The sequence below is a fragment of the Bactrocera dorsalis genome, chromosome 2 (genome assembly GCF_023373825.1).
Source record: "Bactrocera dorsalis isolate Fly_Bdor chromosome 2, ASM2337382v1, whole genome shotgun sequence".
Classification (NCBI taxonomy): Eukaryota; Metazoa; Arthropoda; class Insecta; order Diptera; family Tephritidae; genus Bactrocera; species Bactrocera dorsalis.
This window is the reverse complement of record NC_064304.1, coordinates 80,961,926-81,106,104: the sequence shown is the minus strand read 5'-3', so window position 1 is coordinate 81,106,104 and position 144,179 is coordinate 80,961,926. Positions and strand designations below refer to the sequence as shown.

Genomic DNA, 144,179 nt, shown 5'->3' with positions numbered 1-144,179 from the left:
CGCGAAGTAATACCTAATCAGGTGGCAGAGTCTTCAGTTGGAAGTAGATTTAATTTAGGGGATTAAAGTTTCGTGATCTGGCTCTCCTTTATTATGACCTTGCATTCCAACATACGAAGAATATTCTTCGGTCACCAAATCAGTTTCTGAAAATACTATAATTGATGCAGCCATACGAGCTAAAGCAATATTAGTGAAGATTACCTCCATAATTGAATAAAATTAGCAGTCAAATCCACTAATCCATTAAGCAAAGTAATTAATTGGCGTCTGACGTAAGGGCCTCAACAATCGACTAAGCTTGCTTACATATGACAGCTGATGAATAATTTGGTTCAAGTAAATTATCGTGGCATATGTTTAAGTTAAATTTTATCAGACTTTTGTCAATGTTCGTAAATAATTCATCAAATAAATGTCTATAAACAGCCATATGTCCACATGTGTGTTGTTAAGTGTCTGTTTGGCTGGCTAAATTGCACTCAGGACTGGCATGTTGAATTTGATCTATTTCTGAGCCAAGCAAGCTGTGGTTAAATTAAACAAAGCAATTTTCAAAATTACACAAAACAGTCCAACTAACTAGGCCAAGTCATTAAATATTGGCGCAGCCGACCGAATGAGTGACAGGCAGGCCCATGAAGCAAACGCAGGAGCATAAGAAGCAACCCGATCGATGGCAAGCATTTGCCCTACACATACCCTTTTACGCGGTGGATAACTGTTTGCATCGATGTGTGTACACATATAGTTATGAACCTGGGAATATACATATGTATAGTATTATATATGGCGGAAAATAAATGTGGAAAAGAAACTTAGTAGGCAATACTAACGCTCATCATTACAGGTACATACGTTACACATGTACCCACAATCAGCCAGTGCAACAGCATATTCGTCCTATTTAACCAGTTTTTTTGCTGCGTTGTTAATATAAAATCAAAGCAGATCTAAATATCGGTTATGGATTACTTTTTATTTTAAAAATCTCTAACAAGATGTACACTCCTAATGTTAAGTGATTTTGGAAAAGTTTTGCACAGAATTTAGTAATTTAGTTTGACTTCGAGTTGTTAATTATATACATAAAGAATCATTATTTTAGGTAAGTATTTTTAAGGGAAAATTTAAGGTAATTTTACTAATTGAACAATTTGAACATATTTCGTAATATTTTATTCTGCAGTGATTTAGTATGCACTAGGGTGGACTTTATTACGCGTTCACATCTTTTTGCCAAATGATTTGCTGAGTTCGAGCAAGTAATAACTTAATCTGCAATGTGTCAAAATATTCCGGGATAATAACTATTAATATACCTGTTAATTACTCAAGAGACATTGCAGTCGTTTAACCCTTTAGTACTTCTTTATTTAAGAAGGCTACTCTAGCTTCGGTGCAACTGAAGTCAACGTTTATTCGTGTTTTTGAATTAAAATCACGTCAATGGTGAGTTGGGTTAAAATGTTGGAAGTATATTTCTTTGAAACTCTTTTCTTTTGTTCATATGAAGGGTAATTAGCCGTAGCACTTACAATGCCTATATATAGATACCTATCTATGTATGCGTAAAACATTTTAGTTAAAGTCATTGATTCTTTTCCGATTACTCATGTGAAACTATAATTATTGGAAGCCATATGCCTATTGTGTTTATAGCAAATCAAACAAATGCAATACCTAATCAGAGAACATTAGCACGCCAACTTACTGGAACACGAGTACATACAAGCAAACATATATTATACATACCTGTACATATACATACATATATAATATGTAATTCGTTTGTACGCAACACAAAGTCAAACTATGCGAAACCACCTCACTAACGTACGCTATTACTAGTTAGATAAAGTTAGTATAGAAACGCCGAGTATTTGCCACCTTCCGAACAAACGCAACGCCAAAGTGAATGACATTGAAGTTCCAATAGTGTACAAGCACGTCAATTACCTATTGTATTCTGCCTCCTTCGAATAGCCGACAGAGTCGTTTATTTAGAAAGCTCTGCAGACCACATACGAGAAGGCCTCGTAAGTACTTAGCCTCTTCGCCCGATACCACCTTTATCACATGGGGAATCCACCATCCTCCACCATGCAAAATCGAAAGTTGTTCGCACGACAGTCAGGTCTACTAACCGGAACGGACCCAGATTTTATATCCGCCAAGGACTTTCAACTCGGCAGAATTCTGCCGCTACACATGTTTTTGGAAGAGAAATCACGTATTGAAAGCCAATGACACTTCTCTTTCGATGGCGACGAAAGCTTTTCCTGGCATTGACAAGGTGTTATTTACATCGACTACTTTGAGATAATCAAAATGATCACCAATTTGGCGCCGGATTGGAGGAAAAATATGCCATTTGCCAACTGAAAAGTGTTTAACCGCCATAACAACCGACAAATTGGATGTATTAGGATACAAACATCTGCTGCATTCAGCGAGTCCTAAAAATTTTACCCGTTTGACTTCTTTTGATTTCCAAACTTTAAAAGAAATACTAATCGTGAAGATATTTGAGTCGCATAAGGTTTAGAAGAAAGGAAAAGGTTAGCGCCTCAAGGAAGGCCTACTCTACAGACTCCCAGAAAACATGTATTTCAGTTAGGTTTCAAAAATTAGACCAACATTGGCTCAACCCGACAAACGGAGGAAAGTTTGATAAGTAAATCGCCATTTGTTCAAAATTTTGATTTTTCTTCTGTAGACTACTTACTTTTTGGGACGTGCTCGTACACACGAGCGCACGCATGAATGCATGTGCAAGTATACACAGGCACACGTGGCAGTCGGAGCTTTGTGTATAATAGTGACCTATGAGGCTTGGCATGCAATTAGCCCAAATGAATATGACAGCAAATATGGAATATTCCATTCTGCTTTATCGGTTGCCAACTGACAACTTAAGACATTCCAACTATTTATGTTGACTAATTGATCCATTTCTATCAAATGCATTTATTTTCATAGGTTTACACACTTGCCGATTGACGGGCATAGAAAAATCAGGGACCATCATGGGGCCCAGCGAATGCTCAGCATTACCGATACTATTAAAGAATAGTCTTTGTTTAGTTGACGTCGTTTAGTTGCGTCAGCAGGCAAACACAGGGGATATCGCTATTAAATCATTTTGTTTAAATACATAGCTAGTTTTCAATTTAGATGTGGTTTTAGTGCATCGCCAATTATGTATAAATACATAAGAGTAAACATTTCCTTTGAGTAACTAACCTTGTAAAGTAAGTAAGTTTCGTAATTTTGTCGGAAATCGAGATAAAGAAGTGCCTGACGTTTACTAATTTATAACTCTAATCACCCGACAGTCCAAAACAAATCAGTGGTACTGAGATACTAAAAAGCAAGCCATATTCACCATGAAACTTTCCAAAAAGAGTACGAAAATAGTCAAGGACATCTTGAAAAGAAACAATAATCCAATAAAATTCATTGACGACTGTATTGAGATATTCAAAAGGAAATCAAAGAAAGAGAGAAGAAATATCGACTTCTTCAAATTTCCATTTGTAAAATCGTCAAAACATTTTGAAGAAACGGGGTGTAGATCCCAAACTGATGAAGTCAGAACTGGTGTACAAAATCAAATTTTATTCTTCCAAAAGGATCATTCTGTCCGCATCTATTTAACATATCTGTATAACCAAATGATATAGATAAACAATGGCAGAAAGTCAAAACGAAGGATATACGACATTATAAGAGCTTCACGCCAGCTAGGGGAAGGTACATATCAACACAAACGGTGGGTTTTCACAGTTGAAAAGGTTCCTTATTTCTATGATTATTATCAAATAATGTTGTTCAATTGAAACCTTGGCTTCAACATCTCCCCTCTTAAAAGCAATGCGCTATGTCAGGCCGGGGACTTTTCAGTTGACCTGTTAAAATATCAATATTTAACCTGGGATTGGTCAGAAACAATTAATTTACAATTGGTCCAAGGAGCTCACGACTCCCTGCGCTTGTGCATAGGGTTTGAAAACCACTATGTACTTAAAAAACTTTCCTAGAAGGAATTCGAAAATTCAAACAAATTCTTGGATGAGAGACCACATTTTATTACAATCCCAACAACCATTATGAGAATAACAATTTGATGACATAGACGTGGAATGTCTGGTCCTTTAATTGGAAAGGTGGTGTGGTCCTAAAAGTACGATGAGGAGCACAAGAACGGAAGAAGGTGGATATAGCGGCCAAATAAGGAGCGCAAATTTGGTTTTGGTTTTGTGGTGGTATGGTGCTATCCACATTCAGCAACAAAGCGGTGTTTCCTAACATTTCGGCGAATTTCTCCCATCTTCCGATGTTAAAATCATGCTTTTCGATTTCTTCAGCAAATGAGTCACAAACTTCAGCATTCATCACAAAACATCCTAAATGGGCTGAGACAATACCGATGCCTGAATCCGGAATCAGAAGAAAAATCATCAAACTATATGTCTGCCTCCGTTAACAACACTTTATATATATATAGGGTTGTCAAATATCTCTCCTCTGCTTTTTTGCTTTTTATTCAATGCTTTATAAAAAGTGTTACAGTGATCGGATATAATTCGAAATGCGTGGCCATTGTTTGGGACGATTCACCGGTCTTCGATCACGACCGTTTTCGGTTGATATTGTCGCACGTGATGCATTTTTCATCGCCAGTCAACATCCGCTTCAAAAATGGGTGGAGTTCGTTCCGCTTCAGCAGCATATCGCTGAAGTTGATTCGGTGCAGAAGGTTTTTTTTGCGCCAAATCATGCGTTTGTATATTAATCAGGCTGGACGATTGAACCAACAACATTTCTTATATCAAAACTATGGAGACACCAGAAAACATTTACAACGCAGTATATCTCAGTATTTTACAATGGAACAAATCATTAAACTCCTTCACAATGAACAAGCTGTTTGTAAACTCATTATTTATCTTGAGACCAATGTCTCCACTTCTACAATATTCCAACCTTCAACAAAACTTTGTTAGACTTAACATAACATAACGGTAACAAAGATGCCAAACGTTGAGCGCGTACCTCGCTCAAATCTCTTTGCCCAAATCTGTGAGTCGTGTAAATATTCCACATAAATAAATGTGTAATTACGCATTTTAAACGATCTCTGTTACCTAGAAGCTTTCTCCGCTCAATTAAAACTTTATAAGATAGGCCTCTAATTTCACCATGTCCACGTACAGCGTGTGACTAGACCCGACCGCAAACTTTGAATGTTTGCATGAAGGACGTGTGCATACAGAAAATTAGGCGACTTAAGGGAGCAAGCAAGGAGATTTTTTCGCACGCACTGTCGAAATAAATGATATAAGAAAGTGTGGCAAAATGGGCAAGAATTATGTGTGCATATTAAAGTGCCGCCTGTGCAACGAGTGTCAACGTCACTCTACCCTTTTCCCGCACCAATTTCTTTCACTTATTTACAAATATATATTTACGTGCATTTTTGTGTTTTGTATTATGTATTGGGCATATTCATGGGTTTTTTTCAAAATTTGTATTTTATTTTTGTTTATTTCAGAACATATTGTACAATACTGCATTGCATCCGTCTTCGTTTTAGCTCGTTTGCTAGTCAACATATGATTCTTCGCTTTTAGGGTGGTCGTAAGGGATCCATTTTTCAAAACCAGTCACAACTCGATGCAAAAACGTCTTCTTTTTGTAGCGTTCAAGCAGCCTTTCCAACGTGCTAAATCATTTCTCAACATCTCTTGACTTCAATTATGAATTGACATTCAATTTCTTTTCTCTTGAATCTATCTGGCTGCTTTTAAATATTTAGAAATGACTTCTTGAGTTACTCCTGAAGATGCTGGGAGCGCTTCTTGTGTTTTGTAACAATCTTCAGCGAATAATGCTTCCCATTACTATTACTGATTTACAAACTTGTTTGACGTTCTTCGTCTTCCATGCCAAAATCACCACTTTTAAATTGTGCACATCCGTTTGACCCGTTCGCTCAACTATTGCACTATAAACTTTTACCAAAATACGATGTTTTCCTGTTGAGTTTTTCTTCGTATTAAAAATGAAGAAGACCTTCCTAAAAAAAATTGTTGCTTACAATTTAAAGGATTGACATATATGTAAGTATATATTAAAAAAGACAGACAAAGACATTAACTTTCCAACACATGTTCGGAATATTAGAGCAATGGAATAATAATGAAGTTACGCCTTCTCCAGAGTCTAGAGTTAAAGACTCAATACTTCCGCTTGGTTCTAGGAGTGCGCTGCACGGTTTTAATTAGAATTACATTACATGCAAGTGGCTATTTTTGCGAACCGTTTATGCAAATTGAAAATTAGGTCAAAGTACTAATTTCTCATCTTAAAATTTCGGGGCTCAACACAATTGCACATCTCAGTAAAAATCCGGAACTGTCGCATTCCGAAAGGCGTGCCCAAAAATGGCTAAGAATTTCAGTAAACTACTTCAATGGTTCACTTAGAAGTTGCGTGCTAACTTCTTTTGCAAACTTAGACCATTTTAGCAATTTAAATTTAAATGCAATTTAAAAATAAATTCCAGATATTTTGAACAAGCGTGATTACAAGAACCCCGTGCGCCCTGAAGCAGCGGCGAGTCGTACTCATGAATTATGCAAATATTCGTATTTGTGCGCACCGACACGACAGGTGACATTTTGCCGCTGGAAAGGCAGTAGTCCGTCCATTTGGCAACCCCTTTGCTACTTGGCTACCAACACTAAGCAAGGCAGCTAATGAGTTAAAGATTTATGTGAGAAAAATTATTTAAATATAATGCAGACAAATTGACAATTTCTGACTTATTGAATTTATGCCAGTTAAGCAACCGCAATTGTAAGAGTCCTGCATGTTTTGAAGCCAAAATAAAAGTTTCGAATCCACTATTGGTATATATAAGGTGGAAAACCCCACTTTGTAGCTAAAACACACTTATAGTATTTTATCAACGAAGAACCTCGTCTGGATATTACTTTCTGTTCAACGGTCCTAAAAATATGCGACAGTCCTTTAGTCATTCGGTTAATGTGGTTCAGCCCCCAACTATAACTTTACCAAAAAATCACTTTAATTGTAATACTGACAATTTAATCTATTTGAGTCTATTGAGTCCTATAATAAAGGGGTTTTTCGAACTCAAGAACTACTAACACTAAGTTACATTCCGCTTTTTTAGCAAAAACTGGTTGGAGTTTTTCTCATATAAAAGCGTAAAACATATGCATATTCTGGCTAGCTTAAGCTAACTTTGATGTTTTTTTATAATTTTTACAAAAACGTTGTTTATTTTTTATGGAGAAATCTTATCTTTGATAAATATTCCTCGAAATGCAGGTTATATTAAACTTTACCACGAAATATTTTGGTTAAACATTAATTTCTCTTAACTGTCTGCCTTATTCTCATGTAAATGAATTCAATTTAAATGTAATTACCTTGTTTTGCGAAAACATGTGTAATCTTCAATGCTATATATTCTAATGACCTTGAACACATGCAAAACAAGCTAATTTGAATTCGGAAGCAAAATCAATTATCTCATTGTATAAAGTTACTTAAAGAGCGCACACAGAATTATTGCTATAATATTTAACATTAAAACTCTATGATGCCCCCTTGACAAACAAGTTGGGCCCATTGGCGACTGCATTTCCACGACTTATTTGCAAAAGTTCTTTCAATTTATTTTTCTCCCCATTCATGTACAAGGATTATGTGCATTTTTAAGTGTCGCAGTGAAAGTTTCGCCATCGGCTGCTTTAAAGTTCCAGCCGCAAGGCAAGATGGCGCACAGTGTGGCTTAGCGGGCAAATACATCGCACAAATAACTCTATACAGATCGCATCTCTTTCACTTACAGAAGTTTAATTTTGTGACCAAAAGGTGATATCATTCATTTTCATTGCTTAATAAATACAAAGGTAAATTATTGTAATTGAACCTATGGGCAGAAAAGTATATCAAAGATTCCAGGGTGAATAATTATTTGTACATTTTTTAACTTTGGTATGTAAAATTAAAACTAAATTGAGGCGAGTAGAATAGACTTCAGTAAAGTTGTCAGGAGATATATGTAGTATGTTCTTATTAGCCATTAGCCGTGTCGAAAATTAATATATGATCCATAAACCTGGATAATAAGCAAAACACCCTGTTCTTTATAATAAAACGAAGCCCATATCAACAAAGTGCCTTCGTCAAAACATCATTTAAATTAAATTTCTTCGGCACAGGATATGTGTTTGATGCCATTTTACAAAGTGTATTACATTTATATAGTGTTACCATATAATTAGGCAACATTTTCATCACGAAAAGAAAATGCAAATAGTCCGCCGAGTGAATTTGTGGCATACGCGAAAACTGTATACTCTTGCAAATTGCAAGAATCAAAGCCAGGGATATACCAGGGGAGTTGGGGTAGTACCGGCACGACTTTATCTATTTTTGCTTATACTATATACAATGAATGTTTGTTATATTGAGGCTAGGTCAAGTTCTTGCATAAAGATACATTGTTATCTGTAAAATACGCTCTGTCATTTTCGTTGAGATAACTCACATGTTGGCTATATGAGAGCTATCGGAAGTATTGACCTGATCCCTTTTTGACATACAGACATACCATTGTCAGGAAAAGAATAATACTGAGTTTCAATTAAATACCTCACACATTTGCCGATATTTGCAGTAAAAAGTCAACAATATTCACTGAGGCCCAAATATGTGTTACCTTTGGATTTGAACAATTTATGGTCATATGGTGGAATACGTTAAAGACATTATTCGCGCAAAGTTTTTTCTCGTTATAATTAATGCATTAGGAAAGGAAAGAGTCAACTAGAATTTAAAATTGTGTTATATTGGAAGTATGTGTGGTTTCAGTCCGAATTCGCCCTTGTGTCATAAGAATCTTAGAAGAATGTTAATTACCGAATTTGATAGAAATTGTCGAGTAATTAGTTATTGATTTATTTCGCTTTTAGTAGTTTTTAACAGTACCATTATATGTGAAGGGGATGGGAATTTCATAAATTTTCACATTGTCAAGGAAAGTTCTTTCAATTTTCGGACGGACGGACAGACAAACAGTCCCATCCTGAATTTTTTACATATGTATAACCCTGTATCTATCCCGATTAGTTTTAGGTGATATATACAACCGTTAGGGGAACAAAACAAGGAAGAGTATAAAAAAAGATAAACTTCGATAACTGAGAGTTTAGGCTTAGTAAAAATGGGGCATTACATAATAAAACATGTTTTCATTATTGAACAATATTTCAAAAATAATGAAATTTTAGTGGCCGCAACTCAAAAATTTCATACTAAATGTGGTCAACTATGAAAAGAAGAATCTATCGTAATAATCATGTGATATTGTCAACCAAACTGTCATGGAAGATCTATAGCCCAAATTGCTGACCAGAACAGATAACGGTAACAATGGTACAATAAATATACCCATACATAAAGCTGTTGACAGCTATTTAGAAACGGCATCAATTTTGAAGTAAATGATGTTATTTTTCAATAAATCGTGTATATGTATTGTATTTTCACTTATTTTATTAGAACCTATGATAAATTTGAACTCTAACAGTAAAAATTTTGTTTAAATTTCATGAAATTCATTCAAAAACATGTGGAACCAACGATTTGAGTGCGACAACTAATAAGAAACGAAAATATTTGATGAACAAAAAAGAATGAAACTACAAAAACTTGCTTACTTTCAGTTAGTATTTTGTTGGTTATCTCTTTCACTTTAATATTGCTTCACATCGATTCCAAACTTACTCTGACTCTGACAGCGCACCAATGGTGTAGCTTTCCAAGCCGTTATAATTTCATCACAAAGAACATCCATATTTGGGATATTTTTGGTACATATGGCTAATATCAACCAGAGATGTTCTATAGGGTTTAAGTGTAGGCTGCACGATTCTCACTCCAAAAAATTTAGAGAATTTTCATTAAAAAACTTTTGTGTCATCTTAGACGCATGCTTTGAACTGTTATCTTCCTTATAACAGGCAAATTTTCCTCAGCCCTTGGTAGCATGACATTTTTTAGGATGTCGACATATTTCTCCTTGTTTAAAATTATATCAATCTTATGGAAAGGACCAACACCATTCGCGATAAAGCATCCCCACACCATGATTGATCCTCCACCATGCTTAACTACGCGTGGAATATTGTGAGGATCAAATTTTTGAATTATTGAACGGCGAACATACCCTCGACCACCAGATCCTAAGCGATTAGTTTTTGTTACATTGTTCCTAATGACCCTAATGACACACCTCCGTTGATTTGTTGTGTTATACCAATAAGAGTTGTCAAAGTCTACACGTCGTTTCTACGAATTTTGGTCAGAAGTGGGTTCCTGCGTGCTGCCCTGCCATGAAGTCCAGATTCGACCAAACACCGGGCAATTGTTCTCTTGGACATTTGGACATTGTATTCGTATTGAATTTCACGTAGAATGTTAGTAGTAAATAGAATAACACGAACAATGCAAGACTTTTAGAAATATAAAGAACGATATATCAAAAATGTTTATCATTATAGTCATCAAGCACCTACAAAAAGAAAGCGTTTCTAATTAGCTGTATATTCACTACCGTAAAAAAATTAATACAATTTTGTACCCTAACTATATTTGTATGCTTGTGCCACTGTGCGGTGAGTGCATAAGTTTTTACTCGGTCTCCTGTGGCAACCGCAGCTCCTTGAGCTCTACTAATACACCAACACACGCGCAATATGTTGCACCCAAAAACTTTCACATGTTATTCTCAGTTTTATTTAAGTGATTATCATAATTTAACATACCCAGCCGTAGCAAGTGAATGGTACTCGTGCAATTTCTGCATGCAACTTGAAATTTGCGACATACCGTTATGCAGATACAAAACTGCCACTTGAAAACATCCGCATTAAGCAGGTACAGGTATATGCAGAGTCACCCAGACCAACATCCCATACCTCCATATGTATACGGTACATGTGCACGTAAATATGGGCTTGCATTATGTGTCATATCTAGAAAAATGAATATTCTTGCTTTTGTGAGTAAAATCGCAATGAGATCTCCGCTGTCTGTGTTTCTATTTACATAATTTCTGGGACAAATGCCAAAATTTGTGCTCGTCGGCAATACCAATGACTGTAAGTATCTTTAACTATCTGTAATTATCATTTGACTAATGCGCCAAGTGTGCCGATGATATTAATAGGGATATAAATAGCTGTATCTTTCATTCAAATTGCATTTACGTAACGATATGCAACGATATACCAACGTTCTTCTTTCTCCTATTGATAGAATACATACAAAATATTGAATAGGATGTTCCCGTACTGTTGAAGAGCTCCTAACGGCACGTCTAACACATGTGAATGTAATTTCGAGTTATTTTACTCTAGTAATATCAATTGCTATCTACGATGAAACTTAGTATGACCAAGAAAATATCCATAAAGGGTAGCAAGGAAGCCGAGAAGTTGGGCAAGGTCACGACTTATGTTTCAATGCTTTCTTATGTGTAATTTAGTTGAAATTAGACAAATAAAAAATTAAACAAATTAAATTAAAAAATAATCAGAGCAAGCCAAAAAAGACAAAAGACAGAACTTACTGTTAATTCGAAATAAGTAATGTGACTACGTATTACTAAAGTTGCGAGTGTGCAACAAACTTGGAATATTTCTTTATTAAATGAATAACGGTTGATCCAAAGGCATTAAAAAATCGATCAAATCAGCTGTGCATTCGACTCTTTGATTAAAAAAATATCTACGTAATACAATCAAAAATTTGAACTTACTTCCAAGAGAATTCCACCTAAACCTTCACCCCAGTTCCACTGGAAACGCGATTGACTTATTGCATTAGGCTGCATTTGAGGTCCGAAAATAACGGAAAATTTTAAATTTCGCGGATCTGGAGATAGTCAAAAAAATTGTTTTATGTTGATAAACATTGACCCTGAAGTACGATACAATTTTCAGCTGTATTCATTGCTTACTTTGTCTGTAATAGTCAAGTTTAGAACTATGTATTTTTATGAACTTAGCAATTTTCGTTTGCTAAATATTTTATGGGGACTTTGCGATGTAGAGGAAAGGAAAAGGCCACACAAAAAACTCTCCATACCTATCGGTAAGTTTCCGAGCATATTCCAAGCGGAGGTATTTGCTATAAGTCGGTGCGTTGAGTTAAACCTCCAACGCGGCTATCGCAACGAACGTATAGCTATACTAAGCGATAGCCAAGCGGCACTCAAGGCGATCTCGTCATACGAGGTAAAATCGCTATTGGTGCAGGAGTGTATAGACCGGCTGAATAATCTGGCGGAATGAAACCAAGTGCACCTTATTTGGGTGCTTGGTCACAAAGGCATCGCCGGAAATGAACTGGCCGATGAGCTTGCCCGCTCTGCAGCATCCACCAGCATGATAGGACCGGAACCTTTCATAGCGTTAGGTCCCCACACCATAAAGGAACAGTTCCGCAAAACAGTGGGTAGGGAGAGACATTGGCAACACCTTCCAGGCTTGCGACACGCAAAGTTGCTAATGAATGGTTATAACCTCAAAAGATTTAAATTTATAAGCAATCTCCCAAGAGATAAAGTCAGGCAACTGGTCGCCTTCCACTCCGGCCATTGCAAACTCAAGAAGCACTTATTCAACATGGGCCTAGCTTTTTGTGCAAATTGCCGGTTCTGCGACTTGGAACCCGAAACTCCAGAACACCTGCTAATGGATTGCACAGCAATCTGTAGGCGCAGGACTAAGGCCCTTGGATCCATGTTCCTAAATAGGGATCACATCGCCTCACTAGCACCTAGCAGTATATTGGAATTCATCCATTTGCTGGGGCTGGTTGAGACGCTGTGAGTCGGGAGAGGGCACAATAGACCCTAGGTCGCGGTGCAATCCTCATTCATTTATTTATCTTATACACCAGCTCCGTTATCAGTAGAATGGTTAGGCGCTCCGAGATCTTCATGCTTTCTACAATTATTATCGGAACTTCGCGGGAGCTTTGTCTGCGCTGAGCTACCATCGGTGTTGGCTTTTTGTTCAAGGTCGATCGCTAAAGATCCAATAAGCTCTTTGGCCTCAGTAAGACATTGCCCCAACGACGTCCACGTTGTAAGGCTGAGAATCTTACCGCGAATTGCAGCTGCAGAAACTGTATAGAAAAAGACGAAGTAGAAATATGTTAACACTTCCTTTCTGATTGCCAGCGTTTACGTGAACAAGGCTTCAACTATTGGGAGCTCACACTTTCTGATATCCCACTGAGCTAATAGAAATAGAAATTTGTAATGATCTCTAGGCGCTTTGTCAACTTTTAAGATCGGATGCAGGAGTTATATTTTTAAGGCTTCACAAATGATTATATAAGTGGTCCAGTAGTTCGATCTCCATCTTGAGGACCAGCTTTGAAACCTAATTCAACCTAGTCTCCCGTATTCACGCGCAAACAGGATATCTCTAATAACCAGGTTTGCTCTGATGCTAACTTTAACAAATTATGCGAATACGAACTAACCGAAACATTAATTAATACCGTTAAAATCGAATATTTAATAATAAAGTACATCGAAAATCTCTCGGAAATTCATATGTTCTTCTCTTTTACTTTTTTTTATCAAGCTGTGAACTTATAACGGTTTGCAATTTAGCACTTTGAATTCGTTGGGTGGCGTTATCGGCTGTCAGCAGTTGTTTAACGAACTCTATGTTCCACGAGAATACAAAAGTTGGCATTGCTGTAGTTATTGCTGCTCCATGTGCTCGAATTAACGCTGACAAATCGAAAACGATGCAACACTTATCAAATCATCATTCGGAGAAGCAGCGCCAACAACTACCGGGAGCGCGTGTACCTACTCATACACTAATACATGGTAGCGGATAAAAGTGCAATTCACTGCATTTCAGCAGTTTGCTGTTGGAATTTAAGCTTTACAGCTAAAAAATTGGTGAACTACTTGTATTTTTAGTATTTTTGAACTATAAGTACTATATACATATGTATGTATGTACATGTTTGACTTTTCGATTACTTACATACAAGCGAGGAAGATGAATTTGGACTGAAATGGTGAATGCAAATGTCAGTACCAACGCGAGTTATACCATACAGTATATAAGGTATTATATTATATAACAGGTACACTGTTGGCGAAGCACGTGGCACAAATCAATAAATTTTTGTTTACTTAAGAGTGCATATGTAAATATATTGAACATACATACATATTTTTATACATATATATTTTCATGCAACTGCACCAAAACTGGGCTTACCTTTGGTTCGACCCTTTGCTTATTTCGTACGTTTGGAGTGAACTTGACTACTCAGCAGGCGTTCGTGCCGTGCGTGACTTTCGTCCACTTGCCTCCGAATCCGAAAACTTTCTCATCAAACTCATTGACTTTCTACCTTTCCATCAGGTACACATTGCCGAAATGGAATCATTGCCCCTGGATTTTATTTAGTTTGTATGCGATGTGTAACGTTACGGAAATCCGATACAATTTTCGAAGCGTCTCAATCCGAAGAGCGGAAATGTCAAAACATTGCCAGGTATGTCCCCCTACAATATCAACTGTCGACCACATTTCTGCATACGAGTAGATATGTAGGTACATATGTATGTATGCATAAGGAGAAGGTTAAATGTGTGTACTCACTGTGATTCGAAACCACATAGCCTATTTCAGAGAAATTTTCATGCAAACTCAGTTGATTCCTGTAAAACTTGATGTAGGCGGAACAACAAAGCGTGACCGATATGGCCGTGACATATCATTAAAATTCAAACTTGAAGATAACAATCATGAAGGGCATGATTATATAGTGAACTTATTGAATATTAGGATAGTATTGCAAGAGCAGTGGTTATGGGCAGGACTTTCATTATTTGTATACTCTTGCAACATGTTGCCACGGAGTATACTAGTTTTATTCAGCTAACGATGATGCGTTTCTTGGCCAACAAAAAGTGCGAACCACTGCCACGCTCACAAATCGCCATTAACCGAAAATCTATAAAGAGCCATAACTAAGCAATAAATTAAATAAAGCACAAAACTAAGATATAAAAGTCTAATTTGGCACAGAGGATCGCAGTAGCAAGCGGCACCAAATAAATAACAAGCTTTATGTTCCTGAAGGTATTTTCCTGGCATTAATCCTTTCAAGTTGCAAAAGTATGAAATGTGCAGTTATACCCGAACTTAGCTTCTTTCTTCTTGATTGATATTGGCTTAACTATTCTGGGAAGGTCATTTGCCAATTAATCAGAATTCCATTTAGCCGTTGGTACATCATTTTCCTTAACTTCTCAAAAAACGTTTCTGCCGTGAACATCATAACTCCTTAGTGTTTCATCTAACATATAAAATTTTGGAAAAAAAAAAATTTTAAACTCGGCCATTGCGACGCCATTTCCGGCGACCCCTCGGAGAAAAGATGCACCCGCGTTGGCGGTTCATCTAAAGTGAAAAAATACGTTTTTTAGTTAAAACCTTAATTTAGAATTTGCACGAAAGAAAAAAAAACTGAAAATTGGACTTTTACCAGACATGTTGAACATTTAAATATGAAAATTTCGCGACATTTTTTTTTCAAATAGTTGTAATCGAAAAAAATCCTTAATTGCAAGTTTTTAAGAATTGTATCTCAAAGATCTGTGTAAAATTTCATGAAGATCGGTTAAATAGTTCGCGAGAAATAATGTCAACTGACTTCAAAACACAGTTCCGAGAAAAACGGGTTTACAGACGGCTCACTTAGCACAAGTTCTCAAGGCTGTATCTCCGAAACTATTACTCGGGTTAACTTGAAAATTTAGGACAATATTCTAGAGGTATTGTAGAATCTAATAAGGCAATAAAAATTCGATTTTTTTAAATCCGTTAACCCATGTAACACCTTAAGATTTGCAACTAACGAATCTGAATCTAAGCAAAATACCGAACGTGGGAAATACTCGTTGCAGACAGCTCACGCATAAGCTCTAGTTGGCGCTTAGTGCACTTTGGAAGTAGTTCACCAATCGTTATTTTCAGATGAATTAAATTCATATGACTTGACCCAGACTAACCAATTATTTGTTCTGCGATGAACTATTCTTCGCATCGTCAATACTGTGGGAACAGATTGTGCCACACAGCAATTTTTTCCACAGCTCCAAAGTTTGGACACATTTAAAAAAGAATCGCCAGCCAATGGGGCATAAATATACCAACCGCGACAATTTGCTTAATTGCACAAATTGATGCTATGCTTCAGACCATTCTTTTTCATCCGCACTTGTTTTATTTACTCTCTCTTCTGGCTAGTGTAGTAGTTTTGGCCACGTTTGCAATTATTGTAATCGTCTGCTTTTACTGGTATACAGCACTGCAAAGGCAGCTGAATGTCGTAAATCATAGTTCGATGCAATCATTATTTCTGATCTGATTTATTAATCCTCAGACACCATTTAAGCGTTTCAGGCTTGCTCAATTCAATTTTTACACAAAATTTTTTGAAATATTAAGTGATATATGTAAGAATATAATCAATATAACAATATTAGTTGATTATAGAATGACATAATTCTATTATATTTCACAAAATATTTTTATATTCTCGCAACAAAGATTAACGGTTGTTTGTAACAGCTGAAATTATTTGAGACAAAAATATTTGTACTAGTATATATTGGTGATCTAAGTGACTACACCAACAAGTCCTTTTGTCACATCCGCATAGAGTGTGAAAACCGATGAAATCGGATGAAAAATAAAGTAAGTAAGGAAAGAGTATAAGATTCAGTGTACAACTTTGACAGACAGCATGGCTTCGCTCACTTTTAGGTGAAGTCTTACATCTCAAGAACAACCGTGAAAAACAACCGAACATTCCATATTTTGAATTCCGTAAGGTTGTTTCACTTTAAAGAATATAAATCAAAAACCAATCAAAATGTTACAAAGGGTCTATAGCTTTACAAGCCCTCATATACAGAATATGTGAACTTCAGTGTCTATCGCCCACTCTGTGAGGTAATAATTAAAATAAAACTAATAAAGTCAAAAATGAGTAAATCGGATTTATACTTTCTCTATAAATAATATACGATTTTCAAACTACCTGTTGGCTTTTTAGCGTATACTTATGTATATCGGTCAATTTGTAAGCCATCTTCGCAAAATTAACTGGACATATTATAGACATACTATAGTTTAATGTCCCACACGTGTGGAAGTGGCCCACGAGATACCGAACTGCGTGAAAATATGTCATCAAGTATACCAAAAGTAGATGCAATCAATACACACCCTACCCACAATATACCCGATGTAATAATTTTTGGCTTTCCATAAATGAAATGAATATATCATGTCCCTATTATAATTATTTCCAATTCTTCACTTTACTTTTTTTAATATAAATAATACTTATGTACATATATTCATTCATTTCAGTTATGTTGATAGATTTTAAGGGGATATGTAAAGTTAGAAGGCCGAAAAATTTGAAATTTTTTCTGAAAAAACTTTTAAATTTATTGATCCAAAAGTTTGTACACGTATTTTGGTATGTTAACTGTATTTTTTACTTAGTATTAGTAAAACTATTTATTTGGAAACGAACTACAGCTGATCTCCGGGAGCTCCTCTCAAAGAAGATGTTTTACGGTGACTACTATATCTCTAAACTGGATCCTTAAAGTAATGTTAATGTAATAAGTAAAATAAAGTTTTTTGACAAAATGTCGGTTTCTCAAAAATAAAAATAGATTTTTGACCAAAATTTCGGCCTTAAATGGTTTATAAAAAGTGTTTTCCGGTGAGAAAAAATCTTCGAATTATTACTAAAAAATATATTTAAGAAATTCATGTTAAACTTTGAGGCTAATTAGCTAAGCGGTTTTCGAGTAATGTTGGTCACCGACTTTGAATTATGAGGAAAACGCATTTAAAGTTTTGAATGCACTTCCAAGCACTCTGAAAAGCCTTTTCAAGTTTGCGTGTAATTTACGGAACATTATGAATTTTTTGTGTGTATTCTTCAATATATGTACATTAAGAAAATAAAATAAAAAAATAAATTTTTTGAAAATTCTAACTGTATATAACTTCTTAATATGTATGTATATACAAACATCGCTGACGCAAAGCAAAAGATAGAAGCGAAACTAACTCTGTCTCAAAGTAATAAGAGACCAAATATCATTTAATGCATTCACGGGTTATATACATTTAAGAATCAACTGACTATCAAGCTCTTATGAGACTGGTCACTGAAACTCCAGTGCCTTCCGTTGCCAAAAGAGATCACCTTATCGTAATATTAATTGTAGCTTTGCCGAAAGAATAAGCCCCCGGCAACATTAAACTCAGGTTGATACAGGTATCCGAGATAGAAAACGGACTTTGTTTTCCAGCACGCTTCATAGATAGAAAAATGGGCCTCCTAGATAGAAAATAAACTTCTTCTTCTTCTTTACTGGCGTAGACACCGCTTACGCGATTATAGCCGAGTTAACAACAGCGCGCCAGTCGTTTCTTCTTTTCGCTACTTGGCGCCAATTGGATATTCCAAGCGAAGCCAGGTCCTTCTCCACTTGGTCCTTCCAACGGAGTGGAGGTCTTCCTCTTCCTCTGCTTCCCCCGGCGGGTATTGCATCGAACGCTTTCAGAGCTGGAGCGTTTTCGTCCATCCGGACAACATGACCTAGCCAGCGTAGGCGCTGCCTTTTAATTCGCTGAACTATGTCAATGTCGTCGTATATCTCGTACAGCTCATCGTTCCATCGAATGTGATATTCGCCGTGGCCAATGCGCAATGGACCATAAATCTTTCGCAGAACCTTTCTCTCGAAAACTCGTAACGTCGACTCATCGGTTGTTGTCATCGTCCAAGCCTCTGCACCATATAGCAGGACGGGAATTATGAGCGACTTATAGAGTTTGGTTTTTGTTCGTCGAGAGAGGACTTTACTTTTCAATTGCCTACTCAGTCCGAAGTAGCACCTGTTAGCAAGAGTAATCCTGCGTTGGATTTCCAGGCTGACATTGTTGGTGGTATTAATACTGGTTCCTAAATAGACGAAATTATCTACAACTTCAAAGTGATGACTGTCAACAGTGACGTGAGAGCCAAGTCGCGAGTGCGACGACTGTTTGTTTGATGACAGGAGATATTTCGTCTTGCCCTCGTTCACTGCCAGACCCATTTGCTTCGCTTCTTTGTCCAGCCTGGAGAAAGCAGAACTAACGGCGCGGGTGTTGAGGCCAATGATATCAATATCATCGGCACACTCCAGCAGCTGTACACTCCGTATTAGTTTTGCGGGGATACCAAATTCAGACATCGCGGCATAAAAGCAGCTCCTTTTCGTGCTGTCGAAAGCAGCTTTGAAATTGACGAAGAGGTGGTGTGTGTCGATTCTCCTTTCACGGGTCTTTTCCAAGATTTGATGCATGGTGAATATCTGGTCGGTTGTTGATTTTCCAGGTCTAAAGCCACACTGATAAGGTCCAATCAGTTTGTTGACGGTGGGCTTTAATCTTTCACACAATACGCTCGATAGAACCTTATATGCGATGTTGAGGAGGCTTATCCCACGGTAGTTGGGGCAGATTGTGGGGTCTCTTTTTTTATGGATTGGCATAGCACACTTAAATTCCAATCGTTGGGCATGCTTTCGTCCGACCCTATTTTACAAAGAAGTTGATGCATCTTCCTTATTAGTCATTCGCCGTCGTGTCTCCTTCGGGGATTCAACAAGATAATGCTCCGGTCTTGAAACCTTCTGTAAGCCCTCTCAACTCTCGGTATCTATCCCATACGTGTTGTGGTCGATCGTAACGTTGTGAGGTAGGCAGCCTGTTTTCTCTCCGCTGCGAAACGGCACTCCTCGTCGTACCAGCTGTTCTTTTGCACTTTCCGAAAACCAATGGTTTCGGTTGCAGCTGTACGTAAGGAGTTTGAAATGCCGTCCCACAGTTCCCTTATACCGAGTTGTTGACGAGTGCTCTCGGAGAGCAGGAGTGCAAGCCGAGTAGAAACTAGTACCACAGATAACCATATTTCGGGCCCCGGCGAAGTCGATCAGCCTCAACCCATTTGGGGATGTTTCCTCGGGGAGGATGAAGTTACCGACAGTAGTGCCAAAGATACCTTCTTTGCCCACCCTGGCGTTAAAGTCGCCAAGCACGATTTTGACATCGTGGCGGGGGCATCTCTCATAAGTGCGCTCTAAGCACTCATAAAAGGCACCTTTGGTTACATCGTCCTTCTCTTCTGTCGGGGCGTGGGCGCATATCAACGATATGTTGAAGAACCTCGCTTTGATGCGGATTGTGGCTAGACGTTCATTCACCGGAGTGAATGATAGTACTCGGCGACGGAGTCTCTCTCCCGCCACGAATCCACCTTTATATGGGCACTGTAGTAAATGCCACAAGGACCTACTTATCTCTGTCCTTGTCCCGTCCATCGCATTTCTTGGACGGTGGTGATGTCAGCCTTTATTTTCACGAGGACATCAACCAGCTGGGCAGCGGCACCTTCCCAATTAAGGAACCGGACATTCCAGGTGCATGCCCTCAATTCGTAGTCCTTATTTCGCTTGCCATGGTCCTCATAAAAAGCGGGATCGCTCATCCGAGGCTTGTTTTTCCTTTTCATTGATTGTTTTTTTTACGTGGCGGGTCCCAAACGCAGTGCACAACCCTGCGGAGGGGATATTTCGCCTTCTCACTTTAAATCGCCTTCAAACGGATGTTCTTAGGCTACCCAGAGGATACTTGGTCAAAGACCGGAAGTCGTGAGCTGCTTGAGTCATATGTAAAAGAATCGTTTCTGGCCACTCCCAAGTGAATGGCGATCAGAGAACTTTCCTCACTTGCGTGAACTTCTACACATGACTCCATAGAAAATAAACAGAAACAATTATTTGTGTCTATATTACTGTAAAACATTTTGTGGGATTTATACTCCAAATTCGGAATATTTGTCTTCGAACTTAATTAAATTAAGTATAAAAATAATTAAAAAAATATATACATATATTAACATCAAATATGTAGACTTAATCTACATTTTCCTCTTACTTCAATGATGCATAAAATTTGCCGGTTTTTAACCTTGACCTTATGAAAGATGCTTTCTTATAACAATGTTCAAAGTTGTATTTTCAAAAAAAACTATATTTCTAAAAGTGCTTCTGATTTATGAAATATTATCGTTTCAAAATAGTGAAATGCCTCTTTTCATAATATGCGTGTGTATATATTTTTACGTATAAATCTATTAGAAAACAAGAAAAAACGTTAACTTCGGCTGCACCAAAGCTAATGTACACTTCACAGGTGCATATCTTTTAATAACAATGTGTCAAACTTCGTGGCAAACTTAATATACCCTGCTCAGTGTATAAAAAATAAACAAAAATATTTATATACGTATATTTATTTATATTTCGTATACAAAATTCTTTAAAAACCTGGGAATTCCATCTTCACAATAAATATCATGTTTAACTTTCTTGTTGGCTTTATCCAAGTTTTCTCTTGAGATGAAAATGAAGCCAATAGTTTTGCAACCCATTGCTACAGAATATAATAGTTTTGTTCACCTAACGGTTGTATATATCACCTAAAACTAAGTGACATAGATATAGGGTTATATATATATCAGGGTGACGAGATAAGTTGAAACGGGTTGACTGTCCATCTGTCCGACCGTCCGTCCGTCCATGCAAAATTCGGTACGTAATATTCTTGTTATGTCACAGTGCGAAAATGGGTGGTCCCATGTACCATATCACAACTTTAAATTCCATTTGACTTCTTTCTTTCCAGGGTACAAATCAAGAAGCAATTAATAAAAGAGATACAACTTTCCACGAATAATGTCTTTAGTGTATGCCAGCTGATTACTACAAGTATAAATTGTACAAGTCCAAAAAACTGTTGAAGCCCTTAAGTATACTCGTATACTTGAACCACAGTACTTATAGCTTACTTTTTACCGCAAATATAGGTCAATGTACAAGAAATATAATTGAAATTTAGGGATATTTTCATGACAATGGTATGTTGAACTTCCAGGGGACTTAGAACGCATTTTTGTGCCTAAAAGGAATACAATTGGACGAAAGTTGACCTACCTCCTTATAATAAGCACATGACTTCCGGCTGACTTTACTCCATATGATTGGAGATGGTATGTGAGGTACCTTTATATGTACATCTCATGTAACATTTTATTAGTATATTTATTAGTTTATTTTAGTAGTACAAGTACAACTTGCATTTAGTGTTGGCAAAAATAGATAAAATCGGGTCGATGCTACCCCCATCTCCCATATACTACATATGTTTAATGATTTTCGTTCTTCTAACAAACCTTATGTCGAGTATGTCAATAAGTATAGGAGTTAATTATTCCACTTTTAATATTTTATTCTCTGTAATTTTTTTTTCGATGCAATCAGTAATGTTTACAAATTCCTCATGAAAAGAAATACGTAAGAACAACGTTTACAAATTAGAACCGCTCGAAGTAATGAAAATATTGGTGCGGTTCAGGACGTTCTCAAAAATGGGACACAACCTGGCGGGTTTTGAGAAATGATTTGGGCTTGCATTCTAATCAAATTATTCTTACCCAAGAATTGAAGCCATTAGACTACCGTAAATGTCCTGAATTTACCTTGGAACAACTTGAAATCGATTTTCAATAAACTCATCTTCTCTGATGAGGCCCACTTTCATGTGAGTGGTGAGCTAAATAAACAAAACTGCCGATTCTGGTGCGAAGAAAATCCATAGAATATCCATAAACAACCATTACATTCATCTAACTTGACAGTTTGGTGTGGTTTTTGGTCTGATGGAATCATCGGTCCGTACTTCTTTCGAAGTTGGTGACACCGTTACTGTCAATGGAGAGCGGCATAGGTAGATGAAAACAAACTCTGGTTCCACACAGCACGTGCAACAACCGAATTATTGCAAAAAAAGCTTGGAAATCCCATTTTCTCTAAAAATTGTGAAATTGAATGGCCACCAAGAAATTGTGATTTAACATCACCAGACTTCTTCTTGTGGGGTTATTTGAAATCATTGGTCTTAAACAATAAACCAGACTCTCTTCAAGCTTTAGAAGACAACATTGAACGTGCTATTCATGACATATGACTTGATTTAGTGGGAAATATACTCGATAATTGGGTTAATCGAATTCGTTCTTACAAAAGAAGTCGTAGAGGCCATTTGAATGATATTCAGAACTTAATTAACGATTCTACTTCACACCAAATAAAAAACATTTGAGTTTCCTTTAACGATTAATTAGTGGGGGTTTCATATAGCGAATTGTAATTGCGTAAACTCATTTTTATCTGTAATATGTATCACAATAATTTTTTTAAAGAAGTGTAAAAATTTATGATTTTACGATGCGTTGTGACAAGTTACATACATACTGTAATTAATAATGATGTTTTAAATAAACTCAATTTTGAATTTCGAAAGCAAATATTTAAATTTTGAGGGAGAATTTATTTTTTCCGTATGAATCAATTTCTCGAAAAAAAATGGTTTGGTCACATCACCAGTCTTTTTTGACGCAGAGTAATAAACATGTTATTTTTTGGTATATTTCGAAATGATGTATTTATATGAGAGACTACTGATCATTATCTGCTCATGCAGAAAATTCATAGTCGGTTGCCTAAAACAAAGGCTTATCCAACACGAAGGTAAGTGTGGCAATTATGATAATGCGACACCTTCGGTTGCTTTCACAGTTGCAGGGTCACAGCCAAACATACTGTTCTCTCGTAGACAGAGCAATGTGCAAGGGCACAGCGTGTCCTTAAACTTATCAGAACCAAAGGGATACATAATGCATACTTAATAGACTTAAATTATTTATATGTATGTACATTTAGTACTTGTAGTATACCTACATTGGTATTTTATGTAATACATACGCTTATGTAGCAAGCAAAAGCAGGTGAATATGCTATAGCTTGCGGGGTTACAATTTCTCTTTAGATATTGCAGTGAAAGTGAGGAATATTTGGAGTGGGAGAATTTTCTAACTAAAAGTTCATTACACTCTTTAGCGGCAACTTTTAGATACTCGTACGTCAAATTTTAATTGGGCTTAAAATTTTATTCAACGATCTGGTCCTTGTGTATTACCTCAAACACCCCTGACTCCACCATCCAGGATATTAAACATTATTTTTTCAATTAGAACTTTCTCTGACTTAATGAGTATGTGGAATAAAGTTTGTAAACGAGAAGTTGAGAAGAATCTACAGAAAGCTGTTATAGTGAGTCATTAAATATGATATTTCCAAACATTACATAAAGTACTTTTTGAAACTTTTTTGATAGCATAATAATGAGGAAATAAGGAATTAGACCTTACTTTAAAATGGTCGGTAGTCACACCCACCGTCCAATTTGTATACCGACTCCTATGATTACCTTGCGTATCTACCTAAGCAATATGTAGGGAGTGGGTGTGGTAATCATCTGATTTCAGGTATTTTTTTAGTGTTTGAAGAAGTGCTCGAAGAACTTCAGAAAGTTTGGTTGAAAAATTTATCACTTGCACGGAGAAATGGACGGACGGATAGTAAATCGGAATTCAACTCATCTCGTCGTAGTTTTAGGTATTACAAATAACCGTTAGGTGAACAAACCTATCATAATTTATAGCAACATGATGCGAGTTTTTTAAAGAAGAATTTGCTGCAGGTGTATCTGCAACTCACCTTCTATCAATTGGTATGCGAAATACAAGTTTTTTAGTAAAGTCTCAATAGATCTGCTGAAGAAATTCCGACCACGACCAAAATGAAAGTAACGAGCTTATGCAGCATCAAACGAAATGACATGAAATTTGACATAAATGTGACTGACAGTACTACCAACCTAAAAAAAAATAATTCTCCAAATCCTTAGACGCGCGCGGTTTAAATTCAAATGTCACCTTATTTTTTGGGCATAGTAGTATAACTCTTCAAAGTTGTATAACTAACACCGATGTGCCGTATCTCTCCTGACTCGCCAAATCTCTTTAACCTAACTTAGCCTAATCTATATGTGCCCTTTCCAAAGGACAATTTTTGAAAAAACACACACTTTACGCATCTTTGGAATTTATAAGCAGAGTATGTAAACGACACCGTTAAATATTAAAGTCTCTTTACAGCCGGCCTTGTGCCTGAACAAGTACCTGATTATATCACCTTGCAACTTAAATGTTAAATGTGAACATTTGTATGAATATTAGGATGTGTGGAGCTTACGCACCGCTAATGTCATATCCACAAATTGTGTATGAAATATTAACATCTTCTCAATTCCGCATAATAGCTGGCAATTTAGATGCAACCATATTAATTTGTGTATGTATGTATATTCACTGTAAGCCCTCGTATTTTTACATACTATTATATTGCGTACTCGTGTACCACAAAAAGGTACACTCTGGGACTTTAGGAATTATGTATTAAAATTAACACGAGTTAAACAGACTGAGGTATACCCTGATAATTGCATTGGTGAAGAAGAAGGTGTCAATAAAAGTGAAATTGTGCTGTGCCCAACTTAATCAGAGGTATGAATCATTACCCAGCAAATATACTATGTGTGACACCATGCATAACTTATGGTATATTGTTCAAAACGCACTTCTTATATTCGTTTTTTATCTCCTGAATACGCAGAAGTCGCACGAAGCCAAATCAGGCGAATATGGTAGTTACGAAACGATAAGAGCCGAGTTTTTTCAAAAAAGTCGCATAACGTATAATCGAAAGGAACCAAAAGTTGTTCATCCACAATTCTAGCTGTTTCAGACGAATAGCTTGACACAGAGAACGCAAAACGCTCAAATAATATTATTTGAAAGCAGTTTGACCCGATGGTAAGAATTCATGATGCACCACACCACGATAATAACCTCACCCTAAGTACCACAGTAGTACCAAGTAATGCAAGTTTTCAAATTAACCACCAGCAGTGTAGCAATGTTCAAACGCAATTAACTCGTTTTTGGACGGAAGATGAATCAACCATTTTACTCCGGAATCCAATCGACAGCCGTCCGAATGAATCACGCACATTTAACCTAATCTAAAGAATAGAATATCGGAAAAGTCATCTGAAAAAGTCATGGTGTCTATATGGGTGACTTCCCTGATTTTGCGTTTTCTTCTGAAAAAATATGGGCTAACCGCAATAAGATTTAGAATTTAATATATGATATAGGCACATAATTACTAAAGGAAAATAGTTCAAAAGCCTTTAAGTCCCCAAATGGAATCTTACCAGCTATGCTCTTTAGATTGAAGTTTGCATCCTTTGTTCTCAAATTGACCACATAGAATTCTGTAAGCTTTTCCTCTGCTGTTCGTTTGTTTAACTATAACTAATGAATTTTCAAAATTAAAAAGCTTTGAAAGTATTTAACTCCACAATTTTATTTATAACTTTATTAGGGTTCTTGACTTTGCTAAAACATTTCTTTTAAAAAAATATATCAAATATACATATATAATATCTGAAAATTTGAGTTTCTCAATTCAAGTTTCTGATATAAATATGTCGCAAAAGTTAGTTTGCTTTACATATGTCTCAGTTCTTTAAATCGATACGCGCAGAAATTGTTCAAGGATCGAATCTATTACCACAATTCTATCAAAAAAAACTTAATGTGGACGTAAATATAGTATTAATATAAACGAATAGCTGAACTAACAAATGTAGCTTAGAGAAAATTATTTACGTATATTTCAAAGAAGGACCAAAGCCTGATCTAAATGATAACACTCCCGGCGATAAAACTCTATCAAAAGGTCTTACCAACCTTGAGCTACTGGATGACTATGAACGATGACAAATTGGAGCTGCCATTAGACTTAAAGCCATTGACAAAAGCGGCAATAAAAGACAAATAAAGTAGTGCTGAGTTCGGATCTAACCGAATATTATTTCTTTATGTTTTATACCACAATAGTTCAAGTAGCCTTCATATCCCCAATAACAAAAATAGACTGTTAGTGACAGCAAACAACGGAATATTTTTCCCCGCTCTTTTGACATTTCTCTTCATTAAGGTTTGCCATTTCATCATGGAAAGATATACGATCCAACGAGTCAAAATTATTACAAGTTACTACCAAATTCCTCAACTTTAAGATCGTTATGTCCAATTTATGGTCGTCATAATCGTCCTGTCAGATCAACAATTGAGCATCTAGTAGAAAAAGTTGAACCCACAGCACAGTACAAAATGTTTCAGTGCCAGTGAGACAAAGAAGTGTCCGTAGTGTCGAGAATATTGTTGCCGCTGGCGCATTAATTGAGGTAGACCCAAATCAGCCAATTTATGCTTGAAAACCGTCAAAAATTGGGTTCAGCATCTGGATTTCTGCGAGCTTGTCTAATGGCATCGAAAGTACTTTCACAGGAATAAGTAAATATAATTTCATTGATATCCCAAACCGTTTAAAAAAAAAAAAACATTTTGTAGCGCGCTTATTGAAAAGTCCGTTATTGCTATTTTCCAAATAAGGCCAAAACTGATGAGCTGCGCATAAGAAAAAGCCTGGTAATCAGTGGAATCCATTTGAACTCCCTAACATCAGATAAGTCAAAGTTCCACTGACAATTAAAAAGCTTTTAAGCGGTAAGGTTTGTTGGAAATTCATCCATTTTTGTTTAGAAAACGAAGCAATTTGTTTTTTTTTTTCTAAATTAGATGATGGAATATTACCGCAAACTTTCCGTTTTCCATTATCAATAATGCATTTTAAATAATTTTAATTTTGGCCTGACGCAGACTACGTAGATATCGTGGTTATTAAAAAGGTTTTAAATATTATGAACATCGATTTTGTACGTAGTGGATAAAACACAAATGACTGAAGAAGAGAAAAATTTTATTTTACACAAAAAGTATATTCCTAGGAGTAGTAGGTTGTAGCCAAATTATTGCTTGTCTCGTTCAGCATCGGGATTTTTTTCCAAAGGCTTAACAAATTCTTCACCTTTCTATTGATTTGTTACTAACAACTGATTAAAGTAGTTTAAAATTATAAATAAAATAATGTTTTTTTTTTAATTTCCAACTGCTTGGTAGTAGTTGAAATTTTTAGATACTCTAGTCCATCCCACTGACACAGAGTTGAAAATCGTAATTCCACCAAAAAGTTGAAGTTTGACAACATTTTAACCGAAACTTTTGGTCTGACCTTGTTATGTTAATGGTTGTAATCCAGTGGTCTTTAAATAGGGTATTTAGATAAATATGAGCGATTTTGTACGGATTCTAAATGTTTTTAACAACTCCGGCAAGACGAAAGTTCCCCCTTGACGAGTTAGAAGGGTAAACTAGATCCTACGTCCCTTCAACTGCGCTACGATAATACCCGTTATTGAAACTGGCAGACTCAGAATGAGCATGCTGGCTGAATAACAGCCCCGGTTTGAGTCGGAGTCGACTGCAATCAGATCGGTGTTCAAGGTCGATACGGCTCACTCCGAAAGTGGAAAACATTGCAGCTAAATGGAACTGCGACTGACGCGAAAATCGTTGCTGGGTCAGGGCTGACACTTTCTCCGAAGGATAGACTCCTGAGTTGCCCAACGTCCAAGAACTGATAATAACGGAGATTAACTACCACCGTACCAGCGGTTCACTGACTGATCAAAGGATTGTACAGGAACTGGAGCAGGTTTTTTCTCTATAGTAATCCATACATGGAATAACTACGATTCGGTCTTTCAGGCCTAAATTTTGGGTGTAACAGAAAGTACCCAGTGGGCTTCTGCTCTAAGCAATAAACTCATAGCATTAAGTGGATAGCCAAGCGGCAATTAAAGCCATCCGTAGTATCAACACAAAGTCTCATTGCGTTAGATTATGCACGAAGGTTATAAATAGGCTTTTAGCAGGGTGTGCTTCCTGGTCATTATCTGGTCATATAGGAATAGAGAAAATAAAAAGGCAGAAAAGTAGTTCTTGAGATATAGGATTTCATCCAAACTTGGGCGATGCCACCCCCTCTCTTCTCTCTTCTTCTCTCTTGGCAATAACTCCTATGAAGCTTTTTCGTACCATAATTGATTTAAAATTTAATGTTTGGCGCGATTATTTGTTGAATTATCGCCCAATTAGTGATTTTTAACATTAGCATCTAATTTTATCAATTTTCACAGTTCATAAAGAAATATTGGGGAAAAATTTAAGCTCAAAGATGCCCTTTCCACTGCTATACCCTATACCAAACAACTATTTGGTATCTGCAAACCGACCCCTCTTGGGTGCCTGGAAACACATCTATCAAGTTTCATCAATATATCTAAATTTTTATTCAAGTTACCGCTTATACGAGTACAGGCGGATGAATGGACTCATGGCGTATCTAAATTCTTACTACGTGCAATCCTATTTTTCTAATAAAGCACTTAGATGATTAACTTTCATTTTTAGTTCTTTGTTAACCCGTTTTTAATTTGCTTTCTGTTAATCCATAGGATTTCAAACTATCTATTCTGTGTTACTTCTCCAAGGTAAATCACTCCATTTAATTTGCATTTATACCAATTTATGGTACATACATATGTGTCTCAGAGTTATCTAACAAAATTGATTTCCTAGCCGGCCTCCAAACGATAACTAACTTCATTATTTCATGTAATAATAAACTTTTTCTAGTAGAATTTTCCTCGGAGTATAAGATGGACTAAGTATACGAATTTTTTTATAGGTAGTTTCGAACATTGTTTTGGGTTATAACTTCTGTGATCTACCTGTGCTCCAAATATGAGGGATCGGTACCCCTGTCTCCGTTGTCCGAGAAAGTATGCCCAATATGTAGCGAGACATTTTGACTCTTATAAAATCACATCGATTATTCCCATGTCTTCATTTGTACAAAAATAATTCTACTATTTTACACATTTATTTATTTTATTTTATTTTACACTTCTCAATTACAAATATTTGGTAGGCCACTTTCAAGAACGTATTATTCTAATCATCATCATCAAATAAAAAATAGTCTGTAACATCTTCGATTTTAGTAGTGGGATCAATGTTTTGAATGGAGCTGAAATCTGATGGTAACAATTCGGCAGCACCCAATTCTGTTGGTGGGTACATCACTGTTTTAGGTATCACGGGCGGCTTCACAAATACTCTGGTCAAATTAAGGGCGCGCTGTTGATCACGTAAGCTTTTATAAAGCTCCGGAAAGCTCTTTTCAAATTGCACACGTACTTTCAAGAAATGATCCAGAATACTGGGTGTGAGTATGTTGTTTGTGTAACCACGCGAATTCCGTTTTAAGCGTTTGCTATTTAAATATGGTTCATAACTTCCACCACCCACATAGAGAGGATAGTGCAAGTCATACGATTTGTGATTCCATGGATCGCTTTCATATAATGGTACAGATTGTAACTCCATAAAAGGTGTTAAGATATTCGGACTGAAGCTGAAAATCGACCCTACATTTTCAGGATCCATAGAAGATGAACTTTCTGGATTAACACTAGAGCTGATCAACGTGATTTTGAATGAGTTTTGGAGATGGAGATATGTGATGATCATTGGCCGCATTTATGGGGTGAGCATGAAATGATAGATGTAAGAGAAATTTCAAAAATGAGCAATGGTTGTAATGGAATTCTAAATGCAGTAAGAAAACTTAATCAAAATAAAACAATTAAAAACAGCTATTTAAGTATTATTTTACAGACCTTGATATTTCATTATTAATTATTATAGGTCCTTATTAACTATATAACTTATGAATAATCAATATAATTTATATAAATTTATGACTTCTCCTTTGTCACTGTTTAGCGATACTATTTACTTTGTTCGACCTTTGTCGCTATAGCATTTTCTACTTTCTGCTTTCGTCGGGAACGCATTCGTTTTGTTCGTGCCTTATCGGTGGTAGCAACTTGACCGGGATTCGCTGTCGTATTCGCCGGCACAATTGGCATAACCACAACTGAGAGCTGTGCGGGCTTACCATTCGTCGTACTCTCAGTTCTTGGGTTTAAATCGTAGAGTAAACTCAAGAGTTCCACCACTTTAGCCTTATTTTCTTCGGCTGTATTGCTTAGTGATGACCGTAGCTGCGACATTGCGTTAAATTTTACCGGTACGGTCACAGGTGCAGAGCCACTGTGCTTTCTAGCACTACTGCTCTTGAATTTACCACGCATGGCATATGGACTGAGTGTAACTTCCTCAGAGTTTTGCTTTAAATGTCTCAACTCATCGTTCACAACATGCACATGCTCTTTAATAGAGTAGTTCAGATCCGGTAATTTTTTTCCAAATGCTTTACCCTTACTCTTATTTGACAATTTTTTACTTTTCCGGTCCTTATCATGCATCGGGATACCTGGCGGAGTATAGCGTTTAAAATGCTGTTCGTTAGTTTCCTTCGAAACTCTATTGGTTTTTTCCTGATCGTATTCGCCGCTTTCCATAGCTAAAGCCAGTTTACCGCTGTTCAAATACTGCCAATGATGCGACTTAGTCAGGTACTTGGACTCATACCCCTTGGCCTCCATTTCCCGTAACCACTCTTCGAATTGGTCATCATACCTGCATCGTTTGGAGTTCGAGTTTGAAGCCGAGACTGCTGTTTTTGAAGGTATCCTCGTCGCTTCATCCTTCTGTAGACTCTCGTAAGAATGCAAAGCCTTGATATTCGATTTTATGTTGCCCAAAATTCGATCTCGACACTTGTCACAGCACGTTTGCATTTGTTGCTTAATAAGCTCCAACAGGGTTTTGAGCTCACTTTCAGATGTTTGCGTTTCACTCACATTTGAAACGATTGGGTGCTGCGGTTCTTCAGGACCGACAATAGCCGGCGGAAAACTCTTATTTTCTACGGATTTCATATGATCCTGTTTTCTTTTCGGAGTTTTACATTCTTGTAGTTGAATTTGTTGCATTTGAGGTTGTACGTTAACTGGTTCACGAACAGTACTGTCGATGATCTTGTAATTATTGCGCTGGCTGTGTTGATCAGCTACATAAGGAGTAGGTTCTGAAAATACCTGGAAATGAGTAGGAACGTGATTCAAAATCGGCATTTGGACGCCATCGTAATACGCTTCATTGTTATGTCCCTCAATGGTGGTGACGTCTTCACCGCCTGTGTTGATCTCCATCGGCGCTTTATTTGCCTCCTCCAAAGCAGCCCGAATGGAAGCGGCATTGTAACGCATCAGAGCTTCCGCCGGATCTTCATCTGGGTTCAACGTTATCTCTTTTAATGAGTCCTTATATGTTTTACGTAACGCATTTAATGAATTTGCGTCAATCGCTTGCAGCGTACCGTAGTTAGCGTTCCGTTTTTGCCTTATGCAATCTCCTTTGTGAGTTTTACCTTTAGCTAAAATACTGTTTCGTCTTAACTTACAATCTAACCTTGTTAACTTTGAAGAAGTTGTGGTTGGCGAGTTTGTAGACGTTGTTGTGGTAGATTTTGGCTTATCACTAATCGAAGATGTTTCCGTCTGCGATGTTGGTTGTTTTTGATTAATGTTTTCAGTGGCCAATGACGTTTCCTGGTATGTTGTTGTACTTGGCACAACTGTGGTACTAACGGGGTTGCGGTCTGTGTCGGACATCATTTTCTGAAATGCGTCACCTGTTAATGATATGAAATTTGCACGGAAACCAAAAACAAAATTTTGATGAGCATGAGTGAAGTAATTAGTAACTAAATGATAAATGATATAGAATGAATATGATGTATCTACTATCGCTATAAGATACATTACGGAAATGAAACTAGGCTATTGATAAAGGTATTCTCCAGATTTACGGGATTTTCAATATCTACTTGTATATGTGAATATGTTCAAATCGTGACGATGACAGTTAATCATTAATCAATATCTCTTCTTAAAGATGGTTATCTCGAGCTTGAGCCAGTTATAGTTTAGAAGTGAAATTAATGAGGTCGAGATAGAGTGTTAGCCTTATTTAATGGATATGTTTTGTTTCACTAGGAACCGAAGCTATTCCTATAATAATAAGATATATGTAACAGAAACAGACTCGGACACTTTTAAATAGCCGTTCCACTTCTGAGTGCAAATTTTTAGTCCCTTCATGTTTTCCGACAATATCAAGTATCGGCTTTAAAAAGAGAAGTCCAAAAACATCCAGGAATGGTTTAAACGCCAATTATGGATAAAAAATTTATATATTTCAGGTCTAAAGACACTGATCTATACATTAATATTTTTGCCAAATACACAGAACCATATATTCAACCTTTTAAATTTCAATACAGAAACAATCTAATGAAGCACGACCTGACGGTGATAACAAATATTGAAATTAAGGTAATTCGATATTGGATATTCAAAAGTCTATGATTTGAGCAAACTACGATTGCATGGCAATACTATAAGAGACACTACACATGTAATAATCGCAATTACATAATGATTAAAATTGCTCACCATTTGTGAGTGCTCCTGAAGCATTGCTCTTATTTCATCATCTCCAACAGCTGTTCTGTAAGATCCGCTACTGTAGCTTCCTCCGGCACTTGCACCGTAGCTTCCATAACTTGGGCCATTTCCAGCATAGACGCTAGGCGTACCATAACTTCCACTAGCACCGCTACCATAACTCGCACCATAGCTGGGTTTGCTGCTTGAGCCATAGCTTGAACTTCCACCGCCATATCCACCAGTACTATAAGTTGATGGACGGCCACCAGCATTGTAATAATAATTAATAATTGTCGGTCTCAAGCCAGAATGTTTTCCATGTTTTTGTTTTTTCCCTTTATCATGGCCTCCACCCAGTCCAAACATATCGAATTCATCAAAAGCGGAGCCGCCTGATCGATCAAATGAGTCAGTGGGGAAGAGAGTAATATTGTCGCGTAATATACCAAATAGATTACCTTTAAATCGAGCTTTTCCAGCATTCTCAGACATTTGTGGCGTAGCCTCACCGACTAAGTTTTGTTCTTCAGTTTGACGTTGCATATCCGGCGACATTTGTTGCAACATCATGGTACCGTCTTGTGCACTCATTTGCGGCATTCCCTCGGTCTGAGGTTGTTGCGATATCATAGGTGTGTGCTGCATTAGCATAGGCTGCTCCTGCATCGCTACCCGAGGATTTTGTATCATCATCGGTATTTGCTGTGCTGCCGTCCGGGGCTCTTGCATCGTCCTTGACATCTGTCGCATTTCCATTGGAGCTTGCTGGGCTACCATATGTGGTTGTTGCATCATTGGCATCGGCATCTGTTGTATCTCCATTGGAACTTGTTGTGCTACCATCTGAGGCATCTGCTGTTGTTGCATCATTGGCATCGGCATCTGTTGAACCTGCATTGGCGCTTGCTGTGCTACCATCTGGGGCTCTTGAATTTGTTCCATAGGTGTTTGCTGTGCTACCATCCGGGGCTCTTGCATCGTCCTTGACATCTGTCGCATCTCCATTGGACCTTGGGGAACTGACATATGTGGTTGTTGCATTATTGGCATCGGTATATGTTGCATCACACTTGGAGCTTGCTGCGCTACCATCTGAGGCATCTGCTGTTGTTGCATCATTGGCATCGGCATCTGTTGTATCTCCATTGGAACTTGTTGTGCTACCATCTGAGGCATCTGCTGTTGTTGCATCATTGGCATCGGCATCTGTTGTAATTCCATTGGAGCTTGCATAGCTACCATTTGAGGCATCTCAGGTTGTTGCATCATTGGCAACGGCATCTGCTGCATCATCATAGGCTGCTGTATTGCCACTTGTGGCTGTGGCTCTGCCCACATTTGTCTCATTTGCTTTAACTTGGGATCCTGTTTAAAAGCTTTCGCATCTGAATTTCGATTTTCTTCATCCAGCCACTGTCTATTCATCGGTGTCTGTGCATCTGATGGCCACTTACGTTCTGTAGTTTTGGAAGTATCTCCGGAAGCTTGATTACCATCTAATTCCGGGTCGCTTGATGGCTTCTTACTCTCTGAAGATTCCAACATTCGAATTCCATTATCACTTGCCATGCGATATGCATAGGCCATCAAGCGCACAATGTCATCTCTTGACATTTGTCGTGGAGCCATCGTTGACTTAGAGGTTTGGCGTTTAATATTTACACCACTTGGCGTATATATGGGCATCTTTCCAACTTCTTTGCGATTCGCAATCGCGGCTTTATGCAAAAGCTTTTTGACATAATCGTCATTCAAAGCTTTCTCAATATCAGAGCGGGTTATTTTATGAATTGGTATCTTACTCAACATACTGGTATGTGTGTTAGCATTAGCATCATCTTTAAAACTCTGTAACTTTGAGCCCAATGAAGCCGCACGCATTTCCTTAGCTTGACGTTCTATGTCCTGTAGCAGCTTTAATTCGGTCATAACTTGGCGTTGGAATGCTTGCAACCTTGTTTGTAGTTGCTTTTCTTCGGCATTTTTCACTTTAGATGCGTTGGGTTCTTTCATTTCAAGGTCATGAACGTTTTCAGATGAATCAGCGGGAATGCGGAACCACAAAATTGGTAATTTCTTATGTAGAAGAGCTTTTTGCAAGGCCGACGTCATTTTCAATTCATCCATATTCACATCCTTTCGCATTTTCTGGTCATGGTCAGCTATGGAAATGGTATCCGGTTTGACACGAACTTCAGATACCTGTGAAGCTGCTGGTTCTGCATCTGATGCAGATGTGGATGGATCTAACGATTGCAGTGGACGAAGATTAAATAAGCTGCCACCCTGGCTCAGCATTTGGTTGCTCGTATCTATGACAGACTGAAAGTTGGGTAGTTGAAATCCACCAGAAGATCCATCGGCATTAGCTTGTTGAAAGGCCTGGCCCAGCATTTGTGTACCTGCGTCCAAAGCTGATTGAAAATTTGGTAACTGGAAACCGGAACTTGGATCACTATTTGGCTGTTGCAAAGCCTGACCCAATAATTGTGTTCCTGCATCTAAGGCTGACTGGAAATTTGGAATTTGAAATCCCGTAGGCGTTTGTGGTGCAGCACCGCCTGCAGAAGAAGCAGCTTCACCTGCCGCTTCTGGCATTGCTGAACCTACCGAAGGATCGGCGGATGGTGGTGCCTGCCCTAACATTGGAAGCTGTGACAGATCTAAACCGGGGATCTGTTGAAACGTTTGCGATAAAAGTTGACCCATCGTCTGAGAGAAATCTTGCGGTACAAATTGCTGTAACAATTGCCCAGCATTCTGCTGTAACAATTGATTGGGATTCTGTTGTTGCATTTGTTCCAATGACTGCGCTAACATCTGCCCAAAATCAGCTTGACCGAATTGAGCCAAGAACTGACTAAACATATCATTTTGCCGAATTGTTCGTGCAGCTTCCTGATGGGCTGCTCTCATCGCAGCATTAGGATTACGGTCTTCAGCTAACACCAAAACAACCTTTGAATCGGCTGGCATCTCATCGCTCGCTGCAGCTCCTAATTGATGTGTTGAACCCAATAACGAGGGCGCGCCCAAAAGAGACGTTGCCGGGAACAAGTTGCCCATTAGTAATAAGGAGTTCAACGCCGGAAACATTGCACTAAATAAATTTAATGGTGTTGGCAAGATAGACTGTCCTAAGACCGGTGTAAACAAAGACTGGCCCACGATCTGTGAAGTAGAAGTATGCGATTTCGTCGTATAAATTTATTGCTACAAAAGCACATTTCAAACCTGGCCGGCACCGCGTTCATCTTCGTCCTTTTCGGTTGTGAGGTCTGCAGGTGGAGTCAAGTCGATTGTGTCCTCATCTTGAGTCGTTTCCGCTGCTGCAGTTGTTGATTTGTCTTGGGACGATGCATTTGAGGACACCGATAAAGCCAGCAAAAATGCCAGCACCGCAAAATGTTTACACTAGAATTAGGATATGCAATAATTTACCAACAAAAAATAATGCATTCTGCATTTTTTTTTTCATTCATACCCAAAACATGGCTCCAATGCATTTACGATCACTCGGTAGCGTTTAAAATTTGAACACACACTCACACGGATGGTATTTTCAATAGTCTTATATTAAATATCCTTTTATTCTGTAGTAATAAATATCCTTTTAGCCTTGTCTCACTTGTATCACTTGCTTAATAATCCGTTTGTATTGCACTAGATACCTGACACTGGACACCGGCACACGCTCGCCAACGCGTTCAACTTCTGACTAACCGTAATCGCTTGCCCCGCATGCACAAATAGATTTTTTGCGATCAAATAAATTGCAGACGTCGAATATTTTATTCTGACATTATTATTGTAAAAGCGAAAAAAGTGGGAAATGGTTTCGCCAACGTTTTGTTTTTTATTTCGTTATGTTATTTTCTTTTTGCGCCCAATTTCAGCCAAACGGCAGGCAGCTGAAACTGCATAAAACACAGTAAAAACAATAGTGAAGGTTCTGAAATCGTTGAGCAAAGGCCAGCAGCGTTTGGCCCAAAATTGCACGCACCAAATAAGAAAGCCGTCCAAATATCTGTCTGTACGTACGTTTTTTTGTATGCAATTCCGTGCTTTCTTCAAAAATAAAAGTTTTATGCATCAATACATACACACACACACATAAGTACATACGAACCGTTGAAAAAAATAACTACAAATATTACAATAATCGTAAGCAACTGACAATAATAATTTTTTGCACAGTAAGCGGGAGTTAGACACACATGCATGTGTACATTTTGCCATAAATTAACCGAAATGTATGTATGGGTATATATGTATATACATACATATGAGTATGGTACATTACCACATATAGTGAGAAAACTACATATATGTACATATATGGGCATTTCCACCATATAGAAAAGGCTCACCACGAACAAAATATTTAAAGTATTAGAAGCTAATAAAACTATTTTTAGCACACATTTTTATAACGAAGCAGTCATACAAGTATTTGAGTAATATAAAAAACCATTTGGATATTCACAAGTAGTTGAGAAAGTCAAGCAAATGCAAGTTATCTCTTTCAATATTTCTAAGGCATATTTAATTTGGAAAAAAACTTAGCTCTTCCTAGAAAATTATTCAGATAATGAAGTAAAAATTGCTGAAATTGATTAAAGAGCACGGCTGTGGCAGGTTAAACTCCTACCTGCCCAGAAAAAAACCCTGACATACAAAACATATGTATATTGTGACAAAAAAGCACCCGGAAATTGTAATTAAATCCTCCTGGGAGTTGGTAAGACTGTCCTTAATTGCTATGCCAAATATGAGAGCGGTTTGTCGACCAGTTTGTTTACAGCAGCTACTTAAGTCGGTACACCTCAGTACTGCGTTCCGATTTTTACAATGGATTAAAATATCTAAGAAAGAATTTGTCCCTAATTTTGTATTTTTAACCAAATTTCTTGTGCGGAATCGTTGCGAATGTTGGAAAAGCAGTTGCTAACAAGCCCACGAGTGGTACAGAGCCTTCAAAGACGATCGAGAGATCGTTGAAGATATACCTCTTCAACTGATGAAATGTATATCCTACACATTCCATGAAAATCGTCAGGCAAGTGTTAGAAGTATGGCAAGAGAGCTCGACATCTCTCGCGACAGTTCCAATGATTTTGAAAAGTTGGTCTCTTAAAACATGCTTGAACGGTCGAATTCCGATCCCGCGTTCATGGTTTACGTTTTAACTGGCGATGAGTCGTGCAAACAAAAATCGTTGGCATAAGTGTATTACAACTGGTGGGGATTACTTTGAATACGAAAATGTAAATATTGATCAATAATTATATAAGTATTTTGCGCTTTATTTATAATTTCCTGGTACTTTTTTGTCACAATGTATGTTCGATATATAACGACTCCCAGCAGGACACTAATCACGTGTTTGCATGCCAAATGAAGATAAGATAAGAAATGAAACCAACTCACCTAAGGGGGGAGCCTGGTTTAGAGGCTTGAAAACTTCGATTTTTTGAGTATTTTTTTGGGAAGGAAAGAAATAAGTGATTAAAGCAAATTTCTAGGGTTTATAGTTATATATTTAAATATCATTCACAATTTTTTTTGGATACGAAATCTTTGATATTCCGCCTTTGGGAAGCAATTGCCCGATGCATTTCGCATGTGCATTTGTCAGACGGCGGGCAGGATGCATGTCCCAATTTCTATCGGAAGCAAAAAATTCAAAGAGATTCATATTTTTTAATAATTTATATTCTATTAATCTAAAAAAAATCCAAAAAATAGTGTAAATTTTTTTTTTATTTGAAAAAAAAAAGTGGTTTTTGACCAAAAAAATTTTACTTTATGTTGTTTAAAAATATGTTCGAACTTGACTTTTCTTAGTTTGTTTAGCTTAAATAGAAGATAATTTAATGCCAAAGATAATAAACTTTAATAAATAAATAATAATAATAAATAAATTTCATACGTTTAGTTTTTTTCTATCCTGACCGAGAAATCACGCGTCTGCCAATCGCTCATATTGTACATATATCTGCTAGACGCTCGGTCACTATTTTCCTTATAGCTTCGAAAATATTTCAAATTCTCATCTAAAACTTTGAGGACATATTCTTAGATTATTTTTAAAGAGATTTAAGCAAAAAAATCGTTTTTTGAAGCTTCTAAATCAGGCTCCCCCCCCTTAACACCCTCTCCCTAAGATCCCGGTAGAGATTGTCACCGATCCCACCTCTCGTTCCTTCACTGACGAAAGCTAATGGATTATAGTTGCCGATATACTTGAACGGAATATTATAAGAGGATTCTGCTTTGCGGAAGGTATTATGGCCAGTGTATGAATAAAAAAACGCCGAAGACGACTGAGTTTAAATATTTAAAAAGCACCGTTTAAATCTGTGACAGAAATCGTAAAATGACAAATAACAAATAATAACGTTCATTGAAATTTAAAATCGCTAATTACTTAGGAGAGTAATTAAGATGTTGCTACAAAGTACAATAGTATTGTTCACCTAACGGTTGTATGTAGAAATTGAAATATCGTAGATGCCTGTAAACTGGCGCGCTGTTTTTAACTCGGCTATAATCGCGTAAGCGGTGTCTACGCCAGTTAAGAAGAAGAAGATGCCTGTAATCGGACCACTGTCACGCTCACAAAACGCCCTTAAATGAAAGCTTATAAAGGGTGACAATTAAGTACTTAATTAAGATATGTAGGTGTATTAGCAAGGGTCACCTGTGGGTTAAAGATTTTGAAAATATGGGCGTGCCATACTTAGCACCAAATTAAAATATAAAACTCTAATTTGGCACAGGGGATTGCAGTAGCAAGGGACACCTAGGGACTGTAAACTTTGAAGAAAGACATGAAAATGAATGAAATCGAATCATAACATCGAATTTTAACATTCCTATCTGACGGTGTAAAAAATTCTGTGCAAGTCTCTAACCGAAACCGAATATTTGGGCCCCAGTAGTTATAGTTGACTTTTTTAAGAAAAAATCCGTCAATGTGTGAGATATACTATAATTAAATTTCAGAGAAAATTTTTTCTAATAGTATGTACGTTTGTCAAAAATGGGTTGAATCAGATCAATTCTTTCTTTAGCCTTCTATTAGTTCGGTTACACTTGAACTTAGTTCTTCCTTACTTGTTAATATATGCAATACCTATTTTTTTATGTATGAGCTGTATGAGATATACATACGACGCCATTGACAGACTTCAGTGAATTAAGAGACAGCGCCTACGCTGGCTTGATCATGGCGTGCGAATGAACGAAAACACTCCAACTCTGAAAGTATTCGACGTAGTACCCGCCGAGGGAAACAAAGGAAGATCTTCACTCCGTTGAAAAGACCAGGTGGAGAAGGACCTGGCTTCACTGGAATCACCAATTGGCACCATGCAACGAAAGGGAAAGACGTCTGGCACGCTGTTGTAAACTCGGCTACAATCGCGTAATCGGTGTCTACGCCGATCAAGAAGAAGATATGTATGTACCTACTACATAAATTACTCAACAAGGGAAGAGTATTCCTTATCCGCTCTGGAACAAACGGTGTCAGGTCAGACCGCTGCCCAAAAAAGGAAAGCATTAGTAGATTAGAATAATTTAAAAAATTTGTAGAGTTGGAAACCAGAAAGTCTTATAAAATAAATAAAACACTTAAATTTGGTCAAAATGGGTTGGTTTTTGTTGTGCAGATGATGCAAACGTCATTAAACGGAAGCCTATAAAGTGCCATAACTAAGCACTAAATTAAGATATACAGGGGTGTTGTGGAATCCAATTCTAATTTTCAATGGTGTCATAAGATCTGTTTGGATTTTCGTCTTTTCAAACATACGCAAAACCAATATTCGAATCAGGGGCCCTATTCTGTATATCGATTCGTAAATGTATTCTATTCGAAACTCGGATGTACTGTATAATTATGCGAAAGATGTACCACCTCGCGCCAGAATAAATACGTACAATTTTTATTTTTGTTTTCTACAACTCAAAAGCTAACGAATATTTTATTCGGAAATTGGCTTGAAAATCCGAATTCAAGTAAATTTTTTTCGAATCGAGTTACAGAATAGGCCCCCAGCTGTGTACTAATGTGGCAAATCTTGTGAAAGCAATTCTAATAAAATTTACAATGAGTTCGGAAATTTTAACTTTTCTTTTATTAGAAGAAGAAAATAAAAGAAAAAAGGAAAATATTAAGAGATCACAGTAACAGCAGAGATAAAGAGATGTCCAACACCTCTCTCACTGGAAGAGAGAGAACGATTGCTAAACGTCAAAACCTCCTGAACTTTGACAGTTGATCGAGTTCAGGAGGTTTTGACGTTTAGATATTGGAAACGAGCGATGGCCAGATTGAAATCTTACCAAAAAAACGGAGGGATTTGTTGCATCGTTCAAGACCACTTATAAAAAATGTAAGACAATTAAAATTAAATAAATTTTTTAAATTTAAAGGTATTTGAAAAACGCTGTGTAATTTGACGCATCATAGTATTATTTTCAATGGAAAATGATTAAAAACATTTAATGATTGAGAGCTAACAAGCTTAAATCCTATTATTGTGTATTGAAAGGTCAAAAATCAATTGTTCTAATATACTATAAAAATATTTAAATAGTTTCTCCATATAATAAATAACCACTATATAGTAATTTTTATTAGTACTAAATGATGGGGGTTTTGATTTAAATGCCCAAAAATTATTATTTTGTTCAATCTGGCCATAATGGAAAATGTTATAAAAACGCTTATTTTGAAGCGCTCTCACACTGGAATAGTTGGGCATCCCTTTATTCCTGGTAACAGCGTGATCAGCGAAAAACGCTACTCCCTTCCTCAGTTGCCTTCCTTAGCGAGCAAAATGTGTCAAAAGTTGAGCACGTGGTAAAAACGCAGAAATCCACCATATTTTTTTGTTTTCATTTGAACAATGTTGCCATTGCTCAGTACGCTTATATAGTTTTGTACACATCTATGTATGTTTTCAAATACAATTTTTCATAATATAAAATAACAAAACTAAAAACAAACTATTAAAAATAGTTTATATATGTATAAATAATAGCATTCGACTCTGATTTTGAGTAAGTTTAAGAAAATTTCAAACATATTGAAGACAATCTTTATAATTACTACAGTATATCGAGACTGCCAGCCCTGCGTTGTGAGAGAGCAATCAGATGACACGTTTCCACGGCAAAAATCCAAATGCGGTGACGGTGGATTCCTACAGCATCCTACGGCAAAGCGGAAGGGAGAGGCAGTGTTGACTGATCACTTACATCTTCTTCATCTTTACTGGCGTAGACACAGCTTACGCGATTATAGCCGAGCCGAGCCGACAGCGCGCCAGTCGTTTCTTCTCTTCGCTACGTGGCGCCAATTGGATATTCCAAGCGAAGCCAGGTCCTTCCAACGGAGTGAAGGTCTTCCTCTTCCTCTGCTTCCCGCGACGGGTACTGCGTCGAATACTTTCAGAGCTGGAGTGTTTTCATCCATCCGTACAACATGACCTAGCCAGGGTAGCCGCTGTCTTTTAATTCGCTGAACTATATCAATGTCGTCGTATATCTCGTACAGCTCATCATTCCATCGAATGCGATATTCGCCGTTGCCAACGCGCAAAGAACCATAAATCTTTCGCAGAACCTTTCTCTCGAAAACTCGTAACGTCGACTCATCGGTTATTGTCTTCGTCCAAGCCTCTGCACCATATAACGGGTGATTTTTTTGAGGTTAGGATTTTCATGCATTAGTATTTGACAGATCACGTGGGATTTCAGACATGGTGTCAAAGAGAAAGATGCTCAGTATGCTTTGACATTTCATCATGAATAGACTTACTAACGAGCAACGCTTGCAAATCATTGAATTTTATTACCAAAATCAGTGTTCGGTTCGAAATGTGTTTCGCGCTTTACGTCCGACAAATTTTGTTCAGCGATGAGGCTCATTTCTGGTTGAATGGCTACGTAAATAAGCAAAATTGCCGCATTTGGGGTGAAGAGCAACCAGAAGCCGTTCAAGAACTGCCCATGCATCCCGAAAAATGCACTGTTTGGTGTGGTTTGTACGCTGGTGGAATCATTGGACCGTATTTTTTCAAAGATGCTGTTGGACGCAACGTTACGGTGAATGGCGATCGCTATCGTTCGATGCTAACAAACTTTTTGTTGCCAAAAATGGAAGAACTGAACTTGGTTGACATGTGGTTTCAACAAGATGGCGCTACATGCCACACAGCTCGCGATTCTATGGCCATTTTGAGGGAAAACTTCGGACAACAATTCATCTCAAGAAATGGACCCGTAAGTTGGCCACCAAGATCATGCGATTTAACGCCTTTAGACTATTTTTTGTGGGGCTACGTCAAGTCTAAAGTCTACAGAAATAAGCCAGCAACTATTCCAGCTTTAGAAGACAACATTTCCGAAGAAATTCGGGCTATTCCGGCCGAAATGCTCGAAAAAGTTGCCCAAAATTGGATTTTCCGAATGGATCACCTAAGACGCAGCCGCGGTCAACATTTAAATGAAATTATCTTCAAAAAGTAAATGTCATGAACCAATCTAACGTTTCAAATAAAGAACCGATGAGATTTTGCAAATTTTATGCGTTTTTTTTTTAAAAAAAGTTATCAAGCTCTTAAAAAATCACCCTTTAGCAGGACGGGAATTATGAGCGACTTATAGAGTTTGGTTTTTGTTCGTCGAGAGAGGACTTTACTTTTCAATTGCCTACTCAGTCCGAAGTAGCACCTGTTGGCAAGAGTAATCCTGCGTTGGATTTCCAGGCTGACATTGTTGGTGGTATTAATACTGGTTCCTAAATAGACGAAATTATCTACAACTTCAAAGTGATGACTGTCAACAGTGACGTGAGAGCCAAGTCGCGAGTGCGACGACTGTTTGTTTGATGACAGGAGATATTTCGTCTTACCCTCGTTCACTGCCAGACCCATTTGCTTTGCTTCCTTGTCCAGCCTGGAGAAAGCAGAACTAACGTCGCGGGTGTTGAGGCCAATGATATCAATATCATCGGCACACTCCAGCAGCTGTACACTCCGTATTAGTTTTGCGGGGATACCAAATTCAGACATCGCGGCATAAAAGCAGCTCCTTTTCGTGTCGAAAGCAGCTTTGAAATTGACGAAGAGGTGGTGTCTGTCGATTCTCCTTTCACGGGTCTTTTCCAAGATTTGGCGCATGGTGAATATCTGGACGGTTGTTGATTTTCCGGGTCTAAAGCCACACGGATAAGGTCCAATCAGTTTGTTGGCGGTGGGCTTTAATCTTTCACACAATATGCTCGATAGAACCTTATATGCGATGTTGAGGAGGCTTATCCCACGGTAGTTGGAGCAGATTGTGGGGTCTCTTTTTTTACGGATTGGGCATAGCACACTTAAATTCCAATCGTTGGGCATGCTTTCGTCCGACCATATTTTACAAAGAAGTTGATGCATCTTCCTTATTAGTCATTCGCCGTCGTGTTTGAATAGCTCGGCCGGCAATCCGTCGGCCCCTGCCGCTTTGTTGTTCTTCAGGCGGGCAATTGCTATTCGAACTTCTTCATGGTCGGGTAATGAAACGTCTGCTTCATCGTCATCGATTGGGGAATCGGGTTCGCCTTCTCCCGGCGTTGTGCTATCACTGCCATTTAACAGGCTGGAGAAGTATTCCCACCATAATTTAAGTATGCTCTGGACATCGGTGACTAGATCACCTTTGGGGGTTCAACAAGATAATGCTCCGGTCTTGAAACCTTCTGTAAGCCCTCTCAACTCTCGGTATCTATCCCATCCCTCACGTGTTGTGGTCGATCGTAACGTTGCGAGGTAGGCAGCCTGTTTCCTCTCCGCTGCGAACGGCACTCCTCGTCGTACCAGCTGTTCTTTTGCACTTTCCGAAAACCAATGGTTTGAAATATCATCCCACAGTTCCCTTATACCGAGTTGTTGATGAGTGCTCTCGGAGAGCAGGAGTGCAAGCCGAGTAGAAAATCGTTCGGCTATCTGTTGTGATTGCAGCTTCTCGACGTCGAACCTTCCTTGTGTTTGTTGGCGTGCGGTTTTTGCTGCACAGAGGAGGGTGCGAATCTTGGCTGCAACAAGATAGTGGTCCGAGTCGACGTTAGGACCTCGGAACGCACGCACATCTAAAACACTGGAGACGTGTCTTCCGGCGATCACAACATGATCGATCTGGTTGGTGGTTTTTCGATCCGGAGACTACCAGGTAGCTTGATGAATCTTCTTATGCTGGAATCTAGTACTATAGATGACCATATTTCGGGCCCCGGCGAAGTCGATCAGCCTCAACCCATTTGGGGATGTTTCCTCGTGGAGGCTGAATTTACCGACCGTAGTGCCAAAAATGCCTTCTTTGCCCCCCCTTGCGTTAAAGTCGCCAAGCACGATTTTGACATCGTAACGGGGGCGTTTCTCATAAGTGCGCTCCAAGCACACATAAAAGGCATCTTTGGTCATATCGTCCTTCTCTTCCGTCGGGGCGTGGGCGCAAATCAGCGATATGTTGAAGAACCTCGCTTTGATGCGGATTGTGGCTAGACGTTCATTCACCGGAGTGAATAATAGTACTCGGCGACGGAGTCTCTCTCCCACCACGAATCCCACACCAAACTTGCGCTCCTTTATATGGCCACTGTAGTAAATGCTACAAGGACCTACTTGTCTCTGTCCTTGTCCCGTCCATCGCATTTCTTGGACGGCGGTGATGTCAGCCTTTATTTTCACGAGGACATCAACCAGCTGGGCAGCGGCACCTTCCTAATTAAGGGACCAGACATTCCAGGTGCATGCACTCAAATCATAGTCCTTAATTCGTTTGCCATGGTCGTCATAAAAAGGGGGGTCTCTCATCTGAGGCTGTTGGTGGTTTTCCATTGGGGGTATTTTTTTTACGTGGCGGATCCCAAACCCAGCTCACAAACCTATGCAGGGGAAATCACTTACATAGCCATGGATAAAATGATACGAAACTCTCTCATTGGCTCTCATGTTTCTCTCAAACGCTTTCCCTGATCATTTGACAGCGATGGAGATCAGGGAATTTCGAACAGTTGATATGAGAAAAGGCGGAATGCCATAAATAAACCGCTAAAATTAACTGACAAAATCAGTGTAAAATGAAATTTCATTGAACTGTTTTGATAAAATAAATGTTTATGAAAATTAATTAATAATTTTGCATTTTAGCATTTATATATGCATTTTTAAAGTGTTTAATTTAGTATTTTGTATAATTTATCGAAAATGCCAAAAATCAAGAAATGAGTGGTCGAAATGCATATATATCTAATACTAGCTGACCCCGCACCCGTTGCCCTGCGTGAAATTGTGTATTTTGAAATGAAAAGAAAGTTAAATTTATCAATTCATTTTTTTGTTTTTTTTTCAATGTAACTCAGCTTTATAAACAACATTTTTTGATTTCTGTTCCGGTGTACAGAAAAGATGGTTTTCCAACTCGTGAGCACGCCACGGCCGTGTGAAAAACATAGCATTTCCAAATTTATGCCTCACACTATGCGACTATCTTTAGGTCCTGTTGATTGACATCTCAAATGCAATTTTCACTGGAAACGGAATACGTTTGAACTTAAATGAGAAATCGTTAGACCTCAAAGGAATTCGTAGAATCAAGCATTCTCCCCCTTGTATTCGATAGGTGCGTCACAATCAATCGGGTTCCATAACACACTTTCGGCGCATGAAGATTGCGAAACATTATAACGACGGATCCTATTTTGAGAGACAAATGATGCGGTGGCATACCAAGCCTGTCCAAAGAATTTAGAAATACCACTGGATAATTCACGGCGTCGTCTTCATTATCAATCGATCGACGATCGATCGATTTGTATGAGCGCAAGTCTCTCGGAATTTGACTTTGAATCTTCCAGTTTAAGTCAACAACATCGGTATTTTTGGCAGCTAACATTGCGCGTGCACTTAACTAATCGTAGTTACGATAATATGGCCAATGTCCGAACATTTGTGATGAGTTCATCTTTCGTGAATTGATAAAGGGAAGATGGAATTGATACCGAACCACCGGAAGTATCAACCGAAATTGTACCATTTCCAATTTTTAGCGAAGACGATGTAAAATGTCTTTGGCAATGTCGATGTTTATATCGAAAAGTATGTCAACTTCATTTTCATTCCAGTGATTAACGTGTTCCAGCAATTGTAATTGCTGGCTTACTTCTCCAAAACTTACACACATCGAACCATTCACAGTAAGCAATGACTCAAATAAAGTTGAACCGCGTACATTAATCAATAGCAACCAAAGGTAGAAACAATCGTCGTTTTTCGGGTGGATTGTGTAAATTCGTCCTAATGCATTAGTTGATAAGACACCTGGATGTCAATCTACTGGTTGGCCTTACTTTCTGCGTAACTATTTCTTCGACGATGCATTCCATGTATAATATCAAGGTATTTCCGAATAGAGCAATGTTCTCGCAAACGGATCACTGATGAAAGTTGAGAAAAAACTCGTCAATATTAACTTTGTTGCTGGCGATGATTCCACTGGCTATACTGCATTCTCTGGGGTGAAATACACTTTACATCTTTAAATTAACTGCGAGACGCACAACAGTCGGAAAACGTTCAAGAATTGCAAAAGTAAATATCCAACAAAGCGCTTTATTGCCATGCTGCTTCCTTTGGTGACGTACTTACAAGTGTATTTTATCGATTTCACCAAACTGCAATACTAAAATTGATATGAGTTTTGAATATGAATTAGACAATAGTGCTGAATATAGTACGATCCATGTGTTGTCAACTTCGATATTCACTCTTCTAAGTTAAATGCTGAATGTTCTGTTTTCTGGTAAGCGACGCCGATAGAGTTGATATCCATCATTTCCAGTTTGTATTTCCGAAAGAAAAGCACGTGGATAGTGTTTCGTGCATTTACTGTCAGACATACAAACCGAAAAAGGGTTGTATGTAGTGTCCGCAAGGTTCATGAACCATATTGGTTCCCACCACTTCATATTATTCTGGATCTTTCTCTACATCAGGAATTTCCGGAGAAATGATTTCATCAATTTGATCTGGTGTAACCATCATCGAAAGAAGAATGTGTGTGTGCGGAAAACCTCTATTTTGCCCTCAACAGAGTACATTAGCATCCAACAGCACCACATGTACGTTGCTTCAAGATAAAGTCAATCAAACATCGTAACAGTTGTTTGAAAAGTCGTGCTGTGACATCGTGACGATCACTTGCTAATTTACCGCGATCCATAATTCCGCACGTATGTCACCGCATCTTGGAAGTACTTCTTGGCTTGCCTTGTGTTGGGCTGCCATATTTTGATGGATATTAGGGCGACCTCTTGGTGGCTTCGTAACAAATTTCAATCTACAATTGACCTCTTTGTGTGAAACACACGTAAAGTTTTTACTGAATAATTTTCAATAATTTTTCTTTTGAATAGCCGGAATAAAAAAGCAAGCGACCGAAATTGAACTATTCAAATAATTTACAAATAAAAATATTGAAAAACAAAACAAACAAAAATTTAAAAAAAATTGTATGGAAAAATGTTACTTTTTGGAATCATCCAATTTTCCGACTTTTCATGAAAAGTATAAGATATTTTTATTTCTAAACCTTCCTTGATCCACAACGAACAACCTCTGAAAATTTCATCAATATTGGTTCAGCCGTTCTCTTAGCGTTACTAACGAACAAACATTCATTCGTTTGTATGAGAAAAAGAAAAGGGCTCTTTTTAGTGGTTTTCCGGCAATTATTTGAATGTTTCTCTCCGTAAAAACCATCCTTGAGCCTCAACGAACGAAACAAGAATTATCAAATTTGGTTCAGTCGTATGAAAGTTATGAGCGTACATACAGTTTGGTCAACTTTTATATGGAAAAATGGAATTGTCGTCTTAATCTATCCTACTTACAATTTTTCCATATTTGCTCACCGTTTAGACCTACCCTGGACTACGACAAACATTTTAAAACCAAAATCAGCTCAATCGGACCAGCCGTTCTCGAGTTTTAATCAGACTAACGCACAACAATTCATTTTCATTTATATAAGTAGATATGTATATGTAAATATTACTTTAAGTTATAGTATATAAGTATATACATATATGTATTGAATACATTTCTCTTGAATATGTGATGTTTTTTATGAATTGTTTTATTTTCCTGTTTATTTATTATTTTAAATTGTTACATTAATTAAAAAAATATACTAGCATACAAATTGTGATATTTTTTATGAATTGTTTTTGTTTCTCATGTTTATTAATATAGCAGTGTGAAAATTGAAAAATACCCAAAAGATGATTATAAAATACTCAATCTAATATTTTCAGCAATGACTTCATTGGCAAATGTTATAACTATAAAATGTGAGTTTTGACAGCTCTCTCTCGAATCAAAGAGTTTCGTATCATCTTGTCCATGACATTTCGCTCCCATAAGACTTATCTTATCAGATAGGTCGTATCAGCTTATCAGCTGATAAGAGCCACGGGTTTACGTTTTCCGCTGTTTGCGCTCTAACCCACTTAATGTCCCAGGGAATCGGGGAATTATCGACTAAATAAATACGCATATCCTATGGTGTTAAATGTCATAGAGCCACATTTGGACCCCGGTTTCCCTTATAAAAATGAAGTCATTTAATTCGTAAAAAAAAATAAATAAATTTCTTAACTTAAAACAACTTTCTTACTTTAATCGTCTAACAGCACATCAAAATAACAACACAATATTCAAATTTATTAGCGATTATCTTCTTGCTGTATTTCTGATATCAAAATCGTTAAAATTGATTTCGATGACACCCAAAACCGATACAAACTCTGTTTCGAACATCAAATCAATAATATCTGAATTCATAACACTTACTACTTTTTATCGGCTTTAATTCTCATTACAACTATCAGATTCCACAACACCCCTGATAGGAATGTAGTTTGGCACAAGGGATAACAGGAGCAAGTCGATTTTAACCAAAATTTGGTATGTAGTATGCATCCCTTGACCTTTTTATCTTACGGTGTGAAAATGGGCGAAATCGATCTACTACCACACCTACTTCTCATATAACTCAATTTTAAATTCCATCTGATTCTTTCCTTTCGAGTGTACAAATCAAGAAGCAATTAACGTAACGGGATAAAACTTTGTACGAATAATGCCTTTAGAGTAAGCCACCTTATGGTCAAAAACTGTCCAAATCCAACAAAAAACTGTTACATCCCCTAGGTACCGAAGATTTGAACCACAGTAACTTTAGCTGACTTCACCAAAAAGTTGGTCGATTTATTAGATTTATAACTAACACGCTTTATGTACCTGAAGGAACTTCCCTGGTTTTAATCCATACATTTGCAAAAGTATCAAAAGTTCGATTACACCCGTGACACCATGACACTTATCCGCCACGAGCTCACAGAATTACGTTGTTGTTGTTGTTCTTCTAAACAAACTTTTTTATGTGTCACTTTTTGAATTCTTGAAGGTTCGAGTTGTCGAACTTTGTTATTGTTATAGCGGCAGAGAACACTTACCAATATTTTTGGAAACATGTTACAGACCTACTGCCATGTAAAAGAATTATGGTCTGTTCTCGTGAGTACGGCGATCTATCTGTTCGAAGATAAACATTTCAAACTTTCATACCGATTCGATTTACGATTTATTTTAACTCATTTAAATGAAACTGTATCCTGTACAAAACGTTACATAAGAGAACTCCTTTACTAATAATTCTGATAATTTCAGTTAAGACAAAAGTTAAAGCGATAACTGAACATGAAAATTAAAATTAAATTAATAAGCAATTCAATGACTGGAATATCCTAGGGTTAAAATGTCATTACCAACTCTCCTTATGATTGCCGTTCGCATATTTCGAGGAGCTATGCTCGTAATCATTGGCAGAACATGGACTAAGTGAAGGTTTTAGAGGTGTCGATGATTTGATATTTTCATCTAAGTCCCAATTTTCCTCCTCAGAGTCCGAGCAACGCGGCTGGAGTTTTACAGGCGATAACGATGAACGAGTTGGTGCAGCATTACATGCATAGGGCACCTTGAGGCCGCAGTGACGTCGAGGTGGTACCGATGGTAATGGAGCACGGTATGGTGAAGGTTTTGAACGACGTAAATACGGTTGCGGCATTTGTGGAGACTTATTCGTTGCGACCCGAGGCGAATCAATATAGCAGCTTATGAATGATGCAGACGGTTGAAATGTTGTAGGCGAGGCAGAAAAATTTGTCGCTGGAGAAGTAAAAGAGTGCATTTGTTGTTGTACTGTGACAGACTGTGGCTCCACCGGTTGTATGAAACTGTATGTGGCATTAACAACGGACGCACAACCGTATGATCGACCCCCATAACTTGACATATTTTTCTTTTCATAAATGACACCGTTAACATCAACGAAAAGTCCAAGGTTTTCCAAAATTTCCAACAACTCGCCGGCGCAATAAATTTTGAATATGTCGAAAACGGCATACGGATCACTCAAACGAATTTTTTGAAAATTATTGATAGCGCGCACCAATATCGAAATAGTTTGATTGATTTGTATTTTCATAGTAGACATAAGGGACTGATACCATGGGGAACGCTGCAAGCAACCGTACAGAAGCATATTGGGCGTTGGCTGAGATAAGTCTTGGTTATTTTGTTTTAAAAACGTGTCCGCATTGTAAACGCTGCTCGAACGTCGGGGATCGCTTTGAACAACTTTATTGATGCCACAAAATGTTGCTGAAGAATGCAAGGCACTGTTTTCCTGAAGAATAATTGAAATAAAGTATATAATATTTGCAATTATATATACAAATAACTGTACCTTTTTTAAAAACTTCAACAGTCTGGGATCCACGGTATTAGAACGCAATAACATATCTAAATTATCTGGTTTGTTTATGGAAATATTTGATACATCGATTTCCTTGACCTAGAAAGAAAGCAATGAGTTCACAATATCCTTTAACAAAAACTACACCTACCAAATAAACAATTCCTGTACAGTGACCATTGATTTCCAAAGCTGGTTTATAATCATTGGAGAAGAAATTTGGATTTATTGGACTCATAATGTCATTAGATATGGGTGACAAGGGTGTATTGGAAATTGTTACCACCGTGCCTGTGTCATAGGTACTAAATTTACCACTTTCATCGTTTGTCTTTGCGTCGAACTCAATTCGTCGCTTTGCTGAGATTATTGGTCCTTCAAAATTATCTACTTAAATAATTTATGTTAAAAAAATGGTTTCGGTTTGAAGTTCATACTTATGTATTAAGTCGTACCTTCGCACTGCGAACCATGTGATTCATTGCTTCCTTGATCATTAGCACTAGTGTCTAAATCATTAGTCAGCACTGGAACCTTTGAATGTTTGTCTTGAACGCAAACCTTTTCATTGTTAAATTTTATAGACTCATCCAATACAACACCACTATCGTCACACTTCACAATTTCGATTTTCTTTGACGTAAGTAGAGGAGACTCAAACGAAGGAATCTTTGACATAAGCTCAAATCTGTCTTCCAACACTTTAGATTGGCGTTCGTCGACGCATTCTTTCTTAACATCCGACACTCCGGAAATATGTACGTCTGCATTTTCTGATATATCTGAAAGGTATTCTCATATTTAGCAAATTGTTCCAATAGTTTTAGTAAATAATTTACCGAATTTTTCTTGGTCTACGTTACTTTTACCCTCCATTAAATTCATAACCTTCATATTACGTTTCTTTGCTTTTTTCTGGACCGGTGCCGACCTAGGTTTCTTAGCATCAGCTACATTGGCTACAGTTTTCACTTCGCTTTCATTGGAAAAAGTAAGATCAAGATTTGTCGTACTGTCTGCATCCACATTCAATTTCTGCTTCCTTAACGGAGTTGGTAATTTTCTGATCATAACTGTCGGTTGTAGATTTGGATTTGTTGGTGTCGCTGAAATAGGGGTGGAAAGACTTACTAGTTGTTTTCTGCCAATATTTTGCACCTAATGGTTGTTTCTATCACCTCAAAATAATCGAGATAGATATGGAGTTATACAAAATGCGTTCCAAAGTAAACATGGCTTAAAAAAAATATAACAAATGGTGTTTTTCATCAAAATCAATTTATTATATTCAAAATAGTCTCCTTCTGCTTCAATACAGCTTTTTGCACGGTACAAAAGCATATCCAACGAGTGTTTTAGCTCGTTGGCCGATATGACTTCCAGTATGCCGGTGCAAGCCTTTTGAGTGGCATCTACGTCTGCATTTTTTCGAAAAAAAAAAGAAGTCGCATGGTGTCATATCAGGTGAATACGGGGAGCAGTTAATGGTAAAAATTTGATTTTTAGTCAAATAATCGGTCACAAGCGTCGAATAGAATGTTGGATTCCGAGCAATTTTTGGTCGTCAGTCAATTTGTGCGGAATAAACCGTGCACACACCTTTCATAAGCCCAAATGTTCGGTCAAAATGCGATAAATCGATATTTTGGAGATGTTCAATTCCATTTCCATGAATTTCAATGATGATTTCGGCTGATTTTTGATGAATTCCCGCACAGTTTCGATGGAATTTCCGGTGATCACGGATTTTGATTGGCCCACATGTTTATCGACATTTATGTCCTCACGACCACTTAGAAAACGTTGAAACCACTCGTGCACTCTGCTACGGGATAGGCAATCATCATCATAAACTTGTTTCATAAATTGAAACGTTTCGGTAAAAGTTTTACCCTTTTTAAAACAAAATTTCATGTTGGCTCTTTGTTCGAAGCTCGTTTTCGCACCGATAACACAAACATACTGACTCTTAAACACAATAACTTTACTTCCAATCGATGATTGGACCTAGTCGACCGATTTCAACCAAATTCGGCACTTAACATTCTTTTGACACACCTACATATGTATTTTCCGCCTAGTTCTGAAATAACACAATTTAAAAATTTTTCTTTCACTTTGTAGCTATTAACACCATAACTGACATCTCACAGTGAGTGGCGTTCCAAACACCCCTCATCTTAGATCATGAGATATGTGAAACCAAAGTATTGTACTAAACTCCTAAACACAATAAAGACTCAGACAAACATTTCCTACATGATACTATTTTGCATGCCCCACCTACTCGGATCACTATGAAGCGGACCACAGAAAACATTTACTTCTACTGATTGTGTTTAAAGTTTACTTTGGAGTGTCTTACTAGTAGTTGTGACGTCTTCTTCGGTAACAGCTGATTTAACTGTATCCTTTTTATTACGTATATTATCCAATATCCTGTTCTCTTTTACATTCAATTCCGAAATAATTTCAGTTAACTCCGATCGTACTTCTTTTAGGGCAGCTCGTGATTGAGGCACTTTGACACTGCGAATTTGAGTAAAACATTCCTCAATAGCTTCTAAGCTGCGTTCTTCTTTAATATTTGATACGTTTTTATTCTACAAAAATTTTAATATTTAAATTTTCATTTAATCTAATATTATAATACGATAAAGTATGTATTACCTCATAAATAGTGGAGAGGCTTTCATCTATTACTAATGGTTTCTCATCATCATCGTCATTTGCGTCCAATTTGTCCAATTCCTCTGCTACAGCTTTTAATGGCTGCGCTTCTTTGGGAATTTTTTTGTCCCGCATTTCATTTTTTACTAAAGCTATAAGTAACTGGAATTGTTTGTTACTGAGTTTTAATTCAAGCAATTTCCCAAATGGTATACTCAACAATTGTTGAATACTTTTAACATTAAATTCAGATAATTTTTCTATCTGTTGTTCCCTCAAAAAACTTAAATCCTTTCGAAATTGGAAGATTAATGGCTTGGAATTTGTCTTCAATGGTATTTTAATTTCTGGAACTAAATTAACCTGATCCGTTGCAATTTTTGCATTGTCCTTCAGGCAATTTTTCATATCCACTATCACTGCAAAACAAATTAACACAAAACTTAAAATTTACACTTAAAATTATTTATTTACATAATAAAAAATAACTAGTTTCGAATTTGCGATCGATGTTGATAGTAAATGGTAAACCAAATATAGAATTACTTTCATTGACATTATTAAATATGTATTTTCAAGAAATTTTTCTGAAATCGGGCCTAAAAATACTCTACTTACAATATTATATAAGTTATTTTAATGTCAAATGATATTTGGTATTAAATTCATAAAATTAGCCCTTACACTGCTTTAACAGTAATACAAGCGTATGTACATACTATACTTATACCATGTCAATTCTCATGGTACGTTTTTCTTTTTTCCAGATTATTTTTTTTAATTTGTCCTAATAGTGAGTTTTCTAAGAAAATCTGATCTGTTTTTGGATAGGAAAAGCCTCTACTTCCAAAACAACCATTTTAATCATTACTTTTAAAAATTTAATTAATAGTTATTATTAAAATATTAATTATCTATGCCATAAATTGCTTACCTTCTTTATTTTCTGTTGTACTCTCACATACAACCCCAAAAGAAACACCCATAGGACTGAATAATGCAGAAGTTGTTGATATTTTTCTCGAGTGGGACGTTGCAACACCTCCAGGGGTTTTTAACGATATTCCACCGCTTTGTTCAACGGACATTGTCACAATTACGCCTCTACTACGTTGTAATTGGCTATTCACGTCTACTTTAGTTGGACGTTTTTTGCATATTTGTGCAGTTTTCCGGGCCCTCAATTTTTCCACAATTCCGCCACCTACGACTTTATCGATTTTTGAACTCGCAGGCATTGTTTAGGTTCAAACTCTTCAAATATATTTAATAAACCCACGTAATTAATAATCCGGACAATTGTAAAACGACGCCAATTTATCCCAAAACGTAACGGTGCTTTTGCAAAAATATTTAGGAATTAAAAATGCCAATCGATAATTTTATTTTTGGGATATTAATCGAAATTCCACAAGTGCCTCAAAGTCTCCGAATAGCATACAACTCATTAAAAAGGCCATATACAACATAAATGTACAAACATATGCATCCTGATTATGAACAATAGCTGTAGGTATATGGAATAGCATTTGTCTTGTTGTAGACATCTGGCGCCACACTGTCTGCTCGTCTAGTTAAACAATTGCTGAGTCTGGCGCCGCGACTGTCTGCTTGCGTCTGGCGCCGTATAGCCGTATGTTCTGGTAATTTCCAGACGCGATATTCTAGAAGGACACGTCGGCATCAGCGAGAAGTGCGTGGCTATAGCCGTATGTTCTGGTAATTTCCAGACGCGATATTCTAGAAGGACACGTCGGCATCAGCGAGAAGTGCGTGGCTATATAAGCCGTGGCAGCGCCAACGTAATCAGTCAGTGCTAAGAGTAAACAGCTATAGTGTAGACGAGTTGTGAAATAAAGAGTTGTTGAATTAAATTAAACAGTGTTGATTTTATTTGTCAATCCAGAGATACGAACCTAACAAAGTAAACTAGCAAGAGTAAATTCGTAACAATTGGTGTCAGAAGTGGGATTGTCAAATAATCCAAATTCAAGATGGTTAAATTCGGAGAATTGAGAATTCAGCAATTAAAAAAAAAACTGGAGGAGCGTAATTTGCCGATAAGCGGGCAAAAGGCGGATCTGCAGGCACGATTACGTGAAGCAATGGAAGCGGATGGAATTAATGTGGACGAGTTCGAATTTAATGGGCCAGAAACTTCTACAAAGGTAGAAGAAAAAGTAGAAGAACAACGAACATCATCAAGTGCAGACATGAACATGCTGTTAGTGGCTTTTAAGCAAATAATAGCTGAAAATATATCACAAATAACAGAAAATGCAGTGCAAACAGAAAATCGTCTGGCACAGCAAATAGCCGAGAATGTAGTGCAAACAGAAAATCGTCTGGCACAGCAAATAACGCAAATAGCTGAAAATACATCACAGTTAGAGTCTCGCCTTACACAACAAATGACTGAAAATAATACGCAGTTAGAAAAGCGTTTGGCACAACAGATTACAGAAAATAATACACAAGTGCAAGAGAAATTTTCAAAATTTGAAGACGAATTAAGCACTTTAAAAAACGACGAAGAAAATTTAAAATCAGAAGTTCTTCAGTTAAGTAATCGTGTGCGAGAACTGCAACTACATGGCCCTGCACCATCAATAAATAATCAAAGATTGAAGGCACCCACATTCGATGGAAGTATTCCATTTCAAATTTTCAAACTTCAGTTTGAAAAGACAGCAATGGCCAATAACTGGAATGCAGCGGACAAAGTGGCGTCCTTGTTTGTATCATTGAAAGGGCCTGCGGCAGAAATCCTTCAGACTATTCCAGACTGTGAACGGGACAACTATGAGGCATTGATGAGTGCGATAGAAAGACGATATGGTAGTGAGCACCGGAAACAAATATACCAGATCGAACTGCAAAATAGGGGTCAGAAAATGAACGAGTCATTGCAAGAGTTCGCAACTGAAATAGAACGACTGGCTCATTTGGCAAATGCAGATGCACCTGTGGATTACATTGAGAGGGTAAAAATTCAATGTTTCATAAATGGAATTCGTGATGTGGACACCAAACGCGCCACATATGCATTGCCAAAAAGAACGTTTGCTGAAACGGTTTCGCACGCCCTCACACAGGAAACAGCTTCCCTACTAAGTAAACCAGCACACAAAGTACAAAGGGTTGAAATGGAACAACCGGCGCTGATGGAAGAAATATTGAAGACTCTGAAGACAATTGCTGCACAGCGAGTAAATACAACAGGCAGATGTTTCAACTGTAGAAAAGCGGGTCACTTTGCCCGAAATTGCAAGATAAAAGTAAACCCATCAAAACGGAACCAACCAACAGAACACCGAAAGAGGATTCACCACAAAAATGCGGATGCATTATCGCGTCGCCCTTGTCCACCGGAATGTAAACATTGCTCCAAATCAGAAGGAAAAGAAGGTATAATCGACGTGCGATTACTGAATATAGAACCTGAAGATGATTGGACTCCTCACCGCATCAGAATCAATCAGCTGGAGGACCCTGATCTTGCAAAGCTGATAATAGCCAAAGAAAATGGGGTACGACCACCAAAGGAACAAATAAGTAGCGAGAGTCCAACGGCAAAAGCATATTGGGCCCAATGGAACAGCATAAACCTCGTTAATGGATACCTTCATCGTACCTGGGAAAGCGAAGATGGCAAACATTCTCGTCTGCTGATCATAGTACCGAAGTCCATGATCCCAAAAGTATTGAAAGAATATCACAATGGACCTAGTGGAGGGCACCTTGGAATAACAAAAACTATAGAGAAGATTAAACAACGGTTCTACTGGATCGGTTGTCGAGATTCCATAGCAGAATGGATAAGTAATTGCGTAGAGTGCATGGCAGCTAAAGGTCCTAAAGCCAAAAGTCGCGGTAGGCTACAACAGTACAACGTGGGATCACCATTTGAACGAGTCGCAATGGATATTGCAGGTCCGTTCCCAACCAGTACGGCCGGAAACAAATATCTACTGGTTGTCATGGACTATTTCAGTAAATGGCCAGAAGTATATGCCTTACCAAACCAGGAAGCGAAGACAGTAGCCGAAGCGTTTGTAGAAAATTGGATAACAAGGTTCGGAGTGCCCGTCGAATTACACTCAGATCAAGGCAGGAATTTCGAATCTTCCATTTTCCAAGAAGTCTGTACATTATTGGGCATCCACAAGACACGGACAACAGCGTTACACCCACAATCAGATGGGATGGTAGAGAGATTCAACCGAACGCTCGAAGAACATCTGCGGAAAATCGTTGATAAAGACCAACAGAATTGGGACAAGTGCATCCAGATGTTCCTGCTGGCGTATCGTTCAGCGAAGCACGAGACAACTGGTTACACGCCAGCAAAGATTATTTTCGGATCTGATCTGCGACTCCCTGCTGATCTTAAGTTTGGTACGAATCCTACAGCTGTAAGAAATGATGGAGATTATTGTTCTGCCTTAAAGGATGAAATGAATGAATTGCATCTAATGGTAAAGACAGCATACGCATCTGATGAGCAATAAGATGAAGGACCGGTTCAATCAAGCGGCAAATTCAAAAGGTTTTGAAGAAGGTGATCTGGTCCTGTTGTACAATCCACTTCGAAAGAAAGGCTTGTCCCCGAAATTGCAGACAGCCTGGGAAGGACCCTATATGGTGATGAAACGACTTAATGACGTGGTATACCGCATACAAAGAAATGGGAAAGCACGATGTAAAATGAAAGTAGTACATTTGGGCTCGCCCCATTTGGTTCAAGAGGATTTGTGCCTAATCGGGACGATTAGGCTTTAGTGGAGGGCAGTGTTACAAAAAGTAGTATTAAGTTGTATTTGTATTACTATATGCATCCCTGATTATGAACAATAGCTGTAGGTATATGGAATAGCATTTGTCTTGTTGTAGACATCTGGCGCCACACTGTCTGCTCGTCTAGTTAAACAATTGCTGAGTCTGGCGCCGCGACTGTCTGCTTGCGTCTGGCGCCGTATAGCCGTATGTTCTGGTAATTTCCAGACGCGATATTCTAGAAGGAGGCTATAGCCGTATGTTCTACCAGACGCGATATTCTAGAAGGACACGTCGGCATCAGCGAGAAGTGCGTGGCTATATAAGCCGTGGCAGCGCCAACGTAATCAGTCAGTGCTAAGAGTAAACAGCTATAGTGTAGACGAGTTGTGAAATAAAGAGTTTTTTTAATTTACAGTGTTGATTTGTCAATCCGAATAGCATACAACTCATTAAAAAGGCCATATACAACATAAATGTACAAACTCCAATCGTGTGTGTCGAAAATGCTTACTTTAAGAGCAAATTATGATTTTTTATAGTATGAAGATTCAGGCACGCTTTACTGTAAACATAGAATTCATTAAAATAGTTAATAAGCTATTTTAGTGTAAAATAAATATTTTTCAATGAAAATATGTTTTAATATTCCTATTTTTTGTTTAATAAAAATCGGTAACTCGTCATAATAACTGTTATTTTAATTTTTTGTTGTTAACCAATCCGAAGTCACCAAAATCGGTAAGTATAACAATCCACTCAGCAAGTGACGGCTATCAAAACTAGCATACGTTTCTAGAATTTGCTTGAAAACTAACTTGTGTACCTAAATACAGGCGTTCAACGACGCGTCTTTTACCGCTCAGCGTTAACGCGGACTCTCACTTAAATTTTAACTTTAGTATAAAAGAAATGAAATGCAAAACGAATTATTATATTAAAGCAACTTATATCCGTTTGTACCAACATTACACATCGCGTGACAAGATATTTTTCGGAAATATTATTAAGCTAAGTTACCGCATACAAAAATATGTGTAGAACGTCAAAGTATTTCAAAAGTGTTATTTATTAAAAATAAATTCAATCCTTTAAAACTTATTCTCTTATTAGACGTAGCTACACTATGGAGAAATATTAGTTAAAGTGAAGAAAAATTTAAAAGATCAAATGTTATAAAAACTAAAAAAAAACTCTAAAAACTTATCAAAGACAAAAACCTTCCAATAATATTACATCTTTTTGATTTATACATTTCACTGTCACAACTGGCGCCAAAAACTGTTTCGCGTGCTAAAGATAGCAGAAAGTTGTAAACTTCGAATTGTTTGCATTGGATCGTCAACATTGAATACAATTTCGTTATATATAATTATAAATAAAAGCAATGGCGGTAATTAATTATAATCGTTAGCATTACATTCCTTAACTTATGCATTTTGCAGGATCAAGTGAGTTCTCCTCCTCCAGCGACGCCTAGCGATGTTGACGACCGACGTGAATTGCGTGCTGCTATGACTTCGCCCGTTGGTGATTTTGAACCATTCGAAAATGAAGATGAAATCCTTGGAGATCAAACTATACGAGACGAAGAGGAGGAAGATGGTGAGGAATTGTTTGGGGATAACATGGAGAACGACTATCGTCCTATGCCAGAGTTGGACCACTACGATCCCGCAATGTTAGACGACGATGAGGACTTCTCAGAATTGTCTCAAGGCGAGCGACACGCAGCTGAAGCTGAAATGCGAAAACGTGATCGCGCTCTGGGTATACATCGGGATGATCGTGATCTGGGTTTTGATCACAGTGATGACGACGATGATGTCGGTCCACGCGCGAAGCGCCGAGCTGCAGAAAAAGCAACCGAAGGCGAAATGGAAGATGCAGAAATGATAGAATCCATAGAAAACTTGGAAGATACAAAAGGACATTCTACAAAGGAGTGGGTCAGCATGCTTGGACCTCGCACGGAAATTGCTAATCGTTTTCAGTCTTTTTTGCGCACATTTGTTGACGAGCGTGGTACTTACACATACAGGGATCGTATTCGTCGGATGTGCGAGCAAAATAAGTCGTCATTTGTGGTGTCTTATACGGATTTAGCTAATAAGGAACACGTATTGGCATATTTCCTACCTGAAGCTCCTTTTCAAATGCTAGAAATATTCGACAAAGTTGCAAAAGAAATGGTTTTGTCTATTTTCCCTACTTACGAACGAGTAACAACTGAAATTCATGTCCGCATATCAGAGTTACCTCTTATAGAAGAATTACGTACCTTCCGCAAACTACATTTGAATCAGCTTGTGCGTACTTTGGGTGTGGTTACTGCAACAACTGGAGTGTTACCTCAACTTTCAGTTATTAAATATGATTGTGTAAAATGTGGTTACGTTTTAGGACCATTTGTACAATCACAAAACACTGAAGTAAAACCGGGATCTTGCCCAGAATGTCAAAGTGCTGGACCATTTTCGGTAAGCTATTAGCTGAATTTTTTTCCGCATAGATTGTATACAACTTCTTTAATTTAATTAGATCAATATGGAGCAAACGCTTTATCGCAATTATCAAAAGATCACTTTGCAAGAATCACCTGGTCGCATTCCCGCTGGTCGGATACCGAGAAGCAAGGACGTGATTCTTTTGGCGGATCTATGCGATTTGTGTAAACCAGGCGATGAATTGGAGGTGACTGGTATTTACACGAACAATTATGATGGTTCTTTAAACACAGAACAAGGGTTTCCAGTTTTCGCTACTGTTATTATAGCGAATCACATTGTAGTAAAGGACAGTAAACAAGTCGTACAATCCCTTACGGATGAGGATATAGCAACTATTCAAAAACTAAGCAAAGATCCGAGAATCGCAGAAAGAATTATCGCTTCAATGGCTCCTTCCATATATGGACACGAATATATTAAACGTGCTCTAGCCTTGGCACTATTCGGTGGAGAGTCTAAAAACCCTGGTGACAAACACAAAGTTAGAGGTGATATAAATTTGCTCATATGTGGAGATCCCGGAACAGCAAAATCACAGTTTTTGAAATACACCGAAAAGATAGCACCACGCGCTGTTTTCACAACTGGACAAGGTGCCAGTGCTGTAGGTTTGACTGCCTACGTTCGTCGGAATCCAATATCACGTGAGTGGACTTTAGAAGCAGGAGCTTTAGTGCTGGCCGACCAAGGCGTATGTCTTATTGACGAGTTTGATAAAATGAATGACCAAGATCGAACATCCATTCATGAAGCCATGGAACAACAGTCAATCTCAATATCAAAAGCTGGTATTGTAACCTCTTTACAAGCGCGCTGTACAGTCATAGCAGCTTCCAATCCAATTGGTGGTCGATATGATCCGTCGATGACCTTTTCGGAAAATGTCAATCTTTCAGAACCAATCCTCTCACGTTTCGACGTACTTTGTGTAGTTAAAGACGAGTTCGATCCGATGCAAGATCAACATCTGGCTAAGTTCGTAGTAAATTCACACATCAAACACCATCCATCAAGTGAGGAGTATGTAGAAGATTCCCAGCCAACGGGAGTGGCTGAAATACCACAAGATCTTTTGCGTCAGTATATTATTTATGCCAAGGAAAATGTGCGCCCTAAACTCACGGTTAGTAAAGAGAAATTACATAAAACTAATTTCGTTCTTAAATTCTCATTTTTATATTATTTGATAGAATATTGATGAAGATAAAATAGCGAAAATGTATGCACAACTTCGCCAGGAGTCCTTTGCTACCGGTTCGTTGCCAATAACCGTAAGACATATAGAAAGTGTAATCCGCATGTCGGAAGCACATGCTCGTATGCATTTGCGTGAGAATGTTACTGAGGCTGATGTTAGCATGTCCATACGCATGATGTTGGAGAGCTTCATTGAAGCCCAAAAGTTCAGTGTAATGAAGAAAATGCGCACAGCATTCCAAAAGTATCTTTCCTTCCAAAAGGATCACTCAGAATTGCTCTTCTTTATTCTTCGACAATTAACACTCGACCAACTAGCCTATATTCGATGTAAAGAGGGACCTTCGGCAACGCATGTGGAAATAATGGAACGCGATCTCATTGAGCGAGCCAAACAATTGGACATTTTTAATTTAAAACCGTTCTATGATTCTGAAATTTTCAAACAAAATGGGTTCTCCTACGACCCGAAGCGGCGAACAATTCTACAGATAGTCACAGAAGCCGCGGTGTAATCATTCCCATTTAAATCATGTTTGTTATACTTTTAATGACTTTACGTTCTGTTTCATCGTACCATGTCTGGCACCTTCAGGTCCATAATTATTTTAATGCATAGTTTATAATATTACATGTATCCAGCGATAAACTCGCATTTCAAGTACAACTAATCAATAAAGTTATATCTTTTACAAAGGAAATTGTAAAACTTTATTCATTTAGTAACAGATTTGTACCTAAAAAGAAAGCACTTTCAAAATATTTAGTTGTGCGTCTAATCCTCAATACCCATTTCTTTATCGAAATCCTCTTCAGAAATTTTATTTCTTTTCAGCTTCTTAAATAGGCGTATATCGTTAGCTAGTTCGTCTAAATCTTCTTGTGTATATTGGGGCTTCCTTTTCTTTGTTTTATCGCCTGGCGCTCCGTTTTCGATTTTTCGCTGCTTCTTAGCTTTTCTTAGTTCCTTTTTAGTTTTTGAATCCATTTTCGCCTTCTTCGTTTGTTCCCAGGCTTCCGTACGCTTTTTGAACTTTTTCTTCCCCGGCCATATACCACTTTCTTCATAAACCTTAAGTTTTTCTTGTCGTATTTTTTCCTTTTGAGGATTCTTATAGCTTAATTTTGATATATCTACATCACATTTAGGTCCAACAAAAGTCGTTGTTTCACAATTCTTCAATTCTGGCATGCGTGGCATTTGAAGTAATCCGTAAGCTGTAGCTACTCTTCCCAAATCCAAATCTTTTAAACGCAAAATTGCGTTACATTCATGCTTTGTGTATGCCTGGACGTGTGATACGAAGGCACGAGTTCCTTTATCAAAAACATCTTTATCCTTTAACTGAAAATATAGAAACATTTTAAAAACTAACTCAATGCTATAATAAATCCCTGCATACTCACTTGCAGAGAATGTAGTTTTTGTAGAGTTTCCTCCAGTTCTTCGCTATTGTGATTGACATCCTGCAGTTCACTTAGTTCAACTTTTTGGTTTATCTTTAAAAATGTAATATAAGCATCTTCCGTTGGCAGTAGATATACTAAAGCATTGCCTTCGTTACCCTGCCGAGCTGTACGCCCTACGCGATGTACAAAACTACTTGCATTTGCTGGCGGATCCCATTGTACCACCCAGTCAATTTCAGGTACATCTAGACCACGTGCTAGTACATCAGTAGAGAGTAACACCGCGTCCGTCGCCTGTCTGAATTTTTCCACAGTAATTTTGCGTTTATTTTTCATTTTGCCATGTATCCCCAATATACAGCGATTAGGTAGAAAATGTGTCATGATTGTCATCCAGTATTCCACACATGCGCAAGTAGGAAAGAAAACCATAACTTTTACATGAGAAGCAAGTGGTGAGCGTAAGAAATGTAGAAGAGATAAAAACTTTTCCTCAGGTTGAACGATTTTATAAAAATTTTGCAATTTTATTGGTGTACTAATGTTGGATTTTTCTTTAACCGAAACTCGAACAGGATTCCTTAGTCCGGCACGAATAAGATCTGTTACTTCTGTAGTTTGAGTTGCAGAAAATAATCCCGTTCGACGTTGTCTAGGTAAATAATTAAGAATGTTGTTAATAGTTGCTTTGAAGCCCAAATCAAGTAATCGGTCAGCTTCATCAAGCACAAGCAATTCCTGTATTGAAAAAATAATTGTTTAAAACATGTAAACATTACTTGATTATCTATATGATTTACCAAACTTTTTACCCTGCCGGCAAGGTTAAGATCACCTTTTCTCTCAAATAAATCCTCCAATCGGCCTGGCGTACATATTAAAATACATGGGTTGTCTTTTTTAATCGCAGAAATGTCTTCGTCTATGCTGCTGCCTCCCACGACCAATTTCTGACGGAAATAATTCAATTCTTTTTTTTGCAAAAATTTCTCTAGAACTTCAGATATCTGAAAGGCAAGTTCACGCGTTGGTGATATAATTAGCGCACCAATTTCTTTGGACGTCCAAGGGGTATCAGTGTGACGATTTTGTAACATCTCTAACATAGGCACCAAAAAAGCTAGTGTCTTCCCGGAACCTGTCACTGCTTCGACACTGACATCTTTTCTTTGAAGCAGTAACGGTATTGAAGCACTCTATAAAAATGTGAAAGTAAATAATCAGGAGAAAACTTTATTTAATTTCCCTTACTTGAACCGGAGTAGTCCTCTTAAATCCTAAGCTTTCAATTACTTCGAGAACTGGTGAGGAAAGTGATACTTTTTCTAGGTCGGTCCATTTTCTACGAGCCATTGAAATGTATTTTTCCACTTTTCTATATTGTTTATTCAAAAAAATTCAATATGTTTCAGATATTTCACAGGATAGTTATTTATTACGTTTTGTTTTGGTTTCAACAACCACGTGTTTAAGAGTTGCCAAGTGCATTTCGGCATTTATTTTTAAGAAAACTTTTTAATCCTCCTTTGAATGCTACAACAGTATAAATTGAAACCTACAATAAAAGAAAGAGTAAGAATAAGAATAAGAAAGAATAAAAGAGGAGTGATTTCTAGGTAAATGCCTTTCTAATGCAATTTATAGAAAATAACTGACTTCATCCCACTTATGGCATAAATATATAATTCAATTTGAAAATTCTCTAATGCAACTAATAAGATATTATACCCTATTGCCGATTTCAACTTCACAGAGTTGAATTGAAGTTAAAGATATTAACGTCAAGTCAACCAACTAGCTTTTTGTATTCCGAACTTCAGCTATTTTCAGATGAAATTTTATTAGTGTTTCGTGTTTTGTTACAATGACAAAACTCTTTAGACCTAAACTAATGTACTGTCACATATCAAAAATCCTTCGTAATAATAAAACGAACTAAGTCAAATGACAAGCCAAGTTTAAGCGATTTTAACTTTGGAGATAGCCATAATCTCTAAGGAGGATGTTTATATTATGAACACTGCTGCATTATTTTGATTTTACTCAAAATATATGTTCCTAGGAATTGCAGATTGTATAGACTCTTTAAGTTTAAATCATTTCCCACGTTTGCTTAAATATATTTTTACTGTTTCCAAATTGTACCTTGCTTTGTCCAGTTTCGCAATTTTTCTCCAAGGTTCAACAAATTTTTCTTCTTTATATAGATGTGCACAAAAAGACTTATTGAAATAGTTTAAAATAATATATAAAATAGTTTATTTATCTGATGTCATTTTAAATTCATATTTTTCACAAATAAACGCCGAAATGTTTCATTTACTTAACAGTTGTAGTTTTTTGGTTACTTGTTAATCCCACCTGTACATAATTGAAAATTCGACAAAATTCCAACTTCAATCAGATTGCAGTTATGTTGAACGCCGTAATAAGAGCTTAATATATCATTTTAGCTACATTCATTGTATAAAAATAAAAACCATTATTTCGCTATATCACTAATTACTTTTCATTCGCATCACCTTGTTATTGAAATGAACTTGTCAAAATACACATCTTTTACATTTCGTCTGTGTTGAGTTTCTTGACGTCAAAAGCAAAGATGGCGTTGATGGGTGCGCACGGTTGTTAAATTTCGTCGGATTTTATTTTTCAAAGAATCTGGGCTAATAATTAATTACAAAATAGAAGAGTGTATTTTAAACGTTTGCCCACTACCGCGATCAAGTAATGTGACTTTATTACAAGTTATAATTCGTGTGTTTTAATTCTAATACATGTTACATCAAACTCTATTCAAGACGTAGTGAGAGAAAAATTACGATTCAGTTTTTCTGTGTATACGTGAATGGGGAAAAAATTTGCAACACCCTAAGAAGATTCCTCGGAATAATGGATTGAAAAAATAATCCTATTAAAATATAAGTGCCAACCGTTTATCTATTATATATAAGTGCTGTGTTTTGATTTGAAAGTATGTATATTTAAATTGTGTTTGGTTTTAAATTAATGTTTCATATATAAAATATTTATATTTCCTAAATAAATACTGAAACTTGGTAACCGATCTTCATACGGAAACACCCTTTACCAACAATTTGCAATTGCGTATTTGTGTGTGTATTTACTTTGGTTAGGCACAAGGACGAAAGGGATACATATTCATACAAGAAATAGGGAAATATCTGCATTAGTACTCCGTTGTTGATGAAATCCACGAAATTAAGTTAACAAATTATTTGGAAAATGTTCAGACCATTGCATTTCACTTCACCTTTAGGCTTAACCAATAGGATGCACAGGACATAATAACACACTCCGTAAGTAGATTTTAGTTGGGGCAGATTCGCTACATTCATTCGTGACCTCGCTATGTTCATTCATGAACACATACAAATAAATTTCACTACGCTTTTATACGCTTATTCGTATTTACCACCTAGTTCTGACCTCACCACGGCTGTTAAAACTTTTTGGATTGATTTCTTTGATCTGTATCTTAGTAGATCCTTATGAATAATTAAAAAAAAAAATTAAAGTTATGTTAAATATATGTAAATTTTTTAAATTCGTACACTTTTATAAATGCTAATAAAACGGTAATTTTTTTCTATTATTTCATTGTGTTGTTCTTGATGTTCTAGCATTCTTCGAAGTAGTTATAAACCTTAAATTGCAGAATTTTTATCCATTGCAAAGTAAAAAGTAATCATATTTGGGACAAATGTAATTTGGATTTTTATCTACATATGTATGTATGTATATACTTATATGTCAATGGTTTCGGTATTGGCACATTTAGATAACGTAAATATACATACGCAAAGATATACATACACAAGTATGTAAATAGTATAAAAGTTTTGTTCACCTAACGGTTGCAGATTTGTATCACCTAAAACTAACCTAGATAGCTATATACTATACATGATCAGGATGGCGATAAAAGTTGAAATCAATGTCTGTCTGTCCGTCCGCTCGTTTCTAGCTGTAATTTGAGTTAAAATTGAGATATCTTGATGAGACTTGGTACAAATGTTGCGTAGCTAAAACTAAAGCGGAGTTCGTAGAAGACGCCCACAAAATGCCATTAAAGAAAACCCTATAAAGTGCCATAAGTAAGCATTAAAATATGATATTGAACTGTAATTTGGCAAAATCAGTAGCAAGGGGCTCCTGTGGGCTGAATATAGCTTTAATGTACATACATACATATAGCCTAGAAGACTACAGCTACAAAAGCCAAATTCGCTTAAGACAATTCTTATAAGAACTATTACCAACAGTGTGAAAATGAAAAGTAATGAAATCGGATAATAACTCCACCCACTCCCCATATAACGGTACTGCTAAAAACTACTTGAATTCACAATTTTAAATTCCATTTGATCCTTTCACTTTCCAGTACACAAAGAAACAAGCAATTAATATAACGGTATAGATCTTTGCACGAATAATGCTTGTATACTAGTATACTACTTATGACCAAAAATTGCCCAAATCCAACCAAAACTGTTCAAGCCCCTAGGTAACGAATATTTGGGCCCCTTATATAATTGACTTTTGATCGAAAAAATGAAAAAATATTATTGGATATATAATTGGAATTCAAAGAAAATCTTTTCCTGATAATAGTATTCCTGTTCCTTACAAATGGGTTGAATCGGTCAATACTTCCTTAAGCCCTCATATACCTAATTTCGAACTTCCGGGTGACTTTATACCGAATACATCAGCCAACATGTGAATTATCTTAATAAAATTGAGAAAGCATGTTTTTCCTTGCAAGTTGAAACAGTAGGCAATATTAGGTTATACTCGAACTTCGCTTTTCCTTACTTGTTTCTTATAAAAGTTTATGTTATACTCTAAGACTTTTTTGTGGGCACTCTAGCTACCACGTAACTTTTTTTATACTGTAATTAGTAAAATAAGATTTTTACTCAACATAACAAATTAAGTGTTCCTCCTCCGTTACACAATAAGTGCATAGTATAGGGCAAGCCAATGACTGTTGGGAATGTGATGTTTTTCAATTGCAAACGAGAACTATTATCAACTAGAATATTTAAATAGGAGATAAGAAAATTTATATAAGGAGGTGTAGGTATTTTATCTGAGAGAAACTTGCAACGGTTTGCGGTTTGGTTTTTCGAGCTAAAAGTACAGTGGAGCATGAAAGTAAACAAGAAATAGAGGAACAACAAACGTGATAATCTAGCTACAGGTAATGATGTCACTCATTGATTTTTTTTTCTTTTTCTTTGACATATTTTCATTTTGCTTTGCTTTAAGAGCTTTAAAAATATTATAACGCTAATATCTTTGAATGCTCTAAATTGGAGTTATGTTATACCTCATTTCTTTTAGAAAATTAAATTTTGGTAAAAGGCGATTTAAAAACAGTTTTTTTTTTTGTTTGGAAACTTGAGCTAATTCTTATAATTGAGAAGTTTGATGTGAGTATATCTATATACATATCGTCACCTAAAATGCAAAATAACTTATGATCAAAAAATTCGAAATTGAGTGTTTCATTGAATACGATCTACTTCAAATTACATACATACATACAGTGTACCCAATTGTTTCCCGAACATTAAGCCGATTTCGCAAATCAGGCTCTTCAGTTACAGTGCATAGAGGTGGAAGGCCGCGAAAAACAACCGAAAGAGAGGATAAGGCAGTCACTCGAGCAATAAAAAATTACCACGATATATCGGCAACATCTATTGTAAGACAATTACGGTTAAACATATTATACAGATCCATACAACGTCGAGCTGTCCATGGGGGATTTTCATGCTGCCTGTAGCAAGTTAGTGCAAAAACGCCGTATATTTCTTTAAAGAACAGACTGGTGCGACTGGAATTTGTGAGGAAGGTCGTAAATTGGACGATTACCAAATGGCAAACTGTACTTTTTTCTGTCGAATCGAAGTTTATTATGAAAGATTCGGTTGGGCTGAAGCTGATAGGCAGACTGAAGGAATAACGCCTAAATTCACGTTATACAAAAGGCACAGTGAAACACGGTGGAGACAATGTACCAGTGTGGGGTTGTTTTTCAGGGAATGGAATAGGGCCAATTCATCATATAATTAGTATAATAGACAAATTTAAGCATGAAAATATTTTTTAGAATATTATACTGCCGCATGCTGCAAAATAAATGCCTTTCAAATGGAGTGATCAACAAGACAATGAACAGAAACACACTGCTTTTTATGTAAAACAGTGGTTTATTGATAACATGATTGAGGTTTCGAAGTGACCCGCATAATCACCAGATCTCAATCCCATAGAGAACCAATGGGAAATTGTAGATCGAAAAATCAGACGTAAGAATTGTAAAAACAAGGACGCCTTATTCATACAAATAAAGGAAGCATGGAAAAGCATTTCATGTGCCACATCAAATAAATTAATTACGTCCATTCCTCGCCGATGTGCAGCTATATTGAAAAATAACTGATACACAACCAAAAATAAAAAGATAAAAATTTTTCAATCATAAAATCATTTCGTGCTTTAGTTTTGTCGCACCAGATTTTTGGAATTTTTCATATATGGAATTTTGTATTTTTTGTTAATAAGTTAATATGTTTAATTTTTACTAATTTTAAAAGAAGAATACATGAACTAATAACACAACTCAATAAAACATCATTCAATGCCTACTTTATGATTTTATTCAGTTAAATACCGATAAGGTAGAATTCGTGCTTTAGTTTTGTCGCACACTGTATAAGTACATACATATGTCCAAGATTTTAAGGTTCTGCCGTTAGATATTACCCAGTTTTAACCATTATTTAAGTTTTGTTTCACTCACGTTCCATTTTATAACGTGTTTCATTCTTTCTCCTGTGAATTTCCGAAAATGTTGTTACGTTAATTTGCATTTTAGGTGACGACATATAGTATACATAGATATGTCAGAGTTATTTTATGGTTCTATTGGTAAAAAAATTTAGACTTGTTAGAGCTTTGAAAAAATTCACATATTAGTGGTAACACTACAGCTCATTGTCGCCGGCAAAATTGGAAATGGTTTTCATTTCATTTGCGAACTAAAATCATATAATCAAATAATATTTAGTGGAATAGGCTTTGTTTTGGATACTGTCGGTAAATCTTCGAAGTATGGTGTACATCTTGAAAGGCCGATTTCGCTAAATTTCTTTCCCTGTATGTATAATGAAACAACTTTGATCATTTGATATGGTTTTCCGACGTAAAATTTAAAAGTGGTGAATTTCTGTTTACTTTTAGTTTTCAAACTGAACGGAGGGACTAATGCGATATTTAAAAGTAGACATGTAACAATTTTAATCGTAATAAGTGTTGAGTATTTTAATTAAAATGCTCAAAATTATTGTTTTTCCGATTTGACTACAATGTCATAAAAAACACTAACTTAAAAATTCCTTAACACGTAGAATTTCTGCAAAGCAATTTGTGTTCATAATAAAAATGGTTGTAAGTGTTTAAAATGCTAAAGCCAAAAAATTCCGCTTATTAGAAGTGTCAAGGGGTGTAGAGGTCAAACCACAAACAGAAGTGCAGAAAGTTCACATAAGTTAAGGGGTTAGGGGTAGTCAGAGGTACGAAAAAATGAGAGTTTTCAGTATTTTTTTTGCTACTAAATCATGTTATTTTACAAAAGTAGTAATATGGCATTATTATAAAAACAATCGGACAAAAAAAAATTATAAATAGATAATCCCGGACCTGATCGAAGGATTTTATCTTTTTTTTAATAAAATGGCGGCCTCAGGAAATTTTTTTCTAAATTTTTGGCGAAAAAATCAACAGTTAAATTGGTCTTAAAAAATCGAGATTTTTTAAAACAAAAAAATACTTCCATCAACTTATCTCGTTTCTTACCGTGCAAGATGAAATTTGTGTTTGTGTTAGTGCAAATGATGTTATGGAAAGATTAGGCTTTGCACATAATCCGAATGCGGGTTTATTCATAAATAAGCTTGAAGGCGATCTTGCTTCATAATGGGAATGAAAGACTCACTGACATGAACGAAACGTACGATTCAGGTTCTATATTCAATAAACTATGGTGCTTACAAGTGGTTAATACCTCATACAAATAATTATATGTATGTGCATCAACTTTTTGCAAAAAAAGAAAAGATTACAAAATTGCAAAATATTTCTGGGTATGTAGGTTTATTTTTATTATTACATAAGATATAAAAAAATAAAAAATAACAAATTTCAAATATTTTTTTAAACTAAAAAACAAAATTTAAGTTTATGCTTATAGTAAATATTTATGTGCATTTTTCTATTTTTGCTTGTAAATCTTATTCATTTGAGTTCAACTAAAAGACATCTCTACTTTAATAGTCAATAGTTTTGCCCTTATTTTTTAAAACTAAATTAAGCCGCTTTGGCATAGAATTAACTAATGACTGTAGAATAGTTATGTCAATATTGCCCCATTCTTGCTCTATGGCTAATTTAAGGTGACATACTGTCTCAAACTGCCTTCCGTTTTAGACAACACGTGCAGAGAGGATCCCCCAGAGATCTTCGATCGGATTTAGGTCCGGACTTAATGCTGGCGGGAATTCGCCTGTCATTAAAGGAGCGCTTCGTAACCTGTGCCGTGTGGATTAAAGCGTATGTCCAGTTATCGCCATAAATATTGCCAGCAAATTCTATCAACTCACTGTCCAAAAGATTTACATACATACTAGCATTCATTTGAGTGGATATATAGCATATAGGTGTCTTTCCATTGAAGCAGATTGCAACCCATACCATCAAGGTACCGTCTCCAAAGCCTTGCTTGTAGCAGGAACGTCATTCCTGACGCGAATCTCCCCAATATTTCTTGTAATGATCTGGGCCGTCCAAATTGAATTTTTTTTCGTCACTAAGCACTATATTCTGCCACTCTTCGGCCCAGAATTGGTATTTATTTGCAAACTGTAAACGTGCTATAATATGCCTTTGCAAGAGCTTTGGTTTAGGTACCATGGAGGTGTGTTTGATAAACTTATTTTCATGAATAATTTGAACAATTCTATTCCTTGTTATTTGCAGTCTTAACTTGGTCCGTATTCGACCGCTACTCATCGAATCCGCTACTGCTAGCCGTCGAATCATCCGTTTGCACCGATCATCAATCTTGGTTTTCCGTCCGCTGCGTCGCACTGTACCATAAATAGTGGGGTTTTTAACAAATCTTGATATACAGTTTCGATGCCGCTTTAGTCTGGATGCAATCTCGTATATTTTGGAACCGCTTTCATGCATTCCTATAATTATTCCTTGTTCCTTGGCTGTCAAACTAGTACCACGAGGCATTTTAGGCTTAAAGTTAAATAAATGTATTAAAATTTCAAATAATTCATCAAGTTAATACACCTTGATGCAAAATAAACTTTTAAAAATGATACTGAATCTCCCCTGACACCACTCCACTGTGAATCTAATTATAACTATAAATGCTCACAGCAATCTTTAAGATTTGTTGAGTGAGCCTAACCTCTAACTAATTCAACGAATTTCCGATTATATTTTAAGTTGTTTTTTTTTATTATGGGCAACTTGACATCATTGTCGAGGTATAAGAAAACATCTTTATATATAAAAGTACAACTTTTAGTGAAATTGCTGTTACAAATAGATACTTTTTTTGCACTGAAGAATATTCCTTCTTGTACTGCTATTAATGTGAAGATAGCTGTACATATGCAGTCAAATATAAAAGGTACTTGTAGTCTCTTGTAAGAGTAACTAGAATACGATTAAATCAATAAGTAAAGTGATTGAAGCTTTTCAAGCAAGGTTAAAGTGATGCTGGAAAAGTGGCTAAATGACTAAACTGTGTCACCACTAGTTTATTGCCCCATTGTCATGTTCAATAAAAATACGTATCTTTAAGTGCAAATTTCTTTTTAATACGCTACAAATTATAAATCAATTGTGATTTAGGGAGGGGTTTCCTTTTAAACACGTTCAAAAGGGTATGTACTTTTCAAATTGAACCCGGACTAACTAAAGAAACTACATTTTCATTATAATAAAAATGTTTGTTATCGCCGTAAAAATATGCCTATTTGCAAAACTTTACACCAATTCAAAGAAGGTTGTACCAATCTAGTTGAAAATATTTGTATCGATTCGATTTGCGCACTTAGTTTATATGGACCAGTCCGGGTCATTTATGATCATATGTATGTATGAGTTTTCCTATTAGAGTTCAGTTGATTAATGCTTTTTCGACTATCTTTTTTTAGATTTTGGATGTTTTTACAACAAATGATGTTAAGTAATTTTCGATTTCTCTTGCTTTTTTTGTTTTGCTTTTAAGTTCGATGTAACTTCTCCCTTTTCCGAGTTTTTTAATTCTTATTTACTGACATACATTACTATCTATTATTAGACTCTTTATTTGTATATAATATGATTACAAATGTGGGAGTTTTAAATATATATAATATGTATGTGCGTATAACTCGAACAATGTACAGTTGTTTACTGGTCCCTTGTACTTGTTTCTTATCAGATTTGAAATTCCTTTATCGCGGTGGAGGCGAAAATTTAATTTTTGTTAAACGTATAAGTACATATTTTATATATATGAAATTACAATAAGCGCAACCGTATTTGTCGGACTTGTATCAGTATTACCGACTTGTCGAGCCCATGTTCGACAATGAGCAAAAAAATAGTTAGACATTGTTCATAATTATATGATTCTTAATTTATTCTTTAAAATCTATGTCGTCCCCCTCAAAGTAATTCCCTTTGATAGGTTTTCCAATCCTCGAAACAGTTGTTAAAGCCAATTTTGAATTTGACGCAAATAGTATTACTTGTTGACAGTTTGGCCGGTCTGAAGGAATTCGGTGCATCACACCTCGATAATCGAAAAAACCATTTTCGGTCCGGGTCGTAAGCATAAATTCATCCTGGTAATCGGAAAGCATTGTTTCACGATGGTGTTTCACTTCTCTTAGACCCAATTAATCTTTCTAAATAGTTTTTATTGATCCTTTCGATATTCTAACTATGCCAGCAAGATCTCTGACTCAATGCTTAAGCACCAATTCCTTTTTCGTATTGACGTGCTGATCATCAGTTTATATTGATAGCCGTAATGAACTAGTTCATCGTCAACGCGTTTTGGACCCTCTGAATTATTTGTACCAATCAATAACACTTGTTCGAATCACCGAAGGCCTTTTCCAACATAATGAACATTGCAACACCAGAAATTTGATTTTCACACAAAATTTAATGTTCTTCTTTGTTGAATAATTTCATTCATCGTAAAAATCGCTGAATGCATTTTATGTAGTTCATAAAGACAAGCGTATACTAAACACTAGTGATTATTTTGATGTGACAAATGTCACTGACAATCATACAAAACTCGACAAAAATACGAATGGCTTTTCGGTCGAAATGTAAATTAAAAAGTTTCACTATTTTTGGACCATAGTAACGGATAAACCTCAAATTTTAAAAATAAATAACTTTTATAATATATCCATATTAACTGAGTATCATATAATCCAAATATTATGTACACCAAGATAAAAACGCTAACTTCGGATGCACCGAAGCTATAATAACATTCACAAATAAAAAAAGTTTCCATACAAGAACTTGAGCTTGATCGTTCAGTTTGTATGATAGCTACATGCTATAGTGGGCTGATAGCGGCGGTTCGCACATATGTACATACATATGCAGCTTCTTGAAACAAAATTTCGGACGATATCTCAAAAACTGAGGCACTAGTTCGCGTATAACAATATAATGCTGAAGGTATAATAATGCACGTGACGGCTTCAATTGATATTTTCATTTCAAACAAGCACTTTGGATATCCTCTACAACGCCACAGTTTACCTTCGCCTTTTCAGTTTTGTGTTCTCAAAAGTGCACAAGTACATTGTGTGTGTATGTATGTGTGCACTTGTAAGATGTAAATGACTAAATAAAAATGCCGTTTGTGACGTCAAAGAAGGTAAATAAGAAGTAAGAATGCACTTAGCTATGAACTAAATGACGAAAAGCGTTGCCATTAGAATAATTTTGCGTCAGAGTTTCTACAAAAGTTTAATAATTCTGAAAGACCAATCAGCAGTTCATTTAAAAAAAAAATAATTTGTTTTTATTTTCGCATCATAGACCTAGAAGAAACAAGTAAGGAAGGGCTAAGTTTGATAATCGAGATTTCATTATCCGTCATTTACATATTTTTTTATTTTGCTATAAAATTAATTAGATTAGTAGTTCCTGAGATATGGTTTTTGGTCCATAAGTGGGCGACGCCGCGCCCATCTTCAATTAAAAAAAAAAAATCTGGGTGCAGCTTCCTTCTGCTATTTCTTCTGTAAAATTTAGTGTTTCTGACGTTTTTTGTTAGTCGGTTAACGCACTTTTAGTGATTTTGAACATAACCTTTGTATGGGTGGTGGGCGTGGTTATTATCTTCCATTTTTGAACTGTATATGGAAATGCATGAAGGAAACGACTCTATAGAGTTTGGTTGACATAGCTATAGTAGTTTCCGAGATATGTACAAAAAACTTAGTAGGGGGCGGGGCCACGACCACTTTTCCAAAAAATTACGTTCAAATATGCCCCTCCCTAATGCGATCCTTTGTGCCAAATTTCACTTTAATATCTTTATTTATGGCTTAGTTATGACACTTTATAGGTTTTCGGTTTTCACCATTTTGTGGGCGTGGCAGTGGGCCGATTTTGCCCATCTTCGAACTTAACTTTCTTATGGAGCCAAGAAATACATGTACCAAGTTTCATCATGATATCTCAATTTTTACTCAAGTTACAACTTGCACGGACGGACGGACGGACGGACAGACAGACATCCGGATTTCAACTCTACTCGTCACCCTGATCACTTTGGTATATATAACCCTATATCTGACTCTTTTAGTTTTAGGACTTACAAACAACCGTTATGTGAACAAAACTATAATACTCTCTTTAGCAACTTTGTTGCGAGAGTATAAAATAAAAAAATGACTATGATAGAAAAATGGAATATAAAATTACACTTTTCATACACGGTTGAAACAAACATTTTATACCAATATGGCAATATTATTCATAAGTGATAATAGAGGTGATATTGTAGGTCCGCTGTGTTGTCGGTTCGTAATTTATAGATTTATCTATAGCTTTGAGAATTCAGTAAGCTGTTGTCGTTTAGCTATCAAATAAACGTAATTTACGTAAATATTTGTGCACTTGAATGTCTATTTACACTCTCATTGAGCGGGAAGAAATGCTGAAAGCCTTTGTATTGTAGTCAAGGAGGCATTGTATACAATTCCATAAACTAGGAGACAGAAATTAGTAGAGAGCTAGCCCCGACGATGCCAAGCAGTTTTGAAACATTTTGAAGTAAGGAATTGTGGATCGTGAGTGATTAAAAGCTAATGCATTTATCAACACGGTTCTTATGCATACCCAAATAATTTGCTTGCAAACATGAATTCAGTGAATGAACGAACCTGTTATCCGCCTCCGCCACAGACGACTCACGTTCAGTGACAAAGCAGTGACAAATGACACAAATTGATTTTCCTTTCATTACACTCAATAGTAAGCGTAATGGATTTGTGCGGTTGGCTACTGTTAGTCAAAATTTTTTATCTATTCTAAATGTAAGCAAAAAGACAAGCTTAAATTAGAAGTATATAGTTATGTATATAAGTTATTTTATCTTTCACGCATTTCGTTTTAAAAATCCGAAAAATTCTAATTGTAAATTATTATAATTGTCGAACAATGTAGTACATATTTGGTAGTCGAAAAAGTCTTTATTTCTAATCAAACTTCAACTTTTTTTTATATTTATCATGAACTTTAATGAACCAAATATGTAACATTTTGGTCGACCGCTTTTTGCCATTTTTCTGCTATAGACATTATTCTTTCAGTGTAAAGCTTTTCTGGTTTCTTTCACAGGCTTCTCTTGAAGCCAATTTTACTCCATTAAGGGAGTTCTTCATTGACCAAAACAAACTGTAGTCCGATGGTGCAAGGTCAGGGCTATATGGTGGGTGCATCAAAACTTCCCAGCCAAGCTGTCCCAGTTTTTGCCGAGTCATCAAAGATGTGTATGGTCTAGCGTTGTCCTGATGGGAGACGAATCCCTTTCTGTTGATCAGTTCTGGCTTTTTTCGATTACTTGCTTCAATCTCATCAGACAGTAAAATATAGAATCAATCGTGCGACCATACTGGAACAAGTCATAGTGGATTATTCCTTTCCAATCCCACCAAACACTCAGCATAGCCTTTCGAGGCGTCGATCCCAGATGTTTTTCACACATTATTGTCGTACTTGATCCACTTTTCCTCTCCTGTTACCATTCGCGTCAGAAATGGTACGATTTCATTTCGTTTTAGCAAAGAATCGCAGATGTTAATTCGGTTTATTAAATTTTTCACAGACAATTAATGAAGTATGAAACATTGAGCTGCTTTTTGTAGCCAGTATTTTTTAAAATGGTCCAAATCCGTTTGATGATGAATGTTAAGCTCCTTAGAGATGTCATGGTTATGTCGACCAGGGCGAGGTGCATCTTTCACATCGAAATTTTCAGAACGGAAGCGATCGAACCATTTTTGTGCTACACGAACTGATACAGTATCGTCTCCGTAAATTTCACAAATTTCATTGGTGGCTTGCGTGGAATCTTTTCCCCTTTTTTATACAAAAATTTCGAAATACATATATCGATTTTCTTCATTATTTTCACTCATTTTTGAACAGCTGTAACTTTTTTTTAACTTCCCCAAAGTAATTATTCAGTTAAAAGCTTAAAATCTCACCTTTCCAACACTATATCGTATGACACAATGTGATTGGTAGCCCTGGAGATATAAACTACAACGACATTTATTGACAAAATATGAAAATACTTTTTCGACTACCCAATAGTGTGTATGTAAATAAATTCCAAAAAATTGATCCTCTGCTTGAAGATTAAGCTGAATACCGTTTGAAATGTAAACAGTTATTCGAATGCAAACAGAAAGGAATAAGTAATTAAGATTCTTTGTCGCGAATTTTTACTATACATATATTATATTAACACCGATGACTGTTTGTTCTACTCGCAATTTTTTCAAGTTTATTTTTTGAGTCACCTGTGTATCAAATTGCATCCCAATATCTCTGAAGCAAAAGCATTACTTTGAATTTAATCAGACAGATGAACTAATCGCCTTCGTTGAACCCCTGATCTAACTATTGTGAATTAAACTTGGAAAGTTTTTAGAAAACCATAGATAACATCAAATAATTTCCTTTCTTGCTCAAACTGAAGTAGACATTATATAATGAAAACTTATCTACACAGATGTAGAAATGTAAGAATAAAAATATAGAATGCAATTTACATATGTAATATAGCTTATTATACAGGTGATATTCAAATTATATATTAAATACATTAAAAATATCGTGAATTTTATCAAATAACAGAGTAGCAGGTTTTTGACGTTTTTTTGCAAAATGAATGCATACCAACAAGTAATTCACAGCAATTTAAAGTACTGATAGCAATTCGTTAACTTCAATTAACAATATGGAAATAATCACTTAAATGCATAACTTTATCGTTTTGCACTGAAAACAATTGCAAGCTATACATTTCTTGAGTATAATTTCTGTGATACAAATGTAGGATGTCACTGTCTACACCATGTAAGTGTCAAATACATACATACATACATAAGTACATAACAACAAATGACATTTCTATCATATTGTGCAGCGATGCATTTACATATGTATGTATGTATGTGTAATCGTTGATTTTCAACGCAGTCGCCAGCTTTGATTAGTTTGTGTTTTCACATTAGTTTTCTTGACTTACAGTTCATTAAGCTAGCTCATACGTACTTACTCGTATGTAGTCCATAGCGCAGGCATCTTGCGACCCACTCGCTAAGTTCAAATGTTATCAACCAACTATTGAGTATTGAGTGGAGAAATAAATTTAGTGGTGTGCTGCATTCAATATTCAGTAATGAACCTAACACTATTATTATGTAATATTTATGTATGTGTATACATATGCACATATGTATATGCTACCATAAGTACAAATTTCCAAATCACTTACATGCTTGAGAAAAGGAGAGTAGTCGTAATAGAAGGCACGTAAAATTTGTGGACATTTTAGTTGAAGGCATGTCCCTTATTATTCTTATGCAATAATGCATTACATGTATGTACATACAGGCCTCAACTTTATTTAAAACAGTTAAGCATATAAAGTTATATATGTATTAACGCCACCGGAACAAAAATTCGAAAAAGTTAATGGAAAGGAGTTCAACGCAAAGGGACTAAGTAGTAAGGATATTTCGGTGTTGGATCGACCCGGCGCGGCCGAATGCTGTTCATTCATTTTAATATTTAAGATATCGATCTAAAATTCTGCGTACTTCCTTTTCTCTCCAAGAAGCTATTCATTTGTTGAAATCGCCAATATCGGACCACTATAGCATATAGCTGCCATACGAACCGAATGATTAGGTGAAGATTTCGGCACAAGATTCGGCATAGAGAATTGTCAGAATCAAGGTTAAAATCTCGGAATAAATTTTTTCCGATCGAATCACTATTGTCATACAGCTGACACATAAACTGACCGATCAAAATTCTGATCTTTTATGGAAGTTCTTTACTTGTGAAGGGTATTCTAGCTTCGGTGCAACCGAAGTTAATATTTTTGTTGTTTAATTATAAACTGACTTTGCATAAATGATTAACTATGACATGGATTACATCAATGCTCAAATAATATGGTCTTATATGGAAATTATAGTTTCTTAGCTCATTCAAATAAATAGCCACCGTTATTTACATTTTTATCTGTTGTTCTAACTAAACCTAATTGCCGATAAGTTTCAGTATAGTTTGTCGCTGGGGTGTAAATTAATTTGAGAGTACACAAATCCTTAACATAGTCAAAGACATACATACTTATATGGATACTTTTGGATTCCAATATTTTAAATTAAATATGTATTTTAAATTTAACAAGTAGGAAAGGGCTAAGTTTGGGTGCAACCGAACATTTTATACTCTTACAACTTGGAAGAATCAAAGTCAGGGAAATATCTTAAGATGTAAAACGTCAACCAGAGGATCGGATTCCTAGCAATTATATATGTACATATAATCATACACTGTCCGACATATTCACCATAAGGTTTGTGAGAAAAACCTTAAAAATTGTTATATGGAGTATGTGGGAGTTGTATTATCATGTCACATATTAAATAATGTTCGTTGCGTTGCACTTCATATACAATCACCAATCATATAGGGCAAATTTCGAAATGCTCTTTATGCAAATGTTCGAAAATCCTGGTAATGTTTATATGGGGGCTAGGCCAAATTTTCGCCCAATTTTACCTATTTTAGGTACAATGATATACTGTTATAAGTAAAATATGTTCTGTAATTATACCCTAAACAGGGTATATTAAGTTTGTCATGAAGTTTGTAACACCCAGAAGGAAGCGTCAGAGACTCTATAAAGTATATATACGAGTATAAATGATCAGTATGTCGAGCTGAATCGATTCAGTCATGTCCGTCTGTCTGTCCGTCTATCTGTATACATACGAACTAGTCCCTCAGTTTTTAAGATATCGTTTTGAAATTTTGTAAACGTCATTTTCTCTTTAAGAAGCTGCTCATTTGTCGGAACTGCCGATATCGGACCGTTATAACATATAGCTGCCATACAAACTGAAAGATCGGAAACAAGTTCTTGTATGGAAAAGCTTTCACATTTGGCAATGTATCTTCACAAAATTTGACATGGATTTGGACAAAGGTAATAACATAATCTCCGAAAAAATTGTTCAAATCGGATTACTATAGCATACAGCTTCCAATTGGGCACATATTTACTAAAAGAAATGCACCTGTGAAGGGTACATTAGCTTCGGTCCAGCCGAAGTTAACGTTTTTTCTTGATTTCAATGAGATAACTCAAATATTGGTCGATTATATATTCAGCATAAAGTCATCTGGAAGTTCGAAAATCTGTGTATTATGTATATGGGGGCTCAGGGAAGTATTGACCCGATTCAAGTAATTTTTGATATACAGAATTACTATAATCAGGAATACATTCTGTCAGAATGTCCATTGTTACACTTTGGTCGATATTTTCGGTCAAAAGTCAATTAGAGATACTGAGGTCCACATGTTCTGTACCTAGGGTGTTGAAAAGCTTTGGTTGGACTTGGACAATTTTTGATCATAAGGAATTATTAGCGCAAAGTTTTAGGCCGTTATATCAATTGCTGCCTAAAACTTGCTAATTTGTGTATTGGAAAGAGAAAGAATCAAATGGTATTTTAAATTGTGGGCGTGGCAGTGGTCCGATCATGCTCACTTACGAACTCGTATTTTTTTTTTGTACTAAGAAACCTGTATTCCAAGTTTCATAAAGATACCTGAATATTTATTCAATTGCGGCTGCTAATGTGTTCGTACAAATCGGAAGCTCTATTATGCTTGGGTGTTTAGCTTACGGTTGCGGTATCTTCCATAAAATTAATGTAATCAATGACCGATATACTTATCTATGTAAATATAAAAAATATTGTAAAGTCCGTACGTATCTCGAGAATACAACTGTGCAACAAAATTTACTTTAAGTATATGTAACAACCGATTTGATTTCGCTTTTAACCTGTACAAAATTTGAATTCCATGAAATGAATTGGCTAACAAGGAAATCCTTTATCATAATCTTACACGTCATTTCACTACAAATTTGCATCTGCCCATTAGAGATATGTAGTTTCCCGAGATACTGGGCCACAGATATTTGTGAAACGATTAATATAAAATGGATTCAACGCCCACAAATCATTCGAACTCGTTCGCTAGTGAATCCCAACGGTAACCGCTCTTACTTCTTTTCGTAGCTTTTGTATTTGGCTTTGTTTCCATAGTTTTAGTGCGTTAACGTTTTTGGAAATAAACGAGAACTCCCACATTTTCTAGTAGCTATGAAAATGATTTCGTATAGGCGGACGTACATACTCATATTAGTACTACATATGTACATATGTATGTATGAATGTATGTATGCATCAACAAACACAAATATACCGTCTGCTTTTTAATAACTGATAGAGTTTTGTAACAAAATATATACATACATATAATGTATGTATGTATGTCTGATGTCATATTGTTTTTTACTTATGCATAGATATGTAAACGTTTCCGGCCAGTTGACTATTTGTTCAAGTGATTGCTTTATTTTGATCAATAAATACCTTGCTGATTAGTTTTTAATGAGAACCAAAATTTCACACCTAGAAAAAGTAAGCGGAAACAAGGAAAAATGTTACTTTAGCCGCATTGCAGCTATAATACCTTTCACAGGTACCAAGTATCAGAAATCATAGAAATTTATTTATTCCAGCTTAAAATTAATCATCATTCGCATAATTTGTAAAATATTTCGGACCTGCCATACTATTGTATATGTATGTATATGAGTCAAAAAAAACTGCATATGATTTATTTAAATGTTCCAAGAAAAGAAATAATGCATTTTTCGATGGTTTATACTTTTAAAGATAATATACTGAAAGCTTACTTGGATTAAATATGATCTGAACGGTATCAGATTTTTTCTGTGTTTCCGACTAAAAAGAACAAAAGTTTGCGTAAAATGCAATTAAAAAAAAAAATGCCGCCATTTCTCAAATTTTTTCGACCGAAGTACTGTACGGATAATATCTTCTGGGCTTCATCCGGAGTTATTGCCGCAGTGGAGAACCTTTTATTTTTTAGCATTAGAGCGCAAGTAACATATTTTTTTTCAAAAATTTTACTATGTATTCTTAAATTTTTAAGACAAGCTATACAAACATTGGAACTATAATCTTCTAACCAGATGGTAATTTTAAATTCGTTTACAAGTTGTTTGCCATTCGCCATTCGCCACTTGTCTGCTACCTTGCTCACTGGCAAAAAATTTATGGAGCCTATGTAATTTATGCTAGTTGTTTGTTTTATTCACCACTTTCCAAGTTGTGAACCAGCTATTGCTACACTTTCTTACAAATAAAAACAATTGTATCAAAAATCTTTCAAATAATACATTTCAGATTTAAAATACATACATTCATAAGCATGTAAGTATTTTTGTATAAGACCAAAAAAGGCCGAATAATTGTTTGAAATTACGAAAAAGACGAAAAACATTGAATACTGAGGAATAATTGTGGAATCGCGCTCACCCAATTCAGTACATCTGTTTGATATAATAAATAAACACAAATGATTGGCTGCGTTGCAGTTTATAAACATCTTCAGTTCGGGTTCATGAACTTCGCAGCCGTAATTGCCCGGTTGTGGTGGGGAGTATACAGTGTAAAACTAAAGCAAACATACCGCACCTGCTACACACGTTGTAAAATATTTGGTAAAACAAAACACAAAAGTCATTATTTAATTTGTATATGGTTATGATTATGCAACCTTTTTTAATTTTCATATTATTTATTAACCGAAGATTATTAGACAATTTGGTTTATCCCTGTCAAGTTACCAAGCCAGAAAAGCTGTTTGTAAACGATACACGGAGTTGCCCAGAAGAATAAAATTTGTCTTAAGCCACTTTAACATATTTTGACAAATATATGTATGTATTTAGAGATGATCACACGATTTACCAACTTTTATCTGGTTTGGCTCACGTTATTTAGGAATTTCATTTATCTGTGTAAACATTTTGTCGCGCACTGTACATAAGATAAACACACAGTAGCCAAAGCGATTTGTTTTCTTTTGTATATGTGGTTTATTTTGTTCGAACGCTTCCACACAGCTTTAATGTATTAAAAGATATTTGCTTCTCGTTGGCATAATGCAGTCTTTCTTTTGAAATATGGTTTGTTATTCTTTATTTTTTCCTTGCCTTCTTAAATTTTATTGATGTTCGTACATATCTGTGGTGTTTTCTTCTGCTATGTAAATAAGACATACAGTGAAACCACGATAAAATGTAACAAAAACAATCGTTGAAAAATTTCGTCAAAATCGTTATTACAAGGTGCGTTCCAAAGTAAACAGGACTTAAAAAAAAACACAAAATATTTAAATCAATTTATTTTTTTCAAAATAGTCTCCTTCTGCTTCAATACAGCTTTTTGCACGGTCCAAAAGCATGTCCAACGAGTGTTTTAGCTCGTTGGCCGGTATGGCCGCTAGTATGCTGGTGCAAGCCTTTTGCGGCCCTCTACGTCTGCATAACGCTTTCCTTTCACGAGCAAATACATTTTTCCGAAAAGGAAGAAGTCGCACGGAGCCATATCAGGTGAATACGAGGAGTGGTTAAGGGTTAAAATGTGATTTTTGGCCAAATAATCGTCCTTCGAATGTTGGATTCTGAGCAATTTTTGGTTGTCAATCAATTTGTGCGGAACAAACCGTGCACACACTTTTCGTAAGTCCAAATGTTCGGTCAAAATGCGATAAATCGATATTTTTGAGATGATCGATTCCATTTCCATGAATTTCAATGATGATTTCGGCTGATTTTTGATGAATTCACGCACAGTTTCGCTGGAATTTCCATTGATCACGGATTTTGAATGGTCCACATGTTGATCGACATTTATGTCCTCACGACCCCTTTGAAAACGTTGAAAAACTAAGCTTGTTTCATCAATTGAATCGTTTCGGTAAAAGTTTTAGCAATTTTAACACGTTCCCTGTCCCCATACAAAAATTAATTTTTAACGCTACACGTTCAACACTTATTAGAGCGTATGCAATTCAACTTCGTAGAGACACATTCGTGTATCATAGCTGATACAAATTTTTTTTACCGTTATATCGCTGTCAAAATGTGTGGGATAGTTCAAAAATACATCGATAACCTCTAAAAATGCCTACAGCAATATAATTTCAAAAATAAGTGTTGCACGTGTACCGTTAAAAATTAATTTTTGTATGGGGACAGGGATATCATATATCATATGTATCATATATGATACATGGACGCTGTACACATGGTACAAGAAAATAATTTTGTATCACATGTGATACATTGGACAGGGAACGTGTTAAAACAAAATTTAATGTTGGCTTTTTGTTCGAAGCTCATTTTCGCAACTATAACACAAACATATTGACATTTAAAATGCAATATCTTCACTTTCAATCGATGAAATGTCATGAAATTCTCACTGGACAATCAATAAAGATAGCAGATTCTAGCGCACCAGTCGATATATACATAGATGAGGCCACCAGGGGGCGCTAAATTCAAAAAGTCCTGTTTACTTTGGAACATACCTTGTAGTTGGGAAAATTAGACCAGAAAATATAGAGAAAGTACATAAATTTACAATAAGCTGACAATTTTAACTTTAAAGCATAATTAACTAGGACTAAGATCGAGTGCAACTTGCAATAATAATACGTTGAGCAATACCAAAAGCTCTGTCAGGATCGGGGAGGATCTCTCCGACCTGTTCGATACCAAACGAGGTTTCAGACAAGGTGACTCCCTGTCGTTCAACTTCTTCAATCTGCTGCTGAAAATAGTTTGAGCTGCAAAACTAGCAGGTTCTTATATAAGAGTGTACAACTGCTGGCTTATGCCAATGATATTGATATCATTTGCCACAAGACCCGCGCCGTTAGTTCCGCTTTCTCCAGACGGGACAAGGAAGCAAAGTAAATGGGTCTGGCAGTGAACGAGGGCAAGACAAAATATCTCCTGTCATCAACCAAACAGTCGTCGCATTCGCGACTAGACTCTCACGTGACTGTCGACAGTCATAACTTTGAATTTCGTCTATCTTGGAACACAGCTATAACAATGCTAGGCTCGAAATCCAACACAACCTCTTGCCAACAGGTGCTACTTTGGACTGAGTAGGATATACGACGACATTGACATAGTTCAGCGAATTAAGAGAGCGGATACACTGGCTAGGTTATGTCGTACGTATGGACGAAAACAATCCAGCTCTGCAAGTATTCGACAGGATACCAGACGGGGGAAGTAGAGGAAGATCTCCACTCCGTTGGAAGGACCAGGTGAAGAAGGACCTGCCTACGCTTGGAATATCCAATTGGCGCCACGTTGTGAAAAGAAGAAACTACTGGGGCGCTATTGTGGACTCGGTTATAATCGCATAAGCAGTGTCTACGCCAGTAAAGAAGAACTTACAAGAATCGAAGCCAGGGAAGTACTTTAAGGTGTAAAACGTCAACCAGAGGATCGGAAAAACAAAAATCATTATATGTAGTGTATAAGGGTAGCATCGGCCCGATTGCAGCTATTTTTTTCCAAAACCGCATACTATTAAAATACCAAATACTAAAAAACCAACTACTATACGAGGTGTGTTCAAAAAGTATCGCGAATTTTGTGTTTTTTCAAAAATTATTTATTTATTCATGAATATCTATTTTGTCCCCTTCAAAGTAATCCCCATGAGATATTATACACTTGTGCCAACGGTTTTTCCAATCTTCGAAGCACTTCAAAAAATCTTTTTCCTCCTTCAATGCCGTCTTTATCTCGTCAAGAGAAGCGTAACGTCGTCCTTTCATGGGCCTCTTCAGTTTAGGGAACAAGAAAAAGTCACAGGGGGCCAGATCTGGGGAATACGGTGGCTGCGGCATCATTAGTGTGTTGTTTTTGGCCAAAAAGTCGCGCACAAGCAACGATGTGTGAGCAGGGGCGTTATCGTGGTGCAATTTTTTTGATAGGTAAAAATCGAAGACGATCCAAAACACGTGCAAGCAAAGCAGCTGTCAACAATTTAATGAACATTCAAAATGGCTGAGCTTGTCGGCATAAGTGAGAGACATGAGTACCAACATAACGCCACAAAAAATTCGAAATTCGAATATACGTAACCCGCGAAAATTCAAAATTCGCGATACTTTTTGAACACACCTCGTATATAGAGTGAAGTCAGCCGGATGTATGAAAATCCTGATATCAGTTACAAAGGAGCTAGGCCAAGTTTTAGCTAAAATTTATCTATTTTAGGCACAAAGTTACACTGTTATGAGCGAACCGCGCTCTCCTATTTTCATTGGAACAGCTCACCTATTGGCCGGTATATACGGTACAAAGTCACCCGGAAGTTCGAAAATTGTTATATTAAGTATATGGGGGCTAAGGAAAGTATTGGACCGATTCAACCCACTTGATCTTGGAAAATTTATTCTCGGTATTAATGAATAATTTTTATTGGAGAAATTTCTAAGCGTCGAGAGTCAACAGCAATTCCGTTATATTTTCTTTTGACGCAGGTCTTTATATCAATGTTAATCTGTTTATATCCATAAGTGACGCGCAAGTTGAGTCTGTTTTGGCACTTGCAGTTGCATTGGACATCCTGCACAGCTGCAGCGCCAGAGAATACATAAGTAAATGCAGTGTGAATTGTTGGAACCTCATAAAGTTATCATATTCAGGCTACATGTGTGTATGTATTTTGGATTTTTTGTGTGGAATTTAAAGAAGTACATAAAGAAGAATTCTGTTATGCTGTGTCGTGTACTAATTTCTATTAATAATCGCAAATGTGCTGTGACCACTGATTTTCACCCTTTCGTAAACTCTCCACAGATACACGAGCACTGTTTCTTTTATTTATGTATGTATTCGAATGCACTATCGGTGATGAATACGCTAAAAACATATTTATCAGGCTACATTGAGACTGCTGAGTAGGAGTTTTATATGCTAGATGCTGCTTGCCGACCAACTCGTCAACTGCGGCAGGAAGTGAAGGGTAACCTGTCATCAAACGCTGACTTCCCAAGATGGAAGTCGCTGGTTTGGTTCGATTGCGAAGTTGGCAAACTGGTGATGGTTCACATTTCTATAATATTTTATAAATAATCACATATGAAGGATGGCCGCGGCGGCTGAGCTGAATAAGTTGGTGCGCGATTTCGAAGCTCAGCAGTGAAGAATGCAAAAATTAATCGAGTTTTGTTTGGTTACCGGCAAGTTATCTCAAAAATCTTTTATTTTCATATAAAAAGCCCTCATCAAAATCAATCTTACCAAAGGTGTTCACAGCGAGAATCATAGAAATAGAAATTACGGAAGTTTCGACCTGTTAGTTTTAATGGAGTGAGTTTGACAGAAAGACTATGAGTTTAAGAGTTTAACAGTCGCGTTTCGCTAATACGTTGCGCTGGGCTTGGTCACAAATTGGAGTAAAACTAGTAGTAGTGTCAAATGTGCCACACGTTTACTGTTTTTATGTATTATGTACATATGTACTTACATACATAAAGCAAAGCTACTTCACAAAGATGGTATAGACTCGTGTTTATACTACATTCTGCATTGGCAGAGAAATAATGTTGTTTACTGTGTCGGTGTAGTTGGATGTAGTTGATGCATTTTAAAATTCTCAGACTTGTTTGAGCAACTCCAAAATATACAAAGGCTTCGTGACATTTTCATACCAAATTTGGGTTGTCTTTAGAAAGCCGAAGAAAAATGAAGAAATGTATATAGATTATATATACAGATAAATATTTATGGACTTAAACAATTGCGTATTAAGTTAATTTAGGAGATAAGCATTGTAAAGTAAAACTTTCGGTTATAGTTTTAAAACATTATTAAAACGAATATATTAATTTTTATTTAAAAAAATCTATAGAACGAGTTGCGGAAAATGCGTGGTTAAATATGCTGCCATGAATTGCCTCGTTCTCCGAAGTAGTTTATAAGCATTGTAAAAAAATGGACGACCGATTCAAATTATGTCAAAAAGAGGTGCCATTAATTGGTTAGTCACATTTTAACACACCTGATTTTTTATGGTGTTTTTCGAAAAGCAAAGCATCGATGATTATTGTCAGAACATTGGGGAACTCAATCAAAAATTTGTTCCGAAATTTTCGCTACATTGCCCGGATTTATCGAAAAAGTAATGGAAATGCAATAAAAACCAATTTTTAAGAGAAATAGATAATCCAAATGATAAAAAGCCACAGTAAATAAATATACTGTATATATATGTACATATATATACATATATACTTCAACTTTAGTTTTATTACATTTATCGATACTTATAAAATATTTAATTTATATTTGCAGGCTTTATGTTATCCCATTTATGCAGACATGAGGATTAACCAGAGTCACACAACAACGTCAAAGATCCCGCAAATCGAAACAATGTAAATACTAAAGTTAATCATGGGCCGATAATTAAAATAACTCTTCTCAAAAATAAAAGATCGATTTACAACGAAAAAATAAATCAGTTGTTTCAAGTACATCGGTTTTAACTTTGTTCTAAGAAATTTTAAAACAAAATTAACTGCGAAGCAAAGTTCCAGCGCTAAACTTCCAAAATCGACACAAATTCACAAGCACAAGGCTTGACTTATTAAACAACCTGAAACGCACCTGCTCATCAACTCCAATCGAATTCGAAAGACGCCCAAATTCATTCCAAATTACATAAATACAGTTAAAACAAATAAAAACAAAAGCAAATCGATTTATTTCGACAATGAAGCAACGCAAAAGCGGAAATACGAAGAACCTGATGTGAACTAACGGTGCAATACGTAGGCTAATGATTGTAAATTAACATTTTAAATTTAATATTAACGATAGGAAAGATTAAATTTCGGTTTGTCTATATATACTTAATAGCTGTGTGAGTAAAATAAGTTATTGAACGCAAATATAGTAATTGTATAGGGACCGAACTCGATTAGATTAATTCCAAACTAATTAGTTCGATAAAAGCCATAAGCAGCAAAAGAAATCAAAAGTAAAGTGTGCAAAAAGTTGAAAAGTCTCTTAAATGATATAGTTTTGTAGTACAATTAGTAATTGTATTAAAAGTGATTGAACCGGCGAGTATTGAAAATTTATAAAAATTCTGGTCTACAAAATGTCATTGGCCGATATGGGTACAGCGAGTCGAGATGGCGGCATAAGCGGCGGTGGTGTTGGTGTTAGCGGTGTGGATGGTATGGGAGTGCCGGGTGGACGCATGACTCACTCGTTGAGCACACCATCTGGAGTCGATGGCACACCATCCACACCAAGACATCGCGGTGGCAAGAAGTTAACCGTTCGCATACAAATGCTAGATGATTCAGTGACCATGTTCCAAGTTCAGGTAAGGCAGTGCCCAAATACATATATAATTTAAATTTATTTATAGTATTGAAAAGTCCAAGTTTTGAATTTGAATCTTATTAAGATTTCATAGGAATAATACTATATACTTTATCTTGTGATGTAAAATTGGCGCGACCAAAGGTCGAATGTCATGTGTATGCAGTGCTACTATAATATGACCTTTTTGTGTAATAAACGCTACAATGGAGCTTATTTGTAATATGCTTAAGCTAGTTTTTTTTTATTTGTTAGAAAATCGAACTTACATGTGTGAAGATTGTAGTCTAATATACAAAAACACCAAAAAATCTAATAGTTGTTGAATTCAATTCGAGCGATTACGTGAATACTTCATTAAGCTTGCTATTCTAACCCAACTCGATTGTGTTTGTTTTATGCCCGTTAGTTGTTCGATTCACACTAAGATTTGTTGAAACGAAACTAGATTTTTAATCTTATTCTGAGTTATTAGGTTATATGGCTTTTGCGCCTTGAAAATTTGATCAGCTAAAGTCAAGCCCTATGATACCCTTGAAGTGGCATTTCAAGCCTGCTTGAGTGATTTATTTCAATTCAAAAACGAAACTTCCAGAGTACGAAGAGCTCATTAGACCTCTTACAATTTATCTCGGCCCTTGAGACTGCGAAAGTGTTGCTAGATGACCAGCGCTTGGCAAGCTCACATCAAACCCAATTATCTAGAAGTAAATTTAAAATTAGAAGACAATATAGTTCAAATTTGTTTCCAATCTGTCGGACCATGGATCCATATTGTGTTACGGCAAAATCCCGAACCTCTAGCTCAACATGTTTACTTTTCACATTATCTAACTTAATTGTTAGATATGTGTCTGTATATGCAATAAGGCGGTTTAATTTACCACACATAATTAAGCCAAAATAATCATATACTAGATGGATACTCTTACAAGAAAAATGCACTCGTGTTGATTTTCTTTAAATTATGCCTAACCGGCTTACATCCTGTCGGAGTGTATGTTCTTTTGGTTTGCCATTTTGTTTGCTAGCTGTTGTCATATTCACCTTTACATTCTGTGCACTGGTACAAAATGAGCAAAACCGAGCTGTGTGCCAATACTATGCATTCTACAATCAATTACAAGCGACACAGCGACACATAACGGTCATAGACCCCAACAAACCATTTCGCATCCAAGTACTTTCCTATTATTTTGTTTGTTCGCTTCTTTGCCCGCAACTTTGGTTACTAAAATGGAACCATGTACAATACATGCATATATACATATGTAAGTACTTACTATACTATTATCTATGTATCATAAGTATGTATGCACATATATACCTTACATATGTAGTTCTATAAAAGTAAATATTGGCGCTTATAATGACAAAAAGGGCAAAAGCCCAGTGCCGCCATTTTTCAATCTTAATGAATTTTTAAATAGAACAGAGTAGTTTAACGATCTGCCTCCTAACTTAAATGTTGTTGAAGTAGAGTAGCACACATCCCAACCACATAACCAAAAATAATAATAGTAGTAATAATAATACTTACCCAAATAGACAGCACCGGAATATTAGTGGTCGGTCGCCAAGCGCCCAGCAACCTACGAGGTAGTTGCCTAACGGCTTGTCCAAAACATTTGTTGGAAAATCATTGGATAAGTGCCAGAAACTATTTTAGAGTAAAGTGTGGTACCGAAGTTGCTCACATTCGCAATTCCATTTGTAGCGTTTGAGATTTACTACTTTGCATCCTTACAAGGTATGTCTGTAAACTTAAATGCTGCATAAATATGTACATACATATACCGAGTATACATATGTACGTTAAGGGTGTGGTTACTGACATCACCTAATCTACTCAGCATTTCTCTCTTTATTGGAAAATAGGTATATTTAAATTTCGTTTGCAATTACTTAACTAAAACCAAGAATTTATTGATTTTAGTTTGTTAAAGCAAAAATATCAGAGAGCATAACCGTTTAGTTTGGTATTTTGAGTTTCTTAATTTTTTCTTGATTGATTTCTGAGTTTCAAAAACCAGAAAATTTGATGATTTTATGTAGAACGAACTCAGGCGAGTAAGATGGATAAGCGAAATTATTTAGCAATCGTCTCTTTTCTGAATATTTTTGCAAAGAACTTGGAGCCATTTAGTATAAATTTGATCGCAACTCCCTGGAACCTTGTTCCAGATTTTGATCCACTGCACTCTTGCTTACATGTTTTTTTATTTACATTGTGATAAAAAGATATCCGAAAATTGTAAATAAAACGAAAAATATTTGATTATTAATCAATATTTATGTTGTCGCGATTTTTGTTCTTTTCGAAAAAAATCATACGGAGCCAAATCTGGTGAATACAGTGGTGATCAATTGTATTCATTGCATTTTTGGCTTTAAATTCGGATACAATCGAAGCTCGATGCGATGGTGCGTTATCATCGCATAATGTTGTCACACAAATATCCCTCCGGAAAAAATTCATGATGCTGGTGCATCACCTGGATTTTTGTGTGATTTTGACGTGTTATTTTTTTGGTTTCGAGCCGGTTTTTTTTCCTTCATTCCGATGACTGTTTACTTGTTTGCTTGTCAAACTCATAAACCCATGTATCTTCGGTTGTTATAATGCTCTCCATGAATGTGGGATCGGAATTAGCATGATCACGCATGTTCAAAGAGACCTGTTTGCGGTATTATTTTTGAAAACAAATCAGCTTTATCGAGACAAGTCGAGTAACAACACGTTTCAAACCCAAACTATCCATCAAAATCATTTGAAAGCCACTTTTGCTATTTTTCTAACAATTGCCTGACGATTTTCAAGCAGCATATCCTTTACTTTTTTAATATTTTTATCAGTTGAAGAGATAGAAGGCCGTCCAGAACGAGGCATGTCTTCAACGATTTCTCGACTATATTTTATATTTGGCATAGTAATTAGGGACAGTTCTACCGACTTAGAAAAATAATTTTTTTTTTTTTAATATCATTTACTCGGGATTTTAATTACAATTTCCGGGTGCTTTTCTCTCCCAATTTATTCGGTGTTCTTACTGAAAAATCTACAAATACATATACATACATATACATGCTTGGGTGGAATTTTTTGTTCTCTGACTAGCATTACATATGACATAACTAAAATTAAGAGATATTTTAAAGCATATAAATAGAACTTGTCGAAAAGAATGACAAATTTCATAAATAAGTATGTAACTCACACACTGAAGCACATATTTGGCATACAGGTTGCTAGAATAACAAAAATCATTAGTACAGATAAAATCAGATAGTCTCGGCATTAACCTAAAACAAATGCAAAAGAATAGATATGAAAACGCGGAGTATGATATATTTTTTATGAGCAACATGACGTAAATTTCAGCATCGGCCAAAGAACTACTGTAATGTTAAGTTAAGGTTAACAGTTCAGTCTAGTACTGCTAAGAACTGCTATGTAAGATTAAAAAATTGTCTAGTAAATGTTGCCTCTTGGCAGATAGGAGTTGCCAGATCAACAATTTTTTCCTCCAAATATCTTACAATATCAGTGTTAGAGTGTCCGTAATTATTATTATTACGCATCATCATCATCATCACGTTGACACTACCGCCGGGGGTCAGTCTTGCTCGTGCCGATAAGCCTTCCCTAGTCGTCTTTGCATTGCGCTCGATACCTTCTCCAAGAGAGTCCTGATATTCCTGGTGCATACCCGTAAATCATAGTCCTTGTTATTATAATTTACGGAGGTTGTCCTTAAAAATGTAGGACTTTATCTGAGTCTTTTTCGGTGGTTTCGTTAGAATTTGCAATATTTGGTTATATTGACGTCACATTCCTAGTTATATACGTAACTCCCAGTGATGCAACAAAAAATATATTTACACCAAGCAGTGATGCACTCATGCATAAAAGATATACATTCTTAAAGTTTTTGTGCTGAATAGATATTCAAAGATATACACACGTTTTCACCTATCTGTACCTGTTGTATGGCCGAAGTAAGGCATGTGGAGGAGAAGAGTGTAAGCAGAGATTTTGTGTTTACATTGAAGCAATTAAAATTTTGTACACCATGCCTCTCTGTTGCGTTTATCACTTTGTTCTAGCGTTTTATTTTAGTTTATGTCTAAGTTTCTTTCTTTGTCGATGCTCAGTTGCGAGAGTTTGCGGAGCTTATTCATGCAAAACTTTTTACCTTGTAACATCTTTTAAATGCTGGCTGATGGGCCAAGTTAAATGGGCGCGCATAGAAAGAAGGACAACCTTCCCTACGTGGGAGGATATTTCACCTCAGGCTGTTCGTCACCAGCGAAGAAGTGAGTAGACAGGCTTAAGACCGACCAGCATGTGCAAAAGCGCTATTTGTCTTTTGGTACATGTTAAAAGTGAGTGAAGACTCTTTGGCAAATGCGAAATGACTTCTATGCCTGACGAAAGACGTTTAAGGAAACGTGTTGCCTTGAATGGGTTCTTAATTCAATTTGGAAACCAATTGTGATATTATTACTTATTTATAAACACTCAACGTTAGATCTACATGAGCCACTCAAAGGTTTACTTTTGTAAAATGTTCTGAAAGCACATACAATAACTGTATTTTTAATGCCACACAATGGCTGATTCGCTCATTGACTTATTCGCGCTAAAGACAATACCAAATGTCATCGTGGGCCACTGTTCCGGTGCGCTCTTCGTGCATCTTCTCGCGCCACAATTTATATTCCTTAATTTGTCTGCAATGTCGTTGTCGGAGGCATTGTTGAGGCAGCCTTTCAAATGGAATTAATTGTCATACAAATACAATTTGAGCTGCTTTCCAGAATCACAAAGTAATGCGCAGTGACAGTCGAGGCCTATGTAGTATAATAAACGCGCTCTTTTTAGACTTGACACAAAGCCTTATGTTGAGTGCCACTTGCTGCACTGCAGCTGACATGCTGCGCCACTTACGTGCTCTATAGACAAACAAATTCACAATGGAAAAAGTTGACTATCCTATTTAAAGTTTGACAACGCGATTATATTTATTATCGATTAATAAATATGCCATATCATTACAGCATGTTGGATACTTATATATTCTGCAGACATTAAAGATTTCTCAAATACCTTTCATTTTACACCAATTGTATTGTATTTACTTAATAATTTGTTCAAATGTTTAAAACAGGTGGTATCCCTTCTCAATAGTATTTGCCAATTGAGAAATTGTAAATAAATAATTTCACAGAACGAAAAAAGTGCGAAGAGAATCGACCAATTGAGAAGTAAAGTCTTCTCTCGCTATACAAGTCACTTACTTGTAAGTCACTCATTATTCCCGTCCTGCTATATGGTGCAGAGGCATGGACGATGACAACATCTGATGATGAGTCGGCGTTACGAGTTTTCGAGTTTTCTGCGAAAGATTTATGGTCTTTTGCAGAGGAAGAGGAAGACCTCCACACCGATCCAAAGATCAGGTGGAGAAGGACCTGGCTTAGTTTGACATTTCCAATTGGCGCCATGTTGCGAAAAGAAGAAACGACTGGCGCGCTGTTGTTAACTCGGCTATAATCGCGGAAGCGATGTCTACGCCTGAAAAGAAGAAGAAGAATGTGTTAAGAAAAATATTCTATATATGTATTAAAAAAAAATTACGAAGAATTTCAACATTAATATTCTATATAATATAATGGTTTACATTGGGACAAAAAAGCACTCGGAAATTGTAATTACATTCCCCGGGTAAATGACATTTCAAAAAATTGTATTTTGTATTTACGAGGGCGATCTGTCAAACTGGTGATTTACAGCAACTGCTTAAGTCGGATGGATAAAAATATCCAACAAAAAATGTGTCTTAAAATTTATATTCCTATCTAAATATCGTGTGTGGAATGTTAGAAAAGGATTTAAATTAAAGTACTAGGGCAATTATATAGTACGTTCAATAAATTTTGCTATCTTTCATATTGACCGAAATATACGGCCTAAAGCCAACCGGAAGTGTGTTAATCTTATATTGGCGATATGAACTGGGGTAAACCGAGTTTAGTTTTGGTTGGAGTTGAACAATTTAATTAAAGGTACTATTTTTGCAAAGAATTAGATGGAATTCATGTGTTATATTGGGTAGTCGTAGTCGTGCTTGTATTCCGATTTGGCTCATTAGTACTGTAACATAATAATGTCTGTATAATGTTACTCGCAGAACTTGAAATCGGTTGAGCAGGTCTTCAGATATGGATTTTTACCTAAATGTGATGCGGTGCAACGCCCATCGTCATATTTTGATCGCGGTGTCTATAAAGTCTTCTCTTATCATCTCCGGTGTTAAATTGTATGCCTCTGACCCATTTATTTATACAATTGTCGCACTTTTAATATTATTTAACAAAAAATGGGGTTTAGGTTGGTTATCTTCCGATCTCACCCACCAGTCGGTAGGGGTGCCAAAAGTAAAATCCGAGCGAATTCGGTTATTATAACTTCAGAGCAAGTTAGGGGAGGATAGGTACATTAAACCTATTAGAGGCAAGGGACACCGCCTTTTTTCCAAATTTCGTACAATTGCCACGCCCACAAAACGCGATTAAATGAAAACCCATAAAGGCCCATAACTAAGCACTAAATTAAGATATGAAGCTCTAATTTGGCACATCACATATCTTGAGACCCAACCGATCGATATATTGGTGTGAAAATGGGCGTAATCGGACTACAGCCACGCCTACTTCCCATATAATACTATCCTATAGTTGCGTGATCGATCTCGACTTACATTGGGCTACTGTCTCCTTGACATCAGTTCACAAATTTTTTGCGGGGGCCATTCCATTACCTTGTCATTCGTTTCCTCAAGCCACCTTTTAGCAACTTTACTTGTGTGGTTGGGATCGTTGTCCTGCTGGAACGTCCAAACAAGCGGAATTTCTTCACTGGTATACGGCAGCATGGTTTTCTGGAGTATTTCGATATATGAATCATCAGTCATACTTTCCTTGATCCAATAAATGGGTCCTACACCTTGTCAAGAAAAGCATGCCCAAACCATGATACTTGCACCACTATGTTTTACCGTTTTTGTTGTATATTTCGGCTGGTATTTGGCATTGGGCGGACTTCTTACATATTGACGTGATCTTTTTCCGCCATACTTAACAATCGCCGATTCGTCCGACCATAAAATGTTCCACCATTTTGTCGAAGACCAATTAAAATTTCCTTTAGAATCAAAGTCTTTGTTCAACATGTGTTTTAAGCAATAACGGCCCTTTTTATGGATCGGGGCCCCCAAGTCATGATCACACAAATGCCGGCATATAATTTAAATACTTCTAGGTACACTAAAGGCGCCTTTTACCTTTGTAGCAGCCGCAAATGGAATCTGCCTTGGGTATCTGACAATGGAGTGGACTTCTCTTACTGCCATTTCTGGCTTGCTGCCACGTTTTTTATTACTTGATTGGTACCTGATAGCATTACGTACCATTGTGGGTGAACACCTAAGAATATTTTGGACTGCGACATTAGTTTTGCCCTCAGAAAGCAATTTTTTATCAGAGCGCGTTCCTCAGGCGTACAATTCTTATTTTTCGACATCTCTGAATGAATAAAAGTAAAATTTTAACATTAATACCGAAAACTTCAATTAAATAAATTAATTTCACCGTTATTTTTAAATTTTCACAAAAAATTTTAGAAAATTTTAATTTTTCAAACACTTCTTTCACGCACTACTAAGATTTTGACTGACCGAAAACGCGTTGCAAATAAAAAGTCCCGCAATTGCAACAAAAACAACAAGCCAAGCGAAACAAGTTGTTGCATGTTTTCATATCAACATCTGAAGCTTTTTTTTTGAAATGCATCCCAACAAAAAAGGTGTAATAAAAAAGTATGATTACATGTATTAAATGAATGCCTAGCACTACTAAGAATTTGACCGCAACTGTGTAGCTGAAATTCAGACAGAATTCTTTCCTGATAGTAATATGACTGTGTGTTAAAAAGGGGTTGAATCGGGTCAATACTTCTCTTAGCCCCAATATACCCAATATAACGGTTTTCGAATTTCCGGGTGACGATATACCGCATATATCAGCCAATATATGAGTTATCTTATAACAGTGCATATTTGTGCTTAGAATGAATAAAATCGGGTGGAATCTCAGCCTAAAGTTATTTTATTTTCCGGTTGCCTGCCTTTGATTAACACGTTGAGGCTTTGATTCAGAACTACATATTTCATAAAATAATGCTCTTTTGTGCATTTGCAACAAGAACAACTAAAAACAAGAAAAAACGTTAGCTGCACCGAAGCTAATATACCCTTCACAGGTGTATTTCTTTAAGTAAATATGCGTACAGTTTGTATACAAGCTATATGCTATAGGGAGCCGATCTGAACAATTTCTTCGGAGATTACATTTTTGCCTTAGAAAATAACCTGAGCTAACTTTTGTGAAAATACATTGTCAAATGTGAAAGTTCTCCATAAAGGAACTTGATTCCGATAGTTCAGTTTGTTCAGTTCGGTTCCGACAAATGAGCAGCTTCTTGAAGAGAAAACGGGGTTTGCAAAATTTCAAAACGATATCTTAAAAACTGAGGGACTAGTTCGTATATATATAGACAGACGGACAGACAGACAGACAGAAATGGTTGAATTGACTCAACTCAACATACTAATCATTTGTATATATACTTTATAGAGTCTCCGACGCTTCCTTCTAGGTGTTACAAACTTCGTGAAAAACTTAATATATCCTGTTCAGGGTATAAAAAGCAATGTAGCTCGCGTTGCGAGTTGCGCTTTGCGTCTTGCTCCGCTCTCCGCGCACACTCTTAGCTATTTACCGTTCTAGGAGCCTCCAGATGAAACTGACTACCAAAAGCAGCGCTCTCCTCAACGTGTTAAACAAACTAAGATCACGCAATTTTGCAGAACTGTTCTCTAATGTATACTAACAATGGTGAAAATAAAGAAAGTCGATAACTATATCATGAAACTACATATAAAAAATCGATGGCTCAAAACCGGTTTCAGACCCATATTATCTTAGGCAAATTTGTCGAGAATGATCCGTAGAACATTTCTCGCATATGCGATTTTATAGAAAAAGAAATCGACCCACTCTAATTTACATACACAGTTTTTAATATTTAAATAAGAAAGTAAAAAATTCGAGTTTCAGGTTTCAAAGCATGCATTAGTTAATAAATTGTTTTAGATTAACTACCTTGTTCAAAACTGAGAAGTGCACTTTGAATTCGCCAACTGATGTTTAATGCAAGTAAATGGCGATGCGAGCGCATTCTAAGCCCTTTCGAGCTTCTAGCGTAGCAGTACATGCCGATATGTATGTGGGTGTGTGTATAAACAATAGTCTACTGCTGGCAGTTGGGAAGCAAGCCAAATGCAATATAATACATTCAGTAACTTTGCCATGCTTTTCCTAGCCCTGTCGAGTGTTGAAAATGTCAACAAAGAAACACGGTAAATATACGATTTGTTATCATGAAAAATGCTGGTAGGAGTACTGCATGTATAGCAAGGAGTGTAAATAAAGACAAGCTTACGGATATAGGAATGTACAAATGTATGTATGTACCTTGTTCTGAGCTTTAAATATTTAATTTAATAGCAACACCTATAGCCGTTAAAACATTTCCGAATCCTGCAAAATAAACTCTCAATACTCAGGTGTACAATGAGAGATGAAATACTCTCTTGCTGCCGAAAGGTCGCCTACATAGTTTTGGAGTTTAAATAAATTTGTATGGCAAGACGTGAGTTTATTTTTGAAAAAAAAAAATAAAACTTTTTAGGTACAATAGTTGGCATCTAAGTTATTTAGAAATTCTTTCACGCTCGCTATCGATCGATGAAACGAAACTGAGAGCTTTAAGAAAATGTAAAGTTGTAAATTCGTTATATATGTAAATACAATTAAAAATGTTTAGATACTTACATTTCAGTTTGAGGAGGGGTATTCCTAATATACTTTTCACAAAATTAGATAACAACATATTCAAAAAAAAAAAACAAATAAATTAATTAAATAAATGTTTTATTCGTAGAATCAATCTATAAATGAAAAAAGCATTTTGTATGTTCCAATATTTCCATGCGTTCCGATTTTATTCGATCCGCTATTGTTCGAAAGCAGAGCAGTTTTTTAAAAGAGCAATCGAAATAGTTTATATTATATTATATTTATATTATACATATTCTATACCAAACTCAGGCAAAATATTTGTTTTTCTACAGCGTCTTTCGACATACTGATTTAGTGATTAAGGCTTGAATCTCATTTTGAACCAACCTTTTTATACCCTGAACAACACTCAGAGAAAAACGTCGGAGACGCTATAGAATACATTTATAAATGACAAGTTAAGTCAATGTGTTCATGTTCGTCTCTCTCTATTTGGCTTGAAATCTTATAACGATTATTGCCTAAAGCAAATTACCCCAAAGTTTTAAAATTGATATATTTGATTTTTGTAAAACAGCAATTACTTCAAAAATTTATAATTTAAAAAAGTCAGTCATAAGCGTGACAAAAGAAATTTTGGTGAGCGTTTTTCTTTTGGATCATGCTTAATAAAATGGTTTGCTACGTCAGTTTCCTCTTAAAAAAAACGTATTTTTTTATATTTTCAATCATAACACATCACCATTTTACTTCATTAATTTTTTTCTGAAGTAGAGTTTTTCCCAATCTCTCAATTACATTAGTTAACAGTTTCTTGCCAATTGTGGATTTCCAAATGACGTAGGATTTTTTGTGTTGTGGTCTAGGGATGTAGGGGATAAACTACTACCATTTACAAAAATGACAAAAATAGCGGTACGCTATGGATAATTTTTGAACTCGAAATTCGTAATCAGGACACCTCATATACCCCACCGACTGTGCTAAGACAACAGTCGCAAATTTTTCCTTCAGATTTGTTGAGTAGTGTTATTTTTGATTATGATCTCGAACTCACATAAGGGATCACTACGGAAGATCGCGATAGCGGTAAGTAGGACGTCAAGGTAACAATTTCTGTTGTTTTTGTTCTGTTTGAGGGTATTTTATAATATCGTCATATTTTTGCTGCAAAAATATTACTCAGAACTTTGTTGACCGTTAAATTGAATGTTTTCAATTTATGCTTTTGAACATGCTTTAATTTACTTGAGTAAATATGCAAGTTGTATTTATAGCTACACAAGTGAAGTCTCGTATGCATGTGCATTTAAAAACGTACATATATACGTATATCCATAAACATATCTACAATATCGATTTCTCCCCAACCAATTCATTGCAGTGTTTATGGTACACAACAAAATCGACGTGAATGAAATATTAATTTGCATCCATGCACTTTGCTGCCCGAGAGAGCGATTCCGTCAAGTGCCACTCAGGTGCGTTTGCTTTTTGCTGCAATTTTCATTTGTCATTTAGTACAAATCAAGTGTTCAATGAAATCAACGTCCTGCACATTTCTTTTTAGTACACTTTCAAAACTACGCACGCAAATTTCTAATTTTAGAAAGTTAATTTTGTTCTCGCGACTCCCTATCGCTCAACGTGCCTACTAGTATGTACCTAAAGCGGCGGAGTTGCTTGGCCGGTTGTCTTTGCTGTTGTTGTCGTAAGGCCACGCGTGTCTTGTGGTTGAAGTTTGACTAACTGAAAGGTAAAGAGTTGGTTCTATACTCCCATACGAATATGTAAATATAAAAATATACTTACGTGTGTTGTTGTATGTACGAGTACAGTAGGGTGGATAAATTTTTCCCAAATACAACCGCTGACTTTTTATTTAGAGAAGATTAATTGCTGAAAAATAAGTTTTGATATTTATTGATGGAATGTTTTCGTTCTTATCTCAGTTCTAAGATCGATATGTTTAAGAAGTTATGTGCTTTGTATGTATTTACCTCAACGTTGGACGATGATTCTGAGAACTCTTGTTAATATACTTAAGGCCTGCTGCAAAAATACGTACGTATTAGCTTAAACCAATTTGGCGCATTTTTAAAGAAAATATTAAAATTTTTTTTGTCGAAAAATTGGGCCCGATTAAAAAAAAAGTTTTGAAAAAAAGAGTGTAAAGTTTTACGCGCTGAAATTGACTGCCCCGAACGCTTCCACAAGCAAACAGCGCTTTTTGCATTCATGGCAAGTTTTCATTCCTTCGTTATTTAATACAAAAAAACTCCTTTTCCGCTGAAGCTTCCCAAAGTTGGTGGGTTTGAAACACATGGATTAAATATTAAATCATTATGAATACTTTAAATGAAGAGTTGGGTACTTCAATGGAAATTTCAATTGCAACATATAACCCGTAAATGACGCACATTTGGGTCAAAAATATTTTCAGAAAGAAATTACTTCTCCCTAATGTACATATTTGTTATTGGCAAGACAGAACATGCGTTCGACTTCTTCCTAAGAAGCCATTCACTGAAAATATGAATTTGAATAATTGCCGACGTAACGATCGTTACTTAGTACGCGCAGTGATCGTAAAAGTTGAACACTTAATTTTATGCCATAAATTAATGCGTATTTCTGTATTTAGCTTAATCCATTTGTTTTATTAGATTTTATTCGTAGTTCGTGGGCACGCATGTGTAAGTCGTGGCCAACATTTAACGAGGCACCACTCTAGCAAGCAATAAGTTTAGAATCAATTTAAGCTCCTCCCATTATCTTTCCTTTAAATTTTTGCCTTATCTGCACCAGACTAAAAAATTTATTGTTCGTGCCCCACAATCCTATATTTAAATGTTCTACAATAATTAAAAGTGGTACATTTAAAAATGCAGTAAAGAATCGTTTATTCAATTGATTTGAGATGCAGTTACATTTAACTCTCCATTGGCATTTTGATTAATGCTAGCTTCTTTTATTAGTGGGTTAACAATCAACCGATAATCTTTACAAAACCGCTTTTGATGTTCACTTGTAAAGTTCATCAGTGAATTATAAAATTTCAATGATGTAGTTATTATTTGTAGAGTCCACAAAAAAATGGGAGTGAATACATAACAAAACGATTTTTTCAATTTTCAATAAGAGAAATGTTTTTTATGTTAAAATTTTTGCCATTGTACATAATATTAAAATTCTTAAGTTATTCTTCCAAATCTTTGTCGTCCCCGTCAAAGTCGGAGAGTATTGCTTCGCAGAAATTTACGCAACGCTGTTTGTCGAAAAATTGAGTGATTTTTGAATCAATTGTGCTTTCACTTTTCTTAAGCTCAAATGATTTTTCAAAATAAATTTCACTGATCCTTCCCATATTCCAATGAGGCCAGCAAGATTTTTGACTGTTAATCGTCGATTCTTATGCACCAATACTTTTATCTCATTGACGTGTTTATCATCAGTTGATGCTGATCCTGAACGTGGAATATTTGAATAATAACACTTTCTCGCGACAAACAATTATCACCGAAGGCCTTTTTCCGACATTCTGATCGTATCGGCACGAGAAATTTAATTCCGCAAACAAAATTTAATGGAACAACAAAGAATGTTGAATAATTTCACTCATCGTAAAAATCGCCGAATGCAATTTATGTACTTCAGAAAGACAAGCTTTAGTATACACCAATGATTCTTTTGATGTGACATTTGGCGCAGATGTCACTAACAGTCATGTCAACCTAGAAAAAATACAGTAGTATTCACTTCGCTAATGATGCATTAATATTTCAAAAGTCCATACAGAACATTTTATATCGCAGTTTACGTTAAATAAACTGAAAAACTATTTCTACATAAAAGTTGTAGTATGAAAAATTCTTCAAATCTTTACAGAAGAATAAGATATTTCATATTTCATTGAATAGTTTGGATTTTTTAACTGAGCATCACAATTCAAATTCTACCCAAATATTAATCTATCCCAAACCTCTTTCAATAACGGCCTATTGTCCTAATTTCATCTCTCGAATTGATTGGTTTTCGTTAAATAACACTGTTTTCATATCGGCACTGAGGTTTTTATAGGGTTGATGTCTGGCGACTGAACAGATTGAGACATAACCTCAACTTTGTTGACTCTACATCTTCTCTGCGCACTCGCTGATATGTTTAGGGTCATTGCTTTACCCATACAAATGTTATATTCCATCAGATAACATCAACATATCTAATATTCTGACATATGCCATTTGATTGATTCAATAAATACAATTGGACTAATTCTACTGAGTGAAAAGCTCTGGGATCCGGGGACGCCGGATCTTTCTAGAAATTTCACTACCGAATAATTCAATGTTAGATTCAACTGATCACAATAGATTTGGTCATTTAGCCAAATGACGTATTCCACCTGTAAACAGGATTAATCAATGTAAATCTCTTCCCGCTTTAGGAGCTCTGGCTATGACTTATTGAAAATAAATACCAAAATAGTCCAAGTAAGTTCATTTTGCGACCAGAGATCTGGTACCTTCATCTAACATTTAAAGATAGTAATATCTCGTATTTTTTTTAATCAAAACTACTAAATTCCAGTTTGAATGACAATTTCAGTTGAATTCTCCAACTAAAGTTCATAATCTTTCAACTTTTTCGATAATCAATTTGATTAGTAATAACTCTGAATTTCCACTATTTACAAGTATATGGTATAATACTGTAAATAATCATCTCGAGAATCGTATAAACCTTACCTACTTTATAAGCAGTTGCACACAATAGTACTGTATGAATATAATAAATTTGCATGAAAACGTGTGAAATAATTAACTTGATGCTTTATTTGAAACGCAGTTCATGTTTTTAATGAAAATTTATATAGAAAAACGTTTATGTATTTCATAGAAATCGTTATAAATAATTATTTTAAAATTTTCCTTTATATTCACATTACTGTTTCTTTAATTCGGGGTTGCTACCAACAACGTCGACGACAATCGCAATAACAAAACAGGCAAAAGCACTTGGACGGGTTCTATTCGACCAGGTTTGTCGTCAATTAAATCTACTTGAGGCCGATTATTTTGGTTTGGAGTATCAGGAGATATCTACACACACCAAATATTGGCTAGACCTCGAGAAACCCCTAAATCGACAAGTTGGTCTGTCGCTAATCGATCCAGTGCTGCGTTTTTGCGTTAAATTCTACACTCCTGACCCAGCACAACTGGAAGAAGAATACACGAGGTAAGTGGACCCTCCCATCCAAAGGTTCATTGTTCTATCGAACAAGAACTAAGTATGTATCGCATCGTACATCTAGTTGGCTATTTAAATATGCATCCGTGTACACTATGCATAACTACATTCTGTTCTCACCAACATGAATTCTCTTTTTAGGTATCTCTTTTGTTTGCAAATTAAACGGGACTTGGCCAACGGTAACTTGCAGTGCAATGACAATACCGCAGCTCTAATGGCCAGTTACATAGTGCAGGCATCATGTGGTGATTATGTGCCTGAGGATTATCCTGATCACACCTATTTGTCATCGTATCGTTTCGTACCTCATCAGGATGCTACCATGCAGCGGAAAATCATGGAGAATCACAAAAAGCATGTGTAGGTGCAATTTATTTCAAGTGGCGAGGTATTTGTGTTAATTAAATGTCAATTTGAATATCAACCACCATTGAAGTAGTAGAAAATGACGCATTATGTGGACTTTTGTCCCATTGAATATATGTATATACATATGCATATCTAAGGATTTGCTGTCTGTTGGATAAGCATTGTTGAAATTTACGTTTTCTTTTTTTTAAATTAGTTCACAATTTTGAAATATGTAAGGTTCTTAGTAATTTTTAAAGAATTGTCCGGAAGAATTCTCTGCTTTAAATTATTTATCATTACAGATTTTTTCCAATGAACAATAATAAAAATCGCATAATTAGTTTTATTCATGTTAAAGATATGTGTTAAAAAGTATACCCCAAAAAGTTATTTTTAAAATTTTAATTATTTTTGGTAATAAAAAAAACGGGATTAGTTAATTTTTTAATGGGAAAAAAGTTAATCAAGCCATTTTAAAAGAATTGTATAAAAAAATATTTTGGGCGAAGAGTTTCTAAAGGCCGTTTTCTCAATAGACTGCTATTTAAATACAAAGATCATTCTAGAAATCGTGGTATTTGTTTCCACGTTATTTTTATTTGGTGGAAAAGTACAGAAACATTAAAATTTTAAACAGAATCACCGCCGAACGAATGAGGGCTTAAATTGGAGCAAGCAATTGAAGCAATCATCATTATATTTTGTTAGATTCTCCTAAATACTCCATCATTTATAAGAAATACTACATTGCTTCCTATATAATTTCATTTAATCAATGTTATAAATGTTTTCCCCAAAAATAATAGGGGTCAGTCTCCTGCTGAAGCCGATTTGAATCTGCTGGAAACGGCTAGGCGGTGTGAACTATATGGAATGAAAATGCATGCAGCGAAGGATGTGGAGGGTGTGCCCTTGAATTTAGCAGTTGCTCATATGGGAATTGCTGTCTTCCAAAATATCACGCGCATTAATACCTTCTCCTGGGCAAAAATACGTAAGATATCATTTAAACGTAAACGGTTCCTGGTGAAGCTTCATCCCGAAGGATATGTAAGTTCTTATAAGAAACAATTTAATGCCATAATGATGATTAACTTCTTCTTACTGATGTCTGAAGGGGTATTACAAAGACACTGTGGAATTTTTCTTTGAGGGGCGCAATGAGTGTAAAAACTTTTGGAAGAAATGTGTAGAGAATCACGGGTTCTTCCGTTGTGCTGCAGTGCAGAATCAGCCTAGACGAAAAGCTCGAGTGTTATCGCGTGGCAGCTCCTTCCGGTTGTACTAGATATAGGTTATGAAGTTATAACTGTTTCTAATTCATATTCTTTCCAATATTACAGGTATAGCGGCAAAACACAGAAACAGATCATCGAATTTGTTCGTGAAAACTATGTTAAACGACAAAACTTTCAAAGGTAATTCTAAAATATAATTCAGTTTTTTTTTATTTTAGAACATTTTGATTCGAGTATGTAATTATTACTTTGTATCAGAGAAGAAGGATCATTACGAACAATCACATTCTGAAATTTGAATATATTCCGATTGAAGTTTACTATTTCGAAGTTCGTTGTGATTTTAATGATTTCTGATATCCGAAAAAAGTTTTGTTTTTCAAAAAAATGATAACCTCTGTGTAATTGCATTCGACACTAAAGTGCAAAGGGAATTATTGTATAATACAATAAATCTTATAATCCCTTAGTACTATTTTAATAATACTTCTAAGTGTATTTCATTTGCTAAATTAATAATATAAAACCACTTATTTGTTGCTTATACTAATTCCATATCATTTCCATTAATATAAAATCATAAAACATACTGCATACTTCATTTATTTTAAGGTTATTTTACTTTGAAACACTTGATTTTCCCACTATCCATGTATTCGTATAGTTGCGGCTCGTATGTATGAAAAACGCTCATAATACGTAAACTCGGCTTACTATTCATTCGTACTTTACAGTTATTATAACTCAAAATTTATAAATATTTAACTGTGTTGATCAACTTATGAGAAGTTGCATCACTGAGTTTAATGTCAATAGAAAACTCAGAAAAGAGAAGAGGATTTTAAAGCGAATTGGTTGTAAAATATAATAATGTGCTTGAAAATAAAATTTAACTACATAATGTATAAAAATCGAGTTGAACTTTTGTTGAATCTCTTGTTTAATTAAAAATATTTCTTTTCAATTTTACAATAGTTTTGAAAACTTATTTCATTTGTATTCTATGTATGTATATAAATTGAATATTTTTCTTTCATGTTTTTGTATGTTGATTGGCAAACTAGTTACGGTTAATATTAATTTTACAGTATTATAAATTGATTCCCAAACTATCATACGCATACATATCATCTGAAATATTTATTTTTTATTTCTCAGTGAGTGTGTTATTGGATATAACTTAAGATCTAATTAAATATACTAATTTTAGTCAATTTATCTGTTATGGTAATTGAATTTCTTTAGAAAAATTATTATTTTTATAACAATGCTAATTTATATATTTGTAAATATTTAATTTATCTTTGATTGGCGTAGTATCCATCTGGCGAAATCTTAAACAGTAATACAATTATTTAATTACAACTATACAATGTTACAACCTTTAAATTTTTAAGCATGAGTCCAAACTAATTATTATTTCTTATGTTTAATACTGTAGCAAAATTAATGTATTTATGGCGTTAGGTGTAGTAAGTGACATGAAAAAATTACATTTTTAAATGATTTTTTGCCAATAAATTATTTCATTTTATAAAAAAAATTTCATTAAAAAAAATATTTTATTATAAATAATTTAATTTTATAAAAGTAAAGGAGGTTTTGACTTGACTTAACTGAAACTTGAAATAATTAATTTATAAGTAATGTCTATTTGTGTGGATCCAACACTTCCAGCCGAAGCTTCTTGTTATGACCATAGCTAAACCGGCAGTTTTAACTCAAATCAATCGGACAAAAACAAATAGCTTTATTAGTAGATAATCTAGTGACTAATCCTGGGAGATTCGTCTAAAATCATTCGGGCAAAAAATATTGTTTAATTAGTAGATAATCTGATGCCTGTTAAAGCTTTTTGTAATTGAAATTTTGACAATTCTGATCAGGGTGTTTTCCACGATGTTCGTAACATCCTGTGGGCCCTATAAAAATATATATAATTGATCATCACGACGAGTTGAGTTCATTCAATCATGTAGGTTTGTCTGTCCGTATGTACACGAACTAGTCCATCTGTTTTTGAGATATCGATCAAAACGTTTGCACACGTATTTTCTCTCCAAGAAGCTGATCTTTGTCGGAATCGCTATAGCATATAGCTGCAATACAAACTGACAAGACATCTTCACGATGGGTTATTGTCTAGGGCAATCATGTAATTTTCGATGAAATGGTTCAGATTGAATCTCTATAGCATATATCTGCCATACAAATTGACCGATCAAAACTAAGATCTTATATGAAAACTTCTTTAATTTGACGGGTATTCTAGTTTAAGTTTTTAAAGTTTTTTTTTATTGTCTTTGTATCTACAAGTATATAACCTCGACTAGCCTCGTATTTCTATTCAAAGTACAAATATCAATAAATACAAACTAATTAAAAATTCCATTTATTAAAACCTAAAAAAGAAATTAGTAATTTTTTCGGAAATTATCTTTTTAGTGTTCCCCAAATATCTTCAATATGGTGCTTGTGAGCATTTTCCTTAATCACATTTTGAAATAAACTTTTCCGTATATTTAATAAAAACGAATCTCTTTTGCTGGAATTTGCATCAAATTATTCCTTATGACCCATGAACAAAAATATTTAGAAACCTTTTTATTTAATATCATAACTGAATATTTTGGTATTTCTCGCTGTGTTATTTGAATAGTATATTATTAGATTCTCTTTTGATTTAATTTATTTTTCGACTAATTACTATTTGCATGTTATTAAATGTGGAAATGTAGAAATTTAAACTCAAGCTTGTAAGTGAATACATTTGTTGACATATTTTCTTCACTTAGTTAGATTTTTAATGTTGTAAACCCCTTATTTTATTTAATATGTACGCCTAGCTTTACGTGTTACTGGATTGTAAATAGACCTTTATTTTAATGATATTGAAAACTTATGCGCAGGTGTGCTTATTTTTTGTGCTGTTACTTTTATCTTATCTTCGGTTTATGGAAACTAAAGTTTTATTTAATATGAATGATTTCTGTTTACAAATTTATTGTGTATAGAGTTAATTTTGTAATTTGTAGGCAACTGGTTTATATCTACATAGAAACATTTTATTCTTTATTTTCTTTTTTTATCTTCTTAGTTATAGCTAATCGTTTCTTCTTTGTATTTAATTTTGTTGTAATATGTTTTCTGATTTTATTTATTTGTTTACTTTCTTGTTAATAAGCGTTCTGTAGATTTCTTCATAAAATAGAAAAGATAATGAAACGTTCTCCAACTAAACAGTTATAAATGAAAATTAACAAAACACAAAATAAAAAGAGAAAGAATTTGAAACTAAATAAAAAACGCATTAAAATAAAATAAAAATATAAACGAGCATGCAAATAAAAACGTGGTATCCTCTTGTCTTTTCTTTTGCTGCAGGTCACAGTCATTCCGGCAAGGGCCTTTGAATGCTAGTAGCCGAAGTCAGTCGCATACGTATGTGAACTCCAGCATTTCAGCCAATCCCCTTCTCCCAATTGACACTGGTTTGTATTGTTTTAAGATTTTGTGTTTTTCATTTAAGATTATTCTGTTTGTTTCTTTAGTAATTGTATGTATTAGATATTCGCAAGTAACATTTGCTATGTAATGTTATCGTATTATATTGAGAAACTTATTTTATATTGTATAAAAATGAGTAATTTCTATTTTATGTTTTATTCTTCCATCTTTGTTGCGCATTGAAGCGGACTGGGATTATCGCAATCAATGCACCGCCTCGACGACGCTTTCTCTGACGAAGAAGGCAGCGGATACCTTGGATCGCCGACAAGACAATCCTACAGACCACACGCGTTCTCAAGTAAAAATATTGTTTTTTCTTCTTTATTCAATAACAATAATTTATTTGTGTCCTTGATGTGCGTCTAGGTCACAGCAGCCCAGGTGGAGATCTATCAGACGAAGAATTATGCTCCGGAATCGCCAACATTGGCGGAGGAACAGCAACACCACTCGGCAGCGGCTATGGACCAAATGAATTCGAACCGCTCTGTCTCTCCTCAGGGTCCGGAATCGTGGACTTCGCTCAACCACAACAGTCAGCAACACAACAATATACGCGCCCAAGATCAGGCTCGTGCGCATCAAGGAGATCACAATTTAGGTGAGTCCAACATATCAAAATATACTAGAGCAGACGAGTTCTCAGTTTTAGTAGTTAATTTTTTGTTATATTATTGAATAAGTTAAAATTATATTTACCCAGTGATTTATTTAACTATTTGTTATTGATTATTATATATTTGTTGTGAGTTGAATTCATTTGATACTTTTGGTCCTTCATACCACAAATTATATGATTAAATTTTTATTGGATGCAATAACCTCGAATTGAAGTGCAATGTGCAATTGGAAAGTTTCGACAAAAAAGGAAAAGAAAATTTTCTTCAGTCTTCAATTTAATCATGACCAAAACAGTTATGCAATATAGTTTTGGTATTTTATCAAAAGTCAGCAATGGTTTCTTCTTTATATTTTTTGTCATATAAACCTGTGTTGATACCCTGATTTCGAATACATTTAATAGAAAAGAAGTGTTTGTGCATGGATATTAATTTCGTGATTTTCGGTTACATATTTATGGTTTGTATTGATATCTTTGGAAATATATTTTGGTATTGTATTGCCTAACTGTATATTTCTTAAAATTTCGTTGTGCTCTGCGGCATGCGGTATGTTGGTATAGGTCTGAGCCACTTGTCCCACTTATACAGCAGCAGCACCCCTCGTCGAGTCTCAGTGGCATCTCAAGCGTATGTCCCTGTGTCGCCGCAGCTCATGCACACCAACACCAGCAACAGCAACACCATCAACACTATCACAACCAACACAGTGGGTCTGTCGGTGGATCTCAGCAGCTCTATGGAGTTGGAACAGGAGGAGGATTTGGAGGAGGAGGAGGAGGAGGAATTAGTCGAGGAGGAAGCGGATTCGGACTTGACAGCATCTACAACCAATCGGGAGAGTATGGTATCAGCGGCACCGGGCCCTGCCCTTCATCAGCAGCTTCGGTCACAGGAGTCCCAATCGCAAACTGTCACCCCAGTCCATTATAGCAGTACCAATTATTCGATGTCTAAACAGTGTTTGCTTAATAATAATAACTCAACTGAAACTGAAACAGATAACATTATATACACTGATATAAACGATATTGGTCATTATAAATATCCTGACTTTACTAGTATTACCCCCAAACCCGAAAATAAAATATCCAATTCCGAAAATTTAAATCTGAATGATCGTAACGACATTTATGCAACCGTTAATCGCAAAACTAAATCCAAATCACGTGAGAAACACTTTAGTGATGAGTTTATTGATGAATCCATATTACAGTATACTCGAGCTAAACAACTGGGCATGACGGATATGCAAGAGCAAAACGGTCATTTCGAACCTGAACGCGGATTTTCGAGTCTTAATTATCAATACCACAATGACTTAAATCATCCGTCTGACTCGTCTTCGTCATATTTCGGAACTGGGTTCGGTACTAAACGCTATGCGACCGCAGAGCGTGCTAAACTAACTCATTCCGAAAACTATCTTACACCGTCAATGGACTCACAGAGTTCTGTGTCGGGCATAGGAGGTGCAACGACACGACGACATACGCACTCACTGCCTCGCAACTCCGAACTGTCCGGTGTAGACTCTGTGGATTCCTATGACAGTCACTACATCACTCATCATGCTCACTCGATTGGCAATTTGCGTCCCAACACGAATATTACAAACAGTTATTTAGTATTCAACGATAGTAAGCCAGTCAGCTCCACTGAGGAGCGCAGCAGCGCTGGTTCACCATTGAATCGTTTTAAGACTTCGTCGGAAAAACTTGAATTTGAAATATCTTCCGGCAACTTGTACTCTACAAGCCAGTATAATAAGGAGGCATATGATGGAGAGAACATTTACGACCAAGTTGAGAAGGAGTCCTGGTTGAAGAGTAGTTCTTGCAAAGATCTATATGATTTTTCTTCGTTTTATGAAAGCGAAAAGTCCAAGCCAATGACTGCTTTCGACAAGGAGTTCCTCTCGTTTAATCGTATTGACTCTCCTGTTACCCGTTACGATGATTCGAGACATTCATTGTATATTACCAAAAACCATTCAATTGATGCCACTCAAGACTTTTCCCCATTGCCCAACTCAAAAGTATATTCCTCTAGTTATCCAGGCAGTACATATAATACTCAAGATCACCAGCACAAGCGTGCTTACGGACATCAAATTGACTATGGTGGTTCCCAAGATGATATTTCACAGGATAGTTATGAGCTACTTGAAAAATATGACATTGACTTTTTCAGTGGTCATCGCCGGTCAGATGACCATATGCGCTCGTGCTCGCTTGATTCAGGTAACTACATACCGAGTGATGATGAGTCAGTTTCGGAACAACATAAATATCGTTCAGCTATGGATGTCAAATGTAAGTCCGCTGTTGATATCATGAATGAAATTTGGGACTCGGAAGATCCGCGCTACTTGCCACGTGAGAAGTTATGCGTGAAGTCAGATGGTAGCTTCTATAAAAAGGTCAAAGAGGCTCTTTCTCGCACTTCTAGTCAAGAGAGTCGGAGTGAAGTTTTTGAGACGAAAATGTCGCGTAGTTCAGACTCTAGCAAAAAATCGCGGGACAGTTTGTATCACACCGACAGCAAAAAGTCGCGTGAGACAACCAAGAGTAAGACGTCGGTGGCATCTAGTCAAGACTCAAAAGAATCATTAATAGGAGACTGTTTCGGTCGCAACTATGAGATGCCAACCACCACGGGAAAAAAGCTAAAGCATTTAAATAAAAAGGATCAATATGAAAAATATCAGCAATCTAGTCAAGAATCAAAGAGTGATTACTACGATGCCGTGGAAGGTGTCGAAACTGATAGTCTCTGCGGACGGCCAAAAGTAAAAAGCCACGATTGTTTATTGTCTGACACACACAGCTCGACTGCAAACAGCTCGTTTTATGACAGTCGTGACACATATTCAACGTTTCCGAGCAATAAGTCACACAAAACATCCAAAGTACATTCGATCAGTCTCCAAAATGTAGAAATTGAGAGGAATACTAAATCATTTGGAAGCAAATCACCAGATGTAGCTTCGACACCGGCATCAGGTAAGAAATGCAAAGAAAAAGAAATTCAAACCAACGACTCTATTGATCAGACTGCACCAATTAAAAAAGTTGACTCACAGTCGTCGAAAATTTCTGCGTTCCGGCGACGTTCAGACAGTGAGAATATTTTCAGCTTCGATCAGGATCGCATTGAATGCATTCAGAATTATACCAAACAGTGGGAAGTACAAGGCAAAGAAGAAAAGACCAAACAGAGCCCAGAGTACCCCCTAACACCAGAACTAGTGTCAGAATTTGAAAAACAACAAGCGCGTGCTGCTAAGCAAAAAGTAACTCGTAAAGAGGAGTTGATGGCCAAAACCCATTTTGAAGAGTACAATCCGATTATGGCTCCTCTTAACTATTCACATGCTACAGTGGAGCGCACTAAAAGTGATCCCAATTCATTAGCGAATCGCGCTCGTCTTGGTAGCAACTCTCGTCGTCATGTGTTGATGCATCAGAAGTCCATAGACTTAACTCCAGCCGATTCTAGTGATGAAGATTATATCTACAAGCAAATACCGAGTGCTCCACCGCTTTGCAAGGCACATGGCAATTTTGAGATTCCAAAGTGTTTCGATGTGCCCCCAGTTTTGACGGATATTCCAAAAACCGGTTTTGAACTGCCAAAGAGTTTCTTCAGAGAGTATGACAGACGTTTTCCAAAAGTCTTGAAAGATGATATTCCATACGTTTTACATAAGCGCCATATTATGAATAGCACAGCTCCTTCACTTGGTGAAAAGAAACATACAAAACCAAAATCGCCGAAATCACCAAAGTCTCCAAAATCGCCAAAATCTCCAAAATCACCGAAGACGGAAGCTACAAAAGCTGTGACTTCGACTAGTCAAGTTGCTGACTTTCTACCGGACATATTGGATAGTTTGTTGCCAGCAGAAACTAAAGAGTTTTTATTTACCCAAAACATTGATCTCTCTAAAGTAGATCCCATAACTTTGGAAGTTAATAAGTCTATACCGACTATCGAATTATCTTCACCTAAGCGAGATATTACTAAACAAATGGATCCTTCTTTGTTAGAGAAACTAAATAAAAAACTCAGTCAAATAGAAAGTGATTCCGCAACTTCATCTCGAACCGAAAGTATACAGCAACAAAAGAATAAACTTGAGCAAAAACAAATAGAACTTATACAGAATCTGCGTAAAGAACTACAAGCCAATACTAGGAAAGTGGTAAAGCCCCGTGTAATACCAAAAACAAAAATTTCTAATAAGCCCAAGAAAGCCAAAACTCGCATAACATCATTCTCCTCTGACGATGAAAGTTTGGACTCAGACGATGTGTTTGGTTCGGCTGAAGCCATACCCGCCAGACTTGAGTTTTCACCTCCCCAATCACGTAAAGAAATAGAACCAATATTGCGCATTGAACAGAGCCGTTTGATATCCGCTGCATGGGGTCGTGGACAGACTATGAGCTCAACTGAAATTGAGGGGTCACCGCCACAATGCCGTCGGCTTGCAGAACTGGAAAGTCGTTACCATACACAAAAACTTGATCCACAATATGCCAATACCACAGAATTAAGACGAATTTCTGAGAGATCGATTTCCATTCCGTCCTCGGAAGACGAGCCACTGCACATTCCAACCAGACGTATGGACGAGTGCACTAACGATTACCAACGCAACGAAAATATTCCGTCGCCAATATTAGAACACGCCGAGTTTTTCCGCAGTAACGATGATATTTACGAAACTTGTCAAGAGGAAAAAATAACGGAATCAGATATTGATTATACTCTTAAGAAGAAATCATCACCACGTACTGAAATGCCAAAATCAAAAGCCAAATTTATTGAAGAAATCATAGATTCTTCAATAGTGATGCGATCTAAAGGTCATGCACCTATTCTTTTCGCACATGCCCGTCTAAATTTGTCCGAAGGTTCGGTATCACTCCAACGACAAAAAGCTACGCAAGAGTCACCAACAACCGAGAGGCGAACCAAGAGCCTAGATACTCCAGTCATATCACTACACCGACTTCCACCTATGAACGCATTTTCGTCCAAAGATGATACAGTTGGATTTGAGGAGGAAGCTGAAATATTGGAAGAAAAGTCACTGGAACGAGGAAGTGGTGTTCAGCAAGATGATGATGCTGCTGACAGCATACACTCTTGCGCTGGCTCTATACCGACACAAACGAGTTATCATACTGCAGGAAAAGATTCTTTACTGAATACAATATCCATTGATGAGGAAGAGATACAGTTGTTAAATCAGCTCAAGTTTATTGAGAAAATTGCATTGCAAGGTGTTAAAATAAAAGCAAAGAAAAAGTCGAAGATGAGACTTAGGAGTGGGGATCACTTAATATTGGATATACCTAAGTATCGTTTCACTGACTGGTCACCCTATAGCTCAGCCAATAGTTCTCGAAAAACATCTCCGGGTGTTTCGCGAGCTAGTAGTATCGAAAGTACTGGCAAAGGTAAATTTAAAATTGGACCAAAGTCTCCAGAGAGTACAAAATTAAAAGCAGGAACATCGCGAAGTCGTCCAGAATCTCGACGTACCAGTGTAGACGATAGTAAGGCAAAGGATGGTAAAGGGAAAAAATCAAGTCCAAAAGAACGTCCTCGTTCCATTGAAGCTCGTCGCCTGAGCAAGGATAAAAGCAAGTCTCAAGAGGAAACAGAAGCAGATATTGCAAAACGAAAAGAACGACAACAAAAATTATATGAGTCTGCCATGAAACAGACCATAACTATGCTTAGCCCTGTTAAAGATTCACTGCCACCATTCCCAGCCCCTGAAGATAAAATCTCAGTGAAGACGGATGGAGATAAAATTATAATAGAAACAGAGTTTAAGAGCAAAGCTGAAGATCACGTTTTAATAGCGAAATCACCACGAAAGTTGGATACGTCGTTAGTAAAATTTAGTCGCAGCTTCGATGAAGGACGTAGCCCAGACAAATTAGACAAAGCCAATCGCAGCTTCGAAGATCGTAATAAATCTTTCGAAGAATCTGAAAAATCAGACGTACCGGATGACATGGTAATTAAGTCACCTAAGAAAATTGCCAAAAGCCAAGAGATTAAACAAAAAATTGAAGGAAGTGTTGTGCATAAAAAAATTGATGGTAAGTCTAGTAGTTTGGAAAAACCTTCTGAACATCATTATTTGGGAACTGATATAAAGGCAAAAAGCCTTGATGATAAAAAACCGGCACCAACTGCAGAACCAAAGAAAGTTGATGAAAAATCTACCACACGGAGTGCTATTGGTGATCGGCGCATGTTCGCACATCAGTACAATGTTCATGAGGATATAGATATGCAGGCGGTTATTTCGGAAAGACGATCATTAGAAATACTAAAGAGATCTTTGCCCTCCGAAGATACAAAAGAAAGTGAAGGTACATATAGCCGTAAACCATCCACGGCAGAGAGTTTGGATTCATTTGTGTCAGCGGATGATAGTCATTCCCCAGCTAGCAAATCTCCTGTTCCACCAGAAGTTTATCCACATCGCGTACCAACAATTGAATGCGAAGAACCGTCTATTGAAGAAGATGATAACTCGGGAGAATGTCGTCATTTAAAAGTGTCTCGTCAAGATACTAACCGATTAAGCTTGGATCGTAGTCGTAGCGATGAGACAGGCTCGTGGATTACTGTTGAGTGTGATGAATTCGTTGGTTCGGATACTTCTGATAATGAACCTCGTACATTGGAGCCAGATCGTAATATACTGGAGACACAAGCAACCTTGGAGGATGCTATTCCATTGGAATATTCCAATTGTGCTACACCAACATCCGATTTAAATATTTTAGTAACTCCTCCAAATACGAGTCCATTGATCGAGAAATCTGTTTTAGAAACTTTTGAAAAACAAGCTGAAACATCCGAAACTAAGAAGAAACATAGCTTAGAGAAGCAAAGCGACAAATCTAAAAGTTCTGATTCGTGGACAAGTGGGGAAAAAGATGTTAGTCCTCATCGTGGTGAACATCATCATGATTGGAGTTTATCTGTAAGTGGTGGGAAGGAGAAAAGTTCTATGGACGAAGAGTCCAGTGTAAGCTGTTCCATCGCAAGGCCTTTGGGAATTTCCCAAGATTTTGGAGATATTGAAGAAAAGAAATGTCTAGAACTTAAACAAAGAATGTTAAAATTAGAAGTAGGTAATGAGGGAGATGTAGGAGAAACACCTATTCCGACTAAAACAAGTCCTACCGGTGGTTCAAATGAAATCACCCCAACCAACGAGCTAAAAATTATAGTAAAGAAACCAACAACCCCAACTTTAGAGAAACAAAGTCCAATAGATTTGGGCATAAGCACTGAAAGCTTTTTGGATCCAATTGATGAAAAACTAACAAAACTTCTGCAACGAAATGAGGATAGTGAATCTAGTTCTGGTGCCTCGAAAAAACCACCCAAAATCGAAAAACCTGCACGTACTAATGTCGGCAAAAAACTGGCGGTAGTCAAAACGGATGGTGGTGATAAAACTGGAAAATCGGGAAGTAGTTCACAGGAATCAAAGTCAAGTTTTGACTCGAAAGGATCCTTAAGTGTAGAATCTCGTGGATCCTTTGAGACCGAAAGTAGTTCTGGTTCAATGGGCGCGGCACATCGTAGAGGAGAATTAGTACAGAAAGAGCAACAATCAACATGGAAACCGTTTCCTATAGAAAGCTCTGGCAGCTCTAGTACAGATGACCCTTGGCACCACGTTGAAACGGATGGTTATGAGCGATACGATGCCAACAATCCTTTACGTGATTCTTCTGACAGCGATTTAAAAGAGGTGTCACCAGATGACCAAAAGGAAAGTGACACCAGTTTTCAAGATGAATTAAATGATTTCCCAACTACATTTGGGTATCCTTCGATGACAAGCTCTTTAGGTGGAATCGGAGTGAACCCAACGGATATAATTGGTTATACTACCGGTTTTACTTTGGGAAGAACTTTATCTCGGATATCTGAACGTAGTACAGCTTCAGAAAAATCTAGTATGGAAGACGATGTTAGTAAGGCATCTACTCATTCTGTAAGTATGAGAGACGAATCTGTTGGTTCTACAGATCACCAACCAAGTTTAAGCTCAGATTCTCGAAGCAATACCAATTTGGCTTATATATCAGATGCTGATCGACGCACATCGGCCGAGATGCCAGAAATTCCTTGTGACTCTGCAACTGGCGATCGGCTCTCTAGTATTGGCAGCTTCAACGAACCGAAATCTCCGATTGTTGTGACTGGACGCTTTTCTGTCACTCAAGTCGAAGAGCAACAAGGCGATGATGTAGACAGACACACACTTATGTGTCTTTCAAATGCAGGAAGTCAAGATTCAGAAGATTGGCCACTTCCCGAAATACCCTTCGATCATGTACCAGTAAAACCAGTAGAATCTATCTATCAAATGCCAGATCTGGATAAACCTGTACCGAAAACATTTTGTTGGAAAGCCAGTAAATCATTTCAATCGCAAGATTCGCAGGACTGGCCTTCCCCGCCACCAAGTGCTATGGAACCTCAATTAATAATTGAAGATATAGAAACATATTATGCCACGGAGGCCCAAAGTGCTGATCAGGTAATGGTAGAGTCTTTCACAGCAACCGATAAGACAGATGATGACGTGCAATCACAAGCCGATGATAGGCTCTCCAATGAAGACTTCCCACTTACTCCTCCTGATGTGGCGAAAGTTTTACCTTACGAGGATACGGCTTATTTAATGTCGTCAGCATTTGAAGATAAAGATTTCGGTAATGAGGATACTCAACATGACACTCCAACATGTCTAAGTTCAACGTTGAGTGCTGCGTCTTGCCTCTCGTCTTCATTTAATGTAACTTGTTCATCCTCGCAAAAATCAACTCAAATCTCTCCTATTAGAAAAGATTCTAGTCCCGATTCGGTAATCATATCGCAACCAACACGTTCACCAACCATCCGAAGTCCAATTTCTGAAGATGAGGTTTTATCAAGTGATGACGTGTTTATGCCAGGCACTGTAAAAATTCAATTACCAACAGACGAAAATCGTGCAACCGAATATTTGCGAAAGTTGTCTCGAGGTTCAAATAACTCTGATACCTCTATTGATGATATTTTATCAACATCTGGAACATTTATGGAAGACCAGACCACCGTACGTCGTAATTATGAATCGCGTCTAAGTACGGGTTCTTGTAAACGGTGTAGCCATTCTAGTCATTCCGAAGAGGAAACAAGTTCAATTGGAACTGATTTAGACGGCACGGTACGTATGGGCTTACAACAAAAGAAATGTACACATAGCTCTCATTCGGAAGACACATCGATTGGATTGAGCATTTCTGAGTGGTCAACGGGCACCAACACAGTCCGCCAATACGCGAATCTCTCTGGGTCAGATAGTCTCTCGGCAGTGTCAACCCAATCATGTGCGAAAAGTGAGAAGTCAAATCATACAAAATCTAGTATGAGCTCAATAAACAAATCGGCCGAAAGCTTGAATGAACAAAGTGGAAGTTTTTCAAAAGGACTTTCTGGTGATAATGGTTCATCTGATGGTATGCGCTATGATATTCTATCAAACTCTGAAACAGAAAAAATGTCTGAAGCAACTTCGGCGACAAAAAGTGACGACACTACACTGACGCTTACAGAAATGGCTCAAACAATGACTGAGTGGTCTACGTCAAGCAGCCGCACTTTGGTGGGGCCTCAACCTGGAGAAAACCCTCAGGATCCAAGAAGCGGAAGAAGAGGCAGCTACATAGACTATGTACCGCTGAAACAGCCGCGAGGAATTTCTAAAAAATCTCCCAGTGAAGAGTTGCGTACTGCTATTCCGCAAGTACACCGCAGGAGTGCAAGTAATGGCAATAATGGTCGCACTACTTTAGATGAAACGGGACAAAAAGGTTCGACTCCGAAATTAGGTGACCACGGACGACAGAATTCATTATCTCGTTTAATAAAATTGGAAGAGAAAGAAGTTGCTACAGAGCATACAAGTGCTGCGCGAAAACGACGTTCACTGGAAATGATGTCGAAGCTATACCAAAGTCAGGATATTTCTTCAGAAAGTGAAGCTCCTTTCGTAGAGCGATTATATTCTCCTAGTGAGAAGCTAACAGAACGTTATCAAAGTCAGGAATTCGTTCCGTTGCATGGAGCCACAGCGCAAGCTCAACAAGTAAACACTACAAATCAAAAGGCAAAAACTTCACCGTCATCGATAAAACCAAGAGCACCGCAGCCCCCAACAAAACCAAAGCCCCAAGTAACACGGCCATTAATGCAAGCCTTGTTAAAGCATATGAAAGCAGTTAGTAAAGCCGAAGAGACTTCCGCTTCAGCTTCCATATCTGAGGCATCAACATCGTCGCAAGTAAGTTCTTCCAAGAAAGCTCCTCCGCCACCTATACCAAATATACCACCCATTACGTCACCGAACGATTTACCACGAACTCATTCAGTAGGTCAACTTCCTGATAAGCCACTCGCGAAGCATCATAGCTATGATGATAAAACTATGTCTAAATCACAAATACGAGAATACAAAACCAACAAACTTCGACAATCAAACTCTTTTCATGAGCACATGTTGTCGAAGTCGCAGCAATCTTCCCAAGAGTCAATGCCACCACGTATTGACGAGGAGTCGTCGCTTGGCGGAGAGGGTAACGGTGTATCGTCAGCTACCACAACAGTCACCAATTACAGTGAAAATACCACAAGTACAGAAACGTCGTCTCCTATGTTACCGCAGCGGGCAGAAAAGCTCGTTAAATGCTCACCATATTATTCAAGTAGCTTGAGCTCAGAATCGCCTCCAAATCAATTGGTACAAAAACCACCACGAAAAAGTTCAATTACACGGAATACCATGATTAAGAGTCCACCAAGCGGCAATGACACTGATAGTTCTATGGACATACGAACACAAGATCCAAAACTGCGTAACAAAGGATACCGTCGAAAACGACAAGTGCCGACTAAAAGAATGCGTTCGACGGAGCGTGCTTTAATAGAACAAGAAAGCTCCGAATGTTCAGAAGGTTATTTACCAGAAATCGACTCTGGTAGTTCCGATCCCTCATACCGACCAGAAGATCAGTATTTGGAATTTGACGAAGAATTAGAACACGAGCAAGAAACCGACGAGTACGACGATTACCCTCAATATTCTGGCGCTGCTTACGCAACGTCTAGCAAGTTTGAAAGTTTGGACATGACGGATAATGTAGATGAAATGGGCTTTCCACGATACGACCGTTTGAGTCACATAACCAATCCAATGTATCACACACAATTAATGCAACCACTGACATGCCAGAATGTGGCGACGAAACCCGCCCCAGCCAATCATCCAATGCCACCGCCAAATGGCCAACCGGTAAAACCAGCGCGTACCAAAAAACGTCAGCTAAAGCGTGAGGAATCAGTTACAAGTGAAGCTACTGTAGAAAAGCTGGAAACAACGCTTATGCCAGAGCAAACCCACATTCGACCATTTCTCACTCCTGAGGACAGTGAAGTTGAGAGCAAAGATGGCCTCTCAGATGATTTTGCAAATTCAAGCGAAGAAAGCAGTGGGTTTGCACAGGCAACTGGTACGATAAGACGCACCACTGACGGCACATATACCCAATACGGCGGCGATATCGAGTTACCGTACCCAGACTTTCTTTCAGACTATGAGAATGAACCAATTGAGTATGAACGCTATGCATGTGGATTGGATATACGCGTTGACCCGCCGCCAAAGTTTGACGATTCGGATAATTTAAGCGACCACTAATGAAATATATCCACACAATAGAGTTTTGAGTTTGAGTTGAGCTCTAAACTGATGGTATATGAAACAACATGGCACTCGTATAAACGTGCTCTTACGTAGTTGAAATAAATACATACATACATATGTAGAAGGCATTGTAATCAAAACTAATTGGTAGTAGCAAATGTAAAGGGCAACGCAACATTAAATAAGCGTTAGCGCGTTTGAAGTTTTTCAAAGTTGTTACACAAACAAAAGTCGATCCTGAACTTGTTTATAAAAAATTGACTAATACTATCCAAATCATCTTATATTCAATTGAGACTGATTTATGGTGTGAACTGCTGCAGCCATTTTGCTTTCGACAAATCCCCATAAAGTTTATAAATATTAACACGAAATAATTTTAAATAACTAACTAGCGAAAATATAAAATTTTAATTAAATTCCTTATTTGCCTGATTTTAAAATGGCCAAACTTTTTTAACTACAACAACATAATCGTACATTATGTAGAAGTTTTGGGAAAACGCTAGTAGCCTGTAAGATGAAAAGTAAAAAAATAGTTTAAAACGAATACAAAAACAAAAACAAAAGCATAAAAAAATCATGAACATCTGTTGTAAGTTAAAGGTTGAGATTATCTAAAGCTTGGTAAAAGCAACAAATATAATATAATCGTATTAAAAATGTTACATTTTAATGCACTGTTTACTCATCGAATAATTCTGAATCAAAGAAGCAAACTTGAAGACATTTAAAATAGCTAAATGCATATAAAGCAACTTAACTGCACACACTACACACACACACAGAGAACCTTAAAAGAACATTGCTAATATATACATACATATGTATTATCGATTTAAGAGGTCAAAATAACGAAACGATGGTAATTTATTTTGAGATCACATGATTAACATATTATTACGCTACCGGATTAAGTTGAGAAAGCGAGTATGGGATACGAAGTGTTCTAATTCAAATTTCATATATTGTTTGACAAAAATCTGCAACTTGATTATCTCAATGCAGAAACATTTCTATTGGCAATTTGGTTTGCGGTCGATGGACCCGTTTTGGCAATTACGGTGCGTCCGTGCTGCGCGGAAATTACAGCAGTACAGCAACTATGTTGCATATTTGCTGATACTCTGCTGATTGCAGACAAAAATTTAGTGTTGCCGATTTGTTGCACAGATTGCGCCTATCAGTGACAGAAGAACGCTGTTGCAAGTTTTGCCAAAAATTTGTAACACTGCTGTCGTGATTGCCAACAATTTTTATGTTTTTATTTTATTCAATTATTTCTAATAAATTTAAAACATTCTAATTGGTAAATGGATGGATCAGCTAAACTTTCTTCGTAAAAGTTTATACCATTGTATCATATAATATATGAAAAAAATTATCGGAAACAATATTTACTCGAACTTAAGTAATAATCATTCGGAAAATTCGTAAAATATGTCGCACGTGACCTATTGTCTGGCGACAATTCTGCCTACATTTTGTGCAATTGAATTTTAGAGTTCACATGCATCTGCATGCCCTAGAAAATGGTTATATTTTATATGAGGTCAAAAAACTGCATCACCATCGCTGATCAGCTGTTTAGTACATAACAGATTATTATTACATTATACTATGAAGTCAGTTTGATACGCAAATTCCTATTAGAATGTCCAGAAGAAATTTTGTTTTATTTTTCACACCCTTGATATTATTGTAAACCAAATTTTGTGCCATAAACTTTGGATCTTGTCAGTCCTTCAGCTAATAAAAAGTTGTGCTGACAAAAATATTTACCAAAAACTTTCGGTTAAAATTGAATTATTAATAAAACGGAGAGTGATAAATAAATAAGAAATATAAGAAACTGCCAAGAAATCCCACAGCTTTTCATCCAAAAATAAAAATTAAAGCACACAATTTATACTTATCTTTTATTCGGTATTATGCGCACACACACATAGAAGCGACAAAAGTTTTGGGATTTTTCTGGAAATCATCAAAAGTTTGGGATATTGGTCAATCAGAGTATGAAAAATACTCACTTTACAAGTATATACATATATGTATATATATGTCTTTATGTACATATAAATGCATATATCTGGGGCCAAATTAATAATATTACACTAATTACCAGTTATTAGTGGAGTGTCAAGTTTTTTGTCTGATTTGTTTTTAATAGAAAATGAATTTATTGAAATGTTTATGTGCTTTTACATACCTTAATCAAATACATAATAAAGTGCTTCCTAGTAAATTAGAAACATTGAAAGCAAATAAGATGTTAAGAACTACTGCAACCTACTTTTAAACTTCCGATTATTTTATACGTTCCTTTCTTTAAGTTTAGAATGTATAGTATATAAGAAAATAGAAGTTTTATTAGATCTTACTACATATATACATACATATGTATAATAAACAACTAGAGCGACTATTCTGATGTCGTCGTTGTTGTTGGTTGTTTCCATAAAATTTAAATTCAACATACCTAGGTCGATTAGTGCATAGAAAATAGCCGTAAATGTTGCATGCTGTATTGGATTGGTTTTTCCGTGCTCATCGTGGTCGTATGTAGAATGAGTTGAAGACTTTTTGCTTTATTATTTAACTCTGCCTAAGGCACAAAAATTGTATTTTATTGTCTTCGATAAACCATTGCTCAACGGCAAGATTTCAAACCTCTACAAGCAATATTGATTATTTAATTGTTGAAAAGCTACTTAGAAAGAGGATATAATCGTTTATATTTCTACCTTGTTCGTTGTTTACCGCGTTTTACTGTGCTTTCTACAGAATTCTAAGTATGTATGCTGCTAATAAAGTATCGACAGAAATACATTTTGCAGTCAATAACATTTTTTCACATTTCTTTCTACATTCGAGTGCCCTTTTTTGCGACTTTTTCAGAGGCAATTGGTGTATCTCACTTATTCAGTAGTTGGTAGGAAAAAAAATCCCCCGACTTTGTGACATTTTGAAATTGGCAATTGGCTCACCAGCAATTTCAACACAGAAGCTTATATAAAAAGGGGAAAACAGAAAATTAAATTATTAAAATTTGATTGATTAAAATTTGTGTTTTTTTTTTTAATTTTTTTTATCGCTAAAACAGTACTTTAAAAATATAGTATCTCTTAGGCAGGATCTATTAGAAATTTTAACTCATTTATGTTCTACATTTTTCGCTTAAGAGACTGGAAAAGTTTAGAATTCATTCTGGCAGTAATGCAAAAAAACTAATTTTTGTCCTCCAAACTTCATTAAACTTGTTTTTGGTTTTACAAAAAAAAATTTTGATACAAATGTGCGACGACTGGCTCAAACTTTGCAGTCAACTTTTTCGACTCATGGTATCTGAAAGAATTTAGAAGACAGGATTTTATTCTAAATAAAACTTCCAAGTGAAGTATCTAGGTATGATTTAAACTTTACATAATTTTTACGCGAAATTGCGGTTGTAAACAAAAATGTCCATTTTTTACCGCAAAAAATTAAATGAATGAAACACAAAAAAAATCTTACGTCGTTTACTAGATAATAAAAGCTAAAGCTAAATTTTAAAATGGACACATATAATAGTCTCCGTCTACTCCGTTTGCAAAGGGTTTCGAGAAAAACGTGTTTAGAGGCTTACGTTGAAGTTGACTGATTCAAAAACTTCGACGCTACAGAAAATTGGAAACCTAATGTGTTAAGTTAAAAAATAAGTTTCCAATGATTTAAAATCCCTTTACTGGTGTATCTCCTTACACTTTTTAAAAGTGGTGACCATGAAATATGATTTGTTTAAATATGAGTTATTTGAGAGTATATTTCGTAACATTATATGCCTTAAAATAAAAGAACATACCATTAAGTTAAATAAGAGCAAAGTAAAATTGTGGTCGAAGCTTTAGAATTTATCTTTTAAATTTTTTAAAGTGCTAAGTTTATGGAAGTTTTCATTTCTGTTTTTTGGAAGTATATTTTTGTTGAATTGGAACCACTTGTGGAAATTTCTAATTCTGTGTAGATATAGGTATGTTATATGCATAAATGTTATATGAAACCGTTTTTACTTAATATTTAATGGTTATATCCATCTGTATGTATGTTTGTAAATTTAATGCGATAGTTTATAGTTTTAAACTGATAGACGGATATCAAAATTTCTAATCAAAATCGTTGAATTCATTGGAATGTGCCAAATTTTATGATCTGTTGTCAATATTTACCGCATAAGTATTCCATGTACGAGTGTTTTGTTGTTCGTAGTTTTAAAAGGATGCCACATACATGTGCTAAATTCTGGAGTGTGTTAAAACAGAAATGAGAAATCCCAAAAATATATGGAGAATTTAAAGAAATTAGGTTAAGTGAAGGCACAAGTACTTCAGGATGTCAATGATGATGAAATAGAAAGTCAGTTATGCATTTAAGCGTATTAAGTAAAACAAAGCACACTCACACACGACACATAAAGACAAGATATTAATTTAGTTGAAGATCTCCGGTCGATTGATAATTGGAATTTTAAATTTGTCAAATTTTTGCTTAAAACTTCTTATTGCCGGCTTGGCTGCGAATATTCATTGTGGTTATATTTTGACTAAACGGAACTTGGAAATTCTCCATGTTTGCGAAACATATTTCCAATAATCGACTGGGCAAAACAAAGTTACATGTACCACAAACATACACACATAATATAGCTAATGTCATGAATTATTAAATGAAACTCATAACACTTTCAAATTCAAAACAAAAAATGTTACAAACTTAATAACAATTCCATTAAAGATTACATAAAATAAATAAAGAAATTCAATAATCGATTTTTGTTTTAATAACGGAAGGGTATTTAAGTTAGTTAAGAAAATCTCAAAAACTCCGATAAGATTTCAAATTACTTTAAATTCTTAATAATTCCACCAAAAACATATGGTGTAAGCATGATGTTATGCAGTTGTTTTGAATTGATTTTCCAACATTTTGTGTTATAATTGTGGTTAGCACGTGTTGCGTAAGCATATTAATTTTTCTCAAGAGTGTTGGAAACAGAGATGACGAGAGTTTCGTTCCGTTATATTTTTTGGATTGCGTTTCAAGAATGATTAGGGGATCAGGTGTGGACAGAAACATGAAAAAAATATTGCAATTGTAAACAATTTGTTTATAAAAGTAAAAACAAATCATCACTAAATAAGGTTTCGAGTGGACTTGATAGAAAATTGAAAAAATATGTAATATTCAAAGTTTTGGAAGATTGATAAAATAAATGAAATAGTTATATAGGTGATACTTATTTGAAAACAGTACGTCGTCCCTAGCGAGAGTTACTGAAATATCTTCACCAAGGTTGATGTTGAATAGAAAACAATGGTATACATCCAAAATTGTTTGCACTGCAACCTATTTGAGTTTGTAATTTTGCTGGAAGCTTAGATTTAGCTATTGCTTTCATCCAGTAATCTTTTCATATATAGTAAGCGTTAAAAAATAAATAAATATGATATCTTATCATATTACATACTTATCTAGCAATTTGTTGTAAATCTACTAGTTTCATGGCAGATTTTGCTTCTTATCCAGTTAATTAAATTAAAAGGTTTCTATTTCGAAACTAAATTAAAACATACTTGTTAAGTCTCAATATACGTGTCTATGTGTTAGATAATAAAATTTGATGAAGTCAATAATAAAAATAACTAAAAACATTAATAAAAACAACAAAAATGTTCACAGATTACCACGGTATCAATGGTAATATGTCACTGGATCGGCGTGGAGAAGTGGGCACACCACAAAATCGGTACGATCTAACGCTCGGCTCGGACAAGTCATCGTCATTATCCCGTTCAGAAGCTGGTACATATGATGTAATACAAGCCGAGATACAGCATGCTAAGCGACACGAACTGCCGACGGGCGTAGCCATGTCGAACAACAATAACGGACAGCACAATGGCAGCTCATTGGATGTCGAAAGTGATTCAAAGAAGAGAGTAAGATATTGTTTCGCTTTAATAAATTTTCAATTATTGTGTTCAAAGTATTTAAATACGAAAATACATTTTGTTTCATTAGAAATGGCCCACAGAGAAATCATACTTTTTGGCAAAGGAATTGCTCATGACGGAGAGAACATATAAAAAGGACTTGGAAATATTAAATCGATCATTCCGCCAAGAACTCTCCGCACAAGATGTGGAGAACTTGCAACCTCTATTCGATTTTCTCGACTCCATGGCACAGCATCACAACACATTTCTACGCGACATCGAGCATCGCATGGTGCTTTGGGAGGGGCGTGGAACGCATGATACCCATCGCATCGGCGATGTGATGATGAAAAATATCGCTGTGTTGCCTGTATACGATGAATATGTACAGTCGCACATTGAAATCTTGCACTGCATGAACGAGATGTTCGAAACAGACGAGCGATTCCAACAGATCTACAAAGATTTCGAACAGCAGAAATTGTGCTATCTGCCACTTGGTGAACTGCTACTAAAACCACTGAATCGCATACTACACTATCAACTCATCTTGGAACGTGAGTAAATTACCGATTCATTTATGCTTTAAATAATAACTAATGATGATTTGTATGCTACTCCTCAGGGTTGTGTGATTTCTTCACTGAAGAGCACATCGACTATGCTGATTGCCAGGCGGTATATCACATTCTATTGAGAACCACCAAACAAATTCGTGAACAATTACCTGAGTCGGAAAATTTCGTGCAACTCTGCGAATTGCAGCGGGACATAACTGGTTTCGATAAGTTGGTACAGAACCAACGGAGATTGATTAGACAAGGTTGTCTACTCAAGCATTCGAAACGAGGATTGCAGCAGCGTATTTTCTTCTTATTTTCCGACATTCTACTTTACGGCACAAAATCGCCGATCGATCAGTCATTCCGCATTTTCGGACACGTCCCCGTGCGCTCTTTGCTTACAGAAAATGCCGAACACAATACATTCTCCATATTTGGTGGGCAATGTGCAATAACAGTGAGTGCTGGCACTACTGCCGAAAAGACCCTCTGGCTGGCAGAGCTTTCCAAGGCGGCAGCAGACATCAAAAATAAGCCACCGACACAATTAACCTTAACTTCGCTGAAAAATTGCAGTGAGTAATCAATAGACTTGCGATAATATTAATATGAATTAAGAAGTAACACTTGAATAAACGCGAAATTAAGCTTATATTTTGAAAATGGTTGATACCCATTGAGCGTTTGAATTAGGTGCTGTTTGTGATTTTTAGTTCAGGTTTTGTTTCAACGGTAAAGAATTAACAGTCGTCTTTAGAATTATGTGTAACTTCTTAAATCATCAGAAAACTAGCACACTACTTTACATATATTAATAAACATATTCTTGTGGGCTGCCAAGAAAAGGACGATGTAATTCCATGTAAGTCTGTAAAACTAAAATATAGTATATAGTATATACAAATACATGTAGAAAGTCTCCAAAACCTAGTACCAAAACATTTTGAAAGAATAAGTAAGAAACGACAGAACTAACAATCCGCAGAATTTTCGCTGGTAAATACGCCAGACCACAGTTTTGTTTGACAGAAAAAACTGAGGTGTAATTAACGACTTACTACTTAGAATACACTAGATTTTTTTTTTTTTGTTTTTTTCCCAAGACGAGTTACCATATTTTCCCTTTTAAAAGTCATCCAATTAATGTTACTCCAATCTTAATTGAAATAAATATATATATATTTTTTTTTACGACAGGCTCGTCGGAAGAGGGTCTCGATCTGTGCGGTTTGACGAACGGGCTGACCGCTCAACAGCTGCAGCAGCAACAACTAAGTTTACAAAACAAAACGCCACCCTCGCGCAGCAACACGGCTCTACACGTTTGCTGGCATCGTGGCGCAACCGTCGGCTTGGGCGATCACCTCATATCCGCCGAAAACCAACTGTCCGGCTATTTGTTACGTAAATTCAAAAACAGTTCCGGTTGGCAAAAATTATGGGTGGTCTTCACCTCCTTCTGCTTGTACTTCTACAAAAGTTATCAGGATGAATTCGCTTTAGCGAGCTTACCTCTATTGGGTTATTCTGTGGGGCCACCAGGTCATCAGGATGCGGTGCAGAAGGAATTCGTTTTCAAATTGTCCTTTAAAAATCATGTTTACTTTTTCCGCGCTGAAAGTATACACACCTACAATCGGTAAGTTGTCCCTTACAACTATTATTATGCTTTTTAAAACATTTATAAAAATATATTCCCCCATTTACAGATGGCTAGAAGTTCTACGAAGCACTACGCAAACGCAAGACTTCAAGAATATCAATTCGAACCCAGCTCACTGAAATTGAGTACGACCATCAGCAATAGTATTCAGCTTTAGTAATCCATAGGATTATGAGAATACAAAAATATTTATGTCCGAAAATGGTTGGTGTCACATGCTCGCCAGTGAAATATGAAGCATTAAATGATAACCAATTGCTACATCTACGCTTTAAAAAAGTGCCTTTAAGTATTTTCTCTGTTTTTACGCGTAAATACAAACATATTAACATTTTACAAACTGTACGACATTTATTAATATTTAGAATATCCTTAAAATGGACATATTTTTCTACATTATATACACCATGTATTTATATATTATTATATATGTACACATTTGTAATTTACAATTATAGATTTGATGTAGGTCCGAATGTCGTAAGTCTTTATAGTAATACGACTAAATTTAAATTTTTGCATTTATACGTTGTAAATATAAAGAAGAAGAAAATCGTATTTGCGTGACCAATTCCATTATTGACGAGCAAACGTGTTTCAATATTTTGATCGTCAGCTAGTATTATTTTAAGTACTAAAATTGTAGCAATTCTTCAATACGAACCTTAAGCTGTACTTTACTAAGTTAATCTCTGAAGACAAAAGCTAAACAACTATTTCCACTGCTAACATTGCTTAGTTTCAATCACGATACTTTCGATTTTGATACTTTATTATTAATCCGCCTACATAATGTGTACATTACTTGCGACAATGTAACCGTTTAAATACTTGTATTGACTAATAAAACAATCTAGATCATGTACCAAATAAATGAAAAAAGTTGCGTTTTCTTACCAAGAATACAATAATGTATAAAATGTTAATAATCTTCATCATAATTAAAAAAAGAAGAAGACTTTCCTACAGGGATACTTTTAACTTTTATATTCAAAGGCGCTTTTTCCAGTTTCAATGAATATTTTGCTAGTTTCCCTTATTACTGCATAGATAAACTTACTTTTTGATCAACATTTCAAGCATTTCTTTCTGTGAACTTTTGTTTAAAATTTCCAAATCCCATTTTGAGAATCACATATTTATGTATTTATACCGAAAACTACATCACATTACATTGAACGAAGTTGCGCAAGGGTCACTCTAGATTTTTTAAGGCAAATCGAGCTCTTTGTCTGCTATGCGTGGTGGTTTAACTCCAAGTACGCCAATCATTGGGAGGGAGTCGTTGCAGTTGTTAATGGGTCCACTGTTAGTTAGTTGCACCTATCCAATGTCGTCGAAGTAATCAAAGAATGACATATTTATGCTTCTGAGAGGCGCGTCGGCTTCAAACAGAACACTGTAGGGCTGTTTCCTGCTTCCAAACAAAAACTGCTTGAGAGCTTATGTTCCTTAAACTATGAGAAAGTTGCGTTTTACTGCATTCACACGACCATATCGATGCTTCTTTGTTAATTATCGGCCCGCCGAATGCCTTGTATGTTGCTAACAACGTTTTTTATCTTTCCCCCGGGAACCGCTGGCTAGCGATTTGAGAATTTTGTTGTTTGGCATTAATCGCGGTCGTATGCGGCGTGAAGGAGTACAGGATTATAAGCATTCGTAATTAGGACTTTAAGTGTGGTTTTCGACTTCAGCAGCGTTTCAATTAAACAAAACACAATAACCATATATTTTGCCGACTATTCATTAAGCATGAAAAAATCAAAACAGAACAACCATTCATAAAATGCACTCCAATCCTCATCATCAGCCTGTTGAAAATATCGATGATTATTAGTCTCTTCTTGGTATTCTTATTATAGGCGACAACTTTGAATCGCTGAAGCCACCAAACAGTGTACATATAACTACATAGTATAAAACAAAGTCGTTTTTCTGTCCCTATACCCCGATGTATGCTTAAATCTTTAAAACTACTCAACGGATTTTAATGCGGTTTTTTTTATTAGATAGAGTGATTGAAGAGGAAGGTTTATTTCTGTAATACCATCCATTAAATAGTGGGGAGATACTGTTATTTTTGAGTTTTCTAATGTGATGCCGTAAATAATTAAAATTTGCTTTCTTTATGCCGCGCTGTTTGAATTTGGTATCCTCGCTAAACTAATACGGCTGTGAAACTTACGTTGAGCAATACCAAAAGCTTCGTCAGGATCGAGAAGGACCTCTTCGAGCCGTTCGATACCAAACGAGGTTTCCAAAAAGTCGACCCCCTATCGTGCGACTTCTTCAATCTGCTGCTGGAGTAAATATTTCGAGGTGCAGAACTTAATCGAGCAGGTACAATCTTGTATAAGAATGTATAGCTGCTGGTGTATGCTGATGATATTAATATCATTGGCCTCAATACCGGCGCCGTTAGTTCTGCTTTCTCCAAACTGGATAAAGAAGCAAAGCAAATGGTCCTGGCAGAGGCATGAACGAAGACAACATCTGATGAGTCGGCGTTGCGAGTTTTCAAGAGAAAGGTTCTGCGTAAGATTTATGGTCCTTTGCGCGTTGGTCACGGCGAATATAGCATTCGACGGAACGATGAGCTGTATGATATATGCCACGACATTGCCATAGTTCAGCGAATTAAAAGACAGCGGCTACGCTGGCTAGGTCATATCGTACTTATGAACGAAAGTAATCCAGCTCTGTAAGTATTTGACGCAATACCAGACGGGGGAAGCAGAGCATGAGGAAGACCTCCACTCCAATGGTAATAGTGGCAATGCATCCCTTACCATGGATTACGGTGTTCTCTATAAATACTCATAGATAAAGAGAATTAACTTCATTAAAGGTTAGAGTTCATTATAAATCAACCTTCATGGATTGCTAGGTTACAGGCTTTGTCCGGAAAGTAATAGGACTGATTTTTTTCCGCCGCGACTGTACTTCGGAGCGTGCGCATACCGACTGGATTCGGTAGAGGGCGTTCCTAGCTAACGAGTCAGTTTTCTCCGAGCAGCTGGAGACTCAGGACAAACATTTTCGCGCGACGACGTCTATCTCTGCATGTTGTAACTTGAGTAAAAATTGAGATATTTTAATAAAACTTGTTACAAATGTTACTCGACATCGTAAGACGGTTCGTATTACTGAAACGCGTAATCGAATTCTTGTCACGCCCACGAAACGCCGTTAAAAGAAAACCTATAAAGGGCCATAAATTAGAATTAAATTAAGATTAAGAACTGTAATTTGACACAGGCGGTCGCAGAGCAAGGGACACATGTGCGAAACATTAAAAAAAAAACAAGTAAGGAAGGGATAAGTTCGGGTCTAACCGAACATTTTATACTCTCGCATGATAAAGTGATAATCGAGATTTCATTATCCGTCATTTACATATTTTTTTTATTTTGGTTCCTAATGTATTGTTACGAATTTACTCTTGCTAGTTTACTTTGTTAGGTTCGTATCTCTGGATTGACAAATAAAATCAACACTGTTTAATTTAATTCAACAACTCTTTATTTCACAACTCGTCTACACTATAGCAGTTTACTCTTAGCACTGATTGATTACGTTGGCACTGCCACGGCTTATATAGCCACGCACTTCTCGCTGATGCCGACGTGTCCTTCTAGAATATCGCGTCTGGAAATTACCAGAACATACGGCTATAGCCACGCACTTCTCGCTGATGCCGACGTGTCCTTCTAGAATATCGCGTCTGGAAATTACCAGAACATACGGCTATACGGCGCCAGACGCAAGCAGACAGTCGCGGCGCCAGACTCAGCAATTGTTTAACTAGACGAGCAGACAGTGTGGCGCCAGATGTCTACAACAAGACAAATGCTATTCCATATACCTACAGCTATTGTTCATAATCAGGGATGCATATAGTAATACAAATACAACTTAATACTACTTTTTGTAACACTGCCCTCCACTAAAGCCTAATCGTCCCGATTAGGCACAAATCCTCTTGAACCAAATGGGGCGAGCCTCTCCAAATGTACTACTTTCATTTTACATCGTGCTTTCCCATTTCTTTGTATGCGGTATACCACGTCATTAAGTCGTTTCATCACCATATAGGGTCCTTCCCAGGCTGTCTGCAATTTCGGGGACAAGCCTTTCTTTCGAAGTGGATTGTACAACAGGACCAGATCACCTTCTTCAAAACCTTTTGAATTTGCCGCTTGATCGAACCGGTCCTTCATCTTATTGCTCATCAGATGCGTATGCTGTCTTACCATTAGATGCAATTCATTCATTTCTTCCTTTAAGGCAGAACAATAATCTCCATCATTTCTTACAGCTGTAGGATTCGTACCAAACTTAAGATCAGCAGGGAGTCGCAGATCAGATCCGAAAATAATCTTTGCTGGCGTGTAACCAGTTGTCTCGTGCTTCGCTGAACGATACGCCAGCAGGAACATCTGGATGCACTTGTCCCAATTCCGTTGGTCTTTATCAACGATTTTCCGCAGGTGTTCTTCGAGCGTTCGGTTGAATCTCTCTACCATCCCATCTGATTGTGGGTGTAACGCTGTTGTCCGTGTCTTGTGGATGCCCAATAATGTACAGACTTCTTGGAAAATGGAAGATTCGAAATTCCTGCCTTGATCTGAGTGTAATTCGACGGGCACTCCGAACCTTGTTATCCAATTTTCTACAAACGCTTCGGCTACGGTCTTCGCTTCCTGGTTTGGTAAGGCATATACTTCTGGCCATTTACTGAAATAGTCCATGACAACCAGTAGATATTTGTTACCGGCCGTACTGGTTGGGAACGGACCTGCAACATCCATTGCGACTCGTTCAAATGGTGATCCCACGTTGTACTGTTGTAGCCTACCGCGACTTTTGGCTTTAGGACCTTTAGCTGCCATGCACTCTACGCAATTACTTATCCATTCTGCTATGGAATCTCGACAACCGATCCAGTAGAACCGTTGTTTAATCTTCTCTATAGTTTTTGTTATTCCAAGGTGCCCTCCACTAGGTCCATTGTGATATTCTTTCAATACTTTTGGGATCATGGACTTCGGTACTATGATCAGCAGACGAGAATGTTTGCCATCTTCGCTTTCCCAGGTACGATGAAGGTATCCATTAACGAGGTTTATGCTGTTCCATTGGGCCCAATATGCTTTTGCAGTTGGACTCTCGCTACTTATTTGTTCCTTTGGTGGTCGTACCCCATTTTCTTTGGCCATTACCAGCTTTGCAAGATCAGGGTCCTCCAGCTGATTGATTCTGATGCGGTGAGGAGTCCAATCATCTTCAGGTTCTATATTCAGTAATCGCACGTCGATTATACCTTCTTTTCCTTCTGATTTGGAGCAATGTTTACATTCCAGTGGACAAGGGCGACGTGATAATGCATCCGCATTTTTGTGGTGAATCCCCTTTCGTTTCGAAGTCGTAATTCTGTAATCTTTCGATCCATCGTGCAATTTGGCCTTCCGGATTCTTAAACTGTAATAACCATTTTAATGCTGCATGATCAGTCCTCAGCAAGAATCGTTGTCCATACAAATACTTGTGGAAATGTTTTACACATTCCACCACAGCTAGTAGTTCTTTTCGCGTCACACAGTAGTTTTTCTCTGGTTTCCCGAGCACTCTGCTGTAATACCCAATTACTCTTTCTTGTCCGTCGATGAGCTGAGACAGGACACCTCCAATTCCATAAGCGCTCGCATCTGTATCCAGGATGAATTTCTTTCCAGGTATTGGATAAGCTAACATCGGCGCCGTACAAAGTAGTTCTTTCAGCTGCTCAAATGCTTTTTCTTGTTCCAACTGCCATACAAACGGGCGATTCTTCTTGGTTAAATCATGTAAACTTCTAGCCACGTTCGCAAATCCAGGTACAAAACGGCGGTAATACGTGCATAAGCCAAGGAAGCTGCGGAGTTCATGTATGTTGGTGGGTCGAGGCCAATCTTTGACTGCTTTTATTTTTCCTTCCTCGGTGTGAATCCCCTCAGTTGACACTTTATGTCCGAGATATGTGACCTGCTTCTTCCATAATGAACACTTTTTGGGATTCAAGCGTAATCCGGCTGCTGCTATTCGCTGAAAGACTTCCTCTAGATTTTTCAGATGATCATCAAAACTTTTTCCCATGATGATAATGTCATCAAGATACACTAAACATGTCTTCCAGTTGAGTCCTTTTAACACATGTTCCATCAGTCGCTCGAACGTTGCAGGCGCATTACATAACCCAAATGGCATCACAGAGAATTCCCATAACCCGTCGCCCATACTGAAAGCGGTCTTTTCACGGTCACATTCATCAATCTCGACTTGCCAATATCCACTTTGTAGATCTAATGTAGAAAACCATTTCGCTCCAGACAAGGTGTCTAATGTATCGTCGATTCTTGGTAGAGAATAACTGTCTTTCTTTGTGACATCATTCAACTTCCTATAATCTACGCAGAAACGGGTGCTACCATCTTTCTTTTTAACTAAGACGATAGGTGAGCTCCATGGACTTATTGAAGGTTCGATTACACCGTTTTTGTGCATGTCTTCAATAATTTTGTTAGCATCCTCTCGTTTTGCTAGTGGAACCCTACGCGGAGCTTGTCGGATTGGTTTAGCGTCTCCAGTATTTATGCGATGTTTGACAATGCCGGTTCTTCCTGTGTTTCCTTCGTTTGCAAATATGGATGCGTATTTTTCTAATAGTTTTTCTGCTTTTAATTTTTCATTTCCATGCAGTTCGTTCAGCAAATTATTTAGGAGTGTAGGACTTATCTGCTGAGGCTCAATCGTAGGCTTCTGTTGTGACCGTTCGCATCGTGCTATTGCACTTATATTCTGGCACTGTCCAATTACTGCTCCTTTCTTCAGACTTATAGGCGTGTTGAATTCATTCACTACTCTCACCGGAATGGTGGCGTCTTCTCTAGTTTTCACAAGCGTTCTTCCTACCAATATGGGTGTATCTATTTTTGTTGGTTCCACAATCCACAACTCTTCAGTCCCACCTCCTCCATTCACTTTAGCCCATACAATCGCCTCAGATTTTGGTGGAATACTCTGATTATCATCAACAATCACCCTCTTACTTTCAATGTTAGTCACATATCCGGTGTTTATAGGCATCTCCATGTTCTGGCAAAACAGCATTTGCTTGTTTAAATCCAAAGTAACCCCGTGATCAATCATGAAATCTACTCCCATTATAATTTCATCCGTGATTTCTGCTACGATGAAGGTGTGATTAACTTCCAGGGTACCAATCATCACTTCGCAAAACACTTTTCCCGCGACAGCTGCTTCCTCCCCGGTGGCCGTTCGAAGCTTGCAACCGACTAATGGTTCAACCGTCCCTCTTACCACATCCGGTCGGATAATTGAATGTGTGGCACCAGTATCCAAAGTAAGCGTTGACAGTCGTCCATTTACGATGCCGTTGATAGTAAGATTGTTGTCATGGCGACCTATTTGTGATATCGAGATGGCGGGGCAAATAGTTGTGGGAACCAGCTCACGCCCCTTTGAACTGTTCCGTTTTAACGACTTGTGAGATGTGGATGCTTCGTCCTCGTTATCTGTTGGTTGTTTCCGTTTTGATGGGTTTACTTTTATATTGCAATTTCGGGCAAAGTGACCCGCTTTTCCACAGTTGAAACATCTGCCTGTTGTATTTACTCGCGGTGCAGCAATTGTCTTCAGAGTCTTCAATATTTCTTCCATCAGCGCCGGTTGTTCCATTTCAACCCTTTGTACCTTGTGTGCTGGTTTACTTAGTAGGGAAGCTGTTTCCTGTGTGAGGGCGTGCGAAACCGTTTCAGCAAACGTTCTTTTTGGCAATGCATATGTGGCGCGTTTGGTGTCCACATCACGAATTCCATTTATGAAACATTGAATTTTTACCCTCTCAATGTAATCCACAGGTGCATCTGCATTTGCCAAATGAGCCAGTCGTTCTATTTCAGTTGCGAACTCTTGCAATGACTCGTTCATTTTCTGACCCCTATTTTGCAGTTCGATCTGGTATATTTGTTTCCGGTGCTCACTACCATATCGTCTTTCTATCGCACTCATCAATGCCTCATAGTTGTCCCGTTCACAGTCTGGAATAGTCTGAAGGATTTCTGCCGCAGGTCCTTTCAATGATACAAACAAGGACGCCACTTTGTCCGCTGCATTCCAGTTATTGGCCAATGCTGTCTTTTCAAACTGAAGTTTGAAAATTTGAAATGGAATACTTCCATCGAATGTGGGTGCCTTCAATCTTGGATTATTTGTTGATGGTGCAGGGCCATGCAGTTGCAGTTCTCGCATCCGATTACTCAAATGAAGAACTTCTGATTTCAAATTTTCTTCGTCATTTTTTAAAGTGCTTAATTCGTCTTCAAATTTTGAAAATTTCTCTTGCACTTGTTTTTGTAGTTGTGTAGTATTTTCCGTAATCTGTTGTACCAAACGATTTTCTAACTGCGTATTATTTTCAGTCATTTGTTGTGTAAGGCGAGACTCTAACTGTGATGTATTTTCAGCTATTTGCGTCATTTGCTGTGCCAGACGATTTTCTGTTTGCACTGCATTTTCTGTATTTTCAGCTATTTGCTGTGCCAGACGATTTTCTGTTTGCACTGCATTTTCTGTATTTTCAGCTATTTGCTGTGCCAGACGATTTTCTATTTGCTTAATAGCCACTAACAGCAAGTTCATGTCCACACTTGATGATGTTCGTTGTTCTTCTACTTTTTCTTCTACCTTTGTAGAAGTTTCTGGCCCAACAAATTCGAACTCGTCCACATTAATTCCATCCGCTTCCATTGCTTCACGTAATCGTGCCTGCAGATCCGCCTTTTGCCCACTTATCGGCAAATTACGCTCCTCCAGTTCCTTTTTTAATTGCTGAATTCTCAATTCTCCAAATTTAACCATCTTGAATTTGGATTATTTGACAATCCCACTTCTGACACCAATTGTTACGAATTTACTCTTGCTAGTTTACTTTGTTAGGTTCGTATCTCTGGATTGACAAATAAAATCAACACTGTTTAATTTAATTCAACAACTCTTTATTTCACAACTCGTCTACACTATAGCAGTTTACTCTTAGCACTGATTGATTACGTTGGCACTGCCACGGCTTATATAGCCACGCACTTCTCGCTGATGCCGACGTGTCCTTCTAGAATATCGCGTCTGGAAATTACCAGAACATACGGCTATAGCCACGCACTTCTCGCTGATGCCGACGTGTCCTTCTAGAATATCGCGTCTGGAAATTACCAGAACATACGGCTATACGGCGCCAGACGCAAGCAGACAGTCGCGGCGCCAGACTCAGCAATTGTTTAACTAGACGAGCAGACAGTGTGGCGCCAGATGTCTACAACAAGACAAATGCTATTCCATATACCTACAGCTATTGCTCATAATCAGGGATGCATATAGTAATACAAATACAACTTAATACTACTTTTTGTAACAGTATATATTGTATTATACAGAGAAGGCATCAGATGGAATTCAAAATAGCGTTATATTGGAAGAAGGCGTGGTTGTGAACCGATTTCACTCATATTTCGTACATGTCATCAGGGTGCTAAGAAAATATTATATACCGAATTTCAATGAAATCGGTCCAGTAGTTCCTGAGATATGGTTTTTGGTCCATAAGTGGGCGACGCCACGCCCATTTTCAATTTTTAAAAAAATCCTGAGTGCAGCTTCCTTCTGCCATTTCTTCCGTAAAATTTTGTGTTTCTGACGTTTTTTGTTAGTCGGTTAACGCACTTTTAGTGATTTTTAACATAACCTTTGTATGGGAGGTGGGTGTGGTTATTATCCGATTTCTTCAATTTTTGAACTGTATGTGGAAATGTCTGAAGAAAACGACTCTATAGAGTTTGGTTGACATAGCTATAGTAGTTTCCGAGATATGTACAAAAAACTTAATAGGGGGCGGGGCCACGCCCACTTTTCCAAAAAAATTACGTCCAAATATGCTCCTCCCTAATACGATCCTTTGTGCCAAATTTCGCTTTAATATCTTTATTTATGGCTTAGTTATGACACTTTATAGGATTTCGGTTTCCGCCATTTTGTGGGCGTGGCAGTGGGCCGATTTTGCCCATCTTCGAACTTAACCTTCATATGGAGCCAAGAAATACGTGTACCAAGTTTCATCATGATATCTCAATTTTTACTCAAGTTACAGCTTGCACGGACAGACGGACGGACAGACGGACGGACGGACAGACGGACGGACGGACGGACAGACAGACATCCGGATTTCAAATCTACTCGTCACCCTGATCACTTTGGTATACATAACCCTATATCTGACTCTTTTAGTTTTAGGACTTACAAACAACCGTTATGTGAACAAAACTATAATACTCTCTTTAGCAACTTTGTTGCGAGAGTATAAAAATTACAGGTTTGTCTTTGAATCTACAGTGGCGGACAAAAGTCTACATACACCCCCTGTTTTCTTCGATGTGAGAGTACAAAAACTTTTTAGAAAAATGTGTTGATACAGTTTTATTCTAATCTTCTTTCTAATAGCAACAAACTTAAAAAATCCGTTAATATAAAACTACAAATTTATGGAATAAAAACTCAAATATTGTGTTGACAAAAGTCTACATACAGTACAAAAATATCTTAGTTCAGTGCGAAAAACTTAACAAAATGCTAGTTATTAAGACGTTTTAGTATTTAGTTGGGTCCCCATTGGCATCTATAACTGCTTGAAGACGCCGTGGCATTGATTCTGCTAAATTTGTCAACGCTGCAGATGTAATGCTGTTCCAAGGTTCCAATATGCGCTCTTAGAGTATAGCAGAGCTAGAAACTTGGTGCTTTTTAATTCTACGCTCCAAAATCTCCTAGACATGTTCAATAATATTCATATTTAGACTTTGAGGTGGTGTATTTAATTGCCTTGGAGTATAATAAAGCAACCAGTCCTTAACAATTTGCGCCGCATGCATCGGATCGTTATCTTGTTGAAATATCCAACTGGAACCGAGCCCTAAATTATCCACCAAAGGCTT

The 144,179-nt window shown here is 36.6% G+C and overlaps 5 protein-coding genes across 10 annotated transcripts; 2 read left to right on the top strand and 3 right to left on the bottom strand.

Annotated features, from left to right (window-relative positions):
* Positions 1 to 30,038: 30,038 nt before the first annotated feature.
* LOC105226609 (defective chorion-1 protein, FC106 isoform) lies at positions 30,039 to 37,321 on the bottom strand. 2 transcript variants are annotated; one of them, XM_049447938.1, is made up of 6 exons: positions 37,072 to 37,321; positions 36,822 to 37,001; positions 34,046 to 36,758; positions 33,594 to 33,979; positions 32,548 to 32,756; positions 30,039 to 30,646 (listed from the first exon to the last, which is right to left on the bottom strand). In XM_049447938.1, exons 1-6 carry the CDS (start codon positions 37,078 to 37,080, stop codon positions 30,121 to 30,123), a joined length of 4,023 nt encoding a protein of 1,340 aa, XP_049303895.1. In that variant the 5' UTR covers positions 37,081 to 37,321; the 3' UTR covers positions 30,039 to 30,120. The 2 variants fall into 2 exon arrangements, with proteins under 2 accessions (XP_049303895.1, XP_049303896.1); XM_049447939.1 differs by lacking the exon at positions 30,039 to 30,646 and having other exon boundaries at positions 32,614 to 32,770; positions 37,072 to 37,320.
* Positions 37,322 to 51,274: 13,953 nt separating this feature from the next.
* Positions 51,275 to 56,582, bottom strand: LOC105226611 (uncharacterized). The gene is made up of 8 exons (XM_011205578.4): positions 56,068 to 56,582; positions 55,134 to 55,552; positions 54,829 to 55,066; positions 53,303 to 53,569; positions 52,919 to 53,245; positions 52,615 to 52,850; positions 52,455 to 52,562; positions 51,275 to 52,394 (listed from the first exon to the last, which is right to left on the bottom strand). The coding sequence occupies exons 1-8, from the start codon at positions 56,369 to 56,371 to the stop codon at positions 51,468 to 51,470; spliced, it is 2,826 nt and encodes a 941-aa protein (XP_011203880.2). The 5' UTR covers positions 56,372 to 56,582; the 3' UTR covers positions 51,275 to 51,467.
* Positions 56,583 to 61,144: 4,562 nt separating this feature from the next.
* Positions 61,145 to 64,317, top strand: LOC105226613 (DNA replication licensing factor Mcm2). Its single transcript, XM_011205580.4, has 4 exons — positions 61,145 to 61,302; positions 61,355 to 62,389; positions 62,451 to 63,542; positions 63,610 to 64,317. The coding sequence occupies exons 1-4, from the start codon at positions 61,297 to 61,299 to the stop codon at positions 64,129 to 64,131; spliced, it is 2,655 nt and encodes an 884-aa protein (XP_011203882.1). The 5' UTR covers positions 61,145 to 61,296; the 3' UTR covers positions 64,132 to 64,317.
* LOC105226612 (probable ATP-dependent RNA helicase DDX55 homolog) lies at positions 64,304 to 66,504 on the bottom strand. Its single transcript, XM_011205579.4, has 4 exons — positions 66,278 to 66,504; positions 65,827 to 66,222; positions 65,024 to 65,764; positions 64,304 to 64,961 (listed from the first exon to the last, which is right to left on the bottom strand). Exons 1-4 carry the CDS (start codon positions 66,377 to 66,379, stop codon positions 64,392 to 64,394), a joined length of 1,809 nt encoding a protein of 602 aa, XP_011203881.2. The 5' UTR covers positions 66,380 to 66,504; the 3' UTR covers positions 64,304 to 64,391.
* A 1,093-nt stretch (positions 66,505 to 67,597) lies between these two features.
* On the top strand, positions 67,598 to 133,320 carry LOC105226649 (FERM, ARHGEF and pleckstrin domain-containing protein 1). 5 transcript variants are annotated; one of them, XM_029550336.2, is made up of 16 exons: positions 67,613 to 68,000; positions 91,194 to 92,235; positions 107,167 to 107,399; positions 107,553 to 107,774; positions 108,572 to 108,815; positions 108,883 to 109,043; positions 109,109 to 109,183; positions 112,388 to 112,494; positions 112,696 to 112,811; positions 112,880 to 113,114; positions 130,652 to 130,911; positions 130,994 to 131,465; positions 131,534 to 132,046; positions 132,313 to 132,333; positions 132,669 to 133,110; positions 133,181 to 133,320. In XM_029550336.2, the coding sequence occupies exons 2-16, from the start codon at positions 92,005 to 92,007 to the stop codon at positions 133,251 to 133,253; spliced, it is 3,405 nt and encodes a 1,134-aa protein (XP_029406196.1). In that variant the 5' UTR covers positions 67,613 to 68,000; positions 91,194 to 92,004; the 3' UTR covers positions 133,254 to 133,320. The 5 variants fall into 5 exon arrangements, with proteins under 5 accessions (XP_019845975.2, XP_029406196.1, XP_019845974.1 ...); XM_019990415.3 differs by lacking the exon at positions 132,313 to 132,333; XM_049449516.1 differs by lacking the exon at positions 133,181 to 133,320 and having other exon boundaries at positions 132,318 to 132,333; positions 132,669 to 133,094.
* Positions 133,321 to 144,179: the final 10,859 nt, after the last annotated feature.

What these genes read in the sequence shown, in the direction of transcription:
- LOC105226613 (XM_011205580.4), top strand. An exon ending in AAAGTGCTGGACCATTTTCG is followed by an intron (nt 62,390 to 62,450) that starts GTAAGCTATTAG and finishes TAATTTAATTAG; the next exon opens with ATCAATATGGAGCAAACGCT. An exon ending in ATGTGCGCCCTAAACTCACG is followed by an intron (nt 63,543 to 63,609) that starts GTTAGTAAAGAG and finishes ATTATTTGATAG; the next exon opens with AATATTGATGAAGATAAAAT.
- LOC105226612 (XM_011205579.4), bottom strand. Translation starts at nt 66,379, where the DNA reads ATGGCTCGTAGAAAATGGACCGACCTAGAAAAAGTATCACTTTCCTCA. An exon ending in CCGGCAGGGTAAAAAGTTTG is followed by an intron (nt 65,765 to 65,826) that starts GTAAATCATATA and finishes TTTTCAATACAG; the next exon opens with GAATTGCTTGTGCTTGATGA. An exon ending in AAAAACTACATTCTCTGCAA is followed by an intron (nt 64,962 to 65,023) that starts GTGAGTATGCAG and finishes CTATATTTTCAG; the next exon opens with TTAAAGGATAAAGATGTTTT.
- LOC105226649 (XM_019990416.3), top strand. Translation starts at nt 92,005, where the DNA reads ATGTCATTGGCCGATATGGGTACAGCGAGTCGAGATGGCGGCATAAGC. An exon ending in AGCTTCATCCCGAAGGATAT is followed by an intron (nt 108,816 to 108,882) that starts GTAAGTTCTTAT and finishes TGATGTCTGAAG; the next exon opens with GGGTATTACAAAGACACTGT. An exon ending in CAGACCACACGCGTTCTCAA is followed by an intron (nt 112,812 to 112,879) that starts GTAAAAATATTG and finishes ATGTGCGTCTAG; the next exon opens with GTCACAGCAGCCCAGGTGGA.
- LOC105226611 (XM_011205578.4), bottom strand. Translation starts at nt 56,371, where the DNA reads ATGCCTGCGAGTTCAAAAATCGATAAAGTCGTAGGTGGCGGAATTGTG. An exon ending in TACAACAGAAAATAAAGAAG is followed by an intron (nt 55,553 to 56,067) that starts GTAAGCAATTTA and finishes TTTGTTTTGCAG; the next exon opens with TGATAGTGGATATGAAAAAT. An exon ending in ACATGGTTCGCAGTGCGAAG is followed by an intron (nt 52,851 to 52,918) that starts GTACGACTTAAT and finishes TTATTTAAGTAG; the next exon opens with ATAATTTTGAAGGACCAATA.
- LOC105226609 (XM_049447938.1), bottom strand. An exon ending in TGGAAAAGCTCGATTTAAAG is followed by an intron (nt 33,980 to 34,045) that starts GTAATCTATTTG and finishes TTGATCGATCAG; the next exon opens with GCGGCTCCGCTTTTGATGAA. An exon ending in ACTTCTTCAAAGTTAACAAG is followed by an intron (nt 30,647 to 32,547) that starts GTTAGATTGTAA and finishes CACGTTGATCAG; the next exon opens with CTCTAGTGTTAATCCAGAAA.